Source organism: Peromyscus maniculatus, chromosome 15 (assembly GCF_049852395.1).
Source record: "Peromyscus maniculatus bairdii isolate BWxNUB_F1_BW_parent chromosome 15, HU_Pman_BW_mat_3.1, whole genome shotgun sequence".
NCBI lineage: Eukaryota > Metazoa > Chordata > Mammalia > Rodentia > Cricetidae > Peromyscus > Peromyscus maniculatus.
Genome location: NC_134866.1, coordinates 34179222 through 34323400, shown reverse-complemented (window position 1 = coordinate 34323400; position 144179 = coordinate 34179222). Strand labels below are relative to the sequence as shown.

The 144179-nt window shown below is 40.6% G+C and overlaps 2 protein-coding genes across 3 annotated transcripts; one reads left to right on the top strand and one right to left on the bottom strand.

Moving 5' to 3' along the window:
• The first annotated feature begins 5450 nt into the window (after positions 1-5450).
• Mroh2b (maestro heat like repeat family member 2B) lies at positions 5451-62752 on the top strand. Of its 2 annotated transcripts, XM_042261489.2 has the most exons (42): positions 5451-6017; positions 7164-7225; positions 9704-9814; positions 10866-11025; positions 11722-11820; positions 12251-12405; positions 17294-17434; positions 17781-17873; positions 17971-18040; positions 19484-19597; positions 20648-20721; positions 22009-22131; positions 22529-22642; positions 23869-24025; positions 24176-24216; positions 24845-24986; positions 26087-26130; positions 28358-28465; positions 30500-30616; positions 33022-33129; positions 33583-33735; positions 37860-37886; positions 38621-38740; positions 38901-38980; positions 42157-42292; positions 42381-42476; positions 42721-42810; positions 43134-43254; positions 47709-47806; positions 49476-49628; positions 52074-52231; positions 52700-52826; positions 53352-53539; positions 54952-55092; positions 55450-55564; positions 56171-56317; positions 56536-56718; positions 59446-59601; positions 60319-60450; positions 60923-61025; positions 61995-62060; positions 62605-62752. In XM_042261489.2, the coding sequence occupies exons 1-42, from the start codon at positions 6002-6004 to the stop codon at positions 62709-62711; spliced, it is 4746 nt and encodes a 1581-aa protein (XP_042117423.2). In that variant the 5' UTR covers positions 5451-6001; the 3' UTR covers positions 62712-62752. The 2 variants fall into 2 exon arrangements, with proteins under 2 accessions (XP_042117423.2, XP_076407958.1); XM_076551843.1 differs by lacking the exons at positions 37860-37886; positions 38621-38740 and having other exon boundaries at positions 5486-6017.
• Positions 62753-76721: 13969 nt separating this feature from the next.
• C7 (complement C7) lies at positions 76722-139167 on the bottom strand. The gene is made up of 18 exons (XM_042261487.2): positions 138960-139167; positions 134513-134568; positions 132145-132220; positions 128543-128684; positions 125111-125258; positions 123941-124079; positions 116992-117162; positions 115511-115754; positions 111669-111782; positions 104434-104600; positions 100838-101066; positions 99861-100032; positions 97604-97691; positions 95062-95194; positions 92468-92659; positions 84039-84132; positions 80808-80992; positions 76722-79003 (listed from the first exon to the last, which is right to left on the bottom strand). The coding sequence occupies exons 1-18, from the start codon at positions 138963-138965 to the stop codon at positions 78822-78824; spliced, it is 2538 nt and encodes an 845-aa protein (XP_042117421.2). The 5' UTR covers positions 138966-139167; the 3' UTR covers positions 76722-78821.
• Between the last annotated feature and the right edge of the window lie 5012 nt (positions 139168-144179).

The following is a 144179-nucleotide window of genomic DNA, read 5'->3' as shown; positions in this document are numbered from 1 at the left end:
ATGGCTGAATAAAGTTGTTTGTTGTTTGTACACACCAGATATTCGTTATCTATTTCTCTGTTGATAGACACTGAGGTTGAAGACTGCTACACAAACCTGGGCATACAAGCATTTCCGTGGAGTGCTGACTCATAGTCCCTCAAAGATTAAATTGAAATACTTGTACTTTTTTGTATATGAATCATAACCTACGTATACATTTGAGGGGGGATGATCTTTTCAGTGTGTTCACAGTTTAAGCAGCCTCATCCCAAGGAAACTCACTTGACCTTTCCACATGCCCCCGGTTGTTTCAATAGATGTTGATCACTCACCTCTTGAGGCCTGCCTGTTGTGAGCCTTTTGAACATTCTTGTCTAACTACAGATGCCCATAATAGCAGAAAACACTCTCAGGGTTATTTGCCCTGCAACTTACTATCCCTCGAGAACAGAGTGTGATTTGTGAGAATGAATCTCTTTATTAAAATATCTCAGGAAGATCCTTTGTTTAGAGTTTTTTTTTTTTTATTATGTACTTTCAGGTGTAAACAGCAAGGGAGACTCTGGATATTTGTTTTTAATAGAACCAATACAATATCAAGAAGCAGTGTTGGTTTTAAAAACACTATTTTACAAAAATTAAAAAAAAGATAAATGCTTAATAATTAATAGTTGAGTAATTAGTAACCAGTTTAGTTTGAATACATGGCAAGGATGGTTCTTTTGTAGAGTCCTGGAAGAACACATTCTCTTAGTAAGAAACCAGAAGTTGAAGACCTCCAAGAAAGCGGATCCAGCTGGCATGGTGTGGTCCCTTTGGTCTGGTTCTGTGTTGTTGTTAGATCGTTTTGTTTGGGGTTGTTATAAAGAAGAGAGCCACCGCAACAGCCAATAGCAGTAAGACTACCAAGTGGATGTAACACAGTTTCCTTGTGTTGCTGTTGGTGCTCCAATGCTCCTCTCTTCGCAGATTTTGTGGAGATCTGGAGGTCCTGAGTAACTTCACTGAAGGCCTGTTTAATTCCTATCAGCAGGTATGTCTGCCCTCCCACCGTAAGCACAATGCTGAGGCGGATTGCAGCTCTGCCTTCTTGTACGTCTGCACTTCTGTGCACGGTGGATGGAGACGAAGAGCTACAGACATTAAAAGGAAGGACAAGCCGTGAAAGTCGGTCGTGCTTTCCAATCCTGGATCCAACTTAGGCTTTTTAACTTGCCTCTTTTCCAACAAAATCCGTACGGTTGTTTGAATTCTGCTAGTAGCTAGAAAATTTATTATTTGAAATTTTATCTAACAGTCTGCTTTCACTTCTCCATAGAAACATTTTTGAACATTTTAACTTAAAATTGGTTTTATTGTAAGCTTTATTATGAAACATTTGCATACAAGCGAGGAAACAAAAAGCTACAGATCCTAAAGGGATGCGGTCCTCAAGCTCTCCAAGTCCCTAAAGGAATGCCTTTAAAACTGTGCTCTTCAGCTATATATATAGCATGGAGGTCCCTAGGACGACTGTGGCATATAATAAATTTCAGTTTTACTCAATTATTGAAAAAAAATAGCCAAATGAATGGAAACACATGAACTATGAACCAAAGGCTGAGGGGCTCCCAGCTGGATCAGGCCCTCTGAATAGGTGAGACAGTTGATTGGCTTGATCAGTTTGGGAGGCATCTAGGCAGTGGGACCAAGTCCTGTGCTCATTCCATGAGTTGCTGTTTGAAACCAGGAACTTATACAGGGACACTTGGCTTAGTCTGGGAGGAAGGGACTGGACCTCCCTGGACTGAGTCTACCAAGTTGATCACAGTCCTCGGGGGAGGACTTGTCCTGGAGGAGGTGGGAATGGAGGGTGGGCTGGGGGTAAGGGGAGGGTGTGGGAGGGGGGAGAATAGGGGAACCCATGGCTGATATGTAGAACTGAATGGTATTGTAAAATAAAAAATATATATCACAAAAAAAAAAACTGTGCTCTTCATTTTAAAATGCAGTTCCTCTTAATGATAAGGAGAAAGAAAAGTGCTGTTTGCACATGTTTCACATTAGTAATTCCTGGCTAACATCTTGAGGATGTTTACTCAAGGAACGTTCATTCAAGTCCAGTCAGCGAATTGGGGTCTGATACATACTTACTTCCCTTAGCTCCAGATCCACAGTGAGACTGCCTTGGGTTCAATCCCTGCTAGATTCTCCAGTTGACTCTCCCTGTATCACTGACTTCTGCATGAACAAGAGGGGAGGTTTTTTCCTACTGTGTTTGTAGACAGAAAAATAAGAACCTCCCTCCACACCAAGGTTCTGATACAAGGCTGCACTTAAGAGTTTTGTTTCTCTGGAATTAGAGACATTATAAACATTTGGGGATTTATCATAAAAATTGGAGGGAGTCCCTTGGCATAGGAAACGATCATAAAGCCAACTAAATGGATCCCTTCATGTTTTTGTAGTTGAAAAATCAAATTTAGTCTAGGGCCTTGGTTGATTTTCCCCAGTAATACAGGAAGTCTGAAGCAGCTGAATGACATCAAAAGCAGAGAGTTGTTGCTCACCCAGAGAGGCACCCTAGTTCTTAACACCTTCATAAACAAACATTGAGAAATAGTATCGAATTCCTCAGTACACACCATCTCTATCAGCCTTTAGAATTGCTGTTTTATATGCTGCTAGAGCCTCAGAGGAATCAAATCTACATTGTGTTCATCTAGTGTAAGGAGAAGAGGAAGTGATGAAAATTTGCCAGAAGAAGGCCCCCCAAAAGGGAAAAATTACTGAAAATTGGCTGTTTGGAGAACATGGGGTTTTCTGAACTGTTTAAATGTGCTTTCTCTGAAAAGACATTAGTCAAGAAAATTTGTTTTGATTGTGCTGATGAATAAATGACAAAGTTAATATAAATCAATCATCTCCTAACCTCCCTAGTTTTCTATGAAATCAACAAAATCTTTATGCATGTAAATGTAGAAAAATTATTTGTTGCCATTCACAGAAAAAAGAAAATTATAACAATTTCCTAAATAGCTAGATTCTAATTATTAACTTTCTTGCACAATCTTTAATATTCCAAAAGCATATTATTTTTTATCTTTTTCATTTTTATAATTTTTTAAATTTTTTTGAGATTACATTTGTATCATTCCCCTCTTCCCATTCTCCCCCAACTCTTCCCATGTATCCCCCAATACACTCTCACTTTCCTATTTATATAAACCTATACACATACACATACACACACACACACACACACACACACACACACACACACACACATATATATATATATATATATATATATATATATATATATATTTAGGGATACATATATGTGTATTTATGTGTATTCATAAAAATGTGAATATGGGTATTCATAAATATGCAAATACAACCTGCTCAATCTGAATGACATGACTTATATGTATATGCTTTGGGGACAGCATTGAGTTCCAGGATGCTGCTAACCATCACAGTAACAGTCAGACTCACCAGTCCTCAGACCATTTTGGTAATGGTGTGAATGCATCAGGATTCTGGAGAAGAGCAGCTGCTATTCTTGCCAACTGCAATGAATGCCCTCAAAAAATGTTGCAATTTTTGTTTATTTATTAGTGGGTTTTTGGACAAGGATCCTGCTGAGTGTTTCTTAGACTTTCATGATCGTTACTCACTAAAATATAGATCAGAGCTCATTCTAATCCAGATTCCTGCTGCCTTATTCTAATTTCCCAGGCCTAAAATGGAGGTGGGGCATGGAATTTACATTTCAAATAATAATACCAGATGCATCTTGGGACAAGGTGCTGTGGAAGACACACTCAGGAAAAGTGAGGCCGACTTTGAAAACTGAGATGTGTCTATTAGGCAGATATCAACAACATCTATTCAAAATGTATCAAAGACCTTAAGGTAAGGCTGAAACTCTGAAATTACTAGGAAGGAGCATAGAGGAAATTCTTCAATAGACAAAGGCAGGGACTTTCTGAAATGGACTCCACAGCTCAGTAAACCATACCAAGGATTGACAAATAGGATTACATGAAATTAAAAAGCTTCTGCACAGCAAAAGGAGCAAGAAAGTAAAGAGATAGCCTGTACAGAATGAAAGGAACATCTTTGCTCACCATTCATCTCACAAGGATTGATATCTAGAATGCATTTAAAAAGTAAAATCTAGTTTGAAACCTGGGACTTATACAGGGACGCTTGGCTCAATCTGGGAGGAGGGGACTGGACCTGCCTGGACTGAGTCTATCAGGTCGATCTCAGTCCTTGGGGATGGCCTTGATCTGGAGGAGGTGGGAATGGGGGGTGGACTGGGGGAAAGGGGAGGGGGCCAGGAAGGGGGAGAACAAGGGAATCTGTGGCTGTTATGTAGAACTGAATAGTATTGTAAAATAAAATAAATTTTAAAAAAAGTAAAATCTAATTAAATACTAAACAGCCCAATCAATAAATGGGATAAAATGAAAAGAAAAAACTGTTGGTAAGGATGTGGGGGGAAAAATCCCCATACACAGCTGGTAGAAGCGTAATTAGTGCCGCCACTCATCGTGGGGAGAGTGGTGCTTCCTCACAAAGCCAAAGCTGGAACTACCATCCGACCCAACTGAGGCACTCCTGGTATGTATCCATTCACTGACCCTACCACAGAGATACTAACCCATCCATGTTCACTGCTGCATTGTTCACAATAGCCGAGACCTGGTACCAGCCTAGATGGCAAGTGAGGGAAAGAAACATGCTGCATAGGTATGCAATCTAGTTTTATTCAGCCACAAATCAAAATCAAATTATTTTTTTGCTAGAAAATGGGCGTCATTGGGCTTTGTGGTATTAAGCAAAATAAGCCTGGCTCAGAAGACAGATGTTATCTGTTTCTTCTCATTTTTGGATCCTGGACTATATATATATGACACGACATGAGCAGAAGGGGTCTGGGGAAGGAAAGAAAATAAATGGAGTATGAAGGAAGATGGAGAAAAAAGAGGATTAAAAAATACATGGTATATACTTGAAATTGTCTTTATGAAATCTAACACCATTTATAAAAAATATACCAATAAAAATTCTCAACTGAAGAATGATTAAGCCAAAGGCTTAGTTTTAAGCTCTTCATCTTTGGATCTGCAATAAGCTTCCTTAATGAAAATAGCCTGAGAAAACAGCCATCAAAATTGCTATGAGCATCTTTCCTTTACACCCAGCCCTATGGATTGTTGAGACTACTTCACAGTAGCTATCACCTTCCCTGCATTGGAGACTGCAATCACACAGCTTTAGGCTTTAGGGGCACTTAGACAAGATTCAGGTTCACCTTATGAAAATACCATGGCCAAGAAATCCATGTAAGAAATCATTTGAAACCAAGTAGATATAAAGGAGCCTAGGGAAAGCCTGCGCCTGTGGGATGACTAAGGTTCTGAGAAGTCGGTGAGGAGTGGTGGGGAGGGGCAGAGTGGCTTAGTCTTGCCTCTGTGTCAGTTGGTCATTCCTTGCAACTGCCCCTGACAGGCATTCCGGTCCACTGAGCATGCCCAGTTGTGTGACTGATTTTCACCAAATAGAACTATCAGGACCACCTAAAAGCTTTACCAACATCCGGCCAGTCAAGTGGCCACCAAAACAAATCATTCTTAAACTTGTGATCAATGAACCCAAAAATGGAGAAAGCGGCTCCTTTCATCTATAACAATGGTTTGAGTCCTGCTTTCTAATTTCTCCCTCCTCAGATACACTGGTCTCCTCCAAAGGGACAACATTCGGTGAGATGCAGCAATCTTGGTTAGCAGGAGATCAGAAGCAAAACAATGTGAGGGTGGTAGAATCGAGTGTCATCCACCTCAACAGCGAACAGATCACCAGGAGCTCCCAGATCACCCTGCCAATCAAGTGAGGAAGGATTTTCGCTTAGGGAACCTTATGTGAGAAACTTGCCAACTTGCTTCACTGACTTTTTAGCTGAACTGCTTCCAATACTTAGGTGCTGTCTCTTGTAAAGCCTACAACAACCAAGACAACTCCCAGCATGGAGGAATACACAGGTAAGCAGCTCTGGCTCCTGAGGAGTAAGAAGTCTAATATTAGCTGATGCATGTTTTTTCTGCATGATTATACACCTTAAAGGTTTTCTGAAATGCTTTTGCTGAGGTCAGATTATTTCCCTCTATTTCTTCTTTATTAAAAAAATAATAATGATAAAATAGTGATTGGGGGGAAGGGCCGTGTGTGTGTGTGTGTGTGTGTGTGTGTGTGTGTGTGTGTGTAGCTACATGTGTGAATATATATGAATATATATATATATCAGAAAATCGATTCTCATTTAATTTTGAATATTTAAAAATCTTTGAACAACATTTTCTTCCAATTTTTAACAGCACTATCTTTTGCTTTGCCTAAAGTGCTACACTAACAGGATATGTGCTTGACTCAGAGGCTCATGGGAAATCTTTACCCCCTCCTCCTGCCAGCCTGCCATTAGCCTGAAATTGCTGCAGTCTTTTGATTCCATCTTTGTGTTGCTGCTGTTGATGGTGGCGGTGGTGGTAGGGGTGGTGGGAGTGGTGGTCATGGTGTTGGTGACAGCATTTAATAACTTTCTATAGTCTTTTATCAAAAAAAACACATATTTCTGGAAAATACAAATCCAGTACTGAAGGCTTTACTGAGAAAAGGCAAAAGTGTCATGAACATGGGGCCAGAAGAAAGTGTCTGAAAGCACAAAAGGGTAGAAAAACAAGAAGAAAGTGTGGGAGGAAAACTCAGGGGCTCATTAAGGGAGGAAGGGAGAAGAGTGAAGAAACGATTTCCACTGTTTCTTCCAATGCTAAAGTCAGATGTGAAGGATTTATCGTAGTGAACCCGAGAGTCAAACCTTGCAAGAGGACTCAGAGAGGGTGCCCACACTTGATCAGAGCTATAAATCGGAATCCAGCATGTTCTATCTGCACCTCCACACTGAACTTTGGTTTCAGAATGATCACTATGCATCTGTTAGGGTCAAGACCCTTGGGGGTAGGAAATATAAGTGCAATACATTCCTATTACCAAGAGCTAGCCATGAAAAGAAAGACAAATTTTTTTAAAGGGGAGAGTAGAGGCAGACAAGAATTGAATTTCTGTGACTGCTGCTAATGGGGTGGGGGGAACACAGTTTGATGCATATTTTAATTTTCGTCTGTGTATTTTAGAGATGTTTGGTGATATTAACCTCACTATTGGGATGCTGAGTAAGGAGGACAACATTAGCAAGGTATGCAAGATCTCTTTCCCATTCATCTTCTCAAATCCAGCAGTTGAGACATTCTGTACATGGTCTCCTTTGCTTTCGCTTCCTTCTTTTTTCCTAGCGTCTCTTACATCATCAAATCTTTTTTTAAAAAATGCATTTGTAATAGAAGTTATTACAGTGACAAAATAACGATATTTAGCATTTCAAGAATTGCAGAAGTTACTGAAGGATAGATTGTTCATAACCATATGTAGGTAGAAGTGGGACAAGGGAAATGCCAGATTTATAACCATGCAATTTAGATTCTCCTCCTTTGTAGTGTGAAGGCTGCTTTGAAAATGTGCATACTTCCCATGCCCATCTAGCCCACTGTCCCACAACCTGAAAATTTCTCTGGAAATTGAAGGTTTTTCTGGCATCAAGAGCCAAATAACAGTTACGGCCTTTCACTGAACACTTGTCTATGAAGTGGAGTGCTTGATGCTTTCTACGTGTGTTATGCAATATTCATTTCTCACAACTCTACGATGTTGTATTTCTATTTTTCCTTTGACAACTGAGAAAATGAAACACCAATACAGTGTGTGACTTACCCAAATAAGGACAGCTGCAGCATATCTAGACAGAAGCCCATCTCATGCCAATAAAGTCACTCTAATAATTGTTCAACATTGCCTTTTGGTAAAGAAAATGTCTATGTTGTTATGTTGGGACTTATGGATGTTCAACCCTGCTTGCATATGGTTAGCTTGAAGAAAATACCAGAATAGGCCTCACTGTCAGGTATTATTAATATTTCCTTCAATGACAAGACAAGGCATATGAAGCTCACAGAGATGATCCTGGCATTCGGTATGATTAGCAACCATTTTATGAATCTCACAGCAGAAACTAATTTTCCCAGAGAGCACTGTTTCTCAAACACTTGGAAACACTTAGGAAATGATTTTTGGGCTGATTAAGTACTGAGACAGGGTTTCTAGAGGAGAGACTCAAGAATAGTACCTTTAGCAACTGCTTCTAAGTTGCTTTAATGCTGGGGGAAATTGATCAATGGAAATTGGGGAGGGGTCTAAACAGACAGCTCAGCAGTGAGAAACACAGACTGCTCTTGCTTAAGACCTGATTTGGTTCCAACATCCATACCTGGTAACACATAAGCACCTGTATCCCTAGTTCCAAGGGATCTAACTTCCTCTTCTGGACTCTGTAGTCATTGTACTCACATGTATATAGATACACACAGGACATACACATAAATAAAAAGAAATAAAAAATTTGCAAGAAATAGAAATGGGGTCAAGCATGGTTGATCATACCTTTGATCCCAGCACTCAAGTGGCAGAAGCAGGCAGACCTATATGAGTTTGAGGCCAGGCTGGTCTATGTAGCAAGTTCCAAGCCAGCCATGCCTCCATGTGAGATGTCTTGAAAAAAAAAATGGAAATGGGCCCAGATGTGGTATCAAAATAGCCAGCACTACAAGCAAAGTCTCAGCCAAGAATCAAGTACTCAAAGTCAAGAGTGTAGCATCAGCACTCAACAGGGGCCACAAATGAAATTCTCTGTGACTCTTTCCCCAGTTATGAGTCGATTGGTGGTGCTCATAGGTTGATAAAGCATTGTTGTGAACATTAATGAAATGTTCCAACTAAAGGGTGCATCCCAGCTCCAAAACATGGTAAAGGCTCCATAAAGTGACCTTTGCAAAGAGAACAAGGCCTTCAAAAAAATCAGAAAACAAACATGAAGGAAGACAGGGTCTTGCAGGTGCTTAGCTAAGCTCAGGAAACACAGGGAAGAAAGACAAACTGTACCTTTTTCTACCATTTCCTAGGGCCAGCCCTATAGAATAGTATAAAGACAGCTATAAACATGGGTACAACCCTAGACGTACATGCTTTAGGCAATTGGAGATCTGAGAATTCCAGTCTCCCTTTCATCTTCTACAGGATATGTCAGCATCTACAAGTTTTGTAACAGCCCCAACATGGGCATGTGTTCAAATCCTATGTCTCCCAGAGCTACAAGAAGTTCCCCCCCATATTGTCTCAGAAAAGGCATGGATGAAATGAAAGCCTATAACACACCTTGGGATGCCGCTTCACAGTGCAGCAATGTCCAAGATGAGACAAGGAGGTTCTTAGTGTCGTAACAAAGGCCCTAGTTGTAATAGCAGCGAATCAGGTGATGGACACTTCCGTAAGAACTATACAACCAGGACTGTCAGACATTTTGATCTGAGAGGCAGATACTGACTGCTCTGCCTCTAATTCAATTATATCTTTTCTTTAAAATGTAACAGGGTAAAGTAAGCTTTAGAATTAATATTGCTCGATATATAAGCCTTTGACTCCTAGAGATGCAAATTATGCTTAGAAGTCTAGACCACTGTGCAGCAAATATATTTTGCTTATTTTAGTGTCGTCATTTATTTAGGCTTCGTCTGAGTTCTTTATTTTGGAAACTCTGATCTTTTGTACACTTTTCTGTTCACAGGAAGACATTTACAGTCATCTCGCTTCTTTTATTCAGAATACTGACATCTTGGATGATGCAATAGTCCAAAAGTTGATTTATTACACTTCTAAAGACATGAGGGATGAGGATGTAAGTTTGGTTCTTGATGATGAATGTACACTAGGCTGGTATTGAAGACTTTGGGTAACTCAAAAAAAAAAAAACATGTAAATACACAAAAGCCTTTCCTTCATGGCTTCCAGAACCATAACTGAAATGTCTGTTCTTCATGGTAGCTTACATAGTTACTTGCAGAATCTCTTGGTTACCACTGCACAGATTAGGGAAATGAGACAAATGTAAGAAATATTATCCAACCATCTTTTTGATGAGGAAGTTTATACTTGAGAGAGTTGATTTCAGTGGAGCCCAACCATCTGCTCACAGAAAGAAGACCTAAACCCCAGTTTTCTTGGGTCCCATATCACTTCCTACCTCTGTATCTGCCTCCTTATCTTGCATTGTGTGATTTTTTTCCTAGATCTCAATGCAGGAATTCCTTATGTTCTATGTTTAAGCTCTCTGATGCTTTTATGAGTACAGTTTTTTTTTTTTTTATCATGGTGTGGTTTTATTTTCCTTAGTTGGGAGGGTTGATCAAATTTATCAAGTTCACCATCACAATAAATAGAAGTGTCTCCCAATATTTCTAAATTTTAAGATAATTAAATCAGAATTACACCAAAATTAAAGCTGTAAACTTCAGGCCCAATTCATTTTATCATTACTTATCCAGCCACAGTAACTCATATTTCTAAAATATAAAACTCTGCCATCAAGGTACCTGATCAAGTAGCAAGAAAATAATGAGCTAGGATTAGTATCCCATGCCTGTAACACCAGTTCTTGGGAAGCTGGGGTGGGAGAGTCATGAGTTAAAGGTCAGCCTGAACTATACAAGTGAAACTTTGCCTGAAGATAAGGGCAAAAAAGCAGTGATTAGCCCCAAGTCTATTCAGAATTGCATAAAAATTGCCTCTGCCTTCCCAGTTACTGATACCTACCTGAGAGATTTGTACTATGAATTTGAAGCAGTCAGCTCTTCCTCTATCTCAAATCTAGGTGAACTTAGAATATTGCATAGACTATTCCCCCATTTTAGACTCATTCTTCTACATACTTTTTTTATTTTCATCCTCAGATTCCCAGAGAAATCAGAATGCTGGCTGGTGAGGTGTTGGTGTCTCTTGCTGCCCATGATTTTAACTCTGTGATGTATGAAGTGCAAAGTAACTTCAGGATTCTAGAGCTGCCAAATGAATTTGTCGTGCTTGCCCTGGCTGAACTGGCAAATAGCTATGGTATGAAAGGAACAGTCCAAGTTTTCCCTAGGAAATAACTACCCCTGACTAATTGCCTAAAATCAAAAAGAGAGTTAAGGCAAAAGCAAGGATGTCTATGTTTGACTGCAGTAAAGAACATTGATAGAAAGACATGAGAGGTGTTGTAAGCATAGGTGTACCCAATGACCAGCCATTGATTCAGGATGCACTAACTATGGCTGAGCTCTCCACCATCCTCCTCCTCCTCTTCTTCTGTCTTTGGATCTACAGGAGCACATTCTCCATGAGGCATGAGAGGCCAGCAACCGGACACTGACCTGGGAAAATCTTTTCCACCATTTGTTTCTACAGTACTTTATTGAACAGATGCTGCTACCGAGCACCTGTCGTGTTTGCTGTACCTTGGGGACAGGGGCAAAGCTAGATAGGAGACACGAACATGAACGAAGCAACAATCCAAATAAGCAAGTGCTTATTACTAATCAGCATGTATAGCTGGCTGCAGAGCCAGTGATTTCCTTCAGGCCCACCACACCTTGATTAACCATATTCAGATGGGGGAAGAAGAGCAAGAACACAGTCTTCCTACTGCCCTTCTCCGATCGACGCTATGCCGTTCAGTCCTGGGGTGTGTGTTGTAGAGACAAGAAACAGTCAGGATTTCCCACATGAAAAGGCGAATGATGCCTTTTCTTCTTGTATCCTTCACTGTAGTGTCCCAGAGCATCCCCTTCATGATGATGACCCTGCTCACCATGCAGACCATGCTCAGGCTGGTAGAGGATGAAAGCATGAGGCAAACCTTCTGTATAGGTGGGTACCCCATGATTCTTTTTTTTTTCTTTTTTTTTTTCTTTTTGCTTAAGACATGACATGGACACTTCTCAGAGAGTGCAGATAGATTGCAAGGAGTCTTCCAAAGAGTTTGTATCAATGCTGCTCTGCCATCAGTGTGTAAGAATACCAGCTATACCTTAATCTGGTTGGCATGTGGTATTGACTGTTAAATGTGTTCCATCTGGACAGACTATCTCCTAGTAATAGTCTATCATGATAGCTTAACTTCACATTTAATTAATTATTAATTAACATTGTCAAAACAATGTTTACGTTTATTTGGTGCAATTTTAAGATGATTTAGAAACTCTTGCTAATTGTCTGTTCTCTCTTTTAGAATAAATTGGTGGTTCTTCCCATCTCTATGTTCTTCTCAATATGTGGTTGTATTTTTTTTTTAATGCAGCCCTTGAAAAATTCAGTAAGGCCATTTACAAATATGTCAACCACTGGAAGGATTTCCCCTACCCCAAATTGGATGCTAACCGGCTCTCTGACAAGATCTTCATGCTGTTCCGGTACATAATGGAGAAATGGACATCTTCGGTCTCACCCATGACAGTGAGTGGAGCTTCAGATAGGCTCAAGTTGCATCCTTACCCCCTAATGCAGGCTATGCCCTATTTAGACTTTAGTTGTATCATACACACACACACATACATGTGTGTGTGTGTGTGTGTGTGTGTGTGTGTATTTCAAATTTCAGTGACCTTCTTTAGTTTCTTGTCTACACTTTAAGCTATTAAAGCAATTTTGCAGCAAGGAGCGTTTCAAGACAGGGTTTCTCTGTGTAACCCTAGCTGTCCTGGAACTCATTCTCTCTGTAGACCAGGCTGGCTTTTTAAGGCATTTTTAAAAAAGAATCTTTGAGCGTTAAATTTGCAAATATGGAACTTTTTAAGTTTTCTCCTTTTCTTAGATGGTGAGTTTAATTCTTGTGGATGTCATTAGTTATGTTTTAGGGGGTATATCAAGTCTACCAATTTTTTTTAGCAACTTCAAGTCACTGTTTATCCATTGTCCCATCCAAAGTTTTGTGAAAGAGAACAACCTCTTCCAGATGATGAAGATGCATCAGAGATTGAATAGACCAAAATCATACTCTGGTATTTCAATGTGTAAAGAAAACAAATGGGTAAATGAGAGAATGTCAACTCTTGTGTTTCATATATCATAAACTACATTTGAACTAAATAATTAACTTTAGAAAAGCAGAAGGTCCAAAAAACTTGCTGGTGTCTACCAATAACACAATTAGATAAATTGTGACAAAAGAATTCACTCATCTGTGTGAAAATACTGCAATTCTTTATGGCAAATGAATTACAAAATGCTTTCACATATGTAATTCCAACCTTATTTTGCTTAATATAATTTTTAATTAATATATATTTTAAAGTAGGCTGAATTATATCCTGTTTATGTTTCTTCTTGCTGTCTTATAAAAGGTTTAAGACAGGGTTTGTTTTCTAAGTCTGGGAACATCTGGGGTGGTTAAATCTTTAGCCAGTGGGACGTCTAAAGTATCTCTTCTTTGAGGCACCTGCACAGCAACATCCAGCACCTTCATTTCGTGGCTGAACACATTGCTTCCCACAGAAAGAGCCAGGCAAGTGACTAAAGAGTTAAACAAAGTAGTAGGGTTCACTTCACTCCCTGGGGAGCTCTGCTAAGGCTGCAGCATTGGAACTGAGCCTTATATCCCACAACAGCATCAAACCCACTGCAGAGCAGCATGGGGTAACAACATGCTTCAGGGAGGAAGAAGGGGAACACTAGACCAAGGGCAGGAATGAATGAAACCAGAAAGTCATCTCGGTCATGTATTGAAGAGACATTAATGTTGCACAAGATCTGGGACTTTTTCTTTTAAAGAATGGGATCTTTGAAGCATTCTCAACAAGGATTTGAATATTAGGAAAATTATTCCAGTATCAGTTTTAAAGATACACCAGCTAGATGTTTTAGATTCTTTTGTTGCTGATAAAAAGCAACTTAGGGGAGGAAAAGTGTATTTTATCTTAGTTAAGAAGACACAATCCAACCACAAAGGGAAAGTATGGCTGTAGGCAGTTCCAAAAGTGGCAAGATTTTGTGTGTGTGTGTGTGTGTGTGTGTGTGTGTGTGTGTGTGTGCAGCTGGGATTCTTCACATCACACCTTGGTGAAACAGGAAGCAGAAACAAACAAACAGGAAATGGAGCCATGCTATAAAACCCACCCTTTGTGAGCCATTTCCTCCAATATGGCTTCATTTCATGATTTCATTATACAGCCATCTAGAACAGTACCACCAGGTGGAGACTGAATGCATAAATACATAAATCCATGGAGGATAATTCAAACTTCAATAGGGATAAACAGAGCCAAAATGATCAGAAAGCTATAAAGCTATTACAGGTCATAAATGATGTAATCAGTTATCACAGTGTCAGTCAATCTGATCAGAGGAGGTAGAGGTTGATGAACAGAATCAACAGGGATTCATATGAACTGGATGCTTACAGTGTAGGAAATGGAGGGCCTTGGTGTAAGCCCCAGATTTCTGATCTAAGTGATTTTGGTGTCATTAAATAAAATAAGGGAATGAGGAAGAATAACAAGTTTGAGAAAGTGTGTTTAATGGATTTAATGCAGACATCCTGACTTGAATGCCTATGATGTGTTAGGAGACTTGGATATATTCAAGCTCATAATTAAGAAAAAAACCAAAAACTACCTACATATGTTTGAGTGCCATCATTATTTAAGGAAGAACTGAATGATATTAGATAGTGCTGTCCAAGAACAGCATGAGGAGCTGAAGGTGGCAAAAATAAATTCTGGGAAAACACAAAGAATAACTCATGATGAAGATGGAGAAAGATTTCTGAAGAAAGAAGAAAAAGGAGAATGAAATTATAGAAACTAAGAAAGAAATTTCAAAATAGGAAGTAAAGATCTACCATCCATTACCACAGAACTCAAGCAAGGAAAGTCTTGGAAAGAATGTAGGTCATAGAAGTGTGCATGAGGAGAACCGCCACAGCTGACACACTCTCTAGTGAAATAAATGGTCTTGCTATAAGTCACTACATTTTTATATGGTTTGTTGTAAAATAAACCTTTGCAGATTACCATACATATGCCCTACAGAAAGTAGGCTGTCCAAGTATTCACTAAACTGATAATTTTTACTTAAAAATTAGTTTTTAAGGAAAAATATAGTGGTGATACCTAGGTTTTTATGGTCAATATTTGTCATACATTATGCTCTGGGAGTTGCTCATTTCCAACGTCAAATGGGAGCTGGACTACAGTGGACTTGGTTACTACAGCTAGCACAGTGGAGACCTGGGCAGCAAAAGTAGCTACAACAGTTAGTTAATCCTTCACTCTATTGGGCATGATAAATTTAATTCAATAGTTATATACATTTTGATTGGCTTTGAAAATTATAAATTTATAAACTCAAGTTCCATTTGCTTTTGGGATACCATCTTACAAGGACTCCAATTTGCAGTAAGACTCGTTATGGAAGGGAATGGCTCAGTTGCCTTTAGCCTACTGGCTATGGGTGGGTTAGGACTTCTGTTGGTCTTTTCTGTGTTGAACACACAGATTGCAAGCCCAGTGCCACTTTGAGATCTTTGGCAGCAGTTAACTCTGCAGCTCATACACGATTGAGCCTGTATGATATTCAGAGATGGGTAATACCTGGGGGGCACTCACCAACCTAAGACAGAGCGCCTGTGTGGACTGGTTAGGCATCTCCATGATGGGTAAGGTGACCTGCTGATGTCCCATGCAACTAAGTCAGAAACTCATTTTTTAGTAAAAGGGGAATATGTAGGGCCCTGGCTCCCATTTTGGGTAACTGTTGCCTTGCTTGCTGACCTTGACCTTGATAACCTCCCTATGCTAATTCCCTGCTGGGTTCCACCCTCCTGAATGCTTAAGAGAAGTTCCTTGTCTGTGTATCCTGCATAATGGGCATTAACAGCTTAGATGCAAGATTGTAAAACATCAGTAGCGAACTTCTGCCCTCCGGGGTTCTCCCATTGTGCTGTAAGCCTGTATTTAAGACCTCCTCCCTCCTTCAATAAACAGCATTCAGCATTTAAAAAAAAAGAGAGAGAAAGAATAGTAAAAAGAATCTTGTCAGGAAAAATGAGAAGGAACTTCATATGTCTTGAAAAAAATGAAGGCAATAAAACTATTCTTTTTGCTAGAAAAAAATAGTGGTGATACCTAGATTTTTATGGTAAATATTTGTCATACATTATGCTCTGGGAGTTGCTCATTTCCAGTGTCAAATGGGAGCTGGACTAGAGTGGACTTCTGAGAAGAGGGGGAGGTAAGAAGTGGAGGTAGGAAATTTAGAACAGAACATCTAAAACTTTAAAAAAAAAGGAAGAAAGTAAGTAAAATATTGTAGGGAAAATGGTGTGAGGGGAAAGTGTCAAAGTAATATGGAATGTTGTGTGACACTCCTCTTGGGAACATATGAACAAACATGGACTCAGCTGAGAAGACACTGAAGACAGGGGACTGAGAGCAGATCAAAGTATCACCAAAGTCCAACTTGCTGAAGCAAGGAGTTTTACTGGTATTAATTACAGGACATAGTGGTCAGTTTCAGGAGCAAAAAACGACTCCTTCAAGACAGCTGTATCACCAAAGACCATCCCAGCATGGGTGACAACTCGTGGAAGCTAGAAACTTATAGTGTGCTACCCAGCCTTCAGGAGGCTCTGCTGGGTTGAAGGGTGTCCTTTCCAGGTAGTTCAATTGATCTGAGCCTCCTCCAAGCAGCCCAGCTGGTTTCTGCTTCTTTTGGGCAGTTGAGTTTGTGTAAGAGTGTCTCTCAGCCAGTCTTACTGCTTATATGTTCCTGGCGAGGGGGAGGTCTAGAGAATCATGTCAGCTTCAGGAACTTCCTGAAAACACTGAGTTCTTTGCTTCCTGAGCTTAATGAGCATCCCTACAAAATGGAATGTTTCACTTCCTCTTGGATCATCCTATTGTTTCACCTCCCTCTAAACAACTTGTGTCTTGAGGAGCTTCCCTGCAAAATAAAAGGTTGTAATCTCAGATAGTGAAGTGTTCTGTCACTAGAAACAAACTTCCCTGCTGGAAGGAATATTTCATCTCCCCTTAAAACATCCTGTTGCTTTACACTTCACATCTTGAGTCTTAGCAACGTCCCTCCACAATGGAAGGTTTTAATCTGGAGGAAACTGTTCTACAATAGTCATGTTGTTCATGCAGCTCTCTTTACCTGTGCATTTTCAAAAAAAAAAAAAATAGAACTGCTTCATTTCTAAAGGTGTTTTTTTTTCCCCTAGAGGAGTTTTTTTCCTAAAGGAGATTTTTGTGTTTATGGAGTCTCCAAGGCACTCGGTGCACTGAAATCTATGCACAAAGCACGGCACGGTGTCGACAATGACATTTGTCTATTGCCTTTACAGACTTTCGCCATTGTCAAGATCCACGGCCCCACCATCAGCCTGCTGCTGCATCGGGAAGACTTTCGTGAATATGCCTTGAGCCAAATACCCTGGCTCCTGACCCAGTATAAAGACAAGGAGAGTGATTTCTACATCACACAGGTGAGAGAAGAGACTCCCCCTGCAACCTTTTTGAGGACACGAAGTCTCAAGGACACTGGGGGAGCTCAAACACCTGTTCCGTAAGTAGCTCCGCTTAAATACTTTTGGGGACACAACAGACATACCGAGCTTGTCGGTATGGAACTTAACTTAACTGCTGATGGAAACTCCAAAGGGGACCAAAGCACTGTCACTCCAAGCTGATGAGATCAGAATCACTAAGAAAACGTGTAAGGGCAGTGAGGTCGGGTGTGTTCTTCGCACCAAATGTAGTCATTGGCCTTTATCTCTTGGGCGGCTGCTTCTCTGGCATCACCCGTCTAACGCACGAGCGCTTCCGTTTTAGAGTCTAAAACAGATACTGACCGCAACAGTCCTCTATGACATTGCCCTTCCCATGAACCTGAGAAGATCCATCCTCTCCAGTTTGCTCCACCAGGTAGGAAGTCCGTGCTGTCAAGCCTGCTTGGTCAATCTGAACTATTTCTCTACTTTTAACTCCTGTCTACGCCCGATTGTTGCTCCTTTCTATTCAGTTCTGCAGAGTACCAGAGCCTCCGATAAAGGAAAACAAAATTGAAGCTTCAAGCTGTTTCCTCGTTCTAGGTATGACCCAGCAACCGGAGTGTTCATAAAAATATCTCAAAATGACAAAGATGGCAGAGTGTGCTGTCAGTGGAATTGCTTCCACACATACAGAATGTTCCTAACGCTCACAGCATCCTCTGCCTGCCCTTCTACTCACAAGAACACACGATGAGTGGCATGGGTTGGGTGACCAGTCATGTGACCAGTCATGTCAGGCTGCCCTGGGACCAGGAGGTTCCAGGTAGAGAGAATTATCTGCTACCAACCAGAGGATTTTCTAGGAAACCAGCATGAATGTCTCACCCTAAAGATAGGAAATTGCCGTTTCTCTGAGTATATAAGACACTATGACACTGTCAAGTCTGAAGTCATGGTTGGTTGGTTGGTTTCATTCTTGGTCATTCCTTTGATTCCAAGCACTTGAGTAAAAAATTCTCTCTCCTCTTATTTCTCTTCTTTCTATTCATCTTATGTTTGCAACACCTTACTTAGGTTTCCTTTCTATCACCTGGTAAATGCCCGGCACAGATTACAAGGCAGATGCCAAGGTCCCTGGATCAGTGTATAAAACCACAGTTGAAAACAGCCTTTGGGTTCCTCTGAGAGCACCTCCCCCAGGTTATCTCTCCCACCCCATTGCATATCTTTATGGTTTCTAAGTATTTTTAACCTTTTTTTTTTTTTTACATTTATGGGTGTTTTGCTTGTGTGTATGTCTGTGTGCTGTGTATAGTACCCTTGGAGACCAGAAGAGAGCATTGAATCACATGGAACTGGAGTTCAAGATGCTTTAGAGGCATCGTGTGGGTGCTGGGAATCAAGCCAAGGTCCTCTAGATGAGTGTTCAGTGCTCTCTATTCTCTCCTAACTCCTCTGATTATGTACATTCTTCTTCCCAGCCAGCCGAATTCATTAATTCACTTTGCCATTCTGATAGCCATCCCTTTAGTCAGCCATTGTATTGCTCTGTCCTGTAGCCCTGCAGTTTCTAGGCTGATGAGACATTAGTCCAGGCTCTGGCTCCATCTTCAGTGTTCTCACCATGCCCCTTCATATACCTCGTATCATTTTCTTATAAGAGACACTAGTTCCTTTGAATTAGGACCCATTCTACAAGCCATCTCTAGATTGTCTCTACCAACATCCCCAACTTCCACATGAGACCAAAGTCACAGGTATAAGCAGCGTAACCCAGGTCCTGCGACTTTCTAGAGAACAAACTGCTTAACTAGTTCTGATTACTACAAAAGCCTGGAAGTCACAAAACCAACCACAGAGCGGCCTTGACAATCCTCATGAAGAAATTCCTGTCTTCCCATTCACAAGTACCTTACCTAAGCAGAAAATGAGTTCTTGTATATGCTACATGCATATATCAAAACAACATAATGTATAATTAATATGTGCTAATATGAATTTGTCAGAAGCATTCTCACAAAATTGGTATTTCTAAACCTGCAGCTCATGCCAATCCTGCAGACCTGCTGGAGTTTTTTGATGAACAAATAAGAAGCACCAACGAGGCTGTTCGAACAGGAATATTAACTTTGTTGAGATCGACTATCAATGCTGAGGGTGAGTAGTAGAGATGAAGCCAGGACAGTTCAAGTTATCAGCAAGACGGTAACAGGGACCCACGGTTCCTAAATCCTGTGCTACGTGTTCTGTGCAAGGTCCCCTAAAAATGAAACTGTCTCCTGGCTCTTCTGTGGTCTCACCCATTGAAGCAGGCATTTTCAGTTGCTTCTCTTCTTTTGTGAAATTTACAAATGCATTTCATTGAGGAAGAAAGAAACTTGAGGAACTGAATTTAAAATTTGGAAGATACAGCAATTTAGTGAAGTGGCTCAATTGTAAATAGTAAAGGGATAGAGAATTCTCTACATTAAAAACAAGGTAGAGGGGCTGGAGAAATGGCTCAGAGGTTAAGAGCACTGGCTGTTCTTCCAGAGGTCCTGAGTTCAATTCCCAGCAACCATATGGTGGCTCACAACCTTCTATAGTGAGATCTGGTGCCCTCTTCTGGTGTGCAGGCAGAACACTGTATACATAATAAATAAATCTTTAAAAAAAAAAAGGTAGATTAATTGCTATACAAGGTAATTAATTGCTATATCTCATGACTTCCAAAAATCCTATTTTTATAATAGTGAACATGTCTTTCAATAACATCTTTAATTCTGATTTTCCACTATTTTTTTCTTTTTTAGTATAGTTAAAAATAATCATACACTATAAAATGGTTGATATCATGAATTCAGTAAAATGCAAGAATTCATTTTTTTCATAACATGGTAGTTTTAAAAACGTAGTTATTGAAGACTCAGCTGATAACAATACCAAGTAGTCGTATGAATTTCACAGCTAACACACTGGGCATAGTGTATTGAATACATGCTGGAACTTAATCTGTGATGGAAGAAACAGGTATAACAGAAAACCAAAAGAGAAATTATCATGGTTAATGATCAGAAAAGAAGACAGATAGAAAGGGAATGAATAGCATATGATGTTAACAACCAGAATCTTCCAATTTTGTGACTTAATTCTAATGGGTTTTCACCAAGTCTAGATCAGACTGTATTCCTACTGGGTCTGACCTCAGTTTCTCTTTTTATCTTTCAGAGCCCAGGTTTAGGAATCACACAACTTCAATTGAAAAATCAATCAAAGTTGTCATGAGTGACCTCAATGTAAAAGTAAGAGAGTTAATAGGTACTTTTATTTGGTTGGTGGTAGCTTCGGGAATGATTGGAATTATTCTGGTTCTTTGAGGTTCTAATGTGAAACTTCTTTATAAATTGCTCAATGTGATCAATGACATTCTTCAAAGAATTCAACCCCCAAAGACAAATTACATCCTAATTTACATACAGTTCCAAGGCTTCCCAGTGAAACAAAAGACTTTTGCCCATCCCAACGCTGCAATGCTCTTCAAATGGATTTTTTAAAAGATGGTTATAAAGATGTGGGCCAAAGAGGTAGCTCAGTGAGAAAATGCACCTGCTGCTAAGTATGACAACCTGGGAATTAATCCTGGGGGTCCATGTAGAGGAAAGAAAGACCCATTCCAGCAAGTTGTCTTTTTACCTCCACATATGTGCTGTAGCATGCACACACACACACACACACACACACACACACACACACACACACACACAATAAATAGAAATGTTTAAGAAAAAACATGAGCTGAACAAGAACAACAATAGACATGCTAGTCATAGAGGGAAACTCATGAGGCCTCAACCCTACACAAAGAACTACAGCAGCTAAGGATTGCTGAGAACAGAGAAATAGTCTTCCCTGGGGAAGAGCACAACAACTGCTTATCCAATAATAAATGGTCAGCCCTGAAACATGCAAACAAGTAGCATACAAATAGACCAGGTTATACATATATATTTAGTAAATATATATGTGTGTACATGTGTGTAGCAACGATTAATGAAAAAAGGGAGGCTATGAGTATGAAAAAGAGCAAGAGAAGATATATGAGAGGGTTTGGAGGGAGGAAAAAGAATGGGAAAATGATATAATTGTGTTATAATCTCAAAAAATAAATAACTTTTTTTAAAAAAAAATATAATGCATCTTCTTCCCCTTTCATGAAAAAGCCATGAGTCTTTTTCTCAGCATGGATATTCTGTTTGTCAACCTAACACCATCAAGAAGAAGTCCTATAGGCAGAAGACTGCCTGATGTTTCCTGTGTCCTGGTATTCAAGTTTTTCATGTTAGAAAAGTTATAAGAAAAAAATTAATAATTATTTTAATTTGTATATGAAACAATACTTTGGAGCCAATCCTTTATGGAAGCCTTATGAAGAGAACAAATTCTTCTAAGAGATTCTGGGTTAAGTGATAGTCGTGTGAAAATGTATCTTTTTTAAGTTCCCACCTTTGGATGGTTCATGACAGGAAATTGGAAGGTCAGCTCCTTTCTGTGAAGCAGAAAACATTTCCGGTTTATTACTCTTCCTCCAGGTAAGGAAGTCCACCCTTCTTCTCATCCAAACCATGTGTGAAAAGGGCTACATTGAAGCTCGAGAAGGATGGCCCTTGATTAATTATATCTTCTCCCAGTTTGCCATGTCCAACAGGAACCTGGTATGAACACACTACAATTTTGATTATTGTCCTCCTTCAAGTACAGTTGACTCAATGAAGCTCAAAGAAACTGATGGTTCCCAAGCATAACCTTGGTCTTATCACTTTTCTTTATTATTTATCTAAGCCCCTGGTTCTCTCTGGTCCCTCTCCCCTTCACTAATGCCATTTCTAGCTTAGAGTGAACACGCAGGAGGTTAAATCAATTTTCTCTGAGGAAGGAACCTAGCTTTTGTGTTTTAGCCATTCCTCCAAGGGGCACTTTCAGGTGGGGACTTGATTGATGTTAGGGATCAAGATCACTGGGACCCCTGAGCCCTTTGGTTGAATCTTCTACCGCAGAGTCTGAAAACACTCCAAAGTAAGGTTAAAGGAAGTTGTTTAACCTTTCTTAAAGGAGAAACCAGTGAAATGTAACTCCCAAGATGATGAAGAGGAAGAGAGATCTATTCAAGAAACAAGCCTAGAGGTCTTGAAATCTCTGGACCCATTGGTGATTGGGATGCCCCAGGTAAGGGACTCTCATTACCACTTAAGTTACTGTGATCACCTGTTTAGGTAGCTGCTCACTTCTGGGTAAAGACGGGAGTTTGCACAAGGTGTGTCCTTAGCTAGTTTGATATTCTGTTTGTAAGAATTACAGTTTGATGCTCAGCACACAGCACAGAGAGGTTTCTCAAAACAAGATAAACTTTATAATTAAGGCAATGGGTATGAGTTTCTTACATGTAGATAGCACATTGTAGTTCATAAGACCTCTAACATATTTCTTCTCATCTTATCCTAACATACCTAGAATACTGCAAAGCAGAGAGAATAGTTTTAATGTAGCCAAGCTCAGAGCACGTCGGAAACCAAGTTAATCTGAACTTCAAAGACAGGCTCCTGAGAAACTACTTTTCTTGAGAAAAATCATCTGAGAATAGGTTTTAATGGCTCAAAATCCTTGGCAGAACAAGGAGCCAATCAATAGGCCCTCTTCCTCCAGTTGTGGTGGCTCTGAGGCTAGTATGCAGTTTGTGAGTTATTTGGAATATTTGCTTCAAAAGCACATTTTGAAGCTACATCCCAAACCTAATGAATCAGCATATCAGAGTCTACAACTGAAAAAGTGCCAGTATTTCTGGTGCACACTAAAGTTTAAAACCTTCTCATCAAGGAGTCAGTAAAACAGAAAAAAATAGCAACCCAAAACTTGTAAGGGAGCCTAAACTTTACAGAATCTGGCACATCAGACTTCTTGCCTTGTGGTTGATGAAGTATGAAAATGTTAATCAAAGGCTAAATAGAGAGAAGGTTCAGAACGAGGGAGAGTGGCAGAAGAACCACTGAGCACAAGGAATAACAGCAGCCTAATCATTCTCTCAGCTTCATCCTCGCTAGGGCCAGACTCACTTCAACATTGGAGTTTGGGGAAATATGTGGGGTAATTTCAGTTGTCGCTTTGACAAGAAGAACCCTGGCATTGTCAAGGAAGCCCAGAGAGGCAGGATTACCCATGGTGCTTGCAGCCATTGCTCAAAATGAAGAATTTCCTTGCTCCACAGTTAAGCAACTCCAGGGAGAAACATCTACCCACACTCACAACAACTAGCACTCAAACATGAATGTGCAGACATTTTATTTCTTGATTTCTCTTTGACTTGACCTGAAGACTGAAATAATAACACACGAGAGACAAGTTTCTAAAACAGAGAGGGGAAAAATAAGTAAATATGCTTTCTATGCTTTCTACAGGTGTTATGGCCACGAATCCTGACTTTTGTGGTACCCGAAGAATACACGGGCACGCTAGACTACCTGTTCAACATCATCAGAATTCTGGTTATGGCAGAAGAGAAGAAGAAGCGTGACATCCAGGAGTCAACAGCACTTGTCATCTCTACGGGAGCTGGTTCGTACATCCATAAATAAAGCAAAACGTTTTTTTTCTGAGAGACTCATTTCACAATGGCTACCAGCCACACTTTGAGCTCACACCCAACCCCGATACAACTTTTCCTGGCCCCCTATGGTGATGACGAAAATTGCTTTCTCTTTCCAGTGAAACTCCCTTCACCGCAGCAGCTGCTGGCCCGACTTCTGGTGAGTTACAAAGAACCAATGCAGGATGAATTTAAGCTGATAATATGGACAGTTCCAGTTAAAATAAAATTCTGAGAAGAATTGGCAAAACACTCTAAAAGAAATGCTAAAAATGTAATGATGAATGTTCTGCTCTGCTTGTGGCGTTCATAAAAATGATTACTGATAAAGTTATCTGCTCACTCTGAAACTCTTATGAAAATTTAATTATTTAAAAACGAGGTTCAGATCCAAGATGAGCCCCCCAAATTAAAATTAAAACAAAGGTGTACTGAATCTCATCCATAAGTACCATCAAATAAATCTCATACCTACAGTATATATTTCTCTTCTCCCTATCTGGTCACCTATCTATCACTTAGGTGGACAATATTCCGCATGTCCTTCTTTAATTAATAAGTATATCCAAGTGTTGATTTTTTTCCGTTAATTTTTCTGTTCCTCGTTTCCATATTTTTAAGCTTTATCCTCAGGGCAAAAAAAAATGAAAGGGTAGTCTAAATATTACCTTTGCTCTTGAATATGTATGAAGAGACAGGTTCTTTGTTAACAGAGCATGACAAGGCAAAGGCAGGTAGGCCTGCTAAATACATTCTTACTTGATGTTCATGTCCTCCTCCGCCTTTAGGTCATAGCTATGCTGGCCAGTTTAGGGAAATTATGTGGGGTCAGCGCAATAGGCCTTCTGAAGATAGTGCCTGAGATAATCCATCCTAAGCTGGTAGACCTGTGGAAAACACGCTTGCCTGAGCTCCTGAGGCCTCTTGAAGGTATGAGAGAGTGTGGTTGGGTCTTTATGCTAGGAGGCAAGATCACAAAGAAGTGATGCACTGTTTATAAATCCATAAGGCGAAACTGCCAAATTCAGGCAATTAAGGCAATGAGCTGGATAGGTTTTGGTTGCTTTGTTTTCCTTGACTTCTTACCCTCTAGTTCTCAAATAGTCATGGTGATTAGAGCGGGAGTGGGAGCTGTACAGGAACTTACATTTTTGCTCTGATCTTTTCCCTTATGTAGAAACATTTTCCTTTGCTATAATCTAAAAAATCGCTACTTACTGATGTATACCTTTGACTCTAATAATCAAAAGGTAGAAATAATCTTGTTCAAGGTCATTCTCAGCTACATAGTGAGGTCTGAGGCCAGCCTGGGCTACATGATAAAATAAAAACAGGGCCTGGGTGATATCTTGGTGGGTAATGACCCTTGCCACCAACCACACCCTGGCAACCTGAGTTGGGTCTCTGGAACCTGCATGATAGAAGAGAAACAATGCACAAAAGTTGTCCTATGACCTCCATCTGTGTATGGTAGTATGTGTGCATGTACACACACACACACACACACACACACACACACACACACACACACACACCAAAGCTTTCCAAAACAAAAAATAACTGAAAAAATTATTATTCAGATTAACATGTTAAAATATGCATTACAAAATGTGATCATTTCAGTTACTAATTCTGAAGTTAGCAAAAATAAGTAGATTTTATCATAGATTAGAGATACTCTATTTTCTTTTTTTTTTTTTTTTTGGTTTTTTGAGACAGGGTTTCTCTGTAGCTTTGCGCCTTTCCTGGAACTCACTTGGTAGCCCAGGCTGGCCTCGAACTCACAGAGATCCACCTGGCTCTGCCTCCCGAGTGCTGGGATTAAAGGCGTGCACCACCACCGCCCGGCCTAAGATACTCTGTCTATTTGATGAGAAGTTTAAAGTTGCCAACGTGGTAAATTTCCTCTCAAAACACTCATCCTGGACAAAGAAAACCTTTGAGGTAGAACTGTCTCATCCACTAGATGTTGAGTCAGGGAGAATTGATCTTTGTTTACCTGAAGTTATTATGTCTATTTTCATTTCTAGGAAATAATTCCAGCATTGTGCTGTGGGAAACCATGTTGCTGCAGGTAAGGGTAGGTCCTGCACTGACTACTAATGAGCAGCCAGGTAAGTGTGAATCCTCAAGAACTATTGACGATGGAGGGTAAAATTGGGTAGTTATCCCTCTTATCAACTAAGGTAACAGCAAAACAATGCATTCCAAAGAGAAGGGTGCATCTTGGCTTGGGAAGATAACTAGCATGTTACAGCAATCTCTTAAACCTTCTTTAGGTCATAATGGAAACATTAATGTCTGTTCTTCAGGTTGACTGAGTTAAAGAGAACTTTCACTATTTTTTTTTTTTTTTTTTGGTTTTTTCGAGACAGGGTTTCTCTGCGTAGCTTTGCGCCTTTCCTGGAGCTCACTTGGTAGCCCAGGCTGGCCTCGAACTCACAGAGATCCACCTGGCTCTGCCTCCCGAGTGCTGGGATTAAAGGCGTGCGCCACCACTGCCCGGCCAACTTTCACTATTTTACTTAACTATTTTTCTCTCTCTTAACTCTTGATTCTTCAAGAATGTTACCCCCTTCATTCCTTTGTCATCCACAAAACAGAGATTAATGCAAATCCCACTTCTATGCTCCAAAATGAAACTCTTTCTTCTCTGTCCGCTTTCTGCTATCCTCACCCAACCCTGGTTTCTAAAACCCAAAAAGCCCATGCTGTGTCCTTTCTCCAGAAAACAACCTCCTCCGTAGCCATTAAACTCCTTGGACTTTTAACCATAAACAGTGCTGTGGGGGATATTAAGTTGCAGACAGGAGCGTATAAGAATTTCATCTCAGGAACTCATGGGCAGTGGGGGGCTCATGGACAGGAAGCTTTCAGTAAGGCAGGTTTCCCATCATCATCTGTCCACATGGGAATTTCCTATGGCTTCTTAAGCATGGCAGTTTTCAGGCTAGCAGAATGGCTCAGCAGATAAGGGTGCTCGCTCCCAAGACTGACAACTCAAGTTCCATTTCCATTCCCCTACAGTGGAAGAAGAGAACCAACTCCCACAAATTGTCCTCATACCTCCACCCACGCACCACCAAGTCAATAAACATGCTTTAAAAATTACAAAAGTGTCAGTTTTCAATGGTCTCGTCACAGTACCTCCTCTGCCTTTTTTCAATGCTTCTTCAAAAATCAGCATTTCTTGGAGCGGGACTGAAGAACTGCCATGTTTCAAAGACTTGTTTCTTTTTTGATATAAATGCACTGAAAGATCTGAAAGTGGTGGCCCTGCTCAGCTGGTCCTTGGTTTTCAGTTCCCTACTTCTTTTATACCCTCCTTCCTGTCTCAAAATCCTCACCCTGCATTCACTAGCTATTCTTTTAAAAATAGCTGTTTGCGATGGGGAATTTCTTTCTTCCAACAGGAAGCCTCCAAAGCAGGTCGCTTCCTTCTTCCAGGCTTGAGTGTGCAACTAATCTTTTTTCAAAGCCGTGTAACATATGTTCTTCCCTCAAACTTCCAAGACTGTTTCATTTCTTTTCCTTAAGAGGCCCACTAAGAGGCTCTGGTTTCAAAAATGCATACAATCTTTTCACGGGCCTTTGACATTAAGTGTTCTTTTCTAAACTTAAAGAGGAGGAAATGTAGGAGAAATAATGCGTTTTAGAAATCCTAACAGATTTTTGTCCTCCAATAAGATAAAACTTCTTTTTAACACACCATTCCATGAGGCAATACAAGGATTCAAGAGTCTTCCCTATGGTTCTGTTTGGGAACATCTGGTAAGTTCAGGAAGGTCCACTTGGAAGAGGGCAAGTTGGCAGAAATGCACCTGTTTCTCTGTTTGGTTCTTGAAGATATTCCATTCCCTACTTAAAAGCTCTCTCTCACATTTTGTAGGCAATAAGCCCCACAAACATTGACTAATGGAGTTTTTCCAAATCTACCAAAGCTTGAAAAATGTTAACTGCAATTTGTGTTTCTGATTATATTCTATTTTAATCTTTGTGTAAGTTTTGTTTAAGAAAGGAAAGGAAGGTACTTGCATAAAGTAATTTCTACATATGTGTATTTTAGTCTTAATAGGAATTCAGAACATCAAAAAGTAGTTTTAAAAATAAATTAAGGGAAAGTTTACAAAATAATAAGTTACTTAATGAGAAAAGAACGATCCCAGTTATAGATAGATAGATAGATAGATAGATAGATAGATAGATAGATAGATAGATTTTAGAAAGTAAAAAAAAAAAAAAGTTCCAGGAAAACCCAGTAAATAGTCAAACTCACATGTCACTTTCACTTCCTGTAACAGTTGCTCAAGGAATCTTTATGGAAAATTAGTGATGTAGCCTGGACCAGTCAACTGAGTCGGGATTTCAGTGAGCAAATGGGCAGTTACTCCAACAGCTCCATAGAAAAGGTTGGTTTTTCAACAAAGGGACTTTGGCATCCAACTTTATGACCCAAAATGGCTTCTCGTGCTTTATTTTGTCTTCAGCGCATCCAAAAGGAGAAAAGAATGATTAGATAAAGGACTCCCCTTAGGTCACTTGCTGAGTGTTGAGTATTCCCTCCTTCTCTTCATCTCATGTGTAGCCTACCACGCTCATAAGACCACACCCATCTTTAAGGAATATTGGTGAGCAATAGGTTTGTGCTACAATCCAGGGATCTCTTCTAGAGGAGGAAGAATGGACACAGGAAGGCAAACGGCTAAGCTGGTTGAATGTCAGTTTGTGCTTTGGGTCCCATTATGCCAGTGTTACAAGCCAGGCAGCCAGAAACAATACTAGACTTGAGCAAAGTTAGAGGCAAGAGGTTGTTCAAAATCCAGTTCTTGAGTTCCCTTGTGTCATGCCCATAACCCTCCACCCTGCAGAGTTCCATTCTAAATGGAATTTGAATCCAGGGTGTGCTATGTACTCCTAATGTTGCCTGTGGAAAACTGTTTAAATCTCTGAATCCTCAGAATATCCATGGTTTGATATATTTCAAGGGTTTCAACAGGTGCAGAAGCAGGTCCCTAAGTAGTACATGTGTGCTGGGTATAAAAGCAGCTTTGACCATGGTTATTATTAGGTTAAAAATCATTTATAAATTTTAGTATTCAAGAAAAATATTTCTTAAGTTTTACAATTTCTAATACCAAATTATTATTATTCATTATTAACTTCAATTCTTCCATATGCTTCTCCAAGTTCTCCCTGACTGCCTCTGATTTGGTTCAAAGTACCAATTCTCCAGAATGGTCCACAAAGCCTGGAGATGCAGGTTAACACTATGTAGGCAATGCCTTTCTTTTCCTCATTGCACAAATAGTCCCTGTGTACCTCAAGTCATGCCATTCACCCAGCAGTTTCCAAACCTACAAGATTGCTCCAAGATAATAACCTTCTAAAGAGGCAGACCAATTTTGAGGAGTTTGGTTTTGTTTTGTTTTTTTCAAACAGTGTTTTACTCTGTAGCTCAGGCAAACCTGGAATTTCATGGAAATCTTCCTTAGGTTCCTGAGTGCTAAGATAACAGGCATGAGCTACGATACCCAGAGAGGCAGAACAATTTAATCCTTACACTGAAAATAAGTTAATTAAATGTGTACCCAGTTAGTTTTCGCTGCATAACAAGCCATTTCTAACAGGTTGAAGTAACAGCCATTCATTTCCTCCACAATCATGCACTTGGACAACTGTCTTGGAACTGGGCTTTGTGGATTCAGCTTTCAGTCTTCTCAAGCAGACTCTCAGTGTATACTGGAGCTTCCTTTGTACGTCATGGTCTTAGATGGGACAGATTGTTTCTATTCCATGTAGTCTCTTATTCCTAACTGGCTAGCTAACTTGACCTCATAAGTTAACAACACACAAGGTCTTCCTTGGCCATGGGCATAAAAGAGACTTAAAAATTCCAGCCTGGAAGAGGGAGGTACCCAGAAGCCCCATCTCTAGCTGGGGAGCTACTGTCAGACATTTGCTGAGGAAAGGAGAGAGAGGCACTTTTCATTGGTTAGGGTCAGGGAACTACTAGGTTTCCCATGCCTTAGTGGATGACCCCCACACATCAGTTCATATGGACAGCACTGGATTAAATGGGTTGAGAAGAAGATAGGAGATGTGTTAGAGAGGCCCAAGGGGAGCTGGAAGGAGGGAATAGGGAATGGATATGACCAAGATATATTGTATACATGTATACATTTTCAAAAAGAAGTTATGATAGAGAGTGAACGTCATGATAATGTTAGGAACACTTTCTGAAGGCATGCAGAACACCGGTGGAGAGAAAGCCTGAAGGAAACACATTCTCAGAAAGAGAATATGTGTGAGGCATGCAGTTATTAGGCAATTATAAATTAAGGCCAAGTGGTTTTTTTCCTTATGACTACTTCAACTCCTCCCCTTTCGCATCAATCTTGTTTTCCAAACTTTTAGAATCCTACAGCTCATCTTTTGTTTTCCAGAAATTTCTTTGGAAAGCCTTGGGAACTACCTTAGCATCCTGCCCAGACACAGAGTTTGTGAGCTCACAGATCAAGGAGTTCTTGGTCACTCCCAGCCAGCTGGGGGACCAGAGACAGGTGAGACCCCATGTCAATCCCCTCTTCTGGTGATAGCTGTTATTCCTCTCCACAGAACTTGAGACAACCCTGGCTGTCTTGTTAACTAGAACTCTTCCTTTGTACATTTAGAAAAGTCCAAAGGGATTTCTTTCCAGAAAAAAAAAAGTTTCCCTGTTTAAATGTAAGTACCTTATTATTTTTTTCTGTCAAGTCTGTAAAAATACTGCAACATGAATTTCAAACATTCTCACTTAATACCTCCATGATGTGTCTTATGTCTTAGCACTGATTTCTTGGAGTATGATGATGACCGTCAGGATGATTGAATTTTCAAGCTGAGAGTGACTTTAACAGTCATCTAGAAAGAGTAATGAACACAAACCTAAGAGAGACAGAGAGATGTTTTTATTTACTCCCTGCTTAGCTTATTTGGCAGAGCATGTGCTACTGTGGCGAAAAGGGAAGGTTTATATTGAAAATAATGAGAAGGGCTCCCCCATTAATAGAAACTGCTAAAAAAAAATCTTGTAGCATTATCTTGTTACATCTCTCCCCAGAAATTCTAAGATGTTTAAGTTTCTTTCTCTCACAGTAAATAGGAGAAACCATGAAACTTGATTGGGTGTGTGAAGCTGCCTCTGATTCACTGTTCCCCCTTCTCAGGGTGTGTGACCATCAGTCCCCCTGGGTGATATTTCTAACACGACTTCCCCATCATACTGTCCCTTTTCATGGAGCTGTACTCTTAGAAGCAAAGTAACTTTGGGTCCAGTGTAAGCATCCATTAAGACTCTCACTCAAGCTCTTGAAGAGTTTCACCAACTATGACAAAATATGACATTCCTCGGAGCTCCTCAGATAACTTGTTTACTTTCATTGAAGTTAGTGAGTGCCCCCACACATCCAAGTCACTTAGGAATGCCATGTAGGTGAGTTGAGTGCCAACACATGACATGATAAATGAGACCATGCCTTTCTGTCTGTGCATCTCACACACATGATATCATTTGAGTAACACCAGACTACTTGAGGTTGAACTTGCAACTTGAAAGAAATGAGGGAAGAAAACTAAACAAAAGTCTTGAGACAGTTCTATGGATTTGAGGGCCCCACCAAGGTGGAACTCCCCTGGCTTTCTCAAATGTTCTCCAGCAGCTCAAGCGCTGGGTCAACTGAGAGTCTATTTGTTCAGGGACTGGGTTTTGTCAGGCTGGAATGACAGATGAATTGAACAAAAAAAGCAAACAGTCTACAAGATTCAAACAAATCTGTGTCTTAGGGCTTTGACTGAGGCCACTGGGCCACAGGCTATTTGGTAGGAGTGTGTGTGCCAAGTGCCTTCCACTGTCGGGGGTGGGGCTTGTGTGTCAAAACTAAACACAGCACCCCAGTAGTGTTGTGTGTCCAGATGAAATGTGACAGTATGCATGAAACAAACTGCAATCAAAGAACCATGACACGATTCTTGTAGGAATCATAAGGAAGATTTTACAGTGGCGTCCATATTGAGAAAGCAAGATGGGAAGGAGACTATGGGCAGGGGCTGTATCATTAGAACAGGAAATAACCAGGTCTTGACAACCAGACTTCAAGAGTTAAATCACCTCGTATATGAGGCCATTTCAACAGTGTAAAATTATCAACAAACATTGCTGGTTATAATGTATTTTAGGCCTTTCATAATGCCCCAAAATAATGGGTTTTAGATGTTACCCTCACCCCTCCACACACACACACACACACACACACACACACACACACACACACTCATAAGCAACTGTAGGTATTTAGGACAACAAATATGATATTCAGCCTCATTTGAATATCCCACAGTGTAGGCAGGCATCAGAGCTCCACACTGTACCACTTAAATATTTGTTGCACCACTTCTTATTTGTTGATTGGGAACAAAAGTTAAACTTAAAAAAGAATGTAAAAAAAAAAATACCAACATGAGTCGTGTGCATCCAACTCTTGGGGGTCAGCTGTTGACCTCAGGGTTCCCCGACCTTTAAGATCAGTCCCTCAGCTCTTTTCAGTGGCTTCAGGCATTTGCATTTACTCTCTGTTTGGAACTCTCCCTTGTGGGAATCCCAGCAACTCATGCTTTCCCTACAGTCAGGGCGCTGCCTCTGCTTAATCTGACTGTGTCTGTGTGGGAATCGCTAACCCCCCTATCGACATGACAGATTTCCTCAGTCTTCATCAGCCGCTGCCTTGACCTCGGCAGCGCTTGTCACACCCTGTGGCCTGCCAGCAGGATTATCTTGCTGTGTACTCCATGGGGAAGGAGGTTTTGGGATGCCCTGTTCAACCCTGTATCTTCCAATGACCAAAAAAGTGTCTGTCATTCAGTGGTAGATACTCAATAAGTATTTATTGAATGCATGGTTATACTCAAAATCTGCTCCTTCTGATTTTAGGGGACAACCTCTATTTTAGGATACTGCTCTGAGAACCACTTGGATATTGTTCTAAAAGTTCTTAAAACATTCCAAGATAAGGAGAAGTTTTTTATCAACCGATGTAAGGTAAAGGAATAATTTTTTTTTCTCTGAAGCCCATAGTTACCTCAGAGGCAAGCAATGTTTAACTCTTCAGTGAACATCTCTGTTCTACACTGTTCTTACCGCTCCCAATTCCGAGCTTTGGCACTGCAGGATGGCCAGCTCCATTTTCACTGACACTAGCGCTGACCAGGAAAGTCTACATGTGTCTGCATTTGTCAAACCACAGCTTCAGTGACATTTACCTCACTTCCCTGAAGGAGGGATAAAGTGGACACTAACTAACAGAAGCTTCACGGCCCCACCACAGTCCTGGTTGTTCACATTTGTACAAGCAAGAACATACCAGTTTTAGAATCACTGCAATCATCCCAGTCCGGTTATTTAACCCTTGTGGTGGTCCACGGGATTAAGACAAACTATGAGAGAAAGCAAATTCCCTCACATGATCTATATCTCCCTCTTCTTGTCTTTAAGGGTATTTTTTCTGGAAAAAAAAGCCTGACCAAGACAGACCTTATCTTGATCTATGGGGCTGTGGCCCTCCATGCCCCCAAGCAGCAACTTCTGGTCAGGCTTGATCAAGACATCATGGCTCAAATCCTGCTTCTCTATAACCAGTGTTCTCAGGTAACACCTGTGGCAGGACTGCTTCCATTTCCAGGCTGGGGCACCAAACGAACATCAATAAATAAGATCTAGCATGTTAGAGAGATGAGCACATATGATCAGAGACACTAGCTTATGGAGTAAGGCCAAATGTCATTTCTTTCCTGAGGCTCTAGGCAGTGCATGTCCTGTGACTTTCCAGATGCCTTCCCAGGCCACTTGTATCCATGGTGATCTCAGCCTTCTTTGAATATAATTACCCTACACCACTGAAGGGCAGCTGGCTTATCACTTCCCTGTTGTAATAATCTAATAAGTATAGCTCAGAGTCAGCCACTTCACCTCTCATATGTCACTTGCGACATTAAATAGTAAGCACCATATATTTATTTTTAAGTTGAATAAAATGTGTCATTTATCAAGCTATTCCATCCATCTCATTTTGTACCATTTCTTCCTCCGCATTCATCCCCGGCACCCCTGACCTTCTTGACTCTTTTCCACACCAAGAATGTGAAGCCAGCCTCAGAGCCACCCAATTGAGCTGCAATTCATCTGATCATTTCTTCCCTCGGAGCATTTTCTTTGTTCCTCTCACAAACTACTTCACACATACTGTCAATTCAAAGCTGCTTTGCTGACCATGGTCAAGGTGACCCCCTAAGAATCACCGAGGGGGTTGAATTCAAAGTTCAGCTTTACAGACTAGATTTCCAGGGATATTGATTGGGGAGGTCACAAAACAAATCTGCAAACCTGTAGGCGTAGGAGGTTTACGAGTGATTCTTATCCAAAAGCAGGTGTGGGGAGGTCTCCCTGATTATTTCCACATTTGCTTCTATGTTACATTGCAGACGCTCTTGCTGTTGAGATCTGACAGAAGTTTACATTGCTGTGAACAAACTACCACAGAGAAATAAATGAAGGGAGTGAAGTCTTAACCTGGCTCATAGTTTCAGAGAGTTCTCTCCATGGTTGCTGGGCCCCCACAAGCGTGGGTAGACTAGTATGGTAGCAGGAGTATATGCTGAGTTTCTCTCCATGGCACTCAAGAAGGAGGAGGAAGAAGAAAGAGCCATGCACGAGACATGCCCTATCCCCTGAGCTTGAAGTTTTCCGAACCTCCCAAAATAGTATCATTATCTGAGACAGAGTACAAAACTTGAGCCTGCAGGGGACATTCTACATTCAGACCATAACAGTGCCCTTGACTCGAATTCCTAAATATATGTGATAAGAACTGTTTTGTAGGGTGTTCATAAAATTATAGATATAAGCATATTCCAGGTGAAGTGTGTAGGGTAGTGAGTCCCACACCTTAGCCACCAGAAGAGCCCGTTAAAGACAGAGTTGACCAGTGAGTCTGCTTTTAGGAATGGATGACAAAAATCTGGATGTTTAACACATTCCTCGAATTTCTAGACTTCTAGTGAAATGTGTCCGTGTTGGGAAGAACAAATAGAGTGGAGGTCAGTGATCTCAGGTCTGTCTTCCAGGGGCTCACAGAAAGTGAGGTGTTACTGGACAGGGAACCAAAGAAAATGGCCAGGGTATGACAAAGCACGTAATCTTGGTCAGACCAAGATAGATCATTATCTCAGCTCTGGTTCTGTAAAAGGTTCTGAGGAAATTGTTAGCACTGCTATCACTTAAGGGGAGCAACCTCATTCCTGTGAGGCAGTCTGTGAGGTACAGCCTCACCATCCTTGATAATTGCTCTCATTTCAACGACAATCTGTCTGACAAGGCTCACTGTAACTTAAGGATGACTTCAGTCTCTTGTTATAAAAAATGTTGACAATCAGTCATGTCATTCCTAATATCCAGTGTAACTGCAGAAGAGAATGAATCAGGACTGGAAAAAAAGATCTAAAACAGAGCCAGAGAGGGACAACCTAGAATCAGTTTTGCCAAGGACCAGGGCTCTCATTTCAACAGGAGATGATTCTCTTGCCCTCAAATCTAATAAGCAACAATGAGGAATTTTTAAAAACATGATAAAATGTTTTGTGATACATTAACATTTAGTCATCCACTGAGGAAACAGTACAAAAATAAAAGAAAATGGGAGATAGAAATAATTGAAATTAATATGAGTGTATTTCAGAGTAAGAAATTCTGCCAGTATGTGTGAAAGTGATGTAAAGAAAATAATAAGACGTGGGTAAATGTGGCTAGGGCATTATACTGAAAATAATATAGATACACACACACACACACACACACACACACACACACACACAATTAAAGCCAAAGCTAGAGATCTAGTCTTCTGTTTTTACTAGACTAAACCTAGTCTTTTAAGTAAAAATAAAGTCTTGTGTGTTACTATGTGCCTGTAACCATAGTGCTTGTAGGATGATGGGGTGAAATTAAGAGTTTGAACATATAAAAAAAATTAATAAAATACTAGCAAATAGAATTCAAGACTACATTTAAAAACAAAAAATCACATACCGGGACCAAGTTCATTTCATTCCAGAGAAGTGAGGATGGTTCAACAGAGCATTCAAAAGTCAAATACTAATGTCACAAGTCACCCAGTCAATAAGTTGACTAATGCATTGAATAGGCAGTTCTCAAAGGAAGAAATAGAAATAGCCAATAAATACTTTACAGCATCTTAGTCATAGGGCAAAATACAAGTTAAAACTGCTTTAAGATTCTATCTCACCACAAGAGAAATGGCTCTTGACAAGAAAACAAATACCAGCAAATGATGGTGAGGATGTGGAGAAAGAGAAAAACTTAGGTGGGCATGTACACTGGTGTAGCTACTCTGGAAAACAATACAGAGGTTCCTTGCAAAACTAAAATTGGAGCTATTATATGACCCAGCCCTAGCAACCCTGGGTATATATTAAAAGAACTTTAAGCATAGCACAGAGATAACTGTGCACCCATGTTTATTGAAGCACTAGTAATAATAGCCAAAATGTGGAACCAGCATGCATGTCCATCAACAGATTAAAGCAAAATGTGATACATGTATGCAATAGAATTTTGTTCAACCAAAACAAAGAATGAAATTACTTCATTTTTAGAAAATAGAGATAAGACTAAAAATTATCGTTAAGCAAAATAGGTCAGGACAAATATTGCATTTTCTGTCATATGTAGAATATATACATATATATGCTTGGATTTATTTATATACACACAGTCATAAAACTAGAAGGTAATTGCAATGAGAGAGGAATATGTTTAAAGGGAGGAGGAAGAGGACTCAATAGCAAGTGATGGAATGTATGTATCATGAAAGCAGAAGAGAGAACCAGTTAGAAGCAAGGAACAGGGATTTGGGAGGTAGTGGAGGAGGAAATTAGAAGAAAGTATAATTATTTAAATATAGAAAAACATCACAAATCCATTTCTTTGTGGGTTAGCAAAAAAAAAGAAGAAGAAAGGAGAAGTTGGGATCAGCCTGGGCTACATAACATGACCCTATCTCAAGTAAATAAATAATACAATTTAAAACACAGAATACAATTAGTTAATTAAAATTAGAGCATACAGATTGCCTTTTACCTTGAAACACCTGAATTCAGTAGTATATGCAAGCTATAAAGTGATGGAGGTGGGGGAGGCAGAGTTGTGTAGAGTCCAGTGGACAGCTGTAGCACACGATTTCAACAGAGTGGCTCACAGCACACTGTAAACGAGCTCTCTGGGAGCTGTGTGCATGCTTGCACGCTACACATTCTGATAGGGCTCAGGTCAACTGGATACCTTTCCTCTCACAAATAGAGCTGCAAAGAAGGGAACAGAAAATTGCCACATGCTAAAAATATCCCTAATGCTTCAATCCCACCAGAGCAGACTCAAATTCCCAGCACAAGCTTGACTGCAGCTCTGACTGTTCTTTCAGCTCTACCATCAGTGACCCTGTGGCCTTCCATTTTATAGCTTTGCCCATGATTTACTCCAGAAAGCCTTTTCCCTTTCTCCCTGCCAAAACTGGCTAGAGATGTTTTACCTTAAAACGCTGTCTTTCCCCTGCTTGCTGTTGCTGTCCTTAATGGACCTGCCAGTGAGACAAGATGCCTCTTGTGGCTGTGCTTCTGCATAAGGGGTGTGTATTTGAGGGTTGGAAGTGTCTTTGATTATTGCTCATTCTGTATCTACTTTTGTCTTTAATTTTTCAGGTTCTGGGCATGTCTGTGATGAATAAGGTAGGAGATGATAGATAGATAGATAGATAGATAGATAGATAGATAGATAGATAGATAGATAGATAGATAGATAGATAGATAGACGGGCGGGCGGATGGATGGATAAAAAAAGGAAATACATGCATACATTGAACATATTTCTCCCTGGGAAGTATGACAAGTACAGATGACCTTTTGGTCTGTTTCTATTGAAAAGGATCTCAACATGCAACTCATTGACCCAATTGAAGCCATGCCCATAAGCCTAATGTAAGAACAAAGGGATATATTAAGGCTCCAGGTGGTTTAGAAGTATAAACCATTGCAGTGCATTTCAAATTGCAGATTGTGAACCCCCATAAGGGGGACCATGATATCAAGTTAATAAGTCACAAGCAGCAAAATGTTTAATAAAACAAAGTAAAAGTGAAAAATGAAACAATACAGTACACATAACAAGATTATTAATTTTTATTTCAGTTGTGTCTTATATTTTGTTTGTGCAAGTAAGTCTTAATTGTTTTATTTCCTTCTGTGGTTTATGGTTAGAAAAAAAGTTTGAAAACCGCTATTCTAGAAAAACTCCAATGTGTGTGGGAAGAAATTGACCTTCATGTCCTAACTTTCCTGGCACTCAAACCCTAAGTGGGGGGTAGAGATGGCAAAAGAAGCCAATGTGTCATCTTTAGTCATATTTGTAGACCCAGGTCTGGTGCCTAAGACCTAGGCTTTTACTGGGGCTCACTTTGCTTCAGGACATGGATCTGCAAATGAGTTTCACAAGAAGCATCACTGAGATTGGCATCGCCATCCAAGACGCTGAGGACCACAAGTTCCAATTTACCTACAAGGAGGTGCTGGTCGGTTTTATGCTGGTGTGTACACAAGAAGGAAGAAAGGGGGCCCTGAGTATTCCATGTAAAAGTGGGTGACATTCAGCAACACCATGAAACACATCTCTTGAATCCTTCTAACCCAAGGCACCCAAAGACCCAAGTCTTTCTGAAATGTTTTGCCTCCTCTCTTGTGTTCCAGGACTTGATAAAGGATGAACCCCTGAATTCCTTGGCCAGCCCTGTTAGGTGGAAAGTCTTAATCGCCCTCAGATACCTAAGGTAGGAGAAATCTTTATTATTCTTAGTGCATTATGTGTTTCTTGTGTGTGTGTACCCACATGCCTATGTGTATGTGCCAGAGGTAGATGTGGAGTGTCCTCTTCAATTGCTCTCCACCCCATTTTTACTCAGAATCCCTAGCACCCAGAGTTCACAGTTTCTGCTAGACTGGCTGGCCAGTGGGACCCCCTTTCTCTACCCACCTGAACACTAATCTGTCTCTCTGCTCACCTCAGCACTGGGGTTACAGGTACACAACACCACCGCAGCTTTTGTATGCAGGTTCTCAGAGTCCATCCTTTGGGTTCTAGGGATGCAAACTCAGGACCTCACGCTTGTGAGTCACCCACTCCACCACAAATCTTTCTTATTCTCATGTTCTCCCTTTCCGCCTCCTCCTGACTATCAACTGACTAATCCATCAGTGCAGGCTCCAGTACATCCTCCCCCAAACAACCACGTTTCTTCAGTGCAACTCACAAATGACAGCTTTCTCTCCTTCTGAAGAGTTACCAAACTGGCTAAGATATTGATCATTGGATAAATGACAGGGTCAAACAGCTATTCAGAGGAGTCGGGTTTATTCCTAGATGAGAGACTTACATTTCTACACAAAGGGAAATTTCTCATCCAAGATCTTAGCCTACAGGCAAATTTTCATCTTCAAACTAAAATCTTAGGAAATATCTAATCACACTCTAGCTTTAGGGAGCTAGTCGTGACAAACCTGACAAAGAAAATAATTTTGTGCACATTTGTAGAATCATATTCCCCACGGCAATTTAGAATCACACTGTTTACTGTTAAAATTTGAAAAGTAAAGTTAAAATAACAAAACTCACCCAAGATGCTCCTGTTGACATTTTTTACAACATCTTTTGTGTCCTCACTTTCTTCATAGACCTGAGATCCTGTTTGCATAAGACTTTTCACCCTAATTTTTCTCACTTCATCTTACAAATTCCCACAGTATCAATTCTTCACAAATTACATTTTTCTTTATTTGTATTTATTTCTATGTAATGATTATATATAAAATACTCAAGACCACTAATCATCAAGGAAATGAATATCAAAAACACTATGAGATACCACTTTGCACCCATTAGGATTGCTGTTACCTAAAAAGAAATAAGTGTTGGTGGGGGTGGGAGAAAAGAGAATCCTATACTGTGGTTTTGGGCATGGATGTTGGTGCATTGCATTATGGTAAACAGTATGGAAGTTTTGACAGAAATTGACAGCAGAATTTTCACATGACCCTTCAGTCTTTCTTGTGGGTAGATACCCAAGGATCACCACCTTGTAAAATAATTCCAGTGTTCATCACAGGGTCTTCCATAAAAACCGTGGTAAGAGAGCAACCTAAGTATTCATCAGTAGACAAGTGTATAAAGAACTGTGGGGAACATATGCACAATAGAATATTATCCAGCCTTAGAAATAAGAATATATTGCTTGTCCTTTGTCATAACCTGGGTTTATCTAGAGGACATTGTGCCAAATAAAATAAGCCAGGCATGGAACAAAAAAGTACCATTGGGTCTCTCTTATATGGCAAATCTAAAGAAAAAAGTCAAGTACAAAAGAAAAATAGATAATAAAGCAGTGGCTACTAAAGGCAAGGCCAAGGGGAATAAAACAATATCCATCAAAAAATACAGAGTAACATTTTGTGCAATGAATAAGTCTGAAGATAATGTGTCCCATTAACAGCTGTGCTTCCAAATGGCATGCTAATTCAAGATTTCAACTCCATGAATAAATTATAGCTGATGTTGCTACAGTGTGGGGAGGTTTTATGACCTATTACATGAGTTCACTTGTTTTCCTATAGTAGTTGTATACATACATATATAGCAAAACCATGTTTAATACTTCTAAAATGTACACAGTAAATGTGTCCAAAGAAATTAAAAGAATACTCTTCTTTCCCCACATTGAACTATCTTAGCATCCAAATCAAATCAATCATTATATTATTTGAAGGTTTATTTCTGGGTTCTCTGTTCTATTCCATGGGTCCATGAGTCTACCTATATACTTACACTGCACTCTTTTAATTACTGTGACATTGTAACACACTTTTAAAATCAGTTAAGAGCTGGGTACAATGTAGTACACTGATAGAGTACTTGCTAAGCACGCACAAAGCCTTCCCCAGCACTAAAAAGAAGATCAAATTAATCCTTAGTGCATGTTTTGTTTCATTTCACCCAATATATCAGTACATGATCATTTCATCATTTGTTCAGTATTTTTTAAACTACATTATCTTTTATTCAAAACTGAGTATGTACCACACATGACATCTTAATTCATATTGTCAACTTCAACGGCCATGTGTGCCTACTGGCTACACTCAGTTTGTATAGAACTGGACTAGTCTCTAATCACACACACAAAAGTGTTGCTTGTATGGGGCCAAAGTGGAGGGAAAGGCAACCCACAAATTGGCAGGAAGAAAACTGGGGGATGCTAGAAAGGTCACGTGTCAATCATGCTGTCGTTCTCACTTCCATGTGCTTGTCCGAGTTCATTGAAGTGTAGACTTGAATAGACGCAGTGCGTTGTGCATCAGTTTTACAGCAGTGCACCAAACGATGGCAATGAGAAGATGGTAAATGATCTTCCCAGCTGGGCACTGATTCACACTCCTCTCTGAGTACCTTTTCACACTCTTTGTTTTTGTTTTTGTTTTTTTCCTAATACAGAAGCTCTGGAGTGTACCTTACTGTCTTGATTTCCATCTTCACAAATTTTAATGAAGGACCTTTTCATACTGAACTGACATTTGCACTTTCCCAAGTCAAGTATTGTTTTGATAACTATATAGTAAATGTTTGGATGGGAGGGAGGGAGGAAGCGAGAGAGCCAAATTACCCCATCCTTCGCCATCTTTGCTTTTTTACCGGAAATGCTCACAATGAGAATTTATCACTAACACCAATAGTGACTCTAATGGAGATTAACAGTGCTTGACATCTTCCCACTATCCCAGGGAGCAATGTGTCTCCTTTACCTGTATTAGCACGACTTCTCTCAACATCTCAAAAATATTTCAGAGAGTGTGACATATCTGTCACCTACTCAGATTTTTATAGACAGATCTTCATCATTGTCCTGGCAAGTTTACGTGTAATTATATCCTTTCCTCCACATGGTGCTCATTTCAGCAAACTGAAGCCTCTGCTCTCACTAAACGACCACCTGAATATTCTTGAAGAGAATATTCGGAGGCTCATGCCCCTTCCACCTCTGGAAAAACTCAAGAGTGCCGGTGAAACGGACAAGGACAAGGAACGCATTAACGTATGTCATGGGGGCCCGAGGAGAGAGAAAAGTTCCCCTGGGACTGCCTTCCCTGCAGCCTGAGACCAACAGTCACCCTTGATTTCAGTTTCTCTATGAACGATCTATGGATGCCCTGGGGAAACTTCTGAGGTCCATGATATGGGATGACATAGATGCCCAGAACTGTGAAGAAATGTTTAACGTGAGTAGGGCCACCATTCACACTGGTTGCCCAACTCCCGATAACCAGCCCCTCCCATCCTCTCCACAGGAAGACATCCAGCATTACCCTCCCACACAGGGCCAATCTTTTTTTCTTTTTAATTTACAGGCAGGTGGACACCCAGTTATAGAAGAAGCAGAGAAAGGGGGAGAGGGAGAAGGGAAGGAAAAATCAAATACAAATGAAGAGTACTAAGCAAAGACCTTCCTTCTTTGCCCAACAGCTTCTCCGGATGTGGCTTGTTTCCCAGAAAGAGTGGGAGAGAGAAAGAGCATTCGAAATCATCTCGAAAATCCTAACACATGACATTGAGGCAAGTACTCCCTTAAGCAGGGATCGCATTGCTAGTCAACAATGGGGACTCTTGAGACTCTCGCATGATGGGTCTCAGGTCGCAGATGGAGGGGTTCCGCAAAGCTGTGGGTGTTAATCTCCCAGCTCCAGAGCTGAGGAAGCACTGTGGTGACTTTGCATGCTCGCTCGCTGGAGTCTTCGGCCGCCCATAAGGAAGCAGGTACCTTCTAGGTGTTCAGGATTTAACATCCTTCTAAAGGACCTGCGCAGGGAAAAGAGTGGACTGAACCCTGGTGTACCGTCAAGCCACCCCATCACATGGGCGCCTCCTTTATCCTGCAGGCGCCACAGAACTTCAGAATTGGGTCACTGCTTGGGCTCCTGGTTCCTCACTTGTGTGACACCCTGCCCAGCATCCGCCAGGCCGCTACGAGCTCCACTATTGGTCTGTTCTGTGTAAAAGGTGAGGGCAAGACGTGGGGGGGGAGGGGGGGATGGTGGAGTATAAACAGGAGACATGTTCATAGCTTCCAACTCCTGCCTTCTCTTTCCACGAATCTTCATTTCAACAACCACCTCCTACTTCTCCGGCTCTCAGTTCTCATACCTTAATTATATCACAGAATTCACTGTCTTTTGGACTTGCAACATGTGGTCACCTTCTCAGTGACTCTCTCTCTTTTTTTTTTTTTTTTTTTTTTTTTTGGTCTTTTTGAGTCAGGGTCTCATTATGTAGCTCTGGATGCTCTGGAACTCACTCTTTAGACTAGGCTGGACTTGAACTCACAAGTGTAAGTCTGCCTTCCAAATGCTGGGACTAACAGTGTGCAACACCAGCTTAGTTTTCCTTGTTTGTTTGTTTGTTTTTGTTTGTTTCTGTTTGTGTCTTGTTTTGATTTGATTAAGTCCCGCTATGCTACCCTGGCGGGCCTGGAACTCACTAAACCAACCTGATGTGGAACTCAGAGAACTCTAACTGCCTCTACCTCGTCAGTGCTGGAATTAAAGATGTGTACCACCACACCTAGATTTAAAAAGACACTAACACGCCGGGCGGTGGTGGCTCACGCCTTTAATCGCAGCACTTGGGAGGCAGAGGCAGGCGGATCTCTGTGAGTTCGAGGCCAGCCTGGGCTACCAAGTGAGTTCCAGGAAAGGCACAAAGCTACATAGAGAAACCCTGTCTCGAAAAACCAAAAAAAAAAAAAAAAGACACTAACACAAAAGCATTTCAATGATTTCTTAAAGTAGTTAAAGTAGGTAAAAATGTTTTGAAACCTCTGGTTTAAATGACTGGGAAATTGAACATATTAGCAGTGTCTTTATATCACACACTTTTCTCCAGGAGAAAATTACACAATTATTAGGGTGCTATATAATTTCCAGAGTTCCCTAAGAGAGCATTTTGTGGATGTTTTGTTTCTATCTTTGAGACAAAGACTTCCCACCCTCGGTTTTCCAGTTACGTGTGAACAACTGTCTGTACTTTTAAAAAGAGAATGTGGGGCTCTGCAGTTCAGAAGTTCAAGAAGACTTGAGTTCAATTTCCCAGCACCCACATGGTGGCTCACAACCACCAGTAACTCTGGTTCCGTGGGGTCCAATGATCTGTTCTGGTGTCTGTGGAGCCAGGGCACACGTGAAGTGCTTGGACAGACATGCAGGAAAAGCACCTGTTTTAGTCAGGGTTTCTAGTGCTGCAATGAAACACCATGATCAAGGGTTTATCCAGCTTACACTTCCACATCACTGTCCATCCTTGAAGGAATTCAGGACAGGAACTTAAGCAGGGCAGAAGCTCCAGAGAGGTGCTGCTTACTGGATTGCTTCCCCTGGCTTGCTGCTCATCCTGCTTTCTTATAGAACCCAGGGCCACCAGCCCAGGGCTGGCACCACCTATGTATGACTGGACCCTCCCACATTGATCAATAATTGAGAAAATGCCTTACACCTGGGTCTCATGGAGGCATTTCCACAACTGAGGCTCCTTCCTCTCTGATAACTCAAGCTTGTGTCAAGTTGACACACAAAACCAGCCAGTACAATGTCCAAATATATATGAAATATTTTTAAAGCATTTTTTAAAAATTTCATTCTCAATTTTGAGGTTAAATCAGCAGATGTGTCAGCAATGGCCACTTGGCATTACAGGAGCATAGCTCCACAGAGGTCAAATGTCACCTCAGACATTTAACTGCATATAAGTTTAATACCATCTAGTCACCATCTGTTTAGAGAAAAGGGGGGCGCTGGTGAACAAAGAATCAGCACTGTTATTTTTATAGCTATTTTTCCTGAAGTCTACTTTGATTTCCTAACACATACCGAACACAGATCCTCAAACACTTGATTTGCAAGAAATTCTGCCCATGGTGGGGGCACCCACCAGAAAGGTACGCTGAAGAGACGAGAGGCAAGAGAATCGGGAATTCAGGGCCAGATTGGCCTATATATTTAGGGCATGGGAGATGGCTCATGGGTTAAGAACACTTGCTGCACAAGGGTGACAGCCCTGAGTTCAAGTCCCCAAAGACCGCATAAAAAGCAGAGCATGGCACATTTGCCTGTCACCCAGCAGTGCATTGGGAAGAGACAAGAGGGTCTCTGGAGCTTGTAGAGGCCACCATGTTCAGCTCTAGATTCAATGAGAGGCATAAAGCAAAGAGTGTAAGAACACTCGGCATTGTGGCATACACATACATACATACACACACACACAAAGAAGGAACGAAAGAAAGCCATGCTTTCTTAATTAACATTACTGTTTTTCTTTGGTTGATCAAATAAGCCACATGGGGGTTATGGAAGCATGTGTACTATGAAACATCAACTTGGTGTAAGTAACTAGTGTGATACTAAATTAAGTGCCCATGAATAGCCAATGTGTCTTAAGATGGAAAATTAGAAATTGGAAAATACATCAGTACTTAGACCACTAAAAGTAATAAAGTAGGGGTTTTCAGTTACGTATATCTTATTCTTTGCTTTAAAAAAAAAGAAGGAAGGAAGGAAAGAAGGAAGGAAGGAAGGAAGGAAGGAAGGAAGGAAGGAAGGAAGGATGAGTGGGGTATCACATGATAGCCTTGCCTGGCTTAGAACTAACTCACACTGTGGCCTCAAACTCAAAGCCTTCCATGTACCTCTGCCTCTGGGGTGCTGGGATTAAAGGTGTGTGACATCATGGCTATGCTACATCTGATTCTAAGTCCCATGCCTATTGCATTTGGCTAGGCTGCCTCTCACAGAATGGCCCAAAGTTCATTAATATACATTCTCATGACATGCAAGAAATCATTACTGTAGTTGGTTCTTTTGTTTGTTTCTTTGTTTGTTTTTTGTTTTTTTTTTTCTCTTTACTCTTTGGGAAGCCCACCACCCAGCTCCCAAATAACCACACAGAGGCTTATTATTACTTATAAATGACTGGCTTTAGCTTGGCTTTTTTCTGGCCAGCTTTTCTTTTTTTTTTTTTTTTTTTTTGAATGTGGTGATCATTTTGCAATGTTTATATCAAACCATCATGAAGCTATACAATCTTATGCCAATTATGCCTCAACACAGGCAGAAAAAGAAAACGTCACCTGAGTGCTGGAGGGAAACCCAGCGTCTGGATCACGCAAACACCAAGCACTCAATGAGCTTCCTTAGCATTAATACTAGGGGACAGATCCCTAAAAATTAATTGCACTATGGTATGATTTGGACCGTGAAGTTCCAGGGTTCAAAGAAGTATGGTCACTGTCTGGTGTTGTCATTGTGGCTCCTAATTCCTGGGGAACTCACCTCCTTGGTGACAGTTACTCCTCAAAGCACATCCAGCAAGGGCAAGAAGCTACCTCAGTGTGAGAAACTTAAGGCTACTCCTCGTCAACTCCTGCTATAATCAGTATATTCCCTGTGAACGTCTCCATCCCTTGTATTTCTTCTACAATGATCCGCCTTGGCTAACCTCCATCCACTTGTTCATGAAGAGATTCTGGCCAGCTTTTCTTAACTTAAATTATCCTATCTATCTTTTGCCTCTGGGCTTTTATCTTTCTCTATTCTATATACCTTCCTTTACTTCTTCCTCCATAGCTTGCTGTGTAGCTGGGTGGGCTGGTCCCTGACATCCTCCTCTCCTTCTCCTTCTTTTGCTCCTCAATCTTACTTCCCATATTTCTCTTCCTATTTATTCTCTCCACCTGCCAGCCCCGCCTATCCTTTCCCCAGCCTAGCTGTTGGCCATTCAGCTCTTTGTTAGACCAATCAGGTGTTTTAGACTAGCAAAGTAACACAGCTTCACAGAGTTAAATGCAACATAAGAGAATGCAACACACCTTTGCATCATGAAACAAATGTTTCACAGCATAAACAAATATAGTACATCTTTAACTAATATTCCACAATACATTAATATTTAGGTCTTTTTATTCATTGTTACCATTAATGAATTATGCAGTTGCTGATAAATTTTTCTATCAAAATCGGTCCTTTTTAATTTTCCTCGAGGTAACTCGCCACAGAATGAAACTTCAAGAAGAAGAGTAGTAATGGCAGTTGCTAAGGCTCTGGTATTTGTGTCAGACAGACACAGGTTCGAATTCAGACAGCCCTCTCTGTGTGACCTCAGGCAAATGGCTTCACCCCACTCTGCCACAGCTTCTTCGCCTACAAAAACAGAAACAGGAGCAGAGAACATACATACCTGGGATGACTTCCATGAGTAGAAAATGTGATCATTGTGTGCAGAGTGTTTAGCCCAGGGCTACCTGTAGAAACTGCTTTTAGGATCACGCCCTCATCAGGTGACCTTTTGCATGTTTAGTTAAAAAAAAAAAAGCATTCACAGCTGACTTGCTGTCACATCAAAGCACAGCAAAACTTCTCAACTCTGTTTGGGTTTTGAAAACCTCTTTCTCCCTTTGCTGACTGTAGGCATTTGCCTGGAGGTGGACAGACTGCGAGACTTGCAGGAAGGGCTGAAATCTAACGATGAGCAGGTCCAGATCAAGATAGCCTCCAAAATAGCTAAGGTAATGGATGTGAAAGCCTGGCCTCATAAACAAAGCTATTTCTGGTTTGATTTCCAAATGAGTGAGCTGTGGTCCTCCCCATTATGAAGGCAGGAAGGCAGTGATTTAGATGTTCAAATTGACCTTTCAGAGAGACCTTTTGTTCTGTCAGTTCCTAAGTTTACTAACTTTGAGTACATGTTCCAAGTGCTCAGCTGTGCTTAACTAGGCCATATGGAAAACATTCTGAACCACGTGGCTCTGAAAGGGGCGGCCCTGGAGTAGAATGGACAGAGAAAGTGTTTTCCAGTCAATAAAATGCACCCTCTGTACACTGCAGGAAGTACTTTCTCCTTCTTCAGACGAAAGATTACAGCTTATTTCTTAGTTATTGTGAAGATTGGCCAATCAATTCTGTCATTTATTTGATCATTTATTCAATCACTCTCATATACTGACTATACAGCATGCATCAAGATCTAGGCTCTAGGAAAAGAAACCGAAAGTTATATTGCATCCTAGTCGAATAAAACATCAAGTAATAATAACTGAACAAAAGAAAATCAAGTAAGGGGGTAAGGAATAGGTTAAAGATGACCCTCTAGAGGGAAAAAAATGTGTCCAGTGAAGTTGGTAGAGTATGACATCATGTTTACAGAGTAGAGGTATCCTGACACTGTGTGTAGTCTCGGTGGGTCTAAAAGATCTTGAAGGTCGGAATGTGGAGGGAATAAGAACAAAATTAATGAAGTCAGTTTGGAGGAAATGACAGGAATTCAGTTGTTAGGTGAGATAGCTTGGAACAAGGTGACAACAGCAGAAACGGTCAAAATTATATACAAATGAGGAAGAGATGTTAGCTCACAGCATATTGTAAGGAGCCTGATCATTTTTCTTGGAATCACAAAAACTCACAAACTGGCTTGCATGAAAAGAGTGGAAAATAGTTCATTATTTTCTCAACAAAACATCATCAGACCATTTAACATTGGGGGGGAGGCAGTTCTGCATAGTCGTGTTCTCCTGTCAATAAACTTCAGCCAACTCAAGAGAGTCAAAGACCAAGATGATGCCCCAGGGAACTTTTTCAGTCAGCCAACTTCCACCTGGCTGCCCACCCTCAGTCATCAGCATCATATTCAGACATAGACACTCACATCCACACACTGCTATCAATCAAACACTCTGGACTCCCTATACCTAGAGATCAAAATTGCAGTTTTTATTTCCTTGACTTATTGACTACTCTTAATAGTGAAGAATGGATACTGCCAGCCACTTGATTATTCATCATGATTCTCAGTATATGTGACAAATTCTCCAGAACTTGAAACATATTTCTATAATACATAAAATGTGTGTGAAGGTACTTTCATATATATCTATATATTCTCCACTGTTTTCCCTTCTGCAATGTGCTATAACTTTGGATTTGGAGAAGAAATCACCACAGCAGGCTTGAGATTCAATAAATATAAAATGATAGAAGATTCCACCCCAGGTAGAGTTTGCTTAGAGACAAAAAGTCAGAATAGATCCTATTTTCTCTGGTCTCTGTGGTTTCAGTCATAGGTTAACGATTTGGAAAGCACAATGATTCCTCTTATCCTAAAACACACCATAGTAAAAGGCTTAGGTGTCTGGATCTAAAGTGATGTGTATGATAATGCATTTGTGGCTATATCTTCAGATTATCTGCAAATTCATCCCCAACGAAGAAATTCAGGCGTTCTTGGAGGAAACACTGGATGGTCTGGAAACTCTCAATCCCATGTGCACCAAGGCCTGTGGTATATGGATGATTGCTGCCCTGAAGGAGCATGGGGCTGTGCTGGAAGATCAGGTGAACTGACAACCAATCATGTAACAGAGCAAGATTCTAGCAGCTCTGGAGTGCCAAGTCAAATTCCCATTCTGTTCTTCCTCTAATCATTGGCGTCTAGTGGGAAGCAGGCAAGAGTTTTGGGTCCTCAGCAGAGTCCCAACCTATATGTTAACAAGATTGGGTGGCCTAGCTAAATCTTTAATTATTATAACAACTTTCAAAACACAAGAGAGTACCTGCCTAGCATGCACAAAACCCTATCATCAATCCTCAGCATGGCATAAACATGGCAAAGTGGCACATGTCTGTAGTCCTAGCTCTTGGAGGATGGAGACAGGAGATTCAGGAGTTCAAGGCCATCGTTAGCTATATATGAACTTCAAAGCCAGCCCAGGATACATGAGACTTTGTCATACACACACACACACACACACACACACACACACACACACACACACACACACACACCTCAAAATGGTTCCCACTCTGTCTGGCCAAGGGAAACAGCTCTTGTCCCTTGAAATTGAGTTAATAGATTTATAAGGCAGGAAAATGGGTGTTGTTGTTATTGCTTTTTTTACTCTTTGGCTCTTTGCTCTTTGGGGGGGAGCGCCACCAGCTCCTAAATAAATCACACATGGAGGCTTATTCTTAATTTTAAATGCCCGGCCTTAGCTTGGCTTCTTTCTAGCCAGCTTTCCTTAACTTTAAAGTATCCCTTCTACCTTTTGCCTCTGGGATTTTTCCTTTCCTTACTTCTGTAATCTTACTTTCACTCTTACTCCATGGCTGGCTGTGTAGCTGGGTGGCTCGCCCCTGATGTCCAACTCCTTCTCTGGCTACTTCTTTGCCTCCCAGATTTCTCCTTCTATTAATTCTTTCTGCCTGCCAGCCCCACTTACCCTTCCTCCCTCATCACTATTGGCCATTCAGCTCTTTATTAATCACCATCAGGTGTTTTAAACAGGCAAGTAACACAGCTTCACAGAGTTAAACAAATGCAACATAAACAAAAGTAGCACATCTTAAAATAATATTCTGCAATAGGTGGGTTCTTCTGAGATGACCACTAAGCCTTGGGAGGGTCTCCCGTTCACTGCTGCTCTTCATATTGCTCTTTCCCACTCCATTAGTGTATGTTATCTGGAAAGCAAGGTTGACAGTGGGTTGAGGAAAGTGCTCAGTCCCTTGTCACAGCTGGGGGCTTAAGCAGAAAGAACAGAATTTAGATTCAGGAGTCTCTGTTAAGAGCTCCAAATGGAGACACTCTATCCTGACTTCTCAAGTTGGAGATAAGAGACACTACTCCAAGATTAACCAGCAAGAAAGAGAAACTAAATTAGGCCATCTCTGAAGGAAAGAGGTTCTTACCCCACATCCCATTGTCAACCATCCTCATTATATAGCTTTGAGTAAGGTTATTAGAAATTATTCCTGTCCTAGTTACTTTCCAATAAATTGTTTTATAAAAAAAAAAAAAACATGGCAAACCACGTGTTAGGCATGAGGCTAGATGTAGGGAAATTATAGTTGATAAGTATGGAATCCCTGTGTGCTTGTGTGATTGGCATAAGGAGAGAGATTGATTAACAAACTACAGTAAAAATTTTGAAAGGGAAATTAAACCTTCCCCAATTATCTTTGAACTGGACCTTTGAGATAATCATCTTGAGGGATGCTTGCATTGTTTTTGAATAATTTAGAAAATGTTACGCTTATGATAAAAATATTATGCTTATAATAAGTATCTAATTTTAATATCCATACCAAAAAAAAGAAAATTGTAGTAGAGGCAAAGTATCTTTGCAAAGATTCATGCCCTTACCCATATAGAAAATCTGAATATATATAAAAGTATTCCCCACTGTCACTGGTTAACATCCCAATTAGGAAAAGTGACCGGCATTTGCTGTCCTCTGGGAGCTGGCGTCATCTCTTCTGTGACATCACCCTTGTCCCTGTGCTTTTCACCTAGACATTTGTACTGTGTCCTTACTGACAAGGATGCCCCTCTCCACCATCTCTGCCTTGCCCTCTAGAGTTGCTGGCTTAAGACTCAGACCCATGGCTCCTCCAGAACATTCTGGTTGCATTCCACCATTTGCTTTATACCACCTGGAACCCAGTCTCTTGGGTAGATGACTGAACTGCTTTATTAATTCCCTCCCTTCTCTCACAAAAGCATTGCATCTTTTTCCTTTTCAATATATTCCCCAACAGTACTGATTACAATACCCAGTATAGTGTACCCTTTTTCTCGTGTTCACTAATCTGGGCTAAAAAAATACCCAGTTCACCACTAATACTGTGTGAGAAATGAGTCATGCGTAGAAACAATTACATAGAAACAATTACTGTCTTTAACATTATTGGCAATTCATCAACCACCCACCACAGTGTGAAGGGTACCTTCCTTGTACCATTTGTGTCGAGAGAAAGTGACAACTTAAAGTTTCTTCTTAGCTCCTGGAGATCCTGAGCACAACTTACCATCACATGCCAGTCCTCAGACAAAAGGAGGAAAGTTTCCAGTTTATGCTAGAAGCTATCTCCCAGATTGCCAGTTTTCACATGGATGCAGTTGTTGTCAACCTGCTACAGAAGCCTCTGCCCTTTGACAGGTAGGGTTGAATGCATCTGGCCTCTTCTCCCAGAAAAGACCATCTTAACAAGGCATTGGGAAGAATGTATTGTTTGAGAGAAAGATAGCAAAGGTTGATAACATCTCACCTGAACATCATTTTTAAAATTGCTATTTAAACAACAAGTAATAGTTTTCTAAGCATTTTGTTGAATGCAAAAAAAAAGCTCATCTTAAAATAGAAATGCATTGCACTTATAATAAGTACATACTGAAAGTTAATATTCCTCCTCTTTCTGGTTTCCATCTGTTTGGACATTCACATGCCTCAGAAACCCAAAGCCACATGCTGGGCTGTTAAACAAACCATCATTTTGACATAGAAGCATATCTATCTGCCTTTGCAAGCATGATTCATCATAATGCAATTTTAAAGTAAGCCAGATGGAAAAGCTCACCGTCCAGAGAGTTGTGCCTTATCTGTCAACTTCCCGATTTGTCGTCCTAGGGACACAAAGACATTGTGGAAAGCACTGGCTGAAAACCCGGCCTCTAGTGGCAAACTCTTGAGAGCCCTGATAAGGAAACTGGAAGCCAAGTTGGAGGACGACATAGCCGGAATAGATGCAATTGCAGTAAGTTGGACATTTGATCACTTGCCTCTGTCTGTGCTCTACCCTGTGACCTGCTCCCACCTGGTCCCAGGTGATGGCGCGTTCACCACACCTCTAAAATGCCCTAAATTTAACCATAGTCTAGTTCATAGTAGACAAATGTGGCAGCCATGTTGTCTGTGCTTAATCATTTTCAGAAGCCAATTTCTTATCAGCCCCAGAGAAATTATATTGCCAAATAAGTCTTCAATATATCCAGATCCAAATGATTGTTACTGTTGTCGTCATCATTGAAAACCCCCCATGCTGGAAAGCATGCCATTTTCTAAGATTTGTCCACCTTAAGTCATGACGCCACCATGGCAGTCCTAAGGAACACAGCCTGTTGAGTCGTTTCGAGGCCATTTTATGTTCCTTTTCTGTGTGTTTCGTCATGGGCACGCTTAAATTAGAAAAAAAAAACGCTCCCAGAGACAAAGAACATGCTTCTGTAGCAGCCTTGGAGGAAAGAAATCTGCTTGACTGGGAGGTCCTTTGTTCCCTCAGGTGGCCTGTGCTATGTATGAAGTGATCTTAACAGGGACTCATATCACTCACTTGTATCCAGAGCTGTTCACCCTCCTCCTGAAGCTGGTCAGCTGTTCGCTGGGCCTGAAAATGCCAACTTCCACCCTGAGTCAAAGGCGACGCGTGATGCAGCTCGGGGAACGGCAGCAGTACCCAGACCCCTGCAGGTAAGTGGCCCGTCAGGGAAAGGCTTCCTGGATGCTCCTGACCCCACGCTCCTGAAGAGGGGCTGTGGAGGTCAGACTCTGTGCCGTCTGCCCTGGCGCCAAGCCCTTATGGAACGAACAAGGCGTTATTGTCCTTTAACTGTGGCTCCGGGCCTGGTGGTTCCTAAGGTATCTGCTGAGAATGGTCACCTGAGGAGTGAGGTACTGTGCTTTCTTCCCTAGAGGGCCCACGCTGTGTCTGTTCTCAAGATCTTCCTGGGAAAGTTGGAATTCTGTGACAATGACGGGCGCAGAAAGAAAACAACTGGAATATTCCATCCAATCTAAGACTGTAGCAATTGACAAAAAGCAATCTTAGTCCATATAAAACTAAGGAAAGGGAGACTCTTCATTAGACCAATGAGTCAGAGCTTTCTTTTCTTTTCTTTAATACATTTTTATCATATTTCCCTCTTCCAACTGCTCCCAGACCCTCCCAACCTCCCTACCCATCCAACCTTATGTTCTCGCTCTCTCTGAAAAACACAAAAAAATAAAAATCAAGCCGGGCGGTGGTGGTGCACGCCTTTAATCCCAGCACTCGGGAGGCAGAGCCAGGTGGATCTTGTGAGTTCGAGGCCAGCCTGGGCTACCAAGTGAGTTCCAGGAAAGGCGCAAAGCTATAGAGAGAAACCCTGTCTCGAAAAACCAAAAAAAAAAAAAAAAAATCAAAACAAATATAAGACCAATATGACAAAAAAAAAAAAAATGCCAAAATAAAACAAAAAAAAACATGGAGTTTATTATGTTTCTCATATTTTTAAATGCTTGCTTTATATTCATCAAGGGACCTGTCGAGATTTGTAAGGTATAGATTCTCATTTTATATCTTGTCATTCCGCTTCCCTGACCTTTTGCATAGCTTTTCATTCCAATGTCAGATCATAATGCAACCTTTGAAAAGATATTTTAAACAGCATTTAGACTCAGCCCATGCTGCTGTGATAATATATGTAACTTCACCAAAATGACAGCAGGTTAAAGGGCCATATTTGAATCCAAACACACCGTGTATGAATGCACAGACAACAGCAAGTACATCACGGCAACCGACAGGTTCACAGTAAGATGCAATCTGATCTCAAAGATCCAGTAAAATATGCTCTGTTTCACTTTCCACTCGTAGGGTTTGGCTTGGTTTATTTTGGATGGTTTTTCCTTCCAGCCGGTTGACAAGATTTTATGTCATTACCCTCTTGTCACCTTTGGCCCCAAGACCAAAGTGTGAGCATAAGACTATCTCACTTTTGTCTTGAACAACATCCACTAATCTAACATTGGAAACTTACCAGAAGTAGGAAGAATAAACCAGGGAATTCACAACTTCCTCTGCAGGGTTTGTTTACGTCTGTGGCATCTTCTACCTCCTCTAGACTCTCAACTGCAACTCTGAAATGCTTGCAAGCCCAAGCCATGAAAGAAGGCCTTGCGAAAGAATCTGATGAAGGCGACAATCTATGGAACCTACTTAGCAATCCTGATACCCATCACCTAGGCGTGTGTGCACTGGCCAGGTAATATGCGGATGATCTAGAAGTGAATACAGAAGAGAAAAACAAAAGCTAAGAACGAAGATGAACCTCACTGATAGCGATCAAATCAGCACAGATCAAGGGGAAGGAGCGGGGAGATGTGGGTGTTTCAGCCCCAAACTTACCACTTCTTTCAAAAATGAAAATGACCCAAGTGAACTACTTTAGATAAACTAAATAAATTGACTACTTGATGGGCCATTTTCAAATGTAAGGCTTGACAGTCTTTCATCTAGTATTTCTCTTGAGATACAAATATTGGCTTGAGGAACCTGTAAGTATGCTACAGCTTCTTCCGTTAGAGGAAACTAAGTCTCTTCTAAAATGTGTGTTTTCCAGGAGCATGGCAGTGTGGCAACAGGGGGTTATACTGGATATCATGGAATACCTACTTTCATCTCTCACCTCCTCCTCTGAGAACTACCGGATAACTGGCACAGCTTTCTTCTCTGAGGCAAGGAGGATTAGTCATCAGGGCACATTCACTGGTCCCTTGCCACATCTCTTGTGTAGGATATGGAGCTCAGTGATACCTGGAGCCCCGAAAAGGGTCCCTCCAAGGGGAGTTTTAGTAGTGAAGGGGCCCATTCATGCCAAAGGTACACAAGTAGAGCATGAAGGAGAAAGGAAATCCCTCTCTCAACCAGCTCCTCCTCCTGCCTGTTGTGGAAACCAAACTCCAGTTCAGGGAAGGGAGAATAATAAATGGGGGGGGGGGGGGCGACACAAAGCCAGTATGTCACTAGCTCTTCACCTGACATAAGAACTAGCCAATCCAGAGAAGGGGCAGTGATCAGAAACTTCTGCTTTTGCTGCTACAGTTTCCTTTTTGAGGATTTGAGAAAATCCTCCTATCTAGATACTCTGGTCCTCATTACCTTGACCTGTGGGTAGCTCACATCTGGAGCTCAGCCGACACAAGATTTGGTGGTTCACGGGGGAGGGGGGGGTCCTTCCTCTGCTGCACAGTAGTAAGGATCCATCAGTAATTGCAGTTAAGGTGCCTTGAGCTGTCCCCTCAAGGGAGGGTCTCTAAAGGGGAGGAGTTTGTTGATTTCAGCTTATGAGGGAGCCAATCCTCTGGAAGCATGGAAATCTTCGAGATGTACTGATTTTCATGGATCAGAGTGCCTGGGATTCCAATGCTATTCTGAGGCAAATGGCCATCCGAGGACTGGGTAACACAGCATGTGGAGCTCCTCACAAGGTAAGAGGGAAAGAATTGTTTAAGTAGACTTAAACAGGTACCCCCATCTGGTAGCTTCATGGAAATTAAGTGAAAATCCCGATGACCTAGCTGGAGGAACAGCTTTGGGATTGAAGTGCATGTGAAGTACATTATAGTCTCCATACCTGGGAATTCCTACCCCATTCAAGAGACATACGGAACAATTTTATAGATTAGGAGACCTTGTTCCATAACAGGTGAAGAAGCATAAGCAGATAATGTTAGAGTCTATCATCAGAGGCCTATACCACTTGGCTCGCACTGAAGTCGTCTGTGAAAGCTTGAAGGCTCTGAAAAAGATCATGGAGCTGCTCACAGAGAGAGACATCAGCTTCTACTTCAAGGAAATAGTGCTGCAAACCAGAACCTTTTTTGAAGACGTAAGTGAGACTCTTTGGGAGTGTCCCTTCCCTAGAAGAAGTGAAGGAACAGAGGAGGGTCCAGATAGTACATGGAGGAGACTGTGGGTGCCCTACCAGCACTTCAAGGGTATCTATCTGCAAACAGCTTCCATAAAGGCTACTGCCCCACCCCCACCCAACATCTCTCTACCTGAGCATACTCCCTGGCCCAAAAAAAAACACAACTGACCTAAGTAGAGAGAGGTAGGATTGTTGCCAAGGGAAGAAACTTGAACAAATGACTTGTTCTTCATTCCACAGAAGGTTTGAGTACTATTTGCCTGTGAGGTCAGCACACCCACAAAAGATCTTTTCTTTACCACAAATGCTCCTTTCTTTACTTTCTTTAGTTTCCTATATTCTCATTCCCCAGGTTTGTTTCCTGGGTTTATCTTCCAAATAATTTGCTCACACCTCATTTGCTTTAGGGAATACATGAACTGGGACAATTCCTAGTTCCTCCAACATGATCTGTTCCACTTTCCAAATTCAAAGACATCCAGAAGTCAGCCAACTATAACGCATGAACCAAATCCTGCCTACACTCTGCATTTGTCAATAAAGTTTTATTGGAACACAGTCATACTCACTGATGATGTATTGCTTTCACAGTCTACCTGCAGAGCTGATAACTAATGAAGGGATTATGGGGCTCATAAATTGTAACTTATTTGACTGATCCCAAAAGATCAATTAGCAACTCTAAGTGAAGGGGAGTCACTTCCTCTCTGTATTCCACAAACTATGTTTTAGTATTTTTTGTTTGTTTTTGTTTGTTTGTTTTTTGTTTATTCACTGCTGTGGATGTGAAAATCTGCTTCACAACAACTTCAACCTAACATTTTGAGGTCCGTAGACATTTCCTCAAGTCCTGTTGCCAGGAGAGCTGCTGGCTGCCTTCTCTAGTGTTCCCTTCCTAAACATTAAGGCTTCATAAAATTACTTACCTTCTGGTCTCCAGACTGAACATTTTGATTTCAAAAACCCAATTTTTCTATTCATTATATATTTTATAGGCCACTTACTAAGTTAAATTCCTATTGAGGTCTGAGAAGTATTAAGTCAAATTTAAGGAAAAATTACCTTTCAAGTACAACATTTCCCTATTTATTTACTCCAGATTTTTAATATTTCTCTTTCTTGCTGAAATTTTGGTGATTTATTAGCTTAGGATCTACAAATTTTAATATATAATATATGCCCACTGCCAATAATTCTAAAGTGTTGCGTTTTTGCATTTTGTGCTTTGTTTATATTCTAGTGCAGCCTGGCAATAATAAGAGCTTTCTGCCTGTTTCTCCTCCAACCATTTTCTTTAATTTAATTCTCAAGTTACCCTCAAAAATGCTTCCTGAGCTCCTACCCAATGTAGAATTTCCTGGGGGAAAAAGGTTTATTTTTTTAATACATACATAATTGATATCAATCTTCAACAAGGGGCTGACTGAAGTCTGCTTTTTGGGCCGCATGTGTTAGATTCCCTGGTTTCTTGTTTAAAAAAAATAATATTTCTCTTGGATCTGAGCCCCAAGTAAGCTACAAGTCTTGACAGTTTTAAAACAATGTCACACAATGCTATTGTAAAAGAAAAAAATGCATGCAAACTCTTCCTGGTTATCAGGTTAGTCATTTCTCACCCCCTGATAGGGATTAATTCCATCACATGCGAATAAAGATTTTACAAAACCTAGATGTTAGTAAAGACGTGCAAATCTTCCTCTAGTGGTGTCGCCTTCCTGCAAGCCTGTGTAACTCTGTAAGGCCTTGTCCTCTGCTCCTCTGTATTTGGCTGTAAGATAAGCATGCAGTTCTGTGGTCGGTCTACTTTCCCCCCATCTTCCTCTCAGTGTGTAAGTGCTTTCCTGTAATTCTCAAAGCATGATGATGCTTCAAGGGAGGGCAGAACTGAAAACACGTGGCAGTACCACCCACACCCACTTCTCGCCCCTTGGCCACCTCAAGCAGTCACTTTGCTCAGTGTCAATCCATTTTCCTCAACTGAAAAGTGAGAACATTGTACTTGAGAGACAGTTCCTAATTTTTAAACTAGTTTTGTGGGCCTGAACAGAGAACTCATCCTTGCTTCTTTTTCTTCTTATGACTCTGAACCACATCAACAAGTTACACATGCAAGCTAACAGTCTTCCCCCATCATCTCACATTGTGCTCCTTGAAATAATTTCCAACTATCCTAGACAAAAGAAAAAAAATGAGATTTTTGATAACTTCCCATAGTCACAGGAGGAGGGCCAAGACAGGTTTTTGTTTGACCTAAGACTCAATGCCAAGATTCCTGAGCAACATCACTTTACAAAATATTTGGCGTCTTGAAGAAGAGTGTTCGGCTTTATGCAGCTTAGATAAGAGGACCCATAGCTTTAGGATTAATTATGCAACCAGGGCATTTTATGAAAATATATAGCAAATGGGAACCCTCCCTGGCCTCCTGTTTCCAGCTCTGCTATTTGTCATTCTGCAATCACATGTCCCCACAAAGGAAGAAATCGAGTCTTAAGTTCCATAGCATCATCTGAAACTGCATTTGGGGGATTGCAGTCTTGGAATGCACAGAGGCAGTGACATGAATGCACCAGTGTCCAGATTATAAAACCTTCCTTCCATTGTTTGAAGTGTGACAAGGTGTGGTGGGTACCAAGGGGGTGCTGGCAGGAGACATCCTGTGAGAAGATCCATTTGTCACTGCAGGAGCAAGATGATGTGAGACTGACTGCCGTCCTGTTATTTGAGGATTTAGCATCCCTAACAGGAAGAAGATGGAAGATATTTTTTGCTGAAGAAGTAAAAAAGAGCATGATTTCATTCCTTCTCCACCTCTGGGACCCTAACCCCAAGATTGGAGCTGTAAGTAGGCCTGCAGATACCATCACCTCCTCTTTCCCCAGGACCGAGAAGTACCAGCGAGCCTGGTCAGAGAACCAGAAGCCAGCTCAGAGGTCACCCTTCAGAAGTGAGCTGGAAAAGCCACTTTGCCAATTCAGAATTCTGTTTTGTCTCTTTTCCACCTTTTTTTTTTCATTTTGAATTTTTTTCTTTATTAAGAAATTTTCTACTCACTCCACATACCATCCACAGATCCCCCCTCCTCCCTCCCCCACCACTCCCAGCCCTCTTTCCCAAGCCACCCCGCATCCCCACATCTCCCAAATCAAGGTCTCCCATAGGGAGTCAGCATAGCCCACCCAGCACACTGAGCCTAGGCAGGTCCAAGCTCCTTCCCACTGCACCAAGGCTGTGCAAGGCGTCACACCACAGGCACCGGATTCCCAGAAGCCTGCGCATAGACCAGGGACAGATCCTGATCCCCCTGCCTGGGTGCCCCCAACAGTTGGAGCCAAACAACCGTCTTCCGTGTCCAGAGGGCCCAGTCCAGTCCCATGGGGGATCCACAGCCACCAGTCCACAGTTCATGGGCTTCCGCTAGTGTTCTTTTTCACTTTTTTTCTTTCTTTCAAATCACAGACTTTTACTGCTTCTTGCTCTGTGTCGGTGAGAAATGATTCCCTTCCGGCAGACAACCCCAGTCTCACAGACTGTGACCACCAACCCTCTGTATTCTAGGCTTGCCGGGATGTCTTAGTCATCTGTATCCCTTTCCTGGGCCTCCAGGAGCTCTACGGGGTGTTAGACCACCTCCTTGAACAGGACCTGCCACGGGCCAGGGATTTCTACAGGCAATTCTGCATGAAACTGGTGAGTGTACAGCAGATGGTGCCACCGAAATAGCAAGACGGGAGTCTAGACAAACCTCACGAGGATACACATAACTGGTATCAGTCTCTAGCAAGGAGCTGACTGGAGTCTCCTCTTTGGGTCACATCTGTTATATTTCCGATGTTTTTTTGTTGAAATAACAAAATCAGGGCCAGGATACCCTTGCAAGGATGGCGATGATCCCTAGTACTCTCACGCATCGCCCTCTCCCTCAAGACCAATAAGGATCATTTCTTCTGTGGTCCTGAAACTATGTCTGTTACCTAGTTTTTTTTTAAGCCCCAGTGCCCCCCTTATTAAATCTTTATCGAAATGACCATAAGACAACGTTCAGTCAGTCAGCAAATGGTTGTGGGTATTAGCTAACCTTTACAGTTCTCTCCTGAGCCGTAGGGAACGGTAAGGGTTACTCTCCAGTTGCTCTCTTTGAAATCAGCCACCTCTCTTCCAGGCCAAGAAGAACCAGGAAATTCTGTGGATCCTCCACACACACGCATTCACCTTCTTCAACAGCAGCTGGGAGATGATCAGGAGCGCCGCTGTCAAGCTCATGGGTGAGCTCCCTTCCCAGTCCTGACCCTCATGTGTCTGTTCTTTTCCACTTAGTTTTTACTTTGAAAGCTGCCCCAGCGTGAAACTGGTATGGCAGAGAAAGACAGGACTGGAGGAAGTAGGAAGAAATGTGTTATTGGGCTTGTGATATTATCTTTTCTTTCACAAATGAAAATCGATAGTCTCTTCCAATTCACCAACATTCTCTCACTGTCCCCCCCACACACACACCTGACAGTTCTCATAAGTCTCCCAGGCTCTCCCCTGCTTCCAAGTCTTTGGTCTTTATTTTCCTGGAGTCTGGATTCCTAGCCTGGTACCACATAATAAACACTTTGCTTTGCCTCGTTCCTTTCTGTGAACCACATGCTGCATCCTCAAGCTGAGCACATGAGCAGCATGATCGAAGGGAGATCCACATCCGTAGAGGGGCCCTTGATACTGTTGGGTTACCCAGGACATTTCACTTCCCTGTATCACCTCCCTGCCAAGTCCATGAAATAGAAAAATAAGTGAATCCCTAGAGACTCTTCTCCTATGAGATCCTAAGTGTTCTCTGTAAGCCTTTTCTAACTAGCCCATCCCACAGTAAAAAGGCCCACTGGTGTGGTCAGGTTTAATATCAAGGCCTAACGACTTTTATTGGATCATGCACATCCTTGCCTTAATTACATTATAAATTGGACGAATGCAGAAACCCTACTTCACGCAGGTTTGAAACCTGACAATACCTTCTCCTCACCCCAAGAAAGCCAATTTGTGAATTTTTCAAAGGAACTGGATATGTAAACACTTTCCCAGCACATTGCTTAAGACCTAATAGAAGTTCTCCTCACATTAGCCTCAGAGGCACATGGAGACTTACATAATTTGTCCAGTCGTCTATCAGTCCATTTGCCTTCTGATGGCTCCAATCAGGCCCACTTTCCCCTGATAGTGAAATCAGTACCATTTTCTTTTGTTGACTTTAGATGCCATTATTCTCCACTTGACCAGCCAATATGTGGAGCTATTAGACAGAGAGCAACTCACCATGAGTAAGTATCACCCCGAGTTTGCACACCTACTTCTGTTCCCTTGTTAGAAAAAGAGAGGCTGATTGCTCCAATTCTGGATCAGCCCAGAAGTAGAAAACTTTGGCATCCAGTCATTGTTTGAGGCTTCCTAGACCCTAGAATTTCTATGAATTGATAGCAGCCTCCAGCTCAGCTTCTTTGCTGACATCATTCCCAATCAAATATGAGTTTTCCAGCTGTCTAAACCTATTGGTCAAAAAAAAATCATGCCTGCTTCCTCCTCCTCTCCCTCCTTTTCCTCCTCCTCTTCTTCCTCCTCCTCTTCTCTTTTCTCTCCTCTCTCCCTCTCCTCGGGATTGAAACTTATAATTCCTAAGTACTCACTCTACCACCCAGCTACATCCTTCATCATTTTTCACCTTTTAGAGTAGGAAGTGAGCATTGACTTGGGTCCCCCACAGAACTGACCTGTGCAGCGCCATGGGGCTGTATAAACAGGGCCTTGGCTTGCTTGCTTTTCCTACTAGGCTCTGACTCTCCGTGTTCCTTTAATTTTCCATCTCAGGGCTCCAAGCTCTTCGGCAGGACTCCTGCGTCAGTGTCCAGAGAGCTTCTGAAGCTGCCTTACAGACTCTGCTGAGAAGGTGTAAAGAGACCAGCATCCTACTGTAAACCATCAAGGAATAAACCGCTAGGCTTTTTTCTAAAACCAACTCCTGTCTTTGTCCTATGAACTCACAAACTTACATCTTCCTGAAGGCAGACCTGGCACCTAAGCTGAGAATCTTACTCTCCAGAGCCTTTCAGGTGGCTTGCATTGGTAAGAGATAGAATTTCATGTCAGAGACAGTCTACTATAATTTGATTGGTGACAGGCACATGGCTTGCACAAGCTAGCCCTCTCTCTTGAGAAACTTACATCCAAGCAGATGCAGATACCAAAGAGGGGCATAGCCCGACCCAATCACACTCTTGGAAAGAAGAGAGCTACTGTTCTCTTCTATACACAGGCCTTCAATATTTCTGTCAGACATTGAATCACTACCACAATCTTCCCTTTCTCAAATATCATCACATGGTAAACTTTAACCTGTCTCTAGTCTCCTAGGTTGTAATTTATACATCAAAACTGTGCTAGGTATTATTCTGCAAAAGACCATTCTGACATTCTGCTAAAAGGCAGTTTCTATTTTTAAGCTACAGCGATAAAGTGTACATGATCCGTGCACATACATTGTGTATGCATATATGTAGTGATGTTTTTCATATACATCTGGATCACAATTGTTTAATCTTTTCCAAAATACACATTGAAAGTTATATGTGTGGGTATATATAATCTTTAATAATCATCTAACAACAAACATTGTGACATATTCTTGTATATTCATCTATTCCTCTGTATAGACTGTCCATGAAAATTCCTACTCGTTACATTCACTTATCCTCACCTTCAGTCTTCAAGGAAACATTTTTTTGTTTCTACAAAACCTAGAGACTTGAAGTAGTCTTTTGAGTTGAGGACTACGGACCTAACGTCCCTTCATTCATTTAAACATTCACTATGTGCCTACAAGCCTCCTGACATTGTTACAGCTACTTGGAGCATAAAAATGCGTGAAAACATAGAACAGTTGTCCTCATGAAGCCAATGTTCTATGGAATACTTGTGTATGTTCTAGAGAAGTGGTTCTCCCTTTCACAGGCTTTGCCTAAGACTAATGGAAAACAGACATTTGTATTACAATTCATAACAGTAGCAAAATTACAATTATGAAGTAGCAACAAAAATAATTTTATGGTTGAGGGTCACTACAATGTAAGGAACTGTATTTAAAGGGTTGCAGCACTAAGAAGGTTGAGAACCACTGTTCTAGAGGATAGATTTCCAATGGTCCTGGGTCCTGGCATTTAAGGCCCCATGTAGTTTCCTTTAACAATAAACAGGACTGACCTTTACAATAAACAGATTGTTTCAGAAATGATAGCATGTGACTTCCAAGACAGGGTCTTCTTTTTTAGTTAATAGTCACATTTATTTAGTCTTAGCTGCATACAAGGCACCATGCTTTGGGAGGGGGTGGTATTTCAAACAATGTATTTTAATCATATTCACACACACACACACACACACACACACACACACACACATACACACATTCATCCCATATCTCCCCCCACATCCCTGTGGCCCTCTCCTAACTTTATGTCCTTGTTTTTTTTAATATCATTGAGTCTCAATTGTGCTGCCCATACACTTCTGGGTATAGGACAATCCACTGGAGTGTGGTTAGCCTTCCAGTGGCCACACCCTTAAAGAAAACTGACTCTCTCCCTCTTTCAGAAGCCATCAGCTGTCCAGATATCCTCAGGAGTGGGATCTCATGAACCCCTTCTCCTTCCATATTAGAATAGTGACTGGCTTGATCTTGTGCAGGTCTTATGCAGGCAACTACAGCTACTGTGATTTTATGAGTGTGCTGGCCAAGATAGGTTCTTAAAAGATATGATGCTCTTCTATGTCACTCACTCCAGAGAAGCAGTGCAATCTAATGAGATTTCTAAGCCAGAGGCAAGCTAAGTTATTCCCAAATTCCTGAGCCACACAACTGAGTAAGATAATGAATCTTTGGCATTTTAAGCCACTAAGTTTTGAAAGTAATTTATTATGCACCAGTAGGTAATCATTGCCAAGAGGGTCCATGATCCCACTGAAATGATTTGCAGACTTCTATGTGTAATCAAATAGATATATTATCTGGGTAATGGCCTTCATTAAATTCTTAATGGAATAACAAACTATTCCCAACCATAACATATATGAAACAAAGCAAGAAAAAATAGTGGAATGTGGGTTTAATTGACCTCCTTTGGCAGGTTATTTTAAATCAAATAACTTCTCAAAATAGTACTATCCAATGAAACTTTCTTCACTGATTAAATAATTTCATCTTTCTACACTAACCGATGTAATAGCCACTAGCCATGTTTAGTGACTAAACACTTAAAAAGTGGTTTACATATCTGAGAAGGTGAAATTTCATTCAATCTCAGTCTCAATTAATTTTCAATGCATATCTGAGTATTGTTTGCCATTATAACACTGTGCTTGGTAACTTCAGAATATATAGGAAAAGCCTTACTAGAATTTTCTTTGAGCTGGGTATGGCAATAAGTGCCCTCAATGCCAGCACTCAACAGTCAGAGGCAAAGAATGAACTATTCAAGGTCTTCTACAGGTACCCATCATGTCCAAGGTCAACCTGGCCTATATAAGATTCTATCTTTAAATCAAAATAAAAATTAAAAAAAGTATACATTGGTTTGAGACACACTGGAACTATAGATAATCCTCAATGGCAATATTTGACATAAAGCTCTTTTTCCAATAATTCTTTTTATATCTATACAAAACCTGGATCAACTGACCCACAGAATAAACAAAATAAAGTAGGCTTTGTGGCAGAAAACTTAGATCTTTCGCTCCTAATAATCCCTTCCATTAATCTCTCCCACCCACTATAACTGCAACCAGACAGTTGCCACCAGCAGTGACTCCAGTCAGCCCTTTGTGCTTCTTCCCGAGAGTTTAAACACAAGCATGTTCGCACTGAGAGGAAGTGTTCTTGTGGATCTTGGGAAATTAGGAGCACGGAGGAAATATGCGTTGACTTCCTATTGGAGACGCTACGGATCCCTGTTAGGCACTCCCGTTGTTTGTCCCAGTGTTACTGGCGCGTACAACCACTTTTCAACTCATGTTTGCGATAAGGCAGATTCTGTAATGTGCACAGGCCACCCAAAAGGTCCAGCAACTGATGCAGAAGACTATAAATCTTATTCTTCTGCAATTCTGCTTGCTTCCCTTGGACCCAACAGTGAGAGCCAGTGTTCTGCTTGTAAATTGGGGATGTCTAGTTCTGCTGACCCTTAGATGAGGACAGTTTTACTGGAATAGAGAACAGAGATTACAGACGGGAAGAAACAAGTAGGCTTCCAGGGAAAGCCTGAAGACTCACTTAGCTGGAATTGTCTCTGTGTTGCCAGAGTTTCAAAAGATAAAATTCAGAATAAAGCATTTCGCCGCGTGGAGCCTGCAAGAAATTCTGAAATTAAGCAAATAGTTTCTAATAGTACTTTTTATTATTTGATCCTAAACCTGACAATTATCTTTTAAATCACCATTGTACAGAAATTAGAGGAAGCACAGTTAATCAGCTACATAGAAGCCTGGGAACTAGTCAGAAACCCCTGACCAAGAGCAACTTTCTGACCATCAAGTTTCCACATTTTACCTTCTTGTTTATTTCCTTTTTAACTCACTTTCTTGCTGTTGCCCCTTATACTTGAATACTAGAAAACATGATGAAATCAAGAGAAACACGAGGGTCAGTAGGATTCTTTACCAAAGTAAAACTCTGTATGTGTGTGTTTGCACCTCTGTGTGTGCGTACATGTGTGTGTATACACGATCTGTGTGCCTATATGCATATCAAGTTACCCTAAAAAGTTATGACCTAAAATAATAGTATTTGTGTTTGCCTCTACTTCTTAAACTTTATTTATGCAACAAACACCCTTACACGTATTCCCCTGGGATGAAGTGTCCTACATAACATTTATTAAATTATGTAGTTATCCTGAAGGCAAGATAAATTTGGAACACATGATTTTCCAACTGCACAGGACTCACTTCTTTTTCAATTTGAGAGCCATTGAAAGACACAAGATAAGAAAGCCTTCTTTCTGTGTTACCTACCACTTCCTCCAAATATTCTCATAGGCAAAGCCTGAGGATTAATCCGTTCCCTACATCCATTCTTGACTGCAAAGGGGTCAAAATGGGGCTCTACTTTAGAAATAGAGAGCTTGGGGAACTGTTTTGCCTACAGGACAGCTTAACCAGAATTTTTTCAGTCTGCAGAGAAGTAGGGAGAAGTTGACTGTTCCTTGCTTCCAACAGAATCATGAGATCATAATAATTTCATATTATCAGAGCCTGGAATTGGAATCATGAGAGTGTGCCACACCTATGGATGAACTATTTTGGCCTGTAGGAAGGGCCAGTCTATTATTTTTCAGTCTGCTACTTCTTAGCGTGAAATCACATCTGGACAGCAGAAAGGTTTTACTAAGAGGTAATGGTGATTCAGGAGAAATTCACACCAAAAACAAAAAGTGAGCTATTACTTCAGAAAAAAATGGCTATTACAAAAGAAATTTTTAAAATGGAGGATAACAATGCAAGTGTGAATATGGAGAAAATGCAGTCCTTGTGCACGTGAATAAAGATATAAATTATGGAAATATCATAGAGACACTTCAGAAGACTAAAAATATAAGTCTCATGCAAACTAGCTATCCAGCTACTGACTGTATATTCAAAATGAAATCAGCATGCTAACGGGACACGTGGACTCCTATGTCAGCACTATGCACAATAGCCAAGAAGTGGAAACAAACGTCCATCAGCAGATGAACACATAATGAAAATGGGGTGCATATACACAACAGAATATTCTTCCAACAATAGGAAAAGAATGAAATCCTGCCATGAATGACAACATAAAGGGAATGGACAGTCACCATGGTAAGTGAAATAGACCAGGCACAGAAAGACAAGTGCCACGTGGTCTCACCCATGTGTCGACCCTAAAACCCAATCTCATAGAAGCTGAGAAAGGAAAGGTCATTGCCAGTATCCACAAAGAGCAGAAAGTAGGTAATAATGATAGAAGAATGAGGGAAGACTGGCCAATGGGTAATAATGTACAGCCACGTAGGAGCAAGAAAAGCTGGCACAGTAGAGTATAACCGCATATAACAGTAATGCACTCTACATCCCCCAAAGCTAGGATTACTTTGAAAGTCTCACCAAAAATAAGCAATAAAAATGAATGAGATAAATATGTTTGGTCTCATTTAAAGATTATATAATGGGTACAATTTCAGAATTTGTGTATATATATATAATATATATGCATTACATGAATTGGTGTGTAAAATTTTAAAGTTTATACATATAAAAGAGAAAAATTAATGTTTATTTTATAAAAGCAGTAAAGTTGCCATTACATCTCTCAGAGAGCAACAATTCTCATTAACAGCATTTTTGAAGTACCAGGACCTGGAAGAAATGAACAACCATCTTCCTTCCCAAGACAATGGATTGCTCCAGAAACTGCAAAGCCATGTGATGGTGTTTGTTGATTGTCAGCTTCACCGGAATCTAGAATCGCCTATAAAATGGGCCTCAAGGCATGCCTGTGAAGGGTTGTGTAGATGCCTTAGTCTCCACATGCCTGTGAAGAATTTCACTGATTAGGTTAACTGAGATGGGGAGACACACCCATGTAGGCGGAACCATTTCCTGGGCTGAGTATAGGGCTGATTACAAAGAAGAAAGAAAGCTAAGTAGCATCCATCTATCACTCTCTTCTTCCTGACCATAGATGTCATGTGACCAACTGCTTCAAGTTCCTACCACTTAACTTCTCTGCTCTAAAAGAGTGTACCCTCAAACTGTAAGACAGACTAACCCTTGCTCTCTTAGTTGCTGTAGAGGTATTTTGTCACACCACCAATACAAGTAGTTAGAGTCCCTTCCCTGAAGCAGTGGTTATATAAGGCTACGCTGATTCCCCTCGGGACTCAAACCTGTACCCTATTTTGCTTCTAAAACTATAGCTAAATTTAAGCCCCAATATGCCATATTAAAGGTGAAGTACAAATTATGGTCATAAAGGAGGTATATTACCTCCAAAGGAGCAAGCTGAGCATTCCTATTTACAGAGATAGAAGTGTGAGAATAGATACTATGTGTGGAATTTGGGTACTGATGAATGAAACAAGGTTTGGACTGACCAACTTGTCGACAGGGATTTATTGAGCAGACATCAGATACTGTGGCTCAAAGAGTAAGAAAGAGTTCCACAATTCAGTTAGTTGACTAAACATGGATTAAAATGTGGAACACAATGAACAAATCTGAAACGCCTGACTTGCCTTGGTTTTACATAGACTTCAGAGTTTGGAAAAATTGGAATGTTAGAGTGAATTTGTCGTTAGAGATCTGTTCACCCAGACTGGGAGGTTCCAGCATCCTTGAAGAGAGCCATGATCACTATTCTTTGCAAAGAAGAACTACCACTGGGAAGAGAAGCCATTTAATTATGAGATCAGAATGTAATAAAAATTATCAGACACCAAGGTAGCAGATTCAGATAAGGGCAGCACTGAGGGTGTGTGTGATTATCATGCTGGCCAGCAGGGTCAAAGCAACATCTAGTCTCTAGTTGATCAGTGTCTCTAGAAATGAAATCAATTGGATGCTTATTTGGTACTTACTTGATTTGTATAAGCAGAAAAGTTCTGGGTCAAGTGACTAAAACTCTAACCTGGAAAATAAAGGGCAGAGTCCAGCTGCTTCTCCAATTCCCAGACTTAGCTTACAGTCCTAGAATCGCTAATGAAGGAGAGCTTAGCTCTCTAATGCACTACTGAAAGTTGAAATGGACTCTTTCCCGGCTGCCTGAGCCCTTTACCAGGGTAAAAGAAAGAAAATTTTACAGAAAGAAAACAAGAGGCCATTTCTAAGACTACTGCATGCACTAGGTACAGGGGACACAAAACATCACTTAGGCCCTTGAGGCCAGTTGTGAAGGTCAAGCAATCAATAGAATTTTGACACAAGTCCATGTATGGTGGTCCTTAATGTGCCTTGTATTTATCTTACTAGTCCAGAATGTGTAATACAGTAAGTACATTTCGTCACCAGCTGACAGAAGCTCCATATTGCTTCTATGAGTTGAAGAGTCAAGTCTATTATGGTGGGGACGTCCAAGCAGAAAGTAATAGAAGTGCTTCAGTCTAGTAAAATATTAATCCCCAAGCAGTCTTGCATTCCTGGAAGGATTGCTGAAGTTAGTGCCAGCATTAAGGACTTCAAAGATGCGGGTGTTCTGATTACCTCCACATCTCCATTTGACTCATCTATTTTGCCCATACCAAAGAGAAATAGATCTTAGAGAATGGCAGTAGAGGCTCAACAACTCAACCAAGTGATGAGTCCAACTGCAGCTAGCTGCTGTACCAGATGTGATTTCATTGTTTGGACAAATTAACGAACCCTCTGGCATCTACATGCAGCTGTTGATCTAACAAATGCTTTTCTCTCCAGACCTATTAGTAACGACCATCCAAAGCAATTTCCGTTCATGTAGACAGAGCGACAAAACGCTTTCATTATCCCACCTCAGAGGATATCAGTCATAAATCAGACAGCAAAGGTCTGTAAAAGATGTCGTAATATAGGACATTGTGATGGATGCTGATTATCCAGGGCGAAATGGATTGCTCTACAGCACCATGTGGTTTTTGAAGAACATGTCTGGTATATGAGAGCTCTTTTAGGATGTCTCGTGATATTAACACAGCCTGTGATTAAGGCCAATGAGAAGCTTTAACCTAATATGGAAATGGTTACTAAAGGCCAATTTTCTGCAATAAATGAAGGATTGTTCGTTTATATAAAGAACCACTACCCGTTTAGATGCTTGCTGATGACAAAGGATACAGACTGGGTAGTGGAAGAAGGCAGTAATAAATGTTACCGCTCATTGGTATAGCACCTTCCGTCCTGTTCAGTAGAACCTAATATCCAAGCTTAAGACCTCATGACTGAAATGAAACAGTATATTATGTTTATATAAAGTAATGAGAGTGGACCTTGTAATGGGATTAGTGCCTGTATAAAAAGAAGATATCGAGCTCTTTCTCCATGTAAGGATGCTGTAAGAAGGAAGCCATGTGCAAAGTAGGAAGTAGTCTTCAACTGACACCAGATCTTCTCAATCTTGATTTTTCTAGCCTCTTAACAGTGAGAAATGATTGTTGGTTGTTGAATCCACAGAATCTTAACTGTGGTCACAACTCCATTTGGACTTAGGTAAATAAATGCAGCAGTCATGAAAAATTTGACCACATTAAAATGCATAATGACCAAAAATCAATTCAAACAAATCAATATAATGAATCTAGGATGTTCCTGGAGGCTCTTAGGTCTGAACATCCAACATCCACACTGTGTAGTGAACGTAGCATGACAACCATGCTGTCAGAAACACCTCAGCTCAGACTCAAGACTCTTTACTTTGTGTTATTGATTGTATTGTTTTTATCATGCATACATAGTTTCTGCTCTTATAATAACATAATGGTTTAATTACATAAAACAACACTTGAATTATTTTCCTACTGTGATTAGGCAGCATGTATCAAATTAGTGCATCTTCAGATTGAACTGAGTTAGAACATTCAATTTTTCTAATTGCTGTTTGAGTTGTTGACTTGAATTTTATTTTTTGAAAATCACTAATAAGGTTTGATTCAAGATTAAGACAAAATTTCAAACAATTTTTGAAATAGTAAACATGTGTCTCCCTTTTTTTTACTACATATTTACATGAGGCAACATGCTCAGGTTGACCTTTATAAAATCAAAATATTAAGTAACTTTGAAAAGTGTTGAAGATGCCCTGTATCCTGCAGTATTAAATCAGCCAATATTCGTTCTCTATATAAAAAATAAAAATGCACATCCATCATGCTAGTATGAAAATTTATCTTTATCTTTTTCCAGGGAGTACATACACATACATGTACCGGTAGAGGTCAGAGATCAGAGATCAATCTTGAGTGTTGTTCCTCAAAACTGCTTTTTGGTGGTGGTGGCGGGGGTCAGTACAGGTTCTCTCACTGAGACCCAGAACTCATCAACCATGCTAGACTTGCTGACCAATGAACCTCAGGGATCTGCATGTCTTTGTTTTCCCAATATGTCTGCCTTCGCTTTTCCTCCACTGGGATTACAAGTGTACATCACCATGCCACACTTTTTACATGGATCCTGGAGATGGGGCTCTGGTCCCCACGCTTTCACAAGTACTTTACCTAGCTGTCTTCCCATCCTTCTACTTCCATCTTTAACAAATGGGAAAACTGTATATATGCCCAAAACTTATTCTAAAATAAATTTCTTTGTGATTTATCACCAGAAAATGTTTGATTGGTATGATTGCTTATTTTATGTAAAATACAATATATGGTTGGGTAAAAGGGATTTAGAAATTGAAAAATCTTTAAGCAGCCCTCATATAAGCCACTTAGTCCGTGATGTTTTGTTATCACAGCTAGCACTGACTGAATCTCCCTTTTCTCTGAAAATAAGGAAGAATATTCACTTCTGGGTTATCATTTCCTGTCTAGCAGAGGAATTTTCCACTTTAGATGCCTCTAGGATTTAAAGCATGATCATCATTTGTTGATAAATCATCATCCCAAGAAAAATTTCTTCTTCAGGACCTAGGTTTCTTTGTCAACATTGTCTAACTCTCAGAAACATCTCTGATTCCTCTTTAAACCTCCGTCAACTGCCACAATTTACAACAGAAATCTTCTTTATCCTTCAGCAACCACCATCTTAAGAGACATGAAAGGAAATCCCCAACCTATATTCCAAGGTAGAAAAGAAGAAGCACTCAGGAGATGAGGCAAAGCAGAAGGAATTGCCAGTTGGAGGCCAGCTTGGCTTACATCGCAAGTTGAGGATCAGCCTGAGCTACATAATGAGAATCTACCTCAAAAAACAAAAACAGAAAAACAGAAAGCAGGGCAGTGGTAGCACATACTGTAATCTCAGCACTCGGGAGGCAGAGGCAGATGGATCTCTGTGAGTTCAAGGCCAGCCTGGTCTACAAAGCAAGTTCTAGGACAGCCAGAGCTACACAGAGAAACCCTGTCTTGGAGAGAAAAAAAAAAGGAAAAGGAAAAGAAACAGGGAAAAAAAGAGGGAGAGGAAAATTAGGAGTATGAAATGCTTTTCATAGCAGAAAGGAAAAGGCACTCACTTCAACCTATGCTTCAGAATAAAAGCCCCACAACAAGAAGTCACCACTACTCATCTAGGGGGCAGCAATATCATGAAACAGAACAGGAAGCATGAGAGCTAATTTCAGATGAGACACACAAGGCCTTCTGCTAACTAGTTATTGAAACTGGGACCCTTTCGCCAAGTGGATATTTCACTGAACACATTCATTCAGTATGCTCAGCCCTGGAAATTCCTTAACCAGGCTAGAGAGGAGGGAGGCCTCCATCTCCTCAAAGGCGCATTTCTCTGTTGCTTTAATGGATCTGTAAACTACATCCATTAAGCTACTGAGGACTTTGGGAAGTTCTGGAAGGCTCGTTATCATCCTGTCCAAGCTGTTGAACTTCTACGGCCACAAAAGTCAGGTTAGTGAGTCTGAACATGCTTTTTTATCACTCCTGGCAGGAGTTGCTCTTATGTCGTCCATTTAAAGAAGACACAGAGCTCTCTTCGGTGGTCTCAGCCATGGCAGCCTAATAAATAATGTCTTCAGGTACTTTGGTTGTACTTGGTATAACAAAACAAGTCCTCAGCCTTCTGTATCAGTCACTTTCTCTTGAGACTTTCAGACCAAATTTTTCTGCCATGGCAAAATTCTGTTCCACTATGACAGAAATGTCCTTGCCTTCTCTCTCTCTCTCCCAAGCTCCCCTAACTGAGTTGTTACACTATGTATATTTTTCCAGGCAATTCTCCTCTTTCTTGATAATCATGACCTATCATGTGTCTACCGCCCTTCCCCTAGAATGATGTCACAAGTGTCCTGTCACCAAGAAACATGGCATTCACAGTGATGACAGAGTAAAGCGGAGGACTCTCCTCCACCTATGAATAGAATCTCCCGTTGTCTCCTGTCCATGCTTTCACTTCCAGTCCACCTACTCAGGAACAATGGCAGCCTCTCTATCCGGCATCCTCAACCCTAGGCTGAAGAAACATATTTCAGTGGAACTGATGTTTTGAGTATAAATCTGGAGCATTGCCTTCCGAGCCTGATGGGAATAAATAAAAAGACAAATTGTAGGTCTGTGGTTGTCACAGCAGGGACTCCTATCATGCCATCCATCAGCTTTCATGTTCCTAAATGTGCAAACTGCCTGAAAGACCGGGGTAATTGAAAGGCAGGCATAAACCTCTCTGGTTTCTCGGTATTAACTGAAATTGCCTCCTACTGAAGTTGCTTTCTGGCTTAGAATGCTGAGAGAAATACAGGTCATTCTGTTTCCAATGGGAGTATCAAATTCCCTTAACCAGCCCATCATGAGGAAAGTCTCTATGGACTGGGAGGAGACAGGGATAACCTAGTGGTACAGCTCTTCTAATCCTGTTCTTAAAATGTCTCTCTCTCTCTCTCTCTCTCTCTCTCACTCTCTCTCTCTCTCTCTCTCTCTCTCTCTCTCTCTCCCTCCCTCCCTCCCTCCCTCCCTCCCTCCCTCTCCCTCTCCCTCCCTCCCTCTCCCTCTCCCTCTCTCCCTCTCTCTCTCCTCTCCTCTCCTCTCCTCTCCCTTCTCTCTCCCTCCCTTCCTCTTCCCCTTTTCTTTCCCCTCCTCTCTCCCTTCCTTTCTCACCTTCTTCTCCCCTTTTTTCTTCTTGTCTATCTACTCCTATATCAAAAAGGAATGAATAGTGAACATGTCTGAAACACCCACTTCATCATTCATCCAGAGGTTTGTGTTTTATCTCACCTTCGAGTTTATCATGCCATCTGCTACCTATGACGCTGCCCTCACAAATAATATAGATGCCTAAGGTGGGTGTGATACTTTGGCTATTTCCACAAAGTAATGCTATTGGTAATGGGAGCCAGGTTGGAGGTCCAATGAAGATACATCTTCAAAGGGAAATAGGTTTTCTCTCTCCCTCTTAATCTTTTTTGCTTCTTGGCTCCTGGAGTGAGTGTTTTTGCTCTCCTGAATGCTCCTACAGTGATGTGACACCTTCACCTGAAGCTCAAATCTATGGAGTCCATCAATTTGGGACTGGAACCTCCACAACCATAATCAGTCTTTTTCTAATAAATTGGTTGTCTGAAGTATTTTCTTACAGTAATGTGAGTGGAAGAACATTGGGTTGAAGCAGAAAAAAAGTATAGAATGATAAGCAATAGGATACAAACATCGAAACCTGATGGGAAAGTAGTAATGGTTTATGTGCAGACACATCTAAAGCCATTTCAGGGAACACTGGGGAAAGCAGGTGCCCAGTAGCTACAACTCTGAGCATAGTCTACACAATTTGTTAAGTCCGCATCTGCTAGGCAGCTGAGATCAACCATCAGTTAGGTGGCTGTATGGAGAGCCCTTAATACGTTATCTGAGTAGTTGCTAGACAACCCAGAGTTGCAGGAGTCATTCATCAGACCATCTCATTTAGCACTCTATACCCCTACCATACCCCACATACCTATCCATGCTCAGATTCAAGGAAATGACAAGAATATTGGAGAGTTGGGGCGTGGAGAAGTTACATGTGGAGCACTTTAGATGGAGCTGTGAAAACCCAGGGCACTGATGAGCAGCACTTCTGCTGGTCAGTTAATAGGAACTGTAGGAGGTCACAGGAATGCTGCCCCCAAATCCAAGGCTGCCCGTCAATAACTTGCATAGTCTATGTAAATGGTGGGTGAAGATCTGTTTCCTATGTACCTTTCTTTTTTTATTTCATACTTTAATTTAATTTTACATATCAGCCACGGATTCCCCTGCCCTCCCTCCTCCTGCCCCCCCCCACACACACACACACATTCCCATCTCATCCAGGGCAAGGACTCCCCTGAGGATTCAGCTCAGCCTGGTAGATTCAGTCGAGGCAGGTCCAGTCCCCTCCTCCCTTCACCCAGGCTGAGCAAAGTGTCCCTGCATAGGCCCCAGGCTCCAAACAGCCAGCTCATGCACTAAGGACAGGTCCCACTGCCTGGGGGCCTCCCAAACAGTTCAAGCTAATCAACTGTCTCACTTATCCAGAGGGCCTGATCCAGTTGGGGGCTCCTCAGCTATTAGTTCATAGTTCATGTGTTTCAATTAGTTTGGTTATTTGTCCCTGTGCTTTTTCCAATCATGGTCTAACAATTCTCGCTCATATAATCTCACTTATAGGTGGATACTAGATGTAAAACAAAGATGACTAGACTGCTACTCACAACTCCAGGGAGGCTACCTAGTAAAGAGGACCCTAAGAAAGACACAGGGATCGCCCAATGACAGAGACATGGATGAGATCTACATGAGCAAAGTGGATGTGAGGGTGGGTAATGAAGGGCAAGGGTCGAGGGAAAGAGAGCTTAGGGGAACGGGAGATCCCAGCTTGATCAAGAACAGAACAGAGAGGGAGAACAAGGAAAAAGAGACCATGATAAGTGAAGACCCCATGGGAATAGGAAGAAGCAAAGTGCTAGAGAGGTCCAAAGAAATCCACAAAGATACCTCCACAATAGGCTACTGGCAATGGTCAAGAGAAAGCCCGAACTGACCTACTCTGGTGATCGGATGGACAAACACGGTAACTGTTGTGGTAGAACTCTCATCCAATGACTGATGGAAGCGGATGCAGAGATCCACGGCCAGGCCCCAGATGGAGCTCAGGATTCTATGTAGCTTTCTAAAAGTAGTGAGAGTAAAGGACCCATTTCCTCCTCCCCAGGTCCAAAGGACCGTAATGTCAACACTGCTTTCAGCCTTCTAGGCAACATCTTGCCCTCAATCAGGTAATCCTCCCTTGGTCGGAGACAGAGAAAATCAGACAGGAAAGACTCGTTCCTTTTTATTTTACTTTTATTTATTTATGACACAAACAGTTCCTTCTCGCTTTCCTCACAGACTTCTGCTTACAGAGCTTATTTTTAAATTTTCAAAACATCTTCAATGAGTCATTATCAAAAATAACTTTCTTCTTAAACACCTGTTACAACGATTCTTATTCTTCTTTGTAGGTAACTGTGAATGCCCCTGGCTGACTTGAGGAAAGGTCAATGGGCATAAAAATGTTCAAGGCGGTGGGGAGTGGGAAGGAGGGGGATACAAAATAGAGTGTCTCAAAATACCTATCAACAGCCACCTTCCCTCCTTCCATTCTTCACAGTGATCCATCAGTCCTCTGTGTCTCCTCCAGGAAAGCTGTTGAAACCTCTTTCCTGGATACCTTAGCTGTTAAATGTGCTCATCCAAAAGGTTTTGACCAGGACAGTTTGCAATTTCAGATATATTTGAATATTAGAATATTTGCATGTACTCGGTGAGATATTTAGGAGACTAGGATCCAAATCTAAAGACAGAATTCATTTATATTTTGCATAACCTGGAGGTCATTTTTAGACAACATGTTTAGCACTTTGATTGTGACCTGTCACTATGAGATCAGAGGTGGAATTTTCCACCTGTGGAAAATTTCCATTAGGGTCATCAGTAGGTTTCAAGTTTTAAAGCATTTGAGAATTTGGATTTTCCACATTGGAAGTGCTCATAAGTAGCTGAAATTTAATTCCAGACTAGACAAATGAATAAGGGAAAGACTGGAGAATGTTGAGATCAATTCTCCTAAATGATTCCTTATCTAGTTCTTCTTTGAACAGGGTCAACAGGCAACCCTGACATTTTCAAATCTATCCCAATACCCAGCATAGAAAATCAAATCCATGGCATCCTCTAACCAGTGTGATTAACATGTTTACATGTGATTGTTTTCAATAAATGAAACCCACCTCCCTGTATCTCCCATATATTAACATCTGCAGCAACCCTCAATGGAAATTCTAGTATAAAAAGTTAAATCTGAATCAGTCATATCAAACACTATACACTTCAAAGAATCTAAAGAACAGCATCTTGGATAAGTTTTCTAACTCTTAGCAACTTAAAGTTTGTTTGAAATATATCAGCCTCAAAAAAAATACATAGTGTTTGTGCATATTTTAAATTCTACTTAAGCCCACACACTTCACCTTCCACAGCTGCATTTTTTGTATATTTTTGATGAAAGATGAATAAGAAATAAAACAAATGCCAAAGCTGTGTACTTCTGGAAAAATCTAGGAGAGTAACCACATTAGGGGAGATTATTCTCAAATATGCATCACTCAATGGCTCTAGCATAAACTGATGCTTCCTTCAAAAACAGAGTGATTTCAGTGCTTGTATTTGACACATACTGAAGAAAACCTCCCAAGAGACTGAATCATATTTGTTCTCAGACAAGAAGGCAGACGTTGCCCTGTGACCATTGCATGATGAATTCTGCTCTGACATTTAAGTGGTTCAATCTTCTAACAAGAATAAGGATCCCACATGTGGGTTTGGCTTTGTGGGGCAAAGCACTCAGGATGGAAATAATTGCATCTGTCTGTTTTTTCCAATGTATGTGTGTGTATGTGTTTGATTTCACTGAGGAAAAGTCAACCTTGCTAATCAGGAAATTATGTTCTTTCTGTTTTCCTAATCAATCCACAGGAGGCACACTGGTCCACGGACTGGGTCAATCATACTTAACGGAATCACAGGGATGAATGGGGAACACAAGCGTCTCTAATCCCATCCTGTAATTTTACAGACAAAAAAAAAAATCAAAGCCCAACACGGTTTTCCAAAAACTCACAAATAGCTCATGCCATGGTTCATGAATGTTCTTCACACCGTCACTTGTAAAGGAAAAAAGTCTGGACTAAGGTTTGGGAAAACAAAGGGTTTGTTTGCACAAGCGGTTGGACACAGAAGTGAAATATATAGATTATATGCCAGAGGGGAAGGAGAAAAGGTGGTGCCTTCATGTTGGGAAAGTATCTAAGTACCAGTTACACATGTTTTAACATAGCATCCCTTGCTCACTAGATTCTGATGAAGAGGACCAGGGGCTCCTGGGTCCTACGGGGCTTCTTCAGCACAGGGCTTTATGGCTGTGATGGAGATGCTCTGTCCTCTGCATCTTAAGACACCTGCCTCACACTCAGACATCGTCTCCTCGTTGCCATTCACGCTCACACAGATGCTGTACTCTGCTTCCTGGCACTCTGATGCTTCTCTGCAGACACATTTGCTGTTCTGAGCTGGAAAGAACAAGTGGGAGAGACTTAATGGTGCATTGTGTAGGTGGGAGGCTCAAAGCACATCACCTACAAAATAATGGCATGGTGATTAGAGAGTTCCTGCCTTGAGTGATACAATAAACTATCTGCTGGAAGAACAGTAAGACCAGGAAACAGGGCTATTTTCTTTCACTCAGAACAAATGGGCTTTGAAACTGGTGCCAGGCTCTCTACTGGCTGGAAACATGTGAAGCAGGTCTATCCAAGTCAAGAGCTCTCCATCTCTTTCTTCATGCAGGCTGCCATCCTTGTGAGCCAGAAATCAAGGCTAATTCTTTGTTTCCCAGACCAAATCAGAAGGTTTCAGCAGAGAGTGGAGAATCGAAGCTCAGAGACACGGAAGGAAAAGTATAGAAAGTTCTTTGAAAGGGAAAGTGTAGCATTCAGAAGAGGCCACTTGTCCTATAAAAACTAGTCAGAAACAAGGAGAAAACATGAGAAGTAGCTTGGTGGGAAATCCATCACCCAGGTCCTCCAGGGGGAGAGTAAAGGGGGTCAAGCAGAGAACAGTAAAGCAGACGTGAGCCAGATGGGGCAAGTTACATATATCATCCTACTGCAGCTTATGAAGAACTGAGGGCAAGGTCCCCATGAGGTACACGGGACAGAGAATCAAGGAGCTTGCGGATGTAAATACCACATAGTTCAGTTTCCACATCTACAAGTACAGAAACTCTGGGCAGAAGCTTGGTTCCTGCAACCCAGCCATTTCCCCTTCACAATATTCCCCAAATCGTGAGTGGTGTTGAAGATCATTGCTAAGTTCTGTTCAGCTATATCCTAGCTGGTAATGAACCACGATCTGAGAATGCAGCTCCTTTGTCTAATCTCTTCAGGGCCTTCTAATTATTTTGAGAAACGTCAGTTTGGCACTCATACTTTTTAATGCCTCCCTAACACTTTTAAATTCCCTTATAACAAAGAGAGGGTGTCTTTAGTCTCAGACAAATACCTGGCTCAAATCTTCACCTTTACTTTGTTCCATTGTGTGTGTGTGTGTGTGTGTGTGTGTGTGTGTGTGTGTGTGTGTGTGTGTGTGTTCACACACAATGATGTACATATGGAAGTCAGAGAAAAACTTGTGGGAGGTCATTTCTCTCCGTTCAGCATGTGGATTCCAGGGATAGAACTTAGGATGTCAGGCTTGACCACAAGCACCTCTTCTCACTGAGCCATCTAATCAGCCCAGTGATACTTCTTTGTAAGGGCGTAATATAATGATTCGATTTTTAGAAGGTATTTTTATGTAAGTCCTCTTTTTCCTTTTTTTTTTTTAATTTTTATTTCATGTGCATGAGTGTTTTGCTCGTAAGTGTGCCTGCGTACCATGAAGGTAGAGTGAGAATGAGTGGGACTTGGAAGAACGCTTAGATGACCAGGAATGGATTTTTGTCCTCTTACCTACCTCATCCAAACCCCACTCCAGGGAGGGAACTTAAGAAGCAGTTTACTGCCCGGCGGTGGTGGCGCACGCCTTTAATCCCAGCACTCGGGAGGCAGAGCCAGGTGGATCTCTGTGAGTTCGAGGCCAGCCTGGACTACCAAGTGAGTTCCAGGAAAGGCGCAAAGCTACACAGAGAAACCCTGTCTCGAAAAACCAAAAAAAAAAAAAAAAAAAAAAAAAAAAAGAAGCAGTTTACTGTCGAACTAATCTAATCTATTTGGCATTTTGAGGTACATGCTGATAAACTAGAAACTACATGGCTTAAACTCTTGGCACCGTTGGCTTGGCATTCTCACAGTTAAAATATGGAAGGTTCCTTACCATCACATTTGCTCCAGGGTGGACACGCACCACAAGCTTTCTCAGCTGAGGCTGGTGGGGTACAGCTGTCCTTGCCAACCAGAGTGTAATTTCGTCCCTGACAGCGGAGAACATGCATCTTGCAGATGGTCAGAGACAGGATCCTTTTGCTTCTCTCATCTCGAGCACATACATCCAAGGAGGATCTGGAGAGAGCATTTTAACGACATTATTTGCAAGATGTGTTTTCTTCGGAGCCGAGGAAGAAGTAAGACCTTGTGCTCATGACTTGACAATGTAACCAACCCAACAACAACCACCAAAACTGTGGGGTTTTTTTAATATGCTCACAGTTTTTATATGCCCAAATGCCTGGTGCTGGCTTATCTTCATCTAGGACAGACCAGATGCAGCAAACTGAATGAGAAGGTGAGGTCTGCCAGCAACTGCAGATGGACTGATACCAAAGGAAACAGAAAATCAGCAAAGACCAAACACCCGCAAGAGATCATGGGAAATCACTAACCCTATAAGTAAACAAGGGAAGATGAAACTATTTCTCAATGCTGTTTTTAAGGTTTATTTTTATTATTTTAATTACATATATGTCTGCATGAATGTGGCTGTGCACACATGAGTGCAGATGCCTGCAGAAGTCAGAAGAGTGAGATCCCCAGGAGCTGGAGTTACAGACAGTTTTAAGTTGCCTGAGTTGGGATCTGGGAACCAGATTCAGGTCCTCTGGAAGAGCAGCAAGTGCTCTTAACCACTGAGCCATCCCTCCAGCTCCTGCAATGTGATTTTTTAAGTTATCTGTGTTGCCAGTGAGATAGATCATTGAATAAAGGCACTGTGAGTTTGCTCTCCAGAACCAACATATGGAAAAAAGAGAGCCAAATCCAGCAAGTTGTCCTCTGACTTACCCTCTTGAGCTGTGGCATGATACTCCCAACCCCAGCCAAAAAAAAGTGACTGTGCTTACAAAAGATTTAGAAATATTTCCATTAAACATCTTACTGGGGTGTTTTTTTCCCTACCCTAGCCCTCTCTGTCTTCATGTTTCTAAATGTCTTTTTCCCTCTTTCAGGGTAGGAAAAAACATTGATCATATGCTAAAATGATATGTGATGGTGTGAAAGAAAATGGCTCCAAAGGGAATTGTACTATTGGAGGGGATGTGGCCTTGTTGGAGTAGGTATGGCTTTGTTGGAGGAAGCATATCATCATGGAGGTGGGCTTTGAGGTCTCATATACGCTCAAGTCACACCCAGTGAGACAGACCATTTCCTGCAAGCAAGATGTAGGACTCTCAGCTCCTTCTCCAGCACCATGTCTGCCTGCATGCCACCATGTCTCACTGTGATGATAATGGACTAAACCTCTGAAAATGTAAGCCAGCCCAATTAAATGTTTTTCCTTTATTAGAGTTGCTGTGTTCATGGTATCTCTTCACAGTAACAGAAACCCTGACTAAGACATGATATAACATAGCTATTTAGAAACATTGTTTTAAAAAGGAATATTCCCTAAACTGGGCATTGTGGCATACATAATCTCAGAATTTTAGAGATGGAATGAGGAGGATGAGATGTTCAAGGCCAGTCTCAGGCACACAGTGAGTTCAAGGCTAGCCTGGACACACAAGACCTGTCTCAAACTCCTCCCCAACTCCCATACTCCTCCCACAAAAAATTCCATTTCTGAATACTGATGGATATGAAAAGTACTGTTGTAGATAAAAGTATTACACAACAAAGCATGGTTTTATATACTAATCAGAACAATTTTACATTCACCTATTTTACTCAGCTTTATTTTTTTTTCTCTTTGACCTAAAGCTAAACTCATCTGAAGTGGCTTATATAGGAAAAAAAACTTCTTTATTTTGCTCAAATCTTTTTCTCTGTTTATTTAAAATTTGAATATAACTACTTAGAGTAGTTTAAAGAGCAGAAATTTTATAACGTGATGCTGACATTGGCATCCAATACTGTGAAATTATACTAAGAGTCATGCCAGGACTACAAATAACAGAATGAGGATGAACTGGGGGAGGAGTTAGAAAGAGAAAATATTGATTCAAATAAATAATGACTATAAGACAGTAATAACAGAGTTAGGACACTAGAATAAGAATGTATCTGGACTGGCCACAATTTTAATTTGTACTCTTCAGTAATTTTCTGCATACTAAAAGTCATGATATGTTATCATTATCATCTACTATTAATTCAAGAAGTGGATATGGGTTGTGATGAGCATGGCAAGTACAAAGTATTCAGTAAATTGCCATGTTGATTCCTAATGATGAACCAACTGAAGTCCTTAATCTTAAAAATGAAAATAGTCTCGAGACTGAATGTCTTCTATGTCCTACCAGGCCTTTCTTCATTTCTGCTCACCTTCTTGGGAGTCTGGTATGGAAAGACCATATCAGAGCATCCTTATCCTCTGGCTGAGAGTGGGTTCTGTCATTGGAGAACACTGCTGGGGCAGTTTTAAGCATAGAAGGAAGAGTAGGGAAATGTTTATAACTCTGGGCTACACCTGTGGTGCCTCTCAGGTCCCTAAACGGAGTCTGTTCCTCCTTAGAAGCTGGTCCGTCATAGCCCTCTCTGTCTTCATGTTTCTAAATGTCCTTTTCCCTCTTTCAGGCCTGGTGTGGATACACACACACACACACAATAGTGTAGTTTGCTTTAGTCTGCCTGCATTTTTGTAGGCTTGCTGGTAAACCTCTCCTATTCCTCACCTAAAGGTACAACCTACATCTTGCTAGGATCCTGACACAGGCATCCAGGAGCCACTTCTCAACTCCCCTTAAAAGCAGTGGCCAGAAATTGGGTGGCATTCTTAGAATGCAGATCTAGAAAGGCAGCTTCTAGCATCAGAAAAGCAGCTGCTCTATTATCTAATGGTATTGCTTTTTTTAAAGTTTATGTCCCACGGGAATTTCAGCCTAATCCTAGAAAGCCCTAAATCCTCGGGTGACAGCTCTGTCATTTTGCTTCACATCATATAGAGAACAAGCAGTGTTCGAGCCATCCTTCGGTGTCTTGTCCCTCTAGATTAGAATCCTGCTGAACACCATGGCTGTCAGCCTATGACCAGTAACAGGCAGCAATGGAACAGATTACAATGCAAAGACCCTTAGCTATTCACAAGCTGTACCTTCATTCAATAAGCTATATGAAGCCACCCCATTTGCCCTGGGCAAAATCAAACAGGAGAGGGAGTAAAGACAGAGCTTACCCACACTCATAGGGCATTTTACAGACGCATCTAGAGTTCTGCAGTTTCTCCCAGGGCTGACATGCAGGAGCTGCAGGTGGCAGAGTGGCGGTGTCTAGAAGAAACATTTAAGAGAGAGGTGATCCTTAGAGCAATAAGCCTTTCTTTACAATAGAACTTGCTGAATCAAGATCCATAGGATTCCCAACTGTAAAGATTTTTCTATAGTTAAAAGAAAGGATATGGATTTGGGTGGGTGCAATGTTGGGGAGGGTCAGGGAGGAGTTGGGGGAAGGGGAATCATAAAAATAATATTGTATAAAAATGTGTTTCCAACTTCGAAAATTTTTTAAAAATCAGAACAGTGTGCTATCATCCCTAACCAAGAAGCTATCTCTCACTGACATCTGCTTGCAGAGGAAAAACTACTTTTCTCCAGTAGCATCTCACTGTATATTAACCACACTCAAGGGTGGGCTCCATGTCCAGCATTGGAAGACAAACACACAGTGAACTAAAAGGTGTTTTTGTAGACTTTTTGTCTCATACTGTTTGGTAGAGTGCTTTTTGCATTACTGGTCTTTTACTTTTATATTATGGTCTCCAGTTTTGTGGTTTTGTCGTGTGTGTGTGTGTGTGTGTGTGTGTGTGTGTGTGTGTGTGTGTGTTTCTTTTTTTTAATTCTGATTTCTTTGGGTTTGTTGTTGCTTACCTATTTGTTTTCTAAAGAAAAAGAAAATGGGCATGGAGTTATGCGTAAGGATCTGGGGAAGATGTAGGAGGAGTTGGGGGAGGAGAAACCATGATCAGGATATGTTATATGAAAAAATATTTTTCTGTTAAAATATTATGGGAAGTGAACAAGTTGTGTTTACATATTTAAGAGAGAGAGAACAATTAAAAAATAGAATGCCATGAATTTGCGAGAGCCAGAGGGTGCGCGGGAAAGGCTTGAATGAGGAAAGGGAAGCAGAGAAATGATGCAATTATAATTTCAAGAAGTAAGAAAAAATTAATGTGTACATTATAAAGCTCTAAAGCATTTATTTCACTCTATAAAACACTGTATAGTGATAACAGATGCCACATAGTAGGGTGTTTAACTGATCATGCTCTGTTCACACATTTTGATATTTGCTCCCAGCTAACAAGTACCTATGTAAGAGATGAAAAAACTCAGGATCAAAAACGTTTGGAAATGTATGCTATTTCAAATATTCAACAAATGTTCACATTTGTCTGAATCTATGGTTAGTAAAGCAGGTTCCTTTCACAAAGCTAAACCTTGTAAACTGTTGCTTTGGACTGTATTTCACCACAAGCCCACCACAGGTCACAAAGCCACAAAAGAACTTAGAGCGCTGGAGAGATAACTCTGAAGTTACAAGCACTGGCTGCTTTTCCAGAGAATACAGGTTTGACTCCCAGCACCTACATGGTAGCTCACAACTGTCTGAAGTTCCTGTTCCATTGGATCTGATGTCCTTTTCTGGCTTTTGTGGGTACCAGCCATGCTTGTGATACACATATATGCATGCAGACAAAACAACTATATACACAAAATAAATAAAACTATTTTTACAAGAAACTTATATTGGAGAATATCCTGGTACCCAAAGATAGCTATAGCCTCTTACATGCAAATGTCCAGGTGGTCTCCCCTCAACAGTGTGCTTATGTCTAGAGGTACTTACATTAAAACTCCACTCTTCTTTTGTCTAGAAACTCATTATTTTAAATAAACCATTGCTTGAATGTTGATAGGAAAGCACCTTGGTGTGGCTTATAGTACCATAAGTTGAATGCCTTTGCATTGGCTCTGGCAGATGGGAATGTGAAATCTAAAACACTCATTCTTTTTCCACTTTCTGCTAGCTTCATTTTAATGAAAATCATTTGCATCAAACTTTGGGGCATAAAATTCGATAGTCATGTAGTATATTATAAAGATGGTTTATTAGGAGAGCATGCTTTCTTCATTTTTAACTACATTTATTTATTTATTTATTTATTTATTTAGTGTATGCATGTATGTGGCACACACAGAGAGGTCAGAAGACAATTTCCACAGTGTTAGTCCTGGGAGATCAAACTTAGGTCATCAAGTTTGGTAACAAGTACCTTTATACACTGAGCCATCTTGCTGGCCTAAAGGCATCATTTTATAAGTAAAAATATCATAGAATACGTACATCCCTTACTGAAGAAAATAGAAGAAAGTTAGACAAGATAATACAATCCCTTGAGAAATTTACAAAATTGGAAAAATGGTAACAATATGAAGCATGTCTTCCATAGCTAGAAATCTCAATAACAATCACATTCTCTAAACACTTCAGCTTGATGCAGTGGCACTCCAAATGCAAAACAGAAGCTTGAATCAGATCCTAGAAATTAAAATGGCATAAGGGAGAAACATGGTATCTGAATTATAGATTAGTCAATAATGTCCTAGTAATTTTACTCTCTTGATTTGTTTTGCTTTGCTGTTTTCTTTGCTTTTGAGACATGGTCTTATAATATAGCTCAGGGTAGCTCCAAAGTTAAGATCCTCCTGTCCCAGATGTCAAATACTAGGATGGCTGTGCAGTAGTCTGAATAACACACCATGGGCCCATGTATTTGCATGCTTTGTCCCCAGCTGAAATGTTTGGAAGGATTAGGAAGGGTATCCTTGTTGGAAGAGTTGTGCTATCGCAGGTGGGCTTTGACATTTCAAAAGCCCAGACCAGACCCAGTCTCCTCTCTCTCTCTCTCTCTCTCTCTCTCTCTCTCTCTCTCTCTCTCTCTCTCTCTCTCCCCCTCTCTCTCTCTCTCTCCCTCTCTCTCTCTTTCTCTGTCTCCCCCTCTCTGTCTGTCTCTCTGTCTCTCTGCCTTTCTCTCTCTGTCTCTCTGCCTCTCTCTCTGTCTCTCTGCCTCTCTCTCTGTCTCTCTCTCTCTCTCTCTCTCTCTCTCTCTCTCTCTCTCTCTCTCTCTCTCTCTCTCTCTCCCTGCTGTCTGTAAATCAGGATGTAAAGCTCTCAACTACTTCTCCACTTCTCCAGCACCATGCCTGCCTGGCTGCTGCTACATTCTTCACCATGATGATAATGAGCTAAAACTGTAATTCTTTCTTTTCCAAGAGTCGCTTTGGTCAGTGTCTCTTCAGAACAATACAACAGTAACTAAGACAAGAGCTATGGACCACCACAAACAGCAGTTTCTTTGTTTTCATCAACTAAGTTATGCCAATTGATGAAAAATGTGAAGACAGGGGAGGGTGTGTAGAATCTATATTTTGCAAAGTGTTCTGAGATCTAAAATGATTTTAAAGTAAAACGGTTTTCTACTTTTTGTGAGCATATATTTGGTTTGAATTAAAAATGTCTTCCATAAGCTCCTGTATTTGAGCCCTTGGTGGCACTGCCTAGGGAGGTTATAGAACCTTGCAAAGGTGCAGTCTTGCTGGAGGAGATACATCACTAGAGCTGGGCTTTGAGAATTTAGCCTGGCTCCACCTCCATTTCTCACTCTCTGTTTCCTGGATGCAGTTGTGATGCAATCAGCCAGCTTCTGTCTCCTGCCACCTGGTCCCATCACTCCCTCACCATTGTGGACTCTCCTTCTGGAACCAAATAAACTCTTTCTTCTGTAAATTGCTTTGGGTCATAGTATTTTATCAAAGCAACAGAAAAGTAACTAATCTACCTTATGAACTAACAGATTTCATTATGATATCTTCATTGATGCACATCATTGTACTTGGCTTATATGAAGCTCCCTGGTACTCTCTCTTATTGCCTTCTTCTTGTTCCCAGTCTTTCCTCTAAAGAGCTGTCTGCTCTGATAACAAATTCATTTAGTACTGTTGCTCTAATTTTTATTGTTGTTTGTACACAAGCACATATGTGTACAGTGTGTGTGTGTGTGTGTGTGTGTGTGTGTGTGTGTGTGTGTGTGTAGATCAGAGAACAACATTGAGAAGTAGGTGTGCTTCTTCCACCTGTTTTGGAGGCAAGGGTTCTTGTTTCACCACACACTCCAGATAGCTGACCTATGACCTTCTTTCTCACCATGTTACAGATGCTCACTGCTGTATCTGGCTCTTCACTTGGCTCTAAGGGTCAAACTCAAGTCATCATGCTTGTATAGCATGGGTTTCTACCTACTGAGCCACATGACCGATCCTCACATACGTATTTTTAAGCGTGCATTGTGCATATGATAGAAAAACATGTGTTTGTCTCATTCTGGTTATCATGATGCCCTCCAGCTCCATCATTTTCTTTCAAATGATGCAGTTTTGTTTCTCTTTGAGGCTGACAAAACTCCACTGTGTTTATATGCCACATTTTCTTCTTGTTCTAATTTTTAAATTTGTATTTAATATTTTTAAAGTATCAAACTTACACCTCATTCTCTCCCCTTGAATTCTTCTACTATCCTACACACACACACCTATTTCCTCCCAACTTCTTATGCTCTTCTTTCTTTTCTTAGCCCAGTGAGATGACACAGTGATGCTGATGTGTATGGGTGTTTGACCATCTACTGGGGCCTGGGTAGCCTCTCACAGGCTGCATTCCTGAAGAAAACTAACCCCACACACAGCAGTCATCCATTACCTAGCTCCTTAACTAGTGGTAGAACTTCATGACTTCCCTCCCCAGGCATGCTAGTTTCTTTCTAGTTTAATCTTATGTGGGTCTTGTGTACAATAAATCAAACTTTGTTCATTCATTCATCTGTTGGTACAAACCTAAGCTAATTCCATCTCTGCTGTTATAAATGCTGTAATAAATACAGATGTGCAGGCATTTATGTCCTGTGGTGACTTATATCCCATCGGGTAAGTAATGTCATTGGGATATATGTAGTTCTGTTTGTGATTGTTTGAGGCATCTCTGAATTGGTTTCCATAGTGATTGGACTAATCTACATTCCCATCAGTTGTGTGTAAGGGCTCCTTGCACTGCCAGAATTTGTTATTATTTGGTAAAAAATATTTTTAATTTTATTTGTTAAATCAAAACACATTTATATGCAATGGGCATAGATGACAGCTGTTCACCAGTAAGAGTGTACTTAATATTAGTTACCTGTGTATAAAAATGATTAAAATAGTAAATCTTATGATATGTATAGCTTAGCAAAATATTTAGTCATTTAAAGATCTAGTACTTCATTCACTTACCTATTACTCAACTGATATTTGTGTTTGTATGTGTGTGGAATATGTATGTGTTTGTGTGCTTAGCACAACTTCTAAAGGATTGAATATTCAAAGACCTAGTACCTTATTCACTTATTATTTAATATTGTGTGTGTAGTGGTGGTGGTGGTGGTGGTGGTAGTGGTGGTGGTGTGTGTGTTGTATGTGTGTTGGTGTGTGTGGGTAGTGGTTAGCTGTTCTGGCTTTGACCTTGAAGTGCAGCCCCTAGAGAGGGAGCAGGTAACTGCTTTATGCCTATGACCTTGAAGTACATCCCCCTGGGGCATGGTCTCTTAGGACCCTTAAGAACTGAGATACAGCCGGGCGGTGGTGGCCCACGCCTTTAATCCCAGCACTCGGGAGGCAGAGGCAGGCGGATCTTTGTGAGTTCGAGGCCAGCCTGGGCTACCAAGTGAGTTCCAGGAAAGGCGCAAAGCTACACGGAAAAACCCTGTCTCGAAAAACCAAAAAAAAAAAACAAAAACAAAAAACAAAAAGACCTGAAATGCATGTGGTGTTCTCTCTCTCTCCCCTCTTGGATTTTGGATGCTGAGATGCAACAGGCAGAAGAACAGTGTGGATCATAGTTTGGCTTTCCAGGACCCTATGATAAATCTCTCATGCTGTAGTGAGTTTTAGCCCTAATAAATTTCTTGCCCTTTAAGCAGACTCTGTGGATTTATCGCTTTGTGTGTGTGTGTGTGTGTATGTGTGTGTGTGTGTGTGTGTGTGTGTGTGTGTTAGAGATGTGTATGTGGTGGTGGTGGCAGTGGTGGCAGTGGTGGTGGTGGTGGTGTGTGTATGCGTATATGGAAGCTAGAGATCAATGTCAGGATGTCTCCCTCTATCACTCTCCACCTTATTTTTGAGACAAGGTGTCTCTTTGAACCTGGAGTTCGCCATTTTGGCTAGACTGGCCAACCAGCCAGCTATCAGCATCCACCTGTCCCCATGCCCTTGGTGCTGGGATTAAAGATACACTCCACAATGCCCAGCTTGCATCTGAAAGGTGGAGATCTGAACTAGGGTCCTCAAGCATATGCAGCAAATACCACACCCACTGAGCCATATCCCCACCCCCATACACAACCAGCATTTTAAAGCACTAACTTTGAAAGCTGATAAACATAGGAATTTTTGTTTGCTATAGGTCTGTCTTCAGTGCAGTTATTATTGTGATCTACATAGTCAGAAAAATGCACAAGTCCATAAAACATCCTTAATTAGAACCAACCATAATACCATTGTCTACTGAGTGGGGAAAAAAAAACATACTAAATTATACTATAAAGTGACAGAAGCAGGCATTTCAGAAAAACAACTACCTAATTTCCTTGGAAACCAAAGTAAATCCTCATTAAGTATATATTGTTCTCTTTCATTTTAGGATCACAGGTGCAGGTGTGTTACTTTACACAACTCTATGCTGCAGGGAACATAGAAGACAGTAATTGTTTTCTGATGTGTTCAGGAAAGAGTTCACATTAGAGCTAATGTGGAAGGCGCTCCGTTAGTCCACTCTGCTCCTCTCTACTGGCCAGGCATCACCACAGTCCACATCTAATTCAGTGGATCAGGGCTCCAAGGAGCCTGTTCGTCTCAGCTGTAAGCATCTCATTCACTTAACTGTAGTCATTATAGAATCCAGTGCTTCATCCTCATAAGAACAGACAGATTTTAACACTGAATCAAAGTTTTGATACTAAAGAAATATTACATAGACTAGCATGCACATGCGCTTTCCTTCTTTCCTGGTTATAACTGTTAAAAGCATCTTTCCTGGCTGGAGAGACAGCGCAGCAGTTAAAAGTACTTGCTGTTCTTGCTCAGTTCCTGCACCCACATAACCTCTCACAACTGTCTTTAACTCCAATTCCAGGGCATCCGGTGCTCTCTTTTGGACTCTGCAAGCCTTGAGCATACACACAGTGCACTTACATACATGCAGGCAAAATATACATGCAAACAAAATAAAAACAAATTCATCTTTTTAAATTATTAAATAAAAATATATTTACATTTATTAATATACAATCAAACAATAAATATGTTTTTGAAAACATATTTGGCCCATTTAAAAACCTCTGAAAATACATAATTTTGTCTTTCTAAATTGTTTTTCCTGTCTTAGGTGTTTGTTTGTTTGTTGGTTGGTTGGTTTGTTTGTTGAGACAGGGTCTCTTTATACAGCTCTGGCTGTCCTGAAACTCACTATGGAGACAAGGCTGGCCTCAAACTCACAAAGATCTGCCTGCCTCTGCCTCTGAGTATTGGGATTAAAGATGTGCACAACAACACACAGTTTATCTTAGGTTCTTAAAAGAATATTCACATGTGACTAATGTTTAGAATACTAGATTGCTGGATTTCCACTACCAAGAAATCACCCACAACTCCCATACCCCCCACCCCCAGCTAAAAGCCAAGGGACTGAGACTGAGCTCAAAGACCCCCAAAGTAGATAGCTGACTCCAACCCCAGGAGCCAGTGGTTACAGAGACAACAGGTCTGCAATCACAAGGCTTGTCTAAGAAAAACAGCTAACTTCCCCAATTCTGCCCCTAACAGGCCCCTCATGCCTCTTTCCTGTCCTTAGCTACAAAAACATCAGCCTAAAGCCTGGATTCTGCATCTCTTGAACTCTGGTCATTGAGTGATTGGGTCCTGTGCTTTGATCATGGGGTGGCCAGAATTAGAGACGCCACCTCTCTGGTATTAAATAAAACAGGCTCTAACTACTGAGCTCATCTAAATTCTCATCTTTTATTTCTTCCTGAAAATGTAGATCTTACTTAGCCTTACAAAGAGTAGCTTCCCACCCTACAAGACTTCTCTTTGAATATAATGTCTACTTTGTAGTGTTAAATATAAATGCTTTATACATTTTCAACTTTAATATCAATAAACTCTGAGAGTCCAGAAATAAAGCATTCAAAATTGAAAATAAATGTTCATCCTAACTCTGAGCTTAGGAAATCAGAAGAAAACCAAACATCCGCTTTCAAAAAGCCTTCATTTTCTTGGTACTCTAACAGATATAAAGCTATTCTTCCCTATGGAGGACTGAAGTTCAGTGCAGCAACCTCTCCTGCCCCTGTCTATTCTAACCTCTAACGAGTCTACACATTGACCTCATTCTCCTAGGGAGCCAGATGGCGACAATGATGCACTGTGACACAGTGCCATGAAGGTCACCATAAGGACTCTCACCCTGTCTGAGCACAGGTGGTGGCATTGAAGACACACAGAGGCCACTCACCTTTTTGCACACACTGGGTGTTCTTCATCTCAGGACTCCATTTAAGGCTGGAGCCGCAGAGGAACGCTGAAGGACCTTCTATGGACATGCCACCTGCACAGGAGAGGGTCACCTTCTCACCGACCGTGTAAAGGGGTTTCTGGGGGTGAATCTGCATGCCATTCATCAGTACAGGTAGAGCACAGGCAATTTCTGAAGATAAAGCAGAACAGAATGCAAGGGTCACCGCTTTCCTAAATAACCTTTTTAAAGACAGCCTTGGGGTGTGCTGATATACATGCTCTGACTTTTCATAGCAGAGGACAAGCAGGGAAAACAGAGAGTCTCCTCAGAGGGTGCTGCAAAAGGCACACTCCATGGTGTCTGACACGTAATTGACCAATGAATGAGTGAAGACAAAACAGCCATCATCTCCTTCCCCTGCCCTCAAAGCAATGTGACAACCCAGAATGAACAAGCCTACAAATAGAGCCCCAAAGCCCAGGCTGCTGCTAAAAGCAGACTTCACAGCTGCCACTTATCTCTGTAGTGAGGTGATGTCCCACCAGAATTTCCCCAAGAGCTCTACTCATTTGCATATCATTAACTCTAATTAGATATGTCACTATCTAAAAATTCAAAGCAGCACCTTTCACCTTGCAGCCATAAAAGTGTGCAATGTTCTGTGTTTTTCCCATCTCAAACCTTCCCTTACTGGCATTCATTAGTCCAGATCTATTTAAAAATAAAACAGCAGGAAAAAAAATGAAAAATATGTATATAGTTAGGAAGAGCAAGTCAGAAATCATGACTGAAAACAAAAGTCTTTGCAAAGTCCCTCATGGATTTTGGACAATAGTATACAACATTGCTATGTTTCAGCACTGTCTTTATCAGAAGATTCAGTCATTCATTTATTCAAACACAGTATTTATCATTATTGAGTGACTATTTTGCCAAATATGTTGTGTACTGGTGGAACAAGGCTAAGCATTAGTCACATGATGTGCCTTCCAAATCTGGCACTGAGTGTGTTTCTGGCATGATACATCTGCCAGATCTATTACAAGAATGTCCTTCAGCTCTCTCCCACCAAGACAAACAGGAAAGTTGCACAAGAGTAAAAGAAAAATGTTTCTGAGAATCAGAGAGTTGTCAAAAGAGTAGAGATTTGAAGGTCTAGGATTCCAGACAGAGGAGAAATCTGAGGTAGTGGTTACAGATTTGGTAATGCTTTTCTCCTTAAGGTATTTGTAAATTTGAAAAACTAAAACAAAATCAAAATAAGAACACGGTAAAGAACAAACTAAGGAGAGAATTGCAGTTCAGGGTTAAAATGTTTAAGGAGACCGCAAGAAAGTCACAGGGGAGAGGATCCGGGGCTCCAGTATTGTCAAAAAGGGGGGGATACCCAGGTAGAAAGTCCTACTTTTCATTGAGATCACTTAGTGGCTAGACACCATTGGAATTAAGGTTAACCAGTCATAAAGCAGCTTCATTCTTGACCAGATAGAAAACTCATCTTCTCCAAAGATGTCATCAAAGCCTCAAATTGTTCTTAAAGTTTTTCATGTGTAGAGTGGCATTTGTTCAGAACTAATCTAACATTTAAAACCGTATGAATGACCAAAATGTGTCCACTAAAAATACAAGAGATGCAAAGAATGAATTAACAGTTATGTGCCTTTAAAAAGCTGCAACTACTTTGTTGGGAAATCTAAATGATGTCAAGTATAGTGTCTCATGCCTGTGAACTCAACACTTGGGGGGCTGAGGCAAGAGGATTTCCATTAGTGTGGTCAAGTGAATTCCACAACAGCATGAGCAATTGAGTGAAATTTTGCCTCAAAACAAACAAACAAACAAACAAACAAAATAAAAACAAGCAAAAACCTAAATGACAAAATGGAAATTTTCTGCAAAACATTAGAAAATATCAGGGTGGTGCTGGCACATGTCTTTAATCCCAGCACTCAGGAAGCAGAGACAAGCAGATCTCCAAGTTTGAAGCCAGCTTGGTCAACAGAGTAAGTTCCCGGACAGCCAGAGCTACACAGAGAAACCCTGTCTTGGAAAACAAAACAAAACAGAACAGAACAAAAAAATGGAAAATATAAATAGCAGAAAAACATATTAACAGTTCAATTGAATTCTTAAAAGACTATACCACAATTACACAGAAAATTCATGAGTGAAAGATAAATCCATATAAATACTTAACATGAAAAGCAAAGCAAAGAATACGAAGTATTATAGATACAGAGACATGAGTACCAGCATCCATCTCTCTCTGCTTCCTGGCTGTGGATGCTATGGGAGCAACCACCCAATCTCCCTCTGCCAAGGCTTCCTCATCATGATGGACCTTCCCTGTGAACTGTCTTTATTTCCTTAAGTTGTTTTGATCTGGTATTTTTGTCAGAGTGGTGAGAAAAATAACTAATGCAGGCTCCTGTTAGCTTTTCAGGAGAAGGAGGTGAGGTGCTGATGACGTAAAGCTGATGACAATTTGCTCTATAGTATTGGGGTTAACATGAGTGGTTATTTATCCTGATCCACTTTCTTCTTTATCATTCTGTCATCTTAGGATATATGCTACAACCAAGACTGCTCACTCTGACAATGCATTTCTCCAACAAGCCACTGTAAATCTTCTCCACATCTGGCCACAGGATCTCCAATAAGGGAATACCCTTCCTTGCAAGCATATACTATGTTTTTCCCAACAGGAAACATGGTACCTTCATCCTAAACAAAGATAAAAAATGGAGAAAGGTTGAGTTGGCCTATTTCTCATTAACAAACTGTTTCTTTAGGTTTATTTGGCCTGCAAATCATAATTAACTTTAATTACCTATCAAACAATTGATTTAGAAAATCAATATAAAGCATTTTCCCCTGTAAGGGTCTATTCAACAACACTAGTACCACTATTGACTGAAATAAAGCCATAAATGCCAACATATCATAAATGTATAGATTGCTCCCAAAATACCAAGTGCTGCACTAAGTAAGCATTTCACTAAAATCACTTTAGTGAACACCATTATAATAATTCCCTTCCCTTATACACTTGCAGGAAAAGGCAGTTTGCCACCACATTTTGGAAGTAGTTTTTTCCTTAGTTCTTCATGTAAAGGGGGTATATTCTATTCATTGACAACACTACCTAGTCAATGTCAGCATAACAGAAATTATTCTCAATATCTTCATGAAAGTCTTTCAGATTGATGACATTTTGTCAGCTCATGGTTGGTTTTGCTTTCTGAGGTAGTCTCACTGTGCCTCTCAGGCTAACCTGGAATTCATTAAGGAGCCCTAGTTGGCCTCAAACTCAGAACCTCACCCCTCCAACTCCCAAGTGCTGGGATTACAGGCATGCACCCCCACACCTAGCTCATTGATGACTTCTGAAAAACTATGATGTTGATCTTCTCCCACTCTTCACTATAGTTATGGAAACACTGCTTTGAATGGATTACACATTTTATTAGCCTATAATGTTGGGAGGTAAGTCGTCATAATAAAGCAAGGAATTTCAAATCCCAGCCTAGGAGGGAATAATTGCCCTCATTTGGAGTTCTTGCTTCCTTTCTTTTCTTTCTGGTTCTCTGCCCCCAGGGAAATGCTGAAGAAATACAGGCCTGGGAAGTGGTCTGGAGATGGCATCTCACCCAGCTCTACTCTAGGAAATAGAACCCCAATTTCCCCATGCCTCGTTATCATTGCCAGACATACTACTGCAGGCTTGGTCTGCCTCCTTCATAGATGCTAATGGGAAACAATGGGGAAGGTACATGTCAGTTACTGACTGTAGGCCCTCGGCCTTCTTCTACTTTGCAAGAGGGACTTCATGATGAGGAAGTTTGACTCAACACCATCCAAACATTGCTATATAAAAACCACTTAGAGAAATTAAAAAAGAAGATTCCCAGGCTCCACCCCCAACCTACTGAACAGAAAGGGTTGGAGGATGGGAATCAAGCAGCAATCTCTATTTTACAGTTCCCTGAGTGACCTATGTAGACATTCTGAAACAGTGTTTAAAAATGTTGGCTCCTAAAAAAGCAGAAGAGCTTCATGGATTGCTAAGATGAATGAGTTTACACTATATTGCTCTCTAAACATGTTTTATTTAAAGCCCAGAGATCATGGGGAGTGTGTAGAACATTCTACCACTTTCTTCTACCTCATCCTCTTCTTCCTCTGCCTCTTCACTTTCTCAACAGTATATACATTTGTGGAAACAGTATATACATCTAAGAAAACTCTCATTTTTGTGAGCTTAAGGACCTAGAATTTAAAAATCAAAATGTCTCATGAAGAAGGTAAAGCTGGCAGCATGGAGGGCATCCTTATGAAGCGATATCTCTTATGTGAGCCATGAAGAGATGCCATTGAACTTTGGACTCAAAGCTCAATCATCAGAAAAACTGGGACCCGAACTAAATATGAGCATCGCAATGCCGGTGACATCACTAGATCAACCAATGGAAGATGACCAGGGTCCTTTTATAAGCATAAAAATTGGTAAAAGTGTGACAACCTATATCTCATCAGATGGTGGTTAAAAAAGTATCTCTTTAGGTAAATAAAATGCTTCATGATGAAATTTTTTAAGAAAAGCCTTTTTTGATGAAAAGAATAAAGAAAATTCTTTAATCTTAAGAATTTGAGGCCGGGCGTTGGTGGCGCACGCCTTTAATCCCAGCACTCGGGAGGCAGAGGCAGGCGGATCTCTGTGAGTTCGAGGCCAGCCTGGGCTACCAAGTGAGTTCCAGGAAAGGCGCAAAGCTACACAGAGAAACCCTGTCTCGAAAAACCAAAAAAAAAAAAAAAAAAAGAATTTGTGTGTACATTCATACTTAGTAACATTGATGTTGACTAGCCCTCTGGCATGATGGTATCTCTAATTTATCAGGGTATGTCAGTATTGACATCCCAAACCATTGAAGGAATGCTACCTTCTACAAAATTTGAATCTCCTTGGGCTAAAGAGGAAATGCCACAGATGAAGTCCCCCACTACTGAAGTTAAAATGCACATATAAAATATTTTACCACTATTTCACCATGGAGAAGGAGATAGGTTATGGCCAAGTAAAGAGATATAAGTTATAATATTTATAAAAGAAAAAGATATCTTTTCATAACCAACTTGAACAAATCCATCTTTTAAAACAGGGGGTGATGGGCAGAATCCTTTTGGAACCAAAGACAAATGAAAGCAATGTGGCTCAATTAATCTGGAAAAAAAAAAGAAATAAACAGAAATCAACATGATTGGTTTCCAGAATTTAGTTGATATATTACATTAAATTTTTCATTTCTATCTGAAGGTATGCAAGTAGAAAGTACAAGAACATAGATATATATATATATATTTGTTATTCTCAGAACCAAATATGTGACCACACTATACTTTTTTAAATACCTTGAGCATAAACTCAATCTAGCAAAAGACAGTGATTTAATATCTACAGGATTCATAGTATGAGAAGCAAGCAGGAAGCAAGATGATACTCTTTAGTATTCAAGATGATAAAATGCATCTACATTATGCTATTTCTGGAGTCTATCTGTCTGTCTCAGATATCACTGTGCCTCCTGATGTTGGGTTCTGAAATCCTTTTATCACGAAAGTAATTCTACTTGGTGAAAGAATATCAAGTCTAAAAGGAGCAGAGATTCTTAATGCCACATCACCAGTGCTATTCCTGAAAATTTACCATCACCAGGATCAGCCCAACAGGAGATTCTAATTATGATAATGACAATGGAGACATCCATCTTTAAACAGTAATTGTCCATACTGCCTCTGTGATCATTATACCACCAATCCTGTCCAATGAGTGAAATCTGAGCGAGAGGAACACAAGTAGGCTATGACACTTCCTTCTCAGCCAAATTCCTCATCTTTTGCAACACCACAAGGAAACCAGAAATGTGAAGTGATGATCAAAATTTTCCTCTTTCTGATGATCAGGAGGATACATTCCCTCGTTGGAGCAACAACAACCAAAAAGAACAGGGAGAGAATGAGGAGGAGATTATTTACATGTTTCCTTTAGAATGCTCCCCTCTCTCTGGCTTTACATATAAGGGTTTGTTATTCCTCCATTGAATAGATTTAATTTAGTGTAAAAGGGAGGGAAATGGGCCCCCTCAGGCAGAGAACCGTTTCCACCCACTCATCCTCTTGGAGGTACATGTGCCTTCTTTTCTCACTATAACTCATTGTCCTTTGGCTTCCTCACCGATACTGGCTATTGTTATTTTACAAGGCATGAAAGACAGCCTATGTCCTTATCTATCACATTCCTAAACACCTTGTTTCTTTCTTTAACTCACATGACCTTCAAATTATCTTACTGGAAGATTTTTTTGTCTAGTTTCTGAACTTTGGAAAATGCCACAAATGGACCAACCAATGCACTTTTGGAGATTTTAGATAGGTCCACTGCAAAAGTACCTCCAAATATCAGTTTAAGCAGCATGGCTTTTCTTTCTTTTTTTTTTCTTCCTTCACTCTTTACTCTTCCATTTTTCTCCTCTGAGAAGCTAATGAGATTTATAGCTCACTCACTCTAGGAGTGTTTCTTTTAAACCCTAATAAAATTGTCTTCATGCTTAGAAAAATGAAGTAATTTTGCCACAGGAGGGAAAAAGACCTGGGCACGGTGACACAAACTGCTCTTGGGACATAGAAACAGGAAGATCAGGAGTACAGGGTCACCCTCGGTCACTTAGTGATTTTGAGGACAGCCTGGGCTACACGAAACCCTGTCCCAATGAAGTGAATAAATAATTATATTCAAATAATTCTGGCATAGGGGTACAGTTGAGTCAAGAAAGCTGAGAGAGCTTCTGCATGATCCCAGCCAATGTAAAGTTAGTGTCAGATCACCACCAGACCAGCCTGGCAAAATACCATCCATCTAAAGTGTCTGGCTTTGTGATTGACCCAGAGAACAAGAAAATAGGAGGCAGTGGTGTAGCTGAAAGTCAACCCATTTAGTGAAGATTTCCATGTGCCTGTGCCAGCCACTTTTACATGCTTGATCTCATTTAGCGCGTGTATTTTGTTATCGGCTTACCTGCAACTATTATTCTGATTTTAGAGGTCTATCAAGTGACTTGCTCAAGACTACACAGCAAGTAGGGAGCAAACCCATGGGCCTACTCCACTTCCTAGCCCTGTATACTCCCTGATGTCTGGAAAACCTGAAGCTAACAGCCAGTGTTATTGGCCATGACAGGCGTCCCTCCTTTGTTGACTCCAGTGCTAAGGGACAAAGCGAACAGTGATAAAAATCACGACTCCACGTCTCATCATCTAAGAGCAGCTATCGTCAACCTCATGCTCACTGCACAGTATACTTTAAGTAACTGCCAAAAGGTCTGATCTCCATTACCGCAAGTTCTCCAAGTCCTGGTCTTCACACTCCCTGCTTTCAGTTGTTTCTCCAATACAGGCCTTGCCACCCGCACTGGGACGGGGATTATTGCATTCTCGACTCCTTGATTTCTTCCCTTGAACACAGGGGCCCCAAGAAGACCAACAGTTCCAACCTCCATCAACCCCTCCTGTAATATAAGAAAAGAGGCTCTGGACTGCTGGAGAACAAGACTTCAGACCTTAATGCTGGGCTTGCTGCTTAATGTGTTTACTGGGGGAGGGGAATAACAGCTTTTTGAGAGATTTGCAAAGGGCATATTGTAAGATCTTGCAGTGGCTGGGTGTGAATCCAGGGATGGTATTCTATTAGTTCACAGTCTTGGACAAGTCACTCAAACTTCTTGTTCCTTTGTTATTCTCCAAGTACCTCCTAATGTTCTCTAGTGGGTTTTACAACAGCCAGAAAGGCTCTCCTTCTGACTTAAAGTATCCATATCCAGCCTGATGTAGAGAATTTGTATTCCAATCCCTACCAGCGAAGGATGTTTCCACTTTGACAGATAATTGAAACCCCACCTGCCTATTGAAAAATATTGACTAAAGGTACACAATAAAAAATTGTGTTATGCTCCAAAGAGCTTGCCATCAGAAAGGCTAGGCAGGAGATAGAAGCTCCCAAAGAGCTGTTTTAAAACAAAGCCTTGTGAGATAACGATGAAAAAAGATGGAAGATATTCTAAACATAATTCTATTCTATAGAGAATGAGAGCATGAGGGGTCAAAACCAGAATGGTGTTTTTAATTCAGATGAGTTAAAAAGAGAAAGCAAAGGACCTTAACCTCAACAGCTATAACGCGGCGATGGAAAACCGAGGGAATCCGCGTGCAAGCACAAGTTCACTTCTGCAAACACGAAGCAGTGCATGCTGAGGGCCAAGGAGAGGTCCCTTTTCAGTGTGCCCCTCATGATGAGTGAAAACCCATTACGCTGACCTGCTTGATCGCCGACGAGGACTCCTTGCTCACACGCCATACCAAATGTGTATGGTTTGCAGTGGCACTGACACTGTGTCCCCACGACAGTAGCGAGGCCACCATTCTGGCAAGGCTGGCAATGGCAAGGGTCGAATTCATCCAGGTACTCCTCAAGAGCCCGCTTCAGATGCAGTCTCTTCACAGAGGCACAGGGCACTTCCTTGACCAGCTCGTACAATGGCGTCAGCTACCAAGGAAAGACATCGGTCGGTTCTCAGAGCTCTGGGTGAGACTGTGTTTTTTATCATATGCATATGCAATCCCACTGGAACAAAAGGAAAAGGCCCTCTTGCTTTCATTATAGCTGCTCCTATAGCACATATATCTCAAGATCCTTAACACAGTCGCCAAAGCAAGACTAGAATCAAATCCTACCCAGGCTGCTTCTTCCTGTTCACATGCACCTATGATAAAGCAATAAAGGGCTCTCTCCATCTCTCTCTCTCTCTCTCTCTCTCTCTCTCTCTCTCTCTCTCTCTCTCTCTCTCTCTCTCTCTCTCTCTCTCTCGTATGTGTGTGTGTGTGTGTGTATGTGTATGTGCCTGTGTGTACGTGTCTGTGTGTCTGTGAATGAATGTTAACGTATATTCAAGTGCCCACAGAAGCAAGAAGAACATGTCAGATCTCTTGGAGCTGAAATTAGTTACAGGCAGTTGTGAGTCTTCCAACATGAGTGGCAGGAACCAAAATGGGGTCCCCCAGAAGAGCAGCAAGTGCTCCTAACCGAACAGCCATCTCTCCAGCTCCCTGTGACACAGTTTAGTTTATAAATCATGTACAGCATAGAATTAACAATAATAATAATAAAATGAAACTTGTGAATTGACTATTTCTGGATTTTCTATCAGACATCTTCAGATCATGAAATTAAGGAAGGTGAAAATGCTGATACAATTGTTTCTTGTTGAAAGTTTAAAAAAAAAGTAATGCACCCTCCTTGCAACAAAATCTCCACAAACCTAGGAAAATTTAGAACAGATAGGGGAAGAATAGTGTTTACAGCTTGAGCATGCATTAAATTAAAAAAACAAAAAGTCAAAGAACATTCATTGTCTAGCTAATGGAAGACTGTTTCAAAGACAATGCGTTTTCACCTCCACAGAGTACAGAAGAAAAGGAATTGTGCTTAAATTACAGCAAGGAAGCAAGTATAATTACACTTAGAATTAAATTTCCCCACTCAGAGATGTAATATCTCTCTCCTGGAGACCAAGACCCTCTCCTGAAGAAATGCCTTAAAGCAGGGAGACAGTATTACTTTGTGTTTGGTTTTTTCAGAAGAAAAGCAACTTTGAAATCAAGGGTGTGGTGGCTAAATTTTAACAGCAAGACTTATGTGGAAACATGCTTTCCCGGAAGCAAGAAGGCTCTGCTTTATAACAGGTGCTAAAATTTCCTACACACTGTTGTGATGGCTACATTCAGATTACTACAGTGATGTCGCCAAGGACTGGACTGGACAGCCAATCTCTTCTGATCAATAGCCTTCAATGGTCATAATGCTGGATGGTGTCTGTTCTTTCATTATTCCTTTCCTGCCCAACCAGGAAGTTGCCTCATAGTCCCTTGTGGAAAAGGATGTAGTTAAGGCTGTAAAAAATGTCTGCTTTCCTCTCATCAGCACTTTCATTGCTAAAGAATATTTGGGACAGTGAAAATGGCCCATTCTGAATACTAAAAGGTGGCACCCTCTGAGATCTTTCCTGGGAATGCTATCTTCCTATTTGAGGTAAATAAGTGCAGTATGTTATGGATACTTGAAGTGCTAGTGTAGATATGTTGTTGTTGTTGTTGTTGTTGTTATTATTATTATATAAAGTATGTACATATCTCTTAATTGCTTATATTAGACATCATCTTGGATACTGACTACCATAAAGAAAATAGATCATACAATCAGTTCTACCAAAATGTTTCTTTAGAAAATGTGGATTTGCTGTATTGAGGTTGATATGTTAGAGGACAACATGAGCATTTTGCCAATTCTGTGTTTTCTTATGTGCAGTTGTATCCACAAGATGCACAGAGTGAGTGAGCACAGACCCTTGCTGCTCAGAAACACACGTGATGTACATGCGCACACAGCTCAGACATCCATGTTTGTTCACCTACTGTATTATAAACCGTGTACATCCATCCATCTGGTGAACTGTCTACCAGATTTCTGATTGTTCTTCTTCATGTGATCTAACACATTATAACACTTCCAGCACCCAGGAAGCTTCAGGGTTTTCTAGACATTGTGCCTCATTTATGACAGCATTGATGCATTTATTAATAATTTAACATGTATAAAACCTTGTGTCCATTGTTATCAATGCCAGCTTTTTTAAGCATCACAGCTAGCTTTGAGTGTTGTGGCCCTAACCCCCCTTTCCAGTATGATCTTTGGTCTTCACTGTACATGTTTACATAACTCAGTGGGGCTGGAGGTTTTTTCAGGGGGTAGGGTTCTCTGTTTTTATTTTGTTGTTGTTTGGAATATATACATTATGTTATAAAATAAAAATCACTTTTGTGGTAAAACACCCTCAGCTCTGCCTGTCATTTGGTGCTGTTGTTATTTGTGGGACTCTGGAGCCCATCACCTATGACACAGGAAGAGAAGTAATCCGACTGACAGATGTAACAGCAAGTGAGTCTATATGCCTTACTCTGGGACAATCTGTAACCCCTCTGAATTAAAAACCAAAGAAAATATGATCAAGGGCCTGGCAAGACGACTTGGCAGATAAAGGTACTTGCCTGGTGAGCCTGAAAACCTGAGTTCAGTCCTCAGAACCCACGCAAAGGGGGAAGGGGAGAAGGGACTGCACAAAGTTGTCTACGGGTCTCCCCCAGCATACAACGGCACGTGTGAGCCCACACACATACCGTGGTGGTTTGAAAGAAGATGCCCCCCCAAAGGGAGTGGCACTCTTAGGAGGTGTAGCTTTGTTAAAATAGGTATGACTTTATTGGAGGAAGTGCGTCACTGTGGAGGCGGGCTTTGAGGTCTCATATATGCTCAACATACCACCCAGCGCCTCAGTTCACTTCCTGTTGCTGGCAAGATACAGGACTTTCAGCTACTTCTCCAGCACCATGTCTGTCTGCATGCTGCCATGTTCCACCATGATGATAATGAACTAAATCTCTGAAAATGTAAGCCACCCCATTAAATGTTTTCCCTTATAAGAGTTGTTGTGATCATGGTGTCTCTTCACAGCAAGAGAAATCCTAAGACACATAGATCATGCACATACACTTATAATAAATCAAAGAAAGTAACTTTTTAAAGAAAACATAATCATATTTAGGGCAAAAGTTAAAATACAAATTCCCTCATTAATTTGCCTTGGGTTCACAGGACTCTGAGCTTTACTGCTGATCTACGAACTAACCACATCTTCTGTTTCTTATCATGTATGCATTCATTTTACTATATAAAGCATAATTGAGATGCAGGAAATGCTAATTGCAGCCAATTCTATTTAATCACCTTGATGTAATCTCATTTCCCAACACAAATAAACATGACTGCTCCCCACTGCTTCAAGCAGAGCATTACATACCTTTTGTTTTATGACTTGAGGAAGACTGGTTACAGATTCAGCCCAGGAAGAGTACCTCTGTCTGTTTCCAGCAGGATTATCCAGCTCCAGGTAACTAAGGTCAGCTACAAAGCCAGGACCTCCACCTCTGATAAATGGCTCTCCTTGAAGCTTACTGCCCTGGGTTCCTACACAGCAAGAAACAAGTGAAATAAGTCAGCCTAAGTCAGTATGCACAGATAAAACAAAATTAATGAGGTAAAAGTGCAAAGTGTGTCAAATGTTTTTTTTTAAAAAAAAAAAAAAAAAAAAAACTCCCTCAAACTGTGTGGCATCTTGAAAAAAGCAAAACCTAAAGACAATAGAATGATGGACAGGCAGAACACACAGAGGATTTTTAGAGAAGTTAAAACATTCTGCACAACACTACAATGATTATTATCCATCAAGACATATTTGAGAAGATCCATAAAATATACAACACTAAGAGCAAACCCTAATGTCAATTAGTATGATATGAAAAGATAATATGTCTATGTAGATTCATCAGTTTTAACAATTTCTTCACCATAGTAGGAGATGTGGCTAGTGTGAGAAGTTTAGGGACAGGAAGTATATGGCAGATCTTTATATTTTCCTCTTGCTTGTGCTGTGACTTTCAATGAACATAAATAATAAGATTGAAAAGAAAAGGGGGTGGCTGGGGATATAGTTTAGCTGATAGAGCGTTTTCTAACCCTTGGGAAACCCTAAACTCACACCTACACTATGCAAAGCTAGTTACGGGAGCGAGCACTGGCCTATAACCTCAACATTCACTCAACAAGTAGAGAGGATCAGAAGTTCAAGGTCACCCTCTACTACATAAAAAGTTGACCGTCTTCCTGGGATACATGAGACCCTATCTAAGTGATGATGATGGTGATGATGATGACGACAACGATGATGATGAATGATGGTGAAGAAAAAGATAATGTTCATGGACTGATATAGAATATATTCTAAACTACTGCTAGTTTTAAATGCCTTAGTTCAATAAGAATATCAGATATGCTTTGCAAAAGAATATCATGAGAAAAAGCATACTTATATTAAAAGATGAAGTATCATGAAGGTGAAATTTACTTTCAAATAATTCCATGAATAACATAAGCATTTTAAATGCATGATCATTGATGCTGCTAAGTAACTTGCCAATATTATAAATATTTAAGTATATGTGTGGCAAAATGTCAACACAATAATTGTTTCATATAGGTAATAGGTATGTAAACAACTACAATGATTCTTATATTTTCTGTATATGAAATTCATTACAATAAAATATTGAAGAAAAACCACAGCCCTAGGTCTAGCATATTAACAATTTTTTAAAAGCTGCTAATTAACAGGAATACATTACCTAAAACATGGGAAGTGTTCTGAAAAGTTTGAATACTAATTGAATTCCTATTTTCCATTTTTGTGCCTCATAATTTTAGGCGTATTTTTATCTCCACTTATAATTGGTCCTTACAAAGGTCACAACTAGACATATTTAATCTTACAGATCACATTTTGAGTGATTTCCATTTCCCTTCTTGTAACAGTCCAAATTCTGCAATTTTGTCAAATGAACACAGTGTACTTTTATAATGAGAAATTATGAAAGCCTGGTATTTTTAATAAATTATCTGAGTGCCTCCTCATTTTCATTGTTAATTCTGGTTTGATATGCAAATAGTAGCCTTTTTAATGCAGTATCTCACAAGTCTAAACCCTGAGCTAACGAATCACCACTGGCTGCGGGGGGGGGGGGGGGGGCGTACCTGTGGGTTTCTGAGCTCAAGCAAGATTTATAAGAGAATATCTGGGGGAGTTGAGAGATAGCTCAGTGGTTAAGAGCACTGACAGCTCTTCCAGAGACCCAGGTTCAATTCCCAGCACCCACATGCAGTTCACAACTGTCTGTAACTCCAAGATCTGGTACTCTCACACAGACATACATGCAGGCAAAATGCCAATGCAAATAGAATAAAAATAAATAATCATTATTACAAGAAAGAGAATCTGAGGGAAAAATGCCTTGGAATCTACGTTTTCCCCTCCTTCCCCCAAGTGATACTTGTAAGCATGAAAGATTGGGACTCGTTGCGTTATTGACACACCAGGTTAAGATGAGCAGACTCTACAGAACTGGTGCAATTTTTAAGCTTATGTGCTCTGCCTCCAGACCCCATGAACCCTCTGCTCTGGCAAACTCATTCCCCCGAGAAAGCATCGCAAGTGCAGCAATGAAGAACACAATTCCATGTATTCACATCTGTAGCAAGCTTTCTTGTCAGACTATCTTTGAATCTCCAGCCTGCAAAAAATGACCCAGAGACTTATTAATTATGAAAGTATGGCCTTCGCTTAAGCTTTTTCTCAACTAGTTCTTATAACTTAAATTAACTCATATTTTTTAATCTACAACTCACATGTGGTTCGTTACCTCATCTCCATGCTGCCCATCCTGCTTCCTCTGTGTCTAGCTGGCCACTCTGCCTTTCTTCTTCCCAGAATACTCTTTGTCCCCAAACGTGTCACCTAACCTCTTCCTGTCTAGCTATTGGCCATTCAGCTCTTTATTAAACCAATCAGAAGGCACCTTAGGTAGAGCTACATCTTTAGAGTGTAAACAAATATTCCACAACATACATCTCATGTTCTTGCTAGCTGTGATCTTGGGTGATCAGTGTGCCTGTGAGTAGAATGGAAATATAAATTCTAAGTATCATAGGAAGAGTACATTGGTTAGCTTTTGTAAATCATTTTAAATTGTTCTGAAAGAAAATAAGTTCTATGTGTTTATTATATGCAAACTAAAATCAGTGAGCAGCTTTCTGTTGCTAGCACAGTGGACGCCTGTCAACATCTTCCCAGAGCTTCCCTATCCACCTCTGCATCCAGGGGGTTATTTTTCAAAGTCATTCAAGAGGGAATTGAGGCGGATAGTGGGAGGGCCTGAAGGGAGACAACATGGAAAGAATTGGAAGGGAAATGATGTAATTATTCTTTAGTTATATTTTTTAATTTATAAAAACTGTTCTCCATTAACCACATCAATTCCCTTGAACTGCATATTTTTCTTGGCTGTGTTACTGCCATATCCTTAGTGCCCAACACCTCCCCAAGGATCCTTCACTTGGGATCTTTCAGTACTTCCTCACTGAATACTACAGCAGCCTAAGTCAGCCTTCACTCATATTTCTACCCTCATCCCCAAACGACTGAAGTTCTAATACTGCCAAGTCCACCACGATAGAAAAGGCACTAGCATCTTGTTTCCATCCATGTGGCAAAACTCCTTCCTTTTATGGAAAATAAGCTTTAATCTCCACACTCAAGAGATGCTTTTTTCTGTTCTTGTCTAACTTGAGTTCTTTCTAGCTCTTTACTGCTGAATTCTCATTCCTTTACTTTTCTTCTCATCCATTTATCACCTTAAGGGGTCATTTGTACTCTGTTCCTCCTCCCTCTCTACAACTATACCCATGTAAACCTTCACTTAATTACTCCTGCTTTAATTGTTTTGATGACACCCAGAATAAAATTGAAATTCCTTAACACCATGCCTATATAATCTATATCAGCTGATCTACATAACACTAACAGCAAAGTAGTAGGGTACAAAATTAACACAAAAAAATCAGTAGCTCTGCTATATACAAAAGACAGATAGACCCAGAAAAAATCAGGGAAAAATCACCTTTCACAATAACCTCAAAAAAATAAACTATCTTGTGATAACTCTAAGTAAGCAAGAGAAAGACTCATATAGTAAAAACTTAAGATATTGAAGAAAGAAATTGAAAAAGACACAAGAAGATAAAAAGAACTCCTATGATCATGGATTGGTAGGAATAATATTGTGAGAACAGCCATTCTACCAAAAGTAAACTACAGATTCAATACAGTCCCTATTAAATTCTAACAATCTCCCATTTACTATGAAAACACACACACACACACACACACACACACACACACACACACACACACACACATAAAAAAAAAAATCCTGAAAGAACTTCAGGAGGAGTAGCCATCTAAGATTTCAAGTTGTATTACAGAGCTATAATAATAAAAATGGCATGATATTGCATGAAAACTAACACTTTGATCAACATAATAGAATTGAAGATCTAGACATAATTCCACACACCTCTGTATACCTGATTTTTTTTTTTCAAAAAGAAGCCAAGATCAGGGATCTCAGCATACGATCAAATACCATGAATCTGAAAGAAGAGTACATGGAGAATAGCCTTGAACTCATTGGCACAGGAGATGACTTTCCGAACAGAATACCAATAGCACAGGTACTAAGATCAGTAATTAATAAATGGGACCTCATGAAACTGAAAAGCTTCTGTTCAGCAAAGGACACTATCATTCATACAAAGTGACAGTCTACAGAATAGGAGAAGATCGTTATCAATTACACATCTGATAGAGGATTAATATCCAAAGTATATGAAGAACTTTTTTAAAAAATGAACATCAAAAAAAACAAGTCAATTTAAAAATGGTGTACAGAACTAAGCAGAGAATTATTAAAAATGAAATAATAATGGCGGAGAAACACTTAAAGAAATGTTCAACATCCTTAAGCATGAGATGAAATTTAGATGAAATGAAAATTAAAACTACTTTGGGATTTTATCCTAACCCAGCCAAAATGACCAAGATCAATTTTAAAAAATGTTTTTAAAAACTCATGTTCGTGATGATAACCACTCATCCATTGCCCGTGGAAGCATAAACTTGTACACCCACTATGAAAATGGGTGTTGTGGTTCCTCAGGGAGCTAAGAATAGATCTACCTTAAGATCCAGGTATACTACTCTTTCACTTATATCCAAAGGACTCAATACCTCTACTCAATAGAGAGATACTTGTTCATCCATGTTCATTGCTACTGTGTTCATAATAGCCAGAAACTAGAAACAAACTAGATGTTCATCAACAGATGAATGGACAATGAAAATGTGACACATTTACATAATGGAGTATTATTCAGCTGTTAAGAAAAATTAAATTTACATGTAAATGGATAGAGCTAGAAAAATCATCCTAAATGAGATAACCTAGAGTCCAAAAGATAAATACCACATGTTTTTTCTCACATGTGGATGTTCCCGGGTGTGCTACAACCTGAATAATCACAAAGCTTAGGTGCTTAATTAGGGACCAGAAGAGAGCAGAGGATCTCCCAAGGAAAGGGAAATAGAATATAGCATTATGGAGAGATAAAGAAGAAACTAGAATAAAATTATTAAACAGGGAGGGGTATGATAAAGAGGGGAATACAGGGAGGTACAAACACCAGAGGCCATTTGGAAAAACGTGTGGAAATCTACTATTATTGAAGCTTCCTAAAATATATATATATGAAAGGAATATAAATGGAATCACCAAATAATAGGGGACAGCATACCCCAACTAGACATCTTATGTCACTCAGTAACAGCTCCAGCTCCAGGAATGAGTTATATCTTGTTGAGTTATTGGCCAAAGGGGCCCCATAGAACCTCCAAACATCACAAGCTATTGCCAAGGCTATTGGCTGCTCTCCACAACGATGCTGAGGCCTCATTGCTGAGTACAACACTTACTTATGTCATGAGCATGTTGAGCATGGAGAAGTCGAACTGCTGCCTAAGTAGAAGCTTCACCCCTCCTGACTAGCACTCATTGTGGCAGAAGGTACTCTGTAGACTACTGAAGGAGGAAGGTAATCATCAATATTACCCAGCTACAAACCTTTCCACCTACAACAGTGAACCACAAGGAAAATATATTGGAGCAGTAGTGCTACAAAGATTATAGAAGTAATCAACCACTCATTGGCTCACCCTGTGAGATGGAACCCATACCTGACACTGCTACAATGGCCAAGGACCCGAAACTAGACAGGTCCTTGGCCTAGGGGAAAACCTACTATTATGCTGCTAAAGGAAGATAGCAATAAAATGACTTGTAATGACATGCTGTTAAACACATAGAAAAGACATCGTTCAACCCTCATCAGAGAAGCTTCTTCTTGCAGTAGATGGGGATTAACACAGAGACCCACAACTGGACAGTGCACAGAAAGTAGCAGGCTTTGGAGAACTCAGCCCTAAGTGAAATGTCTTATCAAACTCCTCCCCTCAAGGCTCAGGGATCTATGAGGAAGAAGAAGTGGAAAGATTTAAGAGCAAGCAGTGATGGATAGATTCAAGGAAACAGTGTCTTCCAGACACAACAGGACTGTGAACAGATGATCTCACAAAGGTGTGGCAACATACACAAAATCTGCACAGGTTCTGGTCAGATGGGGTCCCATCAATGACATGAGAGTGGACGTGTGACATTCTGATTTTCTACAAAGATTAGAATATTACATACTATTATGTCTTCCATTAAGAATTAATTCAGCTGGGCCTGTCAATCACCTGGCCAAGAGACCATCCCTCAGGAAGGCTCATTCACATTAAGGCATGCCAAAGAGATAGGGGGAATAATTACCCCCTTGGTGAGATACTGTACTTTTGTTTCACAGACACTCTGTCTTTGGTGCAATCTCTTACATGGCCTCTCCTCTACAGCTCTGCTACGACTGCCTCTTTCCTTAGTCCCAACTCCAAAAAGTATAACTGCTCTTTTTTTCTCTTCTTTTCTATTTTTTTTCCTTCCTGATCCTGGCCAAAGACTAAGCATGTTTCCTCTGGCATTTTGGTACTTTCATGCTCTTTCTCTAAAACTATCCAAACCACACACTCATAAGGCATGGATTTCTCTCTTCCTTTTCTCCATAACCCTCCTCTAACATCTGGCAATTTAAGCTTGCCTTCCCTGTTGTTTTCTCTCAAAATCTAATAATATTGTCCACAAGCTTCCTAATCAGTCCATTTTTAAATTCTTTAATCAACAATACTAGGAATCTAAGGAGGCCCTAATTTCCCTGGTACCATATAGTATCCAACACGGGGGTCCCCAAATTTTCTGGTGACAGAAGGTTAATGTGAGCCCAGGGGTTCAAGTATAGATGAGTAACATAATAAGAACCTATTTCAAAAAAATAAAATAGTACAATAATAAAAAAATAAAACAAGACATAAAATTAACCAAATATATTTTTTAAGAGAACACCTGCTAACGATTAAATAGCCCTGGCGACCAAAACTTAATTAATTATAAGATGATCAAGGCTAAGCTATTAATGCAAATTGGACTCTTTCTCATTTACCTGAAGTTGCTTTAAAAGCTTCATCCAGTTCCTTGCATCTCTTTTCTGATGAGGATACAACAAAGAGCCACAAATTCGAAGAAGAACATTCTTTCCCCGTGTCTGATCCCAAATCTGGGAAGAAATGCAAAAGCCAAGGTTTAGTTTGTGTTCATTAAAGATGTTCTTTGGGGTGCAGCTGGGGGTGAAAGCAGGGATTAGAGGTGGTCCCCGGCTGTCTGTGGCGATTTACAAACTGTGAATCATTTCAAGTGCTCTCGAAGAGCAAACTTCAGAAAAGAGGGTACTGTAGTTTGTTCTTTTCCTCCTATTAGCTTTGGCCAAAGGGCAAGGGTGTGAAGAAATCCCAAGTAATTTTCACATAAATGAGTAGAGTGAGCAGAAACTGAATACTTGCATCCCTTACCTCACTCACGGTCAGTTTCTTAGAAATAAAACAAATAGATAAACACAGGAGTATGAAGGCTTCCTACTCACTTATGGAGATTCTAAAAGCTGAATTATGAGCCTCTACAAATTAATTCCTAAACTCCTGGCCCTACTCACTTGGCCTCTTGGTCAGTATCTGTGGTTCCTAAATGAAAGAAATTAGCAGCAAGATTGCCCTTTTTTGTAAGCAGTTTGGTCAGGGGTCCAAGCCTAAAAAAACAAAATGTCTACACACCGTGGTAGAACTGTAGTCAATGAGAATCAAGGCTTAACAGTAGATCTACCTAATCATTGAGCTGAGGAACTAAACCCAGAAAGCTCTGACTCATCAAGAATCTGTCCATCTCTTGATGGACATCTTGGCTGATCTCATATTTTAGTTATTATGAATATAATTAATGTTGTCTATAGTGAAAGCCTCTGCAGTATGCTGACTAAGAGTCTTTTGCTTATATAGCCGGGAGTGGTCTAGCTGGATCATATGGTAGGCCCATTTACAGTTTTTCAATACTGATTTCCATAGTAGTTGGATGAATTTATAGTCCTATCATCAGTTTGCAAGGGTTCTTTTCATCTGTATCCTCAACAATCTTTATTGTTTCCTTAATGACTATTATTCTGACTGGAGTGAGATGGAATCTCAATGTAGTTGGAATCTACCTTGAAATGCCACAAAATTTAGAATTTAGAATTGAAACTAAGTTTATATCAAGCCATATGCAAGATTAATCTTTCAAAGAAATAATGCCTTTGTCTGCTACAAAAACAAAACAATATTTGTGTACTCATTCTCAACATATGAAACAAGAAAATTTCAAATTCTATTTAAATTTAACCAGTAGGGAACTGAAAAGGTCCAGTGGAAACAAGGAAAAGATTATAATCACCCCATAAGGAAAAACTACAAGCTCTCCTTAAATCCCACATAAGAATTCTTACTCATCTTTGAGATCAGAGCAGAATCTTGACTGAAGTGAGAGACCTTGAAGAGATGAGTTGCAATGAAGGAAATATGGGCAGCTGTACAAGGTGAAAGAGGTTTGACCTGAAACATTAGCTAGGTAGACAGAAAATTCTCTGAAGAGAGGGAACAGTGAAAGTCTCCCTCATCTGAGCAGATGGGGTGGGCCATCCTTTGAAGCTGGAATCCCAAAAGCAAGGATTCCTGTGGCATGTTCATTGTCTAAAAAAAAAAACACATCAGTCACCGTTAGCAGCACCAGGAAAAAGCTAGGTTGATTATGATAGCAGTTCATTCCGGCTTCTAATCCCTTCCTTGCGATCTATGTGACCTCCAAGAGTCTCATCATAACACAAGTTTCCATTTCTCAGTGTGTGCGTGGTGGGGGGTAGATCCTAGTGCCCACCTCATGAGACAGAAGTGAGGATTCTGGGTATCAATGTGACTTGCCTGTCCCAAGGAAGGTATCTACCAAATGTTGATTTTCAGGGATAAGTTTTAAAAGAATTGTGAATGATAAAGAACAAAAAGTCCACAGGGAACTGCTTTAAAACATTTTTTTTCCTAAGCAGGTCCTGGTGACACAGGGCTGTAATCCCAGCAACTGAGGGAGGTTACAACCTGAAGGAAGATCACAAGTTCAAGGCTGCCTGGGTTAGAATGAGTTCAAGGCCAGCCTGAGCAATTTGATGAGACCCTGTCTAAAATACAATTTTAAAAATGAAATTTTTTTAAAAGGCTAAGTTTACAGTACAACAGTAGAGCACAAGATAATCTCCCAGGAGTCTACAAGAATGACCTAGCTAAGACTCCTAGCAATAGTGAATACATAGCCTGAACTGGGCATCTCCTGGGACCAAATTGGTGTCTAGCCCATTTGTCATCAAAGAGGCTTCATCCAGCAACTGATGGAAAGAGATATAGAACCACAGCCAAATATTAGGTGGAGTTCAGGGAATCCTGCAGAAGAAGGGGAGAAAGGATGGTAGGAGCCAGAGGAGTCAAGGACACAAGAAAACTCACAGAATCAACTAACCCAACCCGTGCTCATAGGTGCTCACAGAGACTGAACCAACAACCAGAGAACCTGCATGGGACCCAACTAGACCCTCTGTATATGTGTTAGAGTTCTGTAGCTTGGTCTTTGTGTGGGACTCCTAACTGTGGGAACAGGGGCTGTCTCCGACTCTTTTACTGGCTTTTGGGACCCTACTCCTCATACTAGGTCACCTTGCCTAGCCTTAATACATGGGGAGGTGCTTAGTCTTACTGCAACTTAATAAGCCATGTTTTGTTGATACTCATGGGAGACCCACCCTTTCCTAAACAGAAAGGGAAGAAAAATGGATTGGGGGGATAGGAACAGAGGGAGTGGGGAGAGAGACTTCAAGGAGAAGAGGGAGGGGAAACTGCAGTGGGGTATAAAATAAATTTATTTTAAAAAATATTGTTTAATCTTGACAATAAACTCTGGAGGAGATAAGAGAACCCTGTTCATTACTGTTGGGAATGTCAACTGGTATAGCCACAGTGGAAACCACGATGGAGCCATCATATGTTACTCCACCATCCCTAGTACTCCTCTATCCTAAGGACTGACTCTGTCACTGCACTGAGAGACACATGCACATCTCTGTTTATTATAACATTATTCATGACACGGTAGAAGGCTATGGAGCCAGCCTAGATGTTCATCAACAGAAGAAAAGATAAAGAAAATGTACATAAGCACCATGGAATTTTATTCTGCTAGAAAGAGAAATCAGTGAAATGATGACATTTGCAGGAAAATCGAAGAAGCTAGAAATCATTGTGTTAAGTCAAGTGAGCCAAAATTGGAAAGACAAATGCTAACAGTTTTCCTTCGTCTGTGGAACCTAGATTTAACTGTGGGGAGATTAGAGAGAAAGAGAGAGGGGGGCTAGAAATGGGTCCATGAGAGAAGAAGAAGAAATCGTGGGGGAAAGAGAGCGATGGAATATATGTGACAGAGAAGTAAGGCGACTATGATGGAGATGGGAAGAGATCAGCAAGAGGGCAGCAGGGTGCAGAGAAAAGGCCACGAACAAGGGGAATAAATAAGAACAAAAAAAGGATGAAGATGTGTAACAAACCATTGCTTTGTAAGCTAGCTTAGACATCTGTTTTTTAAAAAAGAGGTACTTTTTAGTCCAAGAAATGGGAAAGATTGTAAAGTATTACAGAAAATCTAACACCCCCTAGAGACAGCTGATAATGGTAATGGTTTAACTTGATATTATTCAAAAGAGTAGGCAGACATTTCTCAAATCATGGGAGAATTTAAGTAGAGTATAATAGATTCCTGCAATTTTGGACTCCTCGGCAGTTTAAGTCTCTATCAAATTTTAAAGCTTAAAAGTTTAAGTTAACCATGTGTATTCTACCATTTAAACTCTTTGGATGCTTTCAGATAACATTTTTAATACTATACCATTGTGTTTTGTATTTTCTGAATCCATATAAAATAGAACTCTATATTCTCCTCCTAAGGACCCGGACTGCAGATAATGTGTCCCATACTGGTCAATTAACCGTCGGTAGGCAGGGTAGTTGTACAGAGTGGGAAGATGGGAGAGTTCCTTCCAGAATGGCTCAGCAAGTTGTAGAAATTCAGGATTATTATTAATGAACTGGGCCACTTCAACACTGTTCTGAACAACCAACAATTTATAACTCTGTGGGAAAAAAGAAAGAGCAAAGGGAGTTTTAAGTGGAAGATAAAAAAAGATACAAAAAAATAGTTCCCTATCCATCATCTTGATCAGCTGCCCATTCCCATCACCCAGTCTGATTTTTCTTAAGATTTAATGGGTTTTCTGCTGAGCTCACCTTCAAGAAGTAACCTGAAGAATTCTGGAGCCCAAATAAGGATATTATTTAAGCAATGCTCGTCTCTACCAAGAAAAGGAAACTGACTTCAATACACCTGCTAAACTAGTTTGGAAGAAAATCTTCCAAGTAAGATATTTTAGAGTCACATTTTGGCCATAATTTATAGGTCAGGAGAATATATTACTTATCTCCCATGGTGGGATATTTACAGGTTTGGCTATTTGTTTAATGACGTCTTTTGAACATTTCCTAATAATCTTTTAATAATACTCAAAGCAGACCTTGGACTAAATCCCTACGGTGTGAACAGTGTAATACAGAAATGATAAACATCTCAACTCGTTCTTATTCTACAGCCAGCTTCTTAGTTATAAAACAAGTAAGATCTGCTTTCCTTATGCTGCCCTTTCATGATTAAACCAACTGCTAACTTTACAAATCCATCAGGTATGACGGTTCATGCCTGAACTCTAGAGGTGGGAGGCTCTGGAATTTAAGGCCAGAATGGACTTCATAAGATCCTGTCTCAAAAAAGAAAAGAAAAAAAAAAGGAAGGAAGGAGGCAGGAAGGGGGGAAGGTGGCAGAGAGGAAACAGGGAGGGAGAGAGAGAAGGAGGGAGGGAAGGAGGGAAGGAGGGAAGGAGGGAGGGAGGGAGGGAGGGAGGGAGGGAGGGAGGGAGGGAGGGAGGGAGGGAGGGAGGGAGGGAAAGGGAAATAATGGAACAAGCCAGTCACCATGGTGCACACCTATAATCCCAGCACAAGGAAGGTGGAAGCAAGATGATCAATAGTTCAAAGCTAGTATCAGCTACATGGCAAATTCAAGGCCAGACTGGGACTACATAAGACCCTGTCTCATAATAATAATAATTATTATTAAATAAGAAAAAGATAAATATATTGTCAAAAATAACAAAAAATATTGTACCTTTAAAGAATGCATTGTCTCTTCAAGGAGTTATTTTTTGCCTTAATATAAATCAGAAAACTAGTACTTTTGATAAAATATACTTTTGTTAATGTTAATAACACTCAATACTAGTTAAAAACAGAAAAAAATAGTTTATTTTTTATACTAACCTTTTTCATGTAGATATCCTTGGTCTTTGAATTATAACTGTGCTTATTAGATGAGGAAGAGAAAAACAAGACCTTTTTTGAACCAGATGATGTATATTCCGTGGATGTGTGCTTTAGGTAAGACCAACTACTGTTGTAAAACTCATAGTTAAAATCGTTATTCACTTTGACCTGTAAGGGGAAGAAGAATTTTTACTATACCACAATGAGGACTTGGTATATATCCAAGATGCTTTTGTTATATCATTTAAGATGCATGTTTTCAGGGCTGAAGAGATGGCTCAGTAGTTAAGAACACTGACTGCTCTTCCAGAAGACCCGGGTTCAATTCTCAGCACCCATGTGGCAGCTCACAACTATCTGTAACTCTAAGATCTAACACCCTCACACAGACATACATGCAGGCAAAATACCAATGCACATAAAATAAAAATAAATACATTGGGGAAAAAAAAGATGCATGCTCCCTTCACACAGTCTCCCACGAACACAAATCTCTGCACTTACACAAAACAGCTATAACTGCCACCTAACTGTCTACCGAAAGTGTTTGTTCCAAGACAATTCTGCTGAGCAAAAGCTGTAGTGTCACTAACAGCAACTCCACATGATTCACAAAACACATCTGTGTACAACTATGTTCCATTTTCTTTACTTAGCATTTAGCCCAGAAGTGAGCAAATCCATACAGCTACACCAACAGCGAACTTGAAGCATTCTCCTCTTGATTTTCCATATTGATGAACAGAGAAACAAATGGGTGATGTGAAACAATTCGATCATTTGGACTTTGTGACATGACACTAGTTTAAACGTCCTGGTTCTGTTGAATTAATGCCAACATTCAATTCCCTTTTTCCAATGTTAAATGATAGGGGGAAAAGGACTATCCCACAAGAATTTTAAAGCAGACTACAGGTTAGTCACATGTGGTAGAGAAGTGTCTTTCATGGAGAAACAAATGACTCATTTATTATTGATTTTACCTTGCATCAGAGTAAAATGATCACATGGACTGGCGAAATAGAGCAAAAATCTTATGGAAAGCATGATGGTGACTACTTTAGGCTGTCTCTCCCCTGGGTAAAGGGTATCCAACACCGAATCCATACAATCACAATAGCTACAGGCTCCAGCACTAAAGAATAACATACTTTTTCACTATTTTGCAAGGCAATTCCTTGTGTGAAAGGTTCTTAGTTTCTTGAAATTATAGGCAACAAAACTGCTAAAAATGTGGCTTCCCAGAGTGCAAAACAAAATTTGCTAAAAGGTTCCCTTTCTCGGTTTCCATTTTATGTAGCAGTCAAGTTGGAGCTCATCTTCCACAAACATTTCTATTTCACACACATCTGTTTTCATGATAAAATGAATATTGCTAAAACTTAAAGAAAATATGGACTGTGCATACCATAAATAGTATTCTTCAATAAAACAATGGAACTGTGTCACTTGCAGAAAAACTGATGGAAGTCAACATCATCGTTAGTGAAATAACCCAAACTCAGAAAGTCAACTGCCGTGTGTTTTCTCTCATATGGGGAGTCTACAGTTAAAGATGGTAGATAGGAGAGATAGCTGGATGGATGGATGGATGGATGGATGGATGGATGGATGGATGGATGGATGGATGACAGGGAGATAGAGATAGAGACAAATAGGCAGACAGACAGACAAGCAGGAGACTATTTGGTGGAAGAGAGGACATCAGTAGAAGAAGAGAAGGGGACACAAAACATAATGAAAGTGAATATGAGTAAAACAGGATGACAGGTGTGTGTGAAAATATGATACAAGCATTGCAGCTCACAGGAGTAATCTCATCACTTCAAAGGCTGAGGCAGGAGAATTATGACACAGTTGAGGTTGGGTTAATTTGTGAGTTCCAGGCCAGCTTGAGTTACAGAGTGAGACTATCTCAAAGAAAGAAAAATAAATAAAGAAGGAAAGTATCATAATGAAACTGTTTCATATGTACATACTAAACACAGAAATCAAGAAAAGGTGGGTTTTCTTGTATTTAATTCTATTAGAATATTGTTTTCACTGTGCACAACTACACACATATATACACAAAAAATAATAAAATAACTATGAAGGTTTCTACAATCACTACAATGTCTCCGTGCCGTTTGGTTTCAGATAACCAATACTTCGGTTGTTTTTATTTGTATTTCTTTTGAGAGACAAGAATCTAATGCCAACTTTTTTGCTTCTTTTCCCCCACCTTCAAATCTACAATTCAAATCTCTGATTCCTGATTATGCAAATAATCCTCTGGGCTGCCTTGCCACAGCCTCTCCTCACTCCTGTGCCCCCTACACAAGGCCGCAGGAATGACCTTTTTCAAGATAGTGTGATCTTATTAATTTTCAAATAACAGGTTCTCCCAATCACTAATTTAAACATCCAACACCCTAACAACCTAAGGTATTTTGACTCAACTTATTATTTACACACCCATCATTCAACATCACAGAAACCTGTTCTTCAACTTATTCTCTCTCGATACCAGTACTTTTCACTTTTTTTTAAACTGTCTTCGAATTTCAGCTTAGCCTTCATAGTTCTTTCCCTGCCAGTGTCTCCTCTCTGAAAACCTCTTCTTGTCTCCTCAGTACATTGTATCTTTCTCTGACCATACCAGAAACCACTTCATCTCTATCAGAAACTCTCTCTTCTCTCCATTTCCTGATCTTTCCTAACCTTCATTCTTTGGTCCAGCCGGTTTTAACTCCTTTTAGTTATTAAGACTTTCTATTTTGAGATGCAACTATTTTGTCACTTTTTCCCTCTCTCCTCCTCCTTCTTCTATCATTCCCATTATAACTAAACCTATTACGAAAGTATAGTATAAATATTTATGGTATAAACAGCTATGCATATAAATACATGGATAGGGATATATACATATATATCATGTCAATGCACTATTAGAGCCAGGCATATACTCATAATGTTTGGGACTGGAGCAAATTGGGTCTCAGATATTTTATCTTAGTATATTTGCACATGTAATGAGATATGTTGAGAAGGAGACGTGTCTGACACAAAATATATTTTTGCTTCATATATGCCTTGTACACATAGCCTAAAGTTAATCTTAAATAATATTTTTAATATTTTGTGCATGGAACATAGTTTCAAGATGTGGAATTTTCTACTTCATGTCAATAATCCAGAAGTTTAATTGAGATTTTTAGATTAAGTACAATCAACTGGGTTTTTTGTTGTTGTTTTTGTTTGGTTTAATTTTGGTTTTGGTTTTGTTGAGACTGGATGTTTCTGTGTAGCTCTGGCTGTCTTAGACCAGGCTGGCCTCGAACTCACAAAGATCCACCTGCCTCTGCCTGCCAAGTGCTGGAATTAAAGTTGTGTGCCACCACTGTTCAGCTCAACAGTCAACCTTTATAAGGAAAAAAATCCATATGCATAAAAATCCATGTGAAAATATTAGAACAGTGCCTAGAATATGAAGGTTCTCATATGAGAACTACTTTTCTCACTGTCCAAATTACTCCTGATTAGAAGGTAGATGAAGCAGTCTTAACTATCCTCCTCACATCAATAAAGGAAGCAGTAATTTAACATTAGAGTTGACTTTTTCATTATTCCTTTGTATGCATGCAAGGTCTCTTTTCAAACAACGTGATGAAATATGAAATACATTCATAACCAAAATCAGGAGATTCAATGACCCGTTTCAAGCATGATCTATAATTCATTCCATCTACAACATGCCACATGCTGAGAATGAAGGAAGCCGAGTGTCACCTTCTCAAGCAACTCAGGAGCCCTAATGAGTAATTGGTTTTCAGTAGCCTTTTGTGTGTGAGAAGTAAGAATAAGCAGAGAATGTGTATGACAAGGTCAGTGGCTTAGTCAGGAGGAAACCGGGTTTTCCCTAAAAGCCTGAATTGCTAATAACCAACATGCAGATTTTAAGAGATCATACATGTTTATGCTTACTAATATTGATGTCCCAAATAAGTCAAAGCCACCCTCTACCCTGTGGAGAGCTGATCACACAGTGAGCCCCGGGTCACTGGGAACTCTGGGGGGAGCCCTTGCTACCCCTACCCCCATGTCTGCATTTAGCACTCAGATGACTGGCTCACTGCCTGTTGCTTCCACCTCACTTCGCTCAGGCTGGATTTGCAAATCATTACTATTCTGTGCTCAGTAACAGGCTATAATTTCCCTCTACTTCTGACAAACACCTTCACTCTCAGTGACAGGAAAGGCATTTCAGACGTCAAACCCCAAACCAAGCCCTGCTGAGGAAAATGAATGTCAGGATCATGCTGTTGTTAAATCATTCTCTTCAGAGGCCACAGGCTTCTAGCATGTCTCTCTTCCAACTAACTCGGAAATATTCTCCCTCATTATTTCCTCTTCTCTTGTAATGTTCTAAATTTGACCCTTTTGAAAATTTATATGCGATTTCTCTCCCTTATAATTATGAAAGAATTAGTAACATATCCTTCCAGGAACAGTAATTGAACAATAATTATTAGCATCTACATGCACATATCTCACGTTCTCCCTCCTAGCCAGAGGTCAAATTATAGCACATGTTATTTATTATATAGAATTCTGAATTGAAAAAAGAAATCGAATGCAAGAAATGAGGAAAACAAAATGTAATAGGAAAATAAGGGGCTGCAGAATCTGATTCTCTCAATCTAGGTTATACTGTTTTAATGTGGGAATGTGGAATAAGCCAGAGTCCCCCGAGCCTCAATTTATACATGACAAAATAGCAAACTGTTACCTTCCAAGAATAATGCAAGGATCAAATCTATCTCTGTGGCTTAAAACAGAGCAAATACAGAGTAGGTACTCAAAACTTGGTAGCTATAGTTGTTTCTCAAGTCAGTTTTATGTCACACTTACTTGGCTCAATAACCTTTTTTTTTTTTTTTTAGCATATTGGAACTGCACAAAGGGTAGAGGTTTTATGATGGCATTTCCATACACGAATACGATGCGCTTTTGCCATATTCATCTCCTCTATTATTATTCACTTTTATTCCTCTTTTCCTTGCCGCCCTCCCCATCCCTGAGACTCCTTTAGTTTCAGGATTTAATAAGTAGTCACTGTAACTAACTCATTCTACTATAAACTGGAGGTTAATGCTTAGTATTCATTGTCAAAGCTGCTTCTATAGAGAGCTAATCTGAGTGGGCAGAGGTCCTTCTGCCTCCACAGAAGTCATTTTGTTTAAAAAATTGCAAGTTAAATGTAGGAGTAACTCAACCAGAAATGCAGGGAATTCTGAGATGAAGGACAGAAAAAGAGTAAAAAGGTAGCTTCTGGAAGATGAATCCAACAGAGAGGTTAAAACAGAATGAGATGAGAAACCCCACTTTGGTGAGGCTGGGAAGAGAGTTTTGAGGGTCAGGATATGAATGGGAATGGGTGGAGTGTGTTCAGGGTGCTGTACTGGAAAACGCTCTTCTTCCACCTCGATCCTCGGGAAAATCTCCAAAATCCTTAAGTATTTTGTATGAGCAGATTTGGTGTTGGTACCAAGAAACAGGATGAACACAGCATCAAAAGCAAAGACGAGTAGTCAGGCAGGACCAGCATGGAGCCGTGACTACTTGTCCACACCGATGCAGCCACTTTGGAATCGTAGTAAAGTTTCATTGTGCCGATCTTACAAAATGGTGACTTGAATGGTAGGTTTACAACCCAAAGAATTTATGTAAGGTTGGTGCACAGGGATGTTGAAAGCATTTTCATGAGAAAAGAAATGGGGACAGGAATAAAAACTCTGCCTTCATTAACATGAATGAATCTCAAAAACATGTTTTAGCAACAGAAAATAACTCATAAAATAATATTACTCTGTGTCTGTAAATGACAAAAGCAGGCAAAACTAAGTCACAGGCAGTTATTTAGAGACACATAGATGCATGCAGATACATATGTGATAAACATTCAGAGCAAAACAGGGAAAGTATTAGTACAAAATATATGACAGTGGCTTCCTGGCGGTGAGAGGAATGTTATCAAGGATGAGTATATACCAGCCACTGGATATGCTCCACTTCAACATGTGGATAATAGAAATACAGGCATTTGCTTCATTGGTTTTCTTCCAATTGCAAACAGATGTTACCAGACTCCTTTGTAAATATAAGTTGTTTCACAATTTTAAAACAAAGTATTTTTAATGAACTACCACTATGACAGAGTAAGGAAATCATTGTAACCAGTCACAGCCAGAACCTTGAATGTTAGCACTCATACAGTGCAGATGATAAAAGGTCCTGAGCTCACATGAACCATCAGCTTAAAGGACATGTTAAAAGTATTATTGACTTGCCTCCTAGACTTCAAAAACAGGAACGCTCTTGAAGCATACATAAAAGGTTGATGAAAATTGACCAATGAACTCCCAGCAGCTAGGACTGAATGCACAAGGCCTGCACAAGATCCAGCAGCCAACATCCCAGTATGAATGATGGAGGGGCTAAGGAAGTCTCACCCCTTGCTGGGGAGCTATTGGCAACTGATGACTGCTAGGGGAGGTAAAGATGATTTACTCCGGGGATGTGGAACCTGAGACACTGTCCACGTTCCATTAGATGGTTGCTCGCCCATGCACACACAGACGGCAGTAAGTGGACTCAGTGGTTTGGGTTTTGTTTTTTTCTAACAAACAGTACATGGAGTTAGAAAGCAAAAGTAACAACAATGGGGAGGCATTAGAGAGAAGGGAATGATATCAAAATGCTATATATAACATATAATATCTATCACATATGTTATATCTATGGGTATGTATGTATATATAAAATTTTAAGACAATTTAAAAAAAACTGACTACATATTAGGCCATAAGCAAATTCCTAACAAGTACTGAAATCTTGATGCATATAAACAATGATTGTTGACAAGTCATGGATTACAATTCACTAAATTGGTATAATTAAGTACCTTAAATGTGTAAGACAGGATATTTCCACTCAGTCTGTAGAAATCTTTTCCATCCCCACTGAACACTTTCCGGCATTGACCACCAAAACTTTTGGTGTTGATGACTCTGTTCCTAAACTGGTCAGTGAGCACGTTGTAACTGTGAGGAGAAGAGAAAGGAGACGAGGGTGGGGTGAGAGGGGTGGCAATTAAAAACCAGAACTAGTACTTGTTGGGGGTGGGGGTGGAATGAGCAAAGCCTTCTAGAAATCAGTCACTAAAATCCTCTACAGTGTCACACCTGAGAAGCTGTACAAACAGAAGCAACACCCTAATGCCCGCCGTGCATTAGCCAGCTCCTCCTGATGGCGGGAGAGCTAACACCAGCAGTAAAGGAAATCCAACATCCTGTCAGCCTGAGAACATATTTGGGAAGCGCGGGCCTGTTGTATCTATGGCAACAGCTGCTTCAGAATTGATTCTATAGATAAAGCCAATACAATTAAGGTTACTGGGGAGCAGCGATTGCTTTCCACCCGGAGTTCCCAGCTGATTCTCTTAGCATGCTGACGAGTATTCCTTAAAGTAACTCTGCCCTGTTTTTCTGTTAATAACCTTGAAGCCGTTGTAGGGAAGTTCACATTTATTTTTCTAAGATTATTTTAGAAAATAGAAGCCTAGAATTGACTTAATCCTAATTTTTTAAAAGAAAGCTTCCCTTTCATTTCAACTATTGTCCCTCTCTCTTCTCTCTTCTCTCTTCCTTCCTCCTCCTCCTCTTCTTCCTCTTTCTTACTCTCTATTTCTTTGTTTTTCTCTCCTCCTCCTCCTCCTCCTCCTCCTCCTCCTCTTCCTCCTCCTCCTTTTCCCCCCATCTCTGTTTCTCTCTCCTTCTTCTTCTTTTCCTCCTCCTAGAGTGACCAACTGTCCAGATTTCCCTGGAGAAGAGGGGTTTCCCTTGACCTAAGACTTTCAGCACTACATCCTGGTGTATCTGGAACAAGAGCGGACTCTATATCTTACTACATGAATCTATAGGTATTCGGCTATGAATTTTTTTAATTGGAGCGGGATTTGGCAAAGATGTCTGAGCTGTTGGGTAACTTATTGTTAGACTCACCAAGCCATAAAACAGAACAAAAGTAAAAACTGCAACCTATTGGTGTTCCAGGAAGGCTCTCGGCACCTTACCCATTACCAGTAAGTTCTATGTTGGGAGGCGGTTTATCAATGTCACAGGAAGGTCTGCTGTCTGCATCCTCACATCTGTCTTCATCAGCACCATCTTCCTCACAGTCAGAATCCCCATTGCAAACCAAGGATTTGCTGATGCACTGACCTGTACAGGAAAGAAGTTCTCATAAAATACGGAAGGAGGAGGAGGAGGAGGAGGGAAAGACAGTGGCTGGGACCACTCCAGCACTGCACTGATAGACTAGTGTGGGTCCCAGACAAACCTGCAGATTGTCTAGAAAAGAACGAGTGATGGTTCTGATCTCCATTTTTGAAACACACAGAACTGATTTTTACCTTCTCTAGGTGCAAATTGAAAATAGACCTGAACTCAAAAGTCCAGAGTCAAACCCATAATCACCGAGCGTTTTTGTCTACATCCTCCAAGTTCCACACAATGCTATTTACTGGTAAAAACAGATTGATGTCCTACTCCTTGACCTTTTTATTTTGTTTCTGTAGTTGTTAACCTAGATGTCAGACTTGTTCTTTTCTTGGTGATTAAGGTTTTTTTAGAGCAAAGAAAATAGATCAAGGGGCTGGAGAGATGGCTCAGCAGTTAAGAGCACTGACTGTTTCTCCAGAGGATCCGAGTTCAATTCCCAACACCCACATGGCAGCTCACAACTCCAGTTGCAACTCCAGTTCCAGGGGATGGCATACCCATAGCAAAACACCAATGCAAATAAAATAAAAATGAATAAATTAAAAAAAGAAACTAGATCAAATGGTTGAAATTCAGCATTTTTCAGCATATACTCTGCAGAAGACTTGCTGGTGTTGAGAAACAAATATGTAGGTATGGTATGATCATTGCCAGACTTTTCGTATGCTGTATAATCTGCTAGTAAAGCCTATGAAAACAGGAACCAGTATAAGTCAGCAACATCATTGTGGTGAAAACTCAGAATACTGGGAAAGCATCAGTAAGTATCAGATGACCTTGGCTGTGTCTTTCTCCCCAGCATCATCCCAGCCTTGTGGAGGTATTGTGTTCCCTCAAAATATTGTGCACCCTAATAAACTTATCTGGGGTCAGAGACAGAACAGCCACTAGATACAAAGGCTAGAAAATGGTGGCACTCACACCTTTAATCCTAGCATTTCAGAGGTAGAAATCCCTCTGGATCTCTGTGAGTTCAAGGCCACATTGGAAACAGCCAGGCATGGTGACACACGCCTTTAATCCCAGAAATCGAGCCTTTAATCCCAGGGAGTGATGGTAGAAAGGAAAGATATATAAGGCTTGACGACCAGAAGCAAGCAGCATTTGGCTGGTTAAGCATTTGGCTGGTTAAGCTTTCAGGCTTCTAGCAGCACAGTTCAGCTGAGAGCCATTGGGATATGAGGACACAGAGGCTTCTAGTCTGAGGAAAGAAGACCAGCTGAGAAGTTGGCCAGGTGAGGTTAGCTGTGGCTTATTCTGTCTCTCTGACCATCCAGCATTTCATCCCAATAACTGGCCCCGGGTTTGATTTTATTAATAAGACTCTCATGCTACACAGCCTTTTCCTTACCAGTCTTCCTATGCCTTCTGCATATTGGACCATTTGCATGAATGCAGGTCCAAGTCATCTGTCATATCAGTGACCTAACACATCATTCTCTTTGTCTAGAAGCATATTCTCTAATCCTCTCTCTGATGTGCCTTTTAAATATCAAATTAAACATTATCCCTTTTTGAAAACTATCCTTATCCCGCAGACTATGAAGGTCATTCTTCGTCTATTTCTTCAAAGGATGCTTTGTGCACAGAAATTTTTACAGTACAGCATATAGCTCGTTCTATGAATCACTCAAGGCAACACAGCAAACATCTGTTGAGAGTCTGTTATGTTCCAGGCATTCCTCATGAGAAAATAAACAAAATAGAGCTTATGTCTACAAAACTTCAGAGATATATACAGGTCACCAATTTGGATTACGGAGAGTGTAAGATAGACAGTGAGCGCAGAGAAGTGATTTGTTGGTTAATTCTCTCTCCTGAGGGATTAGCAAAGGCTTCCCAAAGCAGCTATCACCTGATTTGAGTTTTCAAAATAAAACAGGAGCTTTACAAGTGTTATTTAAGAGCAACTATAGCCCTTGATGCTCTCAGTCCTAAATGAACTATCTTTATCAAAGCCCTCTCCTCAATGCCCAGGGATCTATGCCGAAGACTAAGTGAAAAGATTATAGGAGTTAGATATGATAAATGATCCCAAGCAAATATCATTTTTCAGGTAGAAAACTGCACATATGTACATATGACAACATGCACAAGACCTGCATAAGTTCAGGTCAAACAGGGTCCCAACACTGAGAAGGGAAAGTGGACACAGGGTTCCACTCCTACCAAGAAGCTATTTACAACTTATACCCACTTGCAAAGGAAAAACCATCTTTCTCCAGTGGAGTGGTGCTGGGTAGATCAACCACACTCCAGGACAGGCCTCATTTTCAGGGGTAGCTGGCCAATACAAAAAGGACTCCATGATTTCCTGAGTGCTTTCTGTTGTTATGGTTTTGTGGGCTTTATCTTTTTTAGGTTATTTTTTCTTATTTTTTATTTTTTATTTTTTTTGACAGAGTGAGAAAGAACATGAAATTGGGTGGAAGGGGAAGTGGGGGATGATCTGAAAGGACTTGGGGGAGGGGAAAGAATATAATCTAAGTATATTGCACAAAAATTTTTTTAAATAATAGTAAAAGAAAAATCTAACACGCTGATTCTCTAGCTACTAATCTGTCCACAAAACTCCAATATGTTGCAGCGTGGTGGCACACACTCTTAAGCCCAGCACATCGGAGGCAGAGACAGGAGGATCCCTCAGTTCAAGGACAGCCTAGCATACAGAGTAAGTTCCAGAATAATCAGGACTACATAGAGAAACCCTGTCTCAGGAAAAAAACAAAAACAAAAACAAAAAACTTCAATACATTGGTTTTTGTTGAGTGTAGTGGTTCACACCTGTAACCTCAGCACTGGGGAGGTGGACCATCAGAAGTTCAAAACCGTTCTCTGCTACATAGGGAGTTGAATGTCAGGCTCATCTACAAAATACCATGTCCCCACCCCATTCCCCACCTCCCACTCCCCCACCCCCGCAAAAAAAAGAAAAAGGAAAGGAAAGAAGAAATTAGTTGAGGCTGTTGATAGCTATAATTCTATCAACACACCAAAGAATGCCCATTCCTTTATAACCAGATGTCTCTCTTACTTCTGGATTGATAATATCTAAGTGTGTGATTTATCTGATAATGCAATTACTATACTAACAAAAATCTTTCTTATACTTGGAGAAAATTCATTTGGAGGCCAATATAAATTCAAACAAATATGTATGGAGCAAGTTAACAAACAACACTTGAACTACAGTCGGCATGCTGAGCCCAGAGAAGACAACTTACCAGAGAAACACCTAAAACGTTCTCCGCAGCCCTCTTCAACTGGACAGCCTAGATCAGGGTTGCAGGATTGTGTTTCAAAAGCACTTCCCACACATGGGTGGCCTCCATACTGCCCATAAACAGCAACTGATCGCCATCGGGTCTGGAAACAAAGCAGAAGTTTGTAAGTTAGTTATCCCATTTCCTTGAGTAATAAAATCTAAGAATTAATTCAACTTGAGAAATACTGTCTAGGAACATGTTCTGGTGTGGTACAGGAGTAGAATACACAAAATCAATGAGCCTGCAGGTTCAATGACAGTTAGATTGCTATTTACACGGAGCTTCAAACATGTATTTACTTTCACTGTTGAGTGAGGGGGGGGAAAGTCCTGATGATTCTTTTGAAAAGTGACTTGAAAGAGTAAATACATTACAAAACAGTACGATCAAAATTTTGGCCAGAGCTATATTCTGAGAGTTAAGCACTAAATGTTTAAGGCTAATGAAATGCATTTTGTTAGAGGAAAGGGCAGAGAAAGTTACAGGGAGAAGAGTGAAGATGAAATAAAGTTAGCAGAACAGTGGTGGTGCACACGTTTAAACCATAGGCAGAGGCAGGAGGATCTTTGTGAAACCATGTCTGGAGGGTGGCAGGATAAAACCTTAATAAGTGTCGTAGGTGACTGACTGGAGCTGGGCCTTCCAGGAAAAAAAAAAAATAAGACAAGAATGGAAAAAGAACCCCGAAAGACATGTACTGATATGAAGGCCACATGTACAAAATAAGTATGAGCAATTCAAATGTTAAGGGATGTTAACAATGGGATTTTACTAGCTGATGGAGAGTTGAGCTCTGATAGGGAAATGCATCAAAATGGGGCCTCTTTTAGAAAAGAAGAAAATGGAAGAAGTTACTGTGCTGAGTGGGAAATTCATAAGTAGTCCTAAAATGCACTTGGTCCACATCAAATAGGGAGCCCTGTTTCTAATGCTTAAACACACTGAAGATCTGAACCACCTTTCCTCTCTGCTCCTGGTCTCCTACACTTGTGCCTTGTGCTCTCTAGTTTGATGTCAGCTTGCACAAGCTAGAGTTATCCGAAGGGAGGGAGCCTCAGTTGAGAAAAATGTCTCCATAATTTCCAGCTGTGGGGCGTTTTCTTAATTAGTTATTGATGGAGGGGGTCCCAGGCAATTGTAGGTGGAGCCATCCCTGTGCTTGTGGTCCTGGGTTCTATAAGAAAGCAGGCGGAGCAGGTCAACAAGAAGCATTCTTCCATGGCCTCTGCATCAGCTCCAGCCTCTAGGTTCCTGCCCTGCTTGCGTTCCTGCCCTCACTGCTTTTGATGATGAATTATTATATGGAACTGTGAATGTAATAAACTCTGTCCTCCCTAAGCTGATTTTAATTATGGTGTTTCACAGCAATATTAACCCTAACAAAAATAACCCTTCTCTATTAATAAAAAGAAGCCCATCTCATTTTGAGAGGAATCAAACCTTGAGTGACAATCAGCTGGGAAGATTAAGCACACAAACCAATTTTAAATGTACTCCTCCGTCTTGCATTGGGTTGGAAATGGGTACCACGTGGGACAAGTGGTCACACTGTGTAATTTGGACTCTGAGTGAGCTTTCATGAGTCTCAGCCTGGCATTGGCACCTTGCATTGCGGTTAACAGCAGAGCTGTAAGAAATAGGACCAGTAAAGTTTCTGGATATGCTTTTAGTCTCTCTTTTTAACTGACAAAGACTTGCCACATATGTAGCTTATCAGTGTGCCCTTTTCTGGGTTCTGAATACAGATGGTGTACTTTGCGCCAGAATCTTTACCCTTCTTCATGTTGGCAGCCGGACCCTAAAGGCTGCCCATTCTCCACAGACTCATTTTCACCTCTCTGATTCTAATCCTCTGGTCCTTTTTCATTTTCACCTGTCTCTTTCTGAATAAAAATTGCGTTTCATCAACTGGGATATATCCATTGCACAATGACCTTCATCAAAGAAAAAATACTTATATGACAAACACACTCATCTGTCTTTCTACTTAGAAGTCATTTTGGGGGGTTTTAAATTATAAAAATGATTTGTGTGCTCGCTGTTTCTTTTAATTTGGCCTTGTTATTCATGTGTTTTCCCCCCTCTGGAAGCAGCCATCTTCTATTATGTTTGCTAGATGTCAAATTTTTCATTTGTGTAACTTGTTTTGAAAATAGCACTCATATAAATAATAAAAGAATGTTTCATTTTTAAAAAATGATGACCAAATGGCATGGTTTATGTCAATAAACTCAGCACTTTGGAAGCTGAAGCAGGAGGATTTTGCCATGAGTTCCAGCCTGGGCTACTGAGTAAGGCTTTGTTTCAAAAAAAAAAATGATGGCTTGGAGAAGGCTCAATGCCAGAGTGCTCGCCTAGCAGTCCCAAGAAGTTGGGTTGATCATAAGTGCATCAAAGGAAATAGATGGAGAAAATGATGTCGAAGATGCTTCAAGACAAAAATCATCTTCTGTGATAGGGTTTTGTTATTTGTGCACAATCTTAGACAAAAGACCAAGAAGTGATAGTTCTGTTATCCTCTGCATATGTTGTGGCTGTGAGCTTGGTGTTTTTGTGAGACTCCTAACAGTGGGAGCAGATGTATCTCTGACTCTTTTGCCTGCTCTTGAGACTCATTTCCTCCTATTGGGTTGCCTTGTCCACCACTGTGTCTTATTTTTGTCGTGTTTGGTTGTTGGCTCTTGAAGGCCTGCTCTTCTCTGAAGGGAAATGGAGGGAGAGGGCGTCTGAGGGAGTAAGGTGGAAGGGAGCTGGGAGGAGTGATGGGGGGGGAACTACGGTAGGGATGGATTGTATGGTAGAAGAATATATTTTCAATAAAAAATTACTTTAAAGAATGATGATAATGATATTTAAAAACTATACACAGTATTGAAAATACATTACTCATGAATGAAATTCTCAGAAAATAATAATGAGTGTTAAAATAAAATAAAGACCATAAGCACACAGAGAGAAAGTGTGCTGAAAGACTAAATAGCAAAACGGTGGTAGATTTGTTTCTTCTAGACAACAAAATTATGAGTGCTGTTTTCTTTCATTACACATTTCTGTATTCTCATCAATGAATGTTTTATAAAGAAAAACACATTTTTAGAAGTATTGTCAAGGGTCAAGTCAACCATTTTATTTTATATTATTACTTAGGAAATAAATATAAAACATTGCAGATGCTTGATTTATTCAGTCAGTCTCTATCTGTGAAGTAAAATGAAGCATCAGCTTCTTCACTGTTTGCTGGTTGAAATGGGAGGAAAAGTTAAAACTTGTGAACAAAACACAGATTTTGAACTTTCTTCTATGTGATTCTTGTCTGGTTAATAAAGAATTACTGAGTTACCCTGAACTTTCAGCCTGTGTTTAAAAATAAAAAGTCAAGAAAAATATAGACATCACAGCATAACAGTATTGTAAACAAGTTCTCATTTCTTCCTGGAAAATTCCACAAAAATAAGTTTCAAAATACATTATCACTAATTGATGAACATTCAAAAGTTGATTCTGTTGTGGCTATACCTTCAAGTAACAATAACCAAGTCAAAAGTTCTGTCGGAGCCTACCTGTGTCCTGGTACAGCCATCACATTCTGACCAAGGGCCAAAGGAGTCCCACTGGCAGTGGACTGGAGAAGAAGCTCTGTCATGGCACCAGATTGTCGATCATAAATCAGGTGGGAAGAGAAGCAAGAAATTACAAAGAATAGACAAGAACAGTCAAAAGTCATCAAAGGCACCTCTCCTTGAGACGGTCGTGATCACCTGTCATCTAGCCTTCCCTCCCCATTATGGGAGGAGGAAGGTAGAGACAGGAGGATCAGAAGTTCAAGGTCATGCTCAGCTGTACAATGAGTTTGAGGACAGCCTGAGCTACATGAGATCCTGTCTCAAAAAACAGAAAACAACAAAAATGTGCTTTAAGATGAGGAATGTATATATGAAAATGTCACCGTAAAGCACATTTTATGTAATTATTATATGTTGGTTAAAAAGAGGAAATACTTCCAAAAATTTTAAGAGGTATTAAAAGTATCCTAAAAGTATATGAAAATGGGAAGAGGGTCACCTCTTTTTACTATAGATTAATTTTTCTTAAATATCTATTTTGTACAAAGTACTGCTAACATAGAAGGCTGTAAGGATAGGAACACAGAAATTTCTAATCATCATATACTGTACCTAATATGATAAATTTCATAACAATGTTTATCCTGGCTATTTTTTATGTAAACTTGACACAAGCTAGAGTCATCAGAGAGGAGGGAGCCTTAATTGAAAAAATGCTTCCATAAATGGATGAGGCTGTAGGCCAACCTGGAGAGCATTTTCTTAGTTAGTGATTGATGGGAGAAGGAGAGCCCAGCCCATTGTGGGTGGTGCCATTCCTGGTCTTGTAACCCTAGGTTCTATAAGGAAGCAGGCTGAACAAGCCATGATGAGCAAGCCAGTAAGCAGCACTCTTATGCCCTCTGCATCAGCTTCTGCCTCCAGATTCCTGCCCTGCTTGAGTTCCTGTCTTGACTTCCTTCGATAAACTGTGACGTGGAAACATAAGCTGAATAAACTCTTTCCTCTCCAAGTTGTTTTGGTCATGGTGTTTCATCACGTCAGTAGTAACCCTAACCAAGACAATGTTTACATAAAATTTATCATGGGAATATAAATAAAGGAGTAGTCAAAATTAAGAGAGTAGATGAAAGTATTTGGGAGGAAGGTATTGGGCCTTTGAAGAAACTCAACAAATGACTTGAAGCTATCTAGAAACTTGAGAGACAAGCTCTAAGAACACTAGAAAAATGCTAGCGAAGACTATGTGACAGCAATTTAAATGTCCTCCATATTCACTCAGGTCCCTTCTTAAATACATACACAGGTAAAAAACTGAGTTTAAGCAATACTACGCTGATCAAGCATATGTGGGTGGTAGAGCTGCTCTCAAATAATGCTAAACCCTGGCTGTGAAGAAAGACACCTGGGTGAGTCCTCAAAGGTCAAGGAAGGCTCAGGAAAAGATCATGGAACCAGGACTCTGGATTTGTGGACTCATAGCACAAGACTGCGCTGGGAGACTTCTTGCGTCCAGGTGATTCTTGAATCCTAGAGCTGTCAGGTGGTCCTAAAAACAATGAATCCCATTCTGTAGTGTGCATTGAAAGAACCTTGGTAACCTGTTTACACATGGTACCAGTGAGCCAAATGTCTGAATCTTTTGACCCTTAAATGGCCCTCTGAATGTATTGTTGCTTGCCTACCTGTGCCCCAGGAAGAAACAGAGGCCTTCCCCAAAGATGGAGGCACGGGATGGATACTCTGTAGCCTCCCCTTCCCCTTCCCCCCCCCCCCCCGGTCTCCCTCATTACTCTGCACAGAACCCTTAGAGCACGGAGGTTCTTAGCCTCAGGAACTTGGTCACCAGTAGACTCTACATGCTATCTCATCCTTTTGTGTCCCTGGGTCTTACACAGCTCCTGACTCTAATAGTTCCACCAAGTGAACTGACCTATTTCCATCAATCCAACAGTATGAATAAACACACGGGGATGGGTAAATTGTGCTGGCTTTTATCCAGCCTTCAGGAACCAATAAAACTATTTTCTTTAAAAAAAAAACTGTTGACCTTTAAAATCTGGAGAATGTTTATCAAGGACTAAATTTAAAGATCTAATATTGCTCTGAATCCTCTGAGCTCTCTGAATTAAGGTAAAACCCTGGAACTGGCACCAAAAACCATGAGGTATTTTTGTCCTTGTTTCTTCCTTAAAGGGAAAAAAATAAAATAAGAATAAAAGTATAGTTATTATATTTTCTAAAAACGTGGAAAGATGAGATGCATAAACACATCCAATGTGCTACATAAAAGTTAAACCATTCAGAAGAATTTACTATTTTTTACATTTTTAAAATTTTCATACAAAATCTGGAATATTCTTACCTTGAGAAGATTTGAAACTCTGCCATAAATCCCACCAAAATGAGTAAGTGTGTTGTCTAGGATAGAAAACAATGCAATATTACTTTAGCTTTCATTTCCTTAATGAGTTAAAAATGAATACATCCACTGAAGTATGGATTTTTGGATTGGGAGAATATGAGTGGAAGAACTGTATAAAAAGATAAATGACTTTTCTTTTTGAAATTGTGTTTTAAATAGAAGCTTGAAGGTTCTTCAAAAAAAAACAACTTAAAAATAGAACTACCATATGATTTTGCAATCCCAATGTAATGAAATCAGTACGCCAAGAAAGATATCTGCATTCCCATATTTATTGCAGTATTAGTCATGATAGCTAAAACAAGAAATGTAAGGGTGTCCACCATTGGATGAAAGAATTAAGAAAAAGGTATTAAGAGGAGACAAGTAGTGTGGCTCATCAGTGCTTAAGTAATTTGCATGAGACTGTACTTGACCCTCAGTATAGCAGGGGAGGGGGAGGCGAAGAGAAGAAAACACACACCATGGAATACCACTGAGCCTTAAAAGAGAAAAACCTCCTGTTTGCAACAACACATGCGAACTTAGATGGTATTGTGTTAAATAAGATAAGCCAAGCACAAAAAGATAAATACTACAGGATAAAATTCATTTATAGGTGTTACCTAAAAATGCTGAACTCAGGGAAGTAAAATGGAGAATGAACAAGGACTGACTGCAGGGTCCCTCACCCCAGCTGATACACCTATGGCATCCTCTTCACTAAGGCTCTCGGAACATGCTTGAAGAAGTGGTGGAAAGATTGAAGAGACTGGAGAGGAGTACAACACCTGCTATAAGATAGTGTGTTCTAGACAAGACAGGAGAGCTGGACCTGAGAAATCTCATGACTATTGTTGCCTAAAGATCCACATGCTAACATGGCTGAGGGAGTCTCCCAAGGCCCTAACTCTGGATGAAGAGCAACAGACAATCATGGCTGCTGAGAGATGGAGAATCAATTTCTACAGGAATGAACCTATGTGTTATCTAATCCCGAGTGGTCAGCACTGAACACATATACACAAGAGGAACATGAAATGGATCCAGCAGGTTTTAGTGCATGAGTGCATGTGCATGTGCATGCACGTGTGTGTGTGTGTGTGTGTGTGTGTGTGTGTGTGTGAAAGAGAGAGAGAGAGAGAGAGAGAGAGAGAGAGAGAGAGAGAGAGAGAGAGAGAGAGATGCTGCAAAGTGCCGATTTGTAGATGCATAAGGGACAGAGGAAAACAAGTAGGACCTTGTAACTGAAAAGATGGCTAGACCTCAGTATCTAGAAAGGCTAGTGGAATAGTATGAAAAAAAAAAAAACACATAACATCGGGAGGACGATTCACAGGGGATGCTAGACTGTAGAAATGGAGAAAGGGAACTAAGCACCAGCATTTATTCACTGACTCCTTCTGACCATAGATGTCATGTGACCAGAGGCCACAGCCTTGATGTCCCCCTACAAAGAACTGCATCTTGCACTGGGAGCTAAAATGAGCCTTTCCTTGAACTGCTTTCGTCAGAGTAATTTTAAACAGAAAACCAGGACAGTCCCTAAAATGGGAACCATTTGTCTTCCTGCCCTTTAGAAAGAGAATAATGCACATGAAAACAGAACAGTCCTGGGCACAAGCTGACTATAAATAATCGGTTTAGAGTTTGCCATGTTGAAAAATAGGGAATGAACTGGGTCTCTGACACTCAGCTAGACCTACAGTTCTTTTTTCTTGTTTTTTCATCCATGAATGAACACTAGCTTTTCCCGGTTCCACTACTATGCTCCAGCTGACTTGCTAATCTGAGACATCACTGTGCCTGACATGGGCCATCCTCTGATTTCACTGATTCTGGGGTGAGCTCAGACCAAGGGGGCAAGATACATAACTGTCCTGTAGCTAGCTAAGAGGAAAGCTCCTTGACTCTAAACCCTTCTTCAATAGCTCAGCCCCAAGTTACCACCTACTCAAGTGACATTGAGAGAACCAAGGGGAATTATGGAGCCATTCTCCCAAGTTGAGCTGACATGGATGGAGAAGGAGGTCAGAGATCATTCCTCCTTAAAATACCAGACTTAGAGATCACTTCTGCTATTGTATAGCTCCAGACTTTCCCATGTCTCCCTTGTTGGAAACATGTCACACAAGCATGCCTTTCAGGTTTATGCTAAGAATGTAAACATCTACTTTTAAATACAAGCAGAAATTCTGCATGCATCTTGGAGTGAAATGGTTGCTTCATTTGTTGACATCCTATCAGCCAATTAAAAGAAAAAAAGTGTATTTATTATCACGACATTAAAATGTCATAAAGTAATGACTGTGAAACACATTTTAAGCATAAAACAATTATTAAGATGTCTCACCATAAAAAAAGGAAGAAAATTGATTGACAGTTAATCCCAATACTGGGGAAAACAGGTTAGCTAGATTACTTTAGCAAGCATACCATATTCCTTTTTGAACCAACAAGTGTTCTAAGTTGTTAAATAAACCTACAAAGCACAGTAAAATAAATACCAGAATATTGTACTGTAAATCTAAGTTTGTAAATTTCCTTGCTATTGTAGCATTGTAGCCTTAAACATATCAACTTTGTAATTTGTGTTTAACTATTTAATTCAAAGGTTACCAAAGATCTACATCTTGGTCCTGCTCCAGCCTCACTAGTGAGCATGGATTTTGTAAAACAAGTGGACAGGACAGTGACTGTGGGGAAACCTCACAGCAGACAGAGTGGCAGAATTGTTCCTCCAGTATGATAATGCAATGTTTTTATTTTAAATATCCAATCTGCAATGATAAAATTGGGTCTGGGAAGATGACTCAATTGGTAATGCACCTGCTGTGCAAGCAAAAGGATCTGCATTTGATTCCCAGCATCCGTAGGAGACATGTAGGTCCTTGGTCAGCAGCATCCATAGGAGCTATGCAGGTCTTTCTTCGCCAGCATCCATAGGAGGCATGTGGGTCCTTGGTCTATAGCATCCATAAGAGGCATGTAGGTTCTTGGTCCCCAGCATCTATAGGAGGCATGTGGGTCTGTGTGCTCACAGATAAGTACTAGGGAAACCAGGAATGTTATTCACATGGGGTTGTCTCTTCAATGACAGACATATAACCCAGAAGGCTGGGCATAGATGTGATGAATAGCCTAGTGACCTCTGCACTTATCTGGATGGCCAGGCTACACTGGCTCCTTCTGACCTTTATCTTGAGCCTGTTTATCTCAGTCAATCTACATAACTATTCTCCCCTAGACTGTAACCATGAGCACTGTTTTCCTTGAGCCTGTTTCCTTAGGTGATTTATAGGACCTGTCTTTATGGGAGAAGTCGCTTATACTTAGTGGAATCATGTCTTAAGCACATAGGGTTGTGTTATACTAGGAAACTTTTTTCCAAATTGTGCTGTGCTTAAACATGTCTGAAAATAAACGTGTCAGACTCTCAAAGTTTGAACGAACATCAGCTACTGAGTTGTGTTGAATCATAGTCCCTTCTTGCTTCCCCTGGATTGGCATTCTGATGGCCGTGGTGTTTGTAGATACTCTCCCCACCCCATCTCATGCATGCTTGTGCGCACACACACAAGCATCACATGAAAAGGCAAGCACAGCAGTAGATGCCTATGATCCCAGCACTAGGGAGGAAGAGACAGGAGGATGCCTGGGTTTGCTAATCAGCCAGTCTAGTCATACTGGTGAGTTTCAGTTTCAATGAGAAACTTTATCACAAAAAAAAGGAAGAAAGAAAGAAGAGAAAAAAAAGAAGGAAGGAAAGAAGAGCAATTGAGGAAGATACCTGTGGAATGCACACATACATGTGAACACACAAATTATAATAGCAATTTCAACTTGCATTCCTATCCTAGAATTTCATTCTATAATAACAATTTCTATCATTGGTCTTTTGTGTATATTAACTTTTTAAAGATATTTGATTGTTTTATGTTGGTCCAACATGTGTGTATGATTAAACTCATCGCTTCACTCCATGTACTTACATTGTCTACCCACGCAGTCCTTTTTCATTCGAGATTTTGAATTCTAGTTTTCCAAGGCTACAAAGTCAGTTTTCTATAAAAAAGCTCTTATATCATCCAATCAAGACCTCACTACATGGCCTAAAATTAAACAAACAATCAGACTGGAGAAAACAGCCTTAGAAGTGACAATGATCCTATTGTGTTCCTTTATTGCTTTCTCGAGACTTCCACACACACTGCCTTCAATTCTTTTTCCCCAGCTCTTTCTGACTGATTCACTTTGGCTGAACTATTAAAATCTATTTAGATAAGGATGTTTTTTAAAGTCACCCCCAGACCTTCTCACTATCCTTCGCTTCATCTGATTTCTTTCAGTTAAGTATGACCTTCCCCTTTGAGATGCCTTTAAGTAAGTAAGTCAGAAATTATCTTACCTTCATGCTGGGGAAACATTCAGGACAGACGAGAACAAGAAAATTTCATCTGTAAGGACAGATGAGCTTTCGTCTCCCCCACAGCCTCTCCCGCTCTGGATTATTTTTCCACTCATTTATAGAGTCAGCTGCACTGAGATTCAGCTCCTACCCCAACTAGATTCTCCAGGGACATAAAGAGCCTGCCTCTGTACTTGATCTGTGCCTTGAAGCCAGATGCATTTTGTCAGTTATAAAGACCCTTGCTGCAGCCAGCTGGGACTGTTTGGGAGTTACAGATACGTTTCTGGGAAATGTATCTGCTAATCGGGGAAGACAGTAAATGTCCTCAGTTCAGCATTGAAGTGATTTCCAAGCAAAGGAGACCCTGTAAAACAAGGGCTAAACCTCTTTACTTTTTTAATCTACTAAACTGAGCACATGTTTTCACGATTCTCTTAAAGGGTGTTATAAAGCAGGCTTTGAGATTGCTTTGTGTAAGAAGAGTTCTTTGTCCATTTTCTGTTTTTGTAGCAAAACACTTGGGACTCGGACCTTTAAAATATAGAAGTATTTGGCTCATAGTTCTGAAAACTAGGAAGGCCAAGAGCCCGGTGCTGGAATCCATTTAACATCTGGTAAGAGCTTGTCTTTATGTATCATGACACAAACGAGGTTATCACATGGTGAAACATAGTAAATGTGGAAGCACAAGTCTCTCTTCCATGTCATACAAAACCAGTAATGCTAAAAATAGGAGCCTCATTCTCACAACCTCATCTAATCTTTAGAGGGCTTACCTCAAAATATTACTAGTGGATGATGGATACTAAATTTTCAATACAGGAATTTGGGGTGATGAATTTAAACCATAATAGATCTGGATATAGTTCTGTCTGCCAAAAACAAATGGAATGTTCTAGCATGGAATTTTTCTGGAAACAAAATAGAGCATAACAGTGCCACACATACATCCGTTTGTCTTTAGCTTCCACGAATTAATCACAGGAAGTATTTGGGGGTCACCGTTTGTGCTTGGAAATCCAAGGATAAGGAGTCTATTCTCTTCTTCCACCTTGTGGGATCTGAGATTCGAACTCAGATTTTCAGGCTTGGTAGCAAGCCCCTTCACCCACTGAGCCATCCTGATGGTCAGTTTTCAGTTTGTTTGTTTGTTTTTTATTTTTAATGGTTATTTTTATTTCACGTGCATGAGTGTTTGCAGGCATGTATGTATGGGTACCATGTGCATGTCTGGTACCCTCAAAGGTCAGAAGAGGGCATTGGGTTCCCTTGAACTGGAGTTATGGATGGCTGTGAGTCACCATGTGGGTGCTGGAAACTGAATCCAGGTCCTCTTCAAGAGCAGCCAATGCTCTTTATTGCCGAGCCATCTCTCCAGCCCTGACTCACCTTTTTAAAGAAGAAGAAGACTTGTAAAATGTGTCTGCACAATCTCAGCAGTGATGTGGAACTCACCACTCCCTTTGTCATGGTCCCTGAGGGAGCTGTAAATATACTTAGGCTCTGGCAGCATCTGAGGCAGAAGAGAAGAAAAAGGAAATGTTACACCTTTGAGTTGGGATTCAGAAGAGCAGACAGACCTAACAGAACCATGTGAAAACACTTAGCAGCTACACAGAGGGTGGAATTCTGGGAAGGAAAAGTGCATTGTCTCATTGAAGGGATAAATATTCCTCCCATCTCTTTAGCTTGGTGATAGGTGAATCTGCCTTCCTAAGCCAAGTGATTGATCAGTCCAACCATAATGTTAGGTGTCCACCCAGGCCACAGATTCCATTCTCTTGACCAGAAGGAAATGGTTTTCCCCTAATGGACCTTTAACACTACTGTAACAATGTCACATGAGTGTTTATCTGTTCCAACAGGAATTCCAATGGGGAAACCATTAGGACAAGAGCTTTAAATATATATGGGGTCTGTGCTGTGGGCAGATTGGCTGCCAGCATAAGCTGGGTGGACTTTTTCAAAGGTCAGTGGAAATTCATGCATGGAAAAGTCTTAGGGAAGACCTGAAACTGAAGGTCAAGATGAGTCAAATGGTGGTACATGCAAGGGAAGGAATTGGAAGCATAACTTGGAATTTTTCAGTTTAAAAAGAAAAAGACAGTAAAAGCCTCATTTAAGGAGATAGACAAAACGTCTAGAAAAATTCTCGGGCCTTAGTGATTAAACAGGATTTCAAGTCTGACTGTGAGAAATGCAATAATTTAAGAAGCTAAATGAGGAAGGAAATAGAGATTCAAAGAGGAAGGGGTGATTTTTAAAGAGGGATATTTGTGGTCTGGGAGAGCATCCAGAATATTCCTGCAAGTGGGGGGGGGTGTCTTCGGGAAGACCAAGGTCACCCCAGTTATGTAAGTGAGCTACTGGTGTGGAAAAAACACAGCTGGAGTCTGATCATACTTAGGCATAAACCACAAGAAACATCCCATTTGGGGAGCAAGAAACATTTTTTTTAAAGGGAGCGAGAAAGAGAGGTTATGAAAATGATTAACGGGAGGAAGCAATGCTATCAGCCATTTCGGGGAACTTCAAGGAGATGAGGCCAATGGGCAATGAGAAATGGTGGTCAGAAAGAAGGGGTGCTAAGGGAACACCAGGCCAACCACAAAAGCCCACTTGTTGGTAAACTTAGGGTAGCATTTTCCAATCTTTTTGCCACATAATTCTAGTACTGCAGGACACTTCCAGAAAGAAAAAAAAGAGAACCTTAATTTGTAGCTAAATAAGACTGTACATATATAAAATAGAGCTGAGTTAGGAAGCTTCCAAGATCCTGACTTCAGGGGCCTGATGATATGATGCTTCCTTCTCTGGGGAAGCATCCTCAGGTTGAATGGGAAATGTTCAGCAGCAACCTTGGCCTGTAGGGAATGCCAGCTGGTCCTGCCCTGGTCATGACTGTTGAAAATGTCTCCTGGTGCCAAATGTCCCATGTGGCAAAATGCCCAACACATCCCTTAATTGAGAATCATGGCTATATTCTCAATTATATATATTCCCAGCAAATGCCCAGGTTCGTATCCATGGGATGTTGTAAAGTATGTATTCTGAAAGTCTTGGCAGAAAGCAATACTTTCACTGAAATTCTTTAGCCCGGAACTCCCCAAGTTCATTCAACATCCCCCACATGCCTGTTTCTAACGAGATTAGTGTGAGAGCATTTTTGGTAAATAGCATCTGAAGCAAGATGAATCAGTAAAAGGGGAAAGCAGGTTTCTGCCTGACTGGGGAGGGGGTCAGCAAGAGCACATGCCCTCCTCATCTCTATGACCCAGAAGCCCTCCATCTCTACTCTGTTCCCTGGAATCTGACAAGACCCTCTACTTCTGGGGAAACTTTTAGGCTACTCATGATATCAGGACACAGTTTGTTCCATAACACGGACCTACATGGAGTGTGGGGGGGGAGGGGGGAGTTCTATTTGAGGGAAATGATTTGGCATGCCTATTTAAGTTACTAGCCATTTTATTGAATTGGGAACAAAACTGGAATAATTCAACTCCGATAGACTCAGCTGCCTCTGGGAGTTGAGAAGAACAAGCTTACTTGGCAAGAGTAAAAGCCTCCTTTTCTCCTTAGCACTGAAACTGATAGGTCAGAATTGATCTAGCCGGGAATTGGAACAAAGAAGCAATAGCATCCTCTAGTGGCATGACGCTCCAGGCTCTACATCAGGACAACCGCATCCGGCTCTGGAGTTGAACCACTCAGGAGCCAGCGAATCTACCTAAGCTCCCCGGGCAGGAGCTTGTTAAGCTAATAAGTACTCCAGGTGGTATCTTTTCCCCAGTAAAGTGCCACTGTGTGAATAGTTTGAGAACGAAAACTGACTGCCAGGCAAGGCTTTATCCAAAGGAAGTTTTCAGCGAAATGATGGTTGTTAAGCGCTTTCTCGTCACACCTACTAAGATTCTGTCCATCTTTGCTGGTAGCTCTGCACTAAACACAGTCCCCTGCGCTAAGGGAGCTCATGAGAGTTCTCTCAACATCTTGTTTTTCATGAGAACGTTGTTTAGAGTTTAGAGGTTTGCCAACTATTTACAGGGCTTTTCACTTCCCTCTGGACAGACGTCCACACTAGACAAGCCTTTTCTCTGAAGACCCCAATGACCGCAGAAGGCAAAGGTCAAATTACATTCAGGGGGTAATAAGATGTCTCATCACTGTTATCTCCAACAGTGCCTGACGCTTTTTAAATTTAGGAGAGAGCATGGATTTGTTTGGGTTTCTGACTGCTGTTTGGAATGTCGTTGTTGCTGTTGTTATCTGAAGGGCACACTGTGGCGGTTGCCTGCAAGCCCAAGATACATTTCTCTGGGTTTAAATTCGAATCAAGAGAAACAGTTCTGGGAAGGATGATAAAAACTGTGACGATGTCTGTAGTTCTGGGAAGATGTTGTAGAAAGTCATGCAGAGGCCATCTGCCAGAGGACAATTTCCTTTATTTCATGTATACTTAAAATTTATGGTGCCTAAGAAAGGGGGTGGGTTTAAAAAAAAAAAAAAAAAAAGGAGTTCAGCATGCAAAATTCTTTTTAAAAAATCAATCACTTCCAGAAAATGAAAAATGCTTGTGAAATAGAATAATTGTTTAATTATGTAAAGATGTGTTGCTGTTTTACCATGCCTGCCTAAGGCACCTGATTGGTCTAATAAAAAGCTGAACAGCCAATAGCTAGGTAGAGGAAAGATAGACTGGGCTGGTGGGCAGAGAGAAAAGAGGAGCCAGCCTGCCCAGCTGGGGCCGGACAGACAGACATGGAGGAAGCAGGAAAGCAGAATGGACAGTATGTAGATGAGGTAAACAAGCTTCAGGGAAGACATAGATGAATAGAAATGGATTAATTTAAGTTTAAAAAAAACAAAGCTAGCTAGAAACAAGCCTAAGCTAAGGCTGAGCATTCATAATTAATAGTAAGTCTCCGTGTCGTGATTTAGGGGCTGGCAGTCCAAGAAAGCCTGCTATATTTGGTCTCCAGTGTGGGGCACATATTTCTATGTGAGGCCTGAGAAAGCTGAGAGAGAGAGAGAGAGAGAGAGAGAGAGAGAGAGAGAGAGAGAGAGAGAGAGAGAACCAACAGGGCTTCCTAGTAGCCCAATGCTTATAATGTACAGAAGTGTGGCTCTGTCATATAGCAAACACTCAAACAGCTGGCACATTAAGTAGAAACACCCATTTTACCTACATGTACACTTTGTGCACCATGTATGTGC

What these genes read in the sequence shown, in the direction of transcription:
- Mroh2b (XM_042261489.2), top strand. An exon ending in GAGGCAAACCTTCTGTATAG is followed by an intron (nt 11,821 to 12,250) that starts GTGGGTACCCCA and finishes TTTTTAATGCAG; the next exon opens with CCCTTGAAAAATTCAGTAAG. An exon ending in GCACAGCTTTCTTCTCTGAG is followed by an intron (nt 55,565 to 56,170) that starts GCAAGGAGGATT and finishes TGTTGATTTCAG; the next exon opens with CTTATGAGGGAGCCAATCCT.
- C7 (XM_042261487.2), bottom strand. An exon ending in TCCTGTCTTACACATTTAAG is followed by an intron (nt 117,163 to 123,940) that starts GTACTTAATTAT and finishes TTCCCCTTACAG; the next exon opens with GTCAAAGTGAATAACGATTT. An exon ending in AGCTTTTAAAGCAACTTCAG is followed by an intron (nt 104,601 to 111,668) that starts GTAAATGAGAAA and finishes CTTGCTGTGTAG; the next exon opens with GAACCCAGGGCAGTAAGCTT.